The sequence below is a fragment of the Sorex araneus genome, chromosome 4, assembly GCF_027595985.1.
Source record: "Sorex araneus isolate mSorAra2 chromosome 4, mSorAra2.pri, whole genome shotgun sequence".
Taxonomy (NCBI): Eukaryota; Metazoa; Chordata; class Mammalia; order Eulipotyphla; family Soricidae; genus Sorex; species Sorex araneus.
In genome coordinates, this window is record NC_073305.1 from 84,010,799 (window position 1) to 84,139,125 (window position 128,327).

General features: G+C 38.9%; 3 protein-coding genes and 2 pseudogenes across 4 annotated transcripts; 3 read left to right on the top strand and 2 right to left on the bottom strand.

Moving 5' to 3' along the window:
- Positions 1-33,683: 33,683 nt before the first annotated feature.
- On the bottom strand, positions 33,684-69,994 carry MMUT (methylmalonyl-CoA mutase). Its single transcript, XM_004605846.2, has 13 exons — positions 69,859-69,994; positions 62,426-62,850; positions 60,837-61,204; positions 58,985-59,142; positions 56,690-56,861; positions 55,353-55,601; positions 54,119-54,230; positions 52,689-52,804; positions 48,941-49,056; positions 45,624-45,755; positions 43,943-44,090; positions 39,696-39,863; positions 33,684-35,218 (listed from the first exon to the last, which is right to left on the bottom strand). Exons 2-13 carry the CDS (start codon positions 62,808-62,810, stop codon positions 35,090-35,092), a joined length of 2,253 nt encoding a protein of 750 aa, XP_004605903.2. The 5' UTR covers positions 62,811-62,850; positions 69,859-69,994; the 3' UTR covers positions 33,684-35,089.
- Positions 69,995-70,148: 154 nt separating this feature from the next.
- CENPQ (centromere protein Q) lies at positions 70,149-88,729 on the top strand. Of its 2 annotated transcripts, XM_055136154.1 has the most exons (10): positions 70,149-70,356; positions 70,511-70,582; positions 74,817-74,958; positions 75,864-75,918; positions 79,603-79,729; positions 80,282-80,350; positions 81,874-82,009; positions 84,914-85,033; positions 85,463-85,540; positions 86,802-88,729. In XM_055136154.1, exons 3-10 carry the CDS (start codon positions 74,857-74,859, stop codon positions 86,931-86,933), a joined length of 819 nt encoding a protein of 272 aa, XP_054992129.1. In that variant the 5' UTR covers positions 70,149-70,356; positions 70,511-70,582; positions 74,817-74,856; the 3' UTR covers positions 86,934-88,729. The 2 variants fall into 2 exon arrangements, with proteins under 2 accessions (XP_054992129.1, XP_004606012.2); XM_004605955.2 differs by having other exon boundaries at positions 70,149-70,582.
- Positions 72,427-73,961, bottom strand: LOC129404336 (NHP2-like protein 1; annotated as a pseudogene).
- Positions 84,170-85,004, top strand: LOC129404275 (mitochondrial import receptor subunit TOM5 homolog; annotated as a pseudogene).
- Positions 88,730-101,138: 12,409 nt separating the features above from the next.
- Positions 101,139-121,663, top strand: GLYATL3 (glycine-N-acyltransferase like 3). The gene is made up of 5 exons (XM_004605847.2): positions 101,139-101,216; positions 110,378-110,485; positions 112,224-112,350; positions 117,716-117,842; positions 121,249-121,663. The coding sequence occupies exons 1-5, from the start codon at positions 101,139-101,141 to the stop codon at positions 121,661-121,663; spliced, it is 855 nt and encodes a 284-aa protein (XP_004605904.1).
- Positions 121,664-128,327: the final 6,664 nt, after the last annotated feature.

Below are 128,327 nucleotides of genomic sequence, written 5' to 3' on the forward strand. Positions count from 1 at the left end.
ACAGAAAGGAAATCCCTATTCTTTTGTTCCTCTGTTCTGTCCAGGACTTGCAAGATAAGTATTGTCTGGAGTATAGAAAAACAGCAAGGGGAGTTGGCATTGACACCAAAGACCTTTGCACAGAACAAGACACCCACAGCAGCCCATTCTGAATGGAGATGAGGGTGATTTCAATGAAGACAGATACATGAATTTTATTTGCTCAAAATGTGTGTATATAAATGATTTGTCCAACAAAGTAATGTACACAAAATGTATGAAATAATTTTCTCTTCAAAAACCTAAACTATTTCTCTCTCTGAGTATGGTTATGGTATTTATTTTTCCTGGTTAAAATAATTTTTATTTTGCATAGACTGTGGAGAAGAAAACTTCAATCCTATTTCTGTTAGAATTAGTTTAGGAAAAAAGCGAGCGGTGTCACTTAGTGTGATTTTAAAAGGAATTTTAGGTCAAGGAGGTTACATGTTCTTTTCACAGTGTTCTGTTTTAAATACATCATTAGAGAAGAGCACAGGGGTGGAGAATGAAGAACAACATTGTCCTATATTTATAGTATTTTGGCAATGGTCCAGAAACATACAGATGCTAAAAGTAATATTTACCGTTCTGGAAACCAAGAGGGGTATCACTCTGATACCACAATTTATCACAACCAAATGCTAGACAGGATTATCTATATATAGAAAACCCTGAAAATTGAAATTACTCAGGAATGTCTGGGAAAAGAAACAAACAGTGACATAGGAAATGAAAATATCCAAAATGCAGCATTTCTGGCCAAAAGATGGTCTTTTAACAGCAATAGATTTGGCAAAAGGTCCATTATTGAGAGAGAAAATATGGTAAAATCCAGTACTTAATGTTTACCCATCTATTTACATAGGTGTATAAATGTGTGTACCCTTTAACAGTACTCAGAACAGAGTGATTTTATTTTCCTTTTTTCAATTGGCTTAGAACTATGATATCTAAATATATAGCTTGTGAACTTGGAGGGTTTAGAGAGTTATGGGTAGTCTAATGAGCTAGCACATATACATAAAGAGCTTTACTGTGTTAATAATTCTAGTAACAGATGTAACATTTTATACTGACATTGTCATATCTCTTGTCCAATAAATTCTGAGTAACTTGGTCAAGGACATACTTATGTTACTGAATATTCAATTACTAAAATAGGAATATATAATCAATGTGTATGAACTTGTCAGACAATTATAACAATAATACAGTTATTAGTATCCCCAATTTTACAGATGCTACAGATGAGAAGTTGAAGCTTAGAGTTAATAAATAACAAAGAGGAGAGTCAAGGCTAAGTAAGATTTGGGTACACAGTTTTCTGCCCCAAAACTGTAAAATATAACGTGCGGTAAACAGAAGAGAAAACAAGAGAGAGGTAATTTATGTAGATCTGTGATAATTTTAGTTATAATTCAAAGAAAATTAATAGAATATAAAAATTCATAGCAAGCAAATGGGACTGGAGCGATAGCACAACGGGTAGGGCGTTTGCCTTCCACACGGCCGACCCAGGTTTGATTCCTCTGTCCCTCTCGGAGAGCACGGCAAGCTATCGAGAGTATTCTGCCCACACGGCAGAGCCTGGCAAGCTACCCGTGACATTTTCGATATGCCAAAAGCAGTAATAACTAGCCTCACAATGAAGACGGTACTGGTGCCCACTCGAGCAAATTGGTGAACAATGGGATGACAGTGCAGTGCTACAGTGACCACTGTGAGAACTGTGAGTTATAGCAAGCAACTATTCCAATGTAGAGAAAAAAATATAAAAATACAAGAAATGAATATGAGCAGGAATGTTCTCTCTCACTGTCTTATCCAGGTGGTAACTGAGTTACTAGAACTTAAAGCTGCCGAAGAGAAGGCTGTTCTGAAAGAAGACGCTTTTAGGTGATACAGGCCCTTTATGCCTTGATTCTCCAGTAATATTTTATTAAGGTCAGTCTTCTGAATTTCTCCTGACGAGCCCAGGTGAATTTCAGGGACAGAAAATTGTTTGCTTCCTTTCACATCATCTTTCATTTGGCAGCAATGCATCCCAGTGCTACACGAATAAAACAGCAATCAGAGAAGATTCAGCTATGGTGAAAAAACTAATGAATCACAAGAGAGAGAAAGAGAAGCTCTTTGTGACAGCGCATTAATAAAAATCATGATGTAAATACAGTCCCATAGGTTTCATGGAGTTTTTTTAATAATTAAAAGTTATGCCATCAGTAGTACCTCTGGGGTATTATACTTGACATTGATGATATCTTTAATTAAAGAGGACAGACCCGCAGGTAAATGCTGTGGTAGACTAAAAATGTAGGACAGGTTCAGGTAATGTTAAAAGCATAGAAAAAAAATAGTTGATTTTTTTCTTGAGGGATAATATTTCAGGGAAAGTGGTAAAAAAATAGTTACCTAGAAACTCAAGACTATGAATATAAATTAGTTTTAACAACTATTGTTATTTCACTGTATCACTGTCATCCTATTGTTCATCAATTTAATTGTGCGGGAGCCAGTAATGTCCCCATTCATCCCAACCCTGAGATTTTAGCAGCCTCTCCTTACTCATTTTTCCCAACAATTGGAGGCTCATTTAAGAGTCAGGGGAATAAGACCTATTATTGTTATGGTATTTGGCATATAGAATACGCCATGGGGAGCTTGCCAGTCTCTTCCGATTGTTATTTAGAGCCAATTATTGTCTAAAATTCATACTTTGACCTGATCTTTACACAAATCCTAAGATATGAAGGTTATCTTAAAAAAGGAAAGAATTTTGACAGTTTATTATTTGACTTTCTTGGACCCATAGTCCAAGAAAACTTTCAAAAAACAGAAATCAACCATTTACACTGTAAGTCACATGAATGCTAGTATCAGGAGTAATTCCTTAGTGTTTAATAAGTTAAAAAGCCAAATGCCATGACTAAATATTTTGGCATTACAGAGTTTAAAAAAAATCTTGAATTTTAAATAATGTGAATCTATAGAACATAACATAATTTAATAAACTTTTATTTTTGGCTTGTTTGGGGACCACTCTGTGGTGTTAAGGTAGCACTCTTGGCTCTTTGCTCAGGAATCACTCCTGGCAGGTTGGGGGACCATATGGGGTGCCGTGGATCTAACCCTGGTTTGGCTTTGAGCAAGGCAAATGCCCTACCCCACTGTCTTATTGCTCCAGACCCTCAATTTTATTTTTTAATCTGCTCTCAATACAAGTAGAAAACAAACATGTCTGAAAAACTTAAATAATAATGAAGTTCAGAAAGATTTGTGAGAAGGCAGTGAAGAAGAGGTGATTTTTCTCCTGTTTGGGGAAGATAGATTAAGAATTAGTTAAACTGGTATTCCAGGCACTCTGCTTGCTCTCCTGGGGAATATGTCATCTGTATTTCATCTCTGGGAAATACTGACCCTTCAAAGAGAAAAACTATTAAATGTTAAGGCAGATACATAGATAGACACATGCACATTTGTAGATATGGTCATTAGGGAGAGGCCCGCAATGTGGGTCATTGGGGTAATAATGAGGCTTCCTGAAAATCCGCTTGAGTTGAGAGCAAGATGTGGACAAAAGAATGAGGGTGGGGATGAGAAGGACATGCCAGGTAGAAGGGTATAAATAAAAGCAAAAAAGTGAGAAGACACAGTGGGAACGGGTTACAAGTAATTCTAAATTTCCAGATTATAAATTGCAAAGCAGAGAACAATGAAATATGGGCCTATTATTTTAGCTAGAGAATAGAACACAGATATTTATAGATGTAATAAGTTATCCTTGGGGAGATTCAAATAGATTTTAAACAAATGGTATTTGTAAACCCAAATTTTAAACAGATCCCACTGATGGTCACTTGTAGGTCACATGGAGGGTCAGATGGAGGTCATATGGAGAATGCATATGCAGATTAGTAGCTACCTGTTGAGTGAGAATCTTTGGAAAAGAGAATTTTTTCTTTTTAAATATGAAAAAGAACAACCCACAAAGAAAACAGAAGACAAAAGGCATAGATGTTCAAAAGAAACTAAACAGTGTGATGTCATGGCTGTCGAAGAAGTGAAAAGCTGTTTGGAAAAATCAGGATATCCAAAACAGCTATGATACTACATGGAAAAGTTACATATGGTGGGCTCTTGCACTGTGATGCAAAAAGAATTGCACAGAAAAGCTGGGCTTCAGAATAGCTCTATTTCTCCAAGTCAAAGAGAAAGCAAATAGTTGGGTAGGAGAATCACCAGAAGACAACAAATGTGACACTTCTGGCGCCTCTATTGCAACTTGGTCCTTCAAAAGTTAAACTGGGTGGAAGTAACTTTGACAATTTAACAGTCTGTCTTTTGTTTCCTATTCTGTATGGGAAAGGAAAAGACCACTGTTCAAAAACCTCTGGTAAGTCTGAAGCAGATGCTTAGGTTTTGATATAAATGAGGGGATGAGGAAGAACCAGTGAGAGCATGAATAGGATCTAGAGATATTTGGGTAAGAAGAAGGGAATAACTGGGTGACATAGAAAGGAGCTCTTAGAATGTTCAGGGATAGACTATGGCAGACTGAAAATGGCCAAAGAGAAGGCGAGGTTGAAAACAGAGAAAGAATACTAAATTACAAAGATAATATCTTTGATAAGATATTACAAAGATAAGCTATTACAAAGCTATTACAAAGGTAATATTCCAGCAGAAAAGTGAGAAGAGACCTTAAAAACTATGACGATGATGTTTGGAAATGATCACTCTGGACAAGAACTGAGTGCTGAAAGTAGGTAAAGGGACAAACATGATAACCTCTCAGTACCTGTATTGCAAACCATAATGCCCAAGAGGAGAGACAGACAGACAGACAGACAGACAGAGAAGAGAGACACTGCAGGGGCAGGGCAGTGGTAGAAGGGAAACTGGGGACATTGCATGAAATGTATACTGGTGAAGGTATGGGTGTTGCAACATTGTATGACTGAAACCCAACCATAAACCATTTTGTAAATGTTACTTCCAGTGATTTGATTTAAAAACTTTAAATAAAAAATAGACTGGAGCAATAGCACAGCGGGTAGGGCATTTGCCTTGTATGTAGCTGACTCGGGTTCGATTCATCTGTCCTTCTCAGAGAGCCCAACAACTACTGAGAGCATCTGGCCCGCATGGCAGGTCCTGGCAAGCTATCCGTGGTGTATGTGATATGACAAAAACAGTAACAACAAGTCTCACAATGGAGACATTACTGGTGCCCACTTGAGCAAATCGATGAACAACAGGACGATAGTGCTACAGTGCTACAAATAAAAAATAAAATACAGAGATACTGAATGATCAAACAAGTTTCAGCACTGGTATAAAATAGTCACATACTTCCATCTTCAATAGAGAAATAAAAATCAGAGAGAAAAATAAACCTTAGAGTCATAATTTCATGTTGGTTGAAGAGGTAGCATAATAGAAAAGAATTACCTGACTTTAGAAGCAACTTTACTTTGTTCGTAGTGTTTATTCTTATCAGACTGACACAAAAAATTTTTTGTTAATGATTTGTTTTTGTTTTGATTTGGTGACCACATCTGGAAGTAAGAATCAATTTCTGTAAGCCCCCATGAATAGTTAAAGCAATTTTTGGGAAAAAGAAAATGGGAGGAATCAACCTCCCCAACTTCAAACTCTACTACAAAGCGGTAGTCATTAAAATAGCATGGTACTGGAACAAGAGCAGAGCTGCAGACCAATGGAACAGGGTTGAATACTCTGACACACACCCCCCAAAATATATGATCATATAATCTTTGATAAGGGAGAAAGAAATGTGAAGTGGAGCAAGGAAAGCATGTTTAACAAATTGTGCTGGCAAAACTGGACAGCTACATGCAAAAAAATGGGCTTAGATCTCCACCTATCACCATGTACAAAAGTCAGATCAAAACAGATTAAATACCTCAACAGACCTCAACCAGAATCCCTAAGGTACATTGAAGACAAGGCCAGCAAAACCCTCCACGACATTGAAGCCAACAGTTCTTCAAAGATGACATGCCACTGGCCAAGCAAGTGAAAACAGAGATAAATAAATGGGACTATCTTAAACTAAGAAGCTTCTGCACCTCCAAAGAAATGGTAACCAAAATGCAAAGACAGTCTACAGAATGGGAAAGGATATTTACCCAGTACCCATCTGATAAAGGGTTGATATCAAGGATATGCAATGCACTGGTTGAACTCCACAAAAAGAAAACTGCTGACCCGATCAAAAAATGGGGTGATTAAATGAACAGAAACTTTCCCAAAGATATCCGAATGGCTGAGAGGCACATGAGAAAATGCTCGACGTCACTAATCATCAGGGAGATGCAAATCAAAACAATGAGATATCATCTCACACCACAGAGACTGGCCCACATCTCAAAAAACCAAAGCAACCGGTGTTGACATGGATGTGGGGAGAAAGGGACTCTCCTTCACTGCTGGTGGGAATGCCGACTGGTTCAGCCCTTTTGGAAAATAATATGGATGATTCTCAAAAAATTAGAAATTGAGCTTTCATTTGACCCAGCAATACCACTCCTGGGAATATATCCTGGAGAGACAAAAAGGTATAGTAGAAATGACATCTGCCTTTCTATGTTCATTGCAGCACTGTTTACAATAGCCACAATCTGGAAAAAGCCAGAGTGCCCGAAAACAGATGACTGGTTAAAGAAACTTTGGTACATCTACACAATGGAATACTATGCAGCCATTAGAAATGATAAAGTCATGAAATTTGCATATAAGTGGATCAGCATGGAAAGTATCATGTTGAGTGAAATGAATCAGAAAGAAAGAGACAGACATAGAAAGATTGCACTCATATGTGGAATATATAGTAGCAGAGAGGCAGGAGCTTGCAATGATGCAATTTCTGGCAGAAATTTCTCTGGACTTCGTTACTAAAATACAAATTGTTCAATTTGTATACGCCATGGGTAGCAAAACCAGGCAGCTGCTATTGTGTCTGCACGACCTCTTATCTCTTCATTCTCAGTAATGAAAAACAAATTATCAAAAGCTTCCTTTTCAAGAGGTCCAACTTTTTTTGGGGGGGGGGGACTCCAAACAATAATAGTGAGTTTTTTGTTGAAATATTGAATGCAATCAAAGTAAAGAGAAAGTAAAGTGAAATTTTTCAGCTACACAGGCGGGATGGAGGTTGGGGGGGTGGGGCGGAGGTATACTGTGATTCTTGGTGGTGGAATATGTGCACTGGTGAAGCGATGGGTTTTCGAGCATTGTATAACTGAGACTAAAGCCTGAAAGCTTTGTAACTTTACACATGGTGATTTAATAAAAAAAAAAAATCAATTTCTGACTCAGTGCTCAAGGACCATGTGGTGCCTGATTGAATTCAGGTCTTCCTCATGCAAAGCCTGAGCATCTACCAAATGTCCTTTTATTAACAGTTTAACCTGAGGGACACGCCTCACTGTGCTCAGGTCTACTCCTGGTTCTGCATTCAGAGATCACTCCTGATGGGGCCACGAGGTCATATGGGGTTCTGGGGATCAAACTTTAGTAAGTTGCTTGAAAGACAAAATACCTTACCTCTGTACTATCTCACCAGTCCTCCTTTGGTTAACAATTTTAAGGAGAAACTTGAAGATCAGTCTTTAGTCACTAATGCAATCATAACTTCATTCAAAATGTTTAGACATGCACCTTATTTCTAGGGACACACACTCATTAAATTCAATGTAAATATATGCCCTTTACCATTTTTTTTGTGGACGTGCAGAATACCTGAGCAGTCATCTGAATTAAGGCTTGACATGTTGTCAATAAATCTGTGACAAAAGGGAATCAGGGGTTTTCCCTCCTCAAGGGTACAGAGAACAGCCTGTTCTTGTTCCATTAGCATTGATTTTTCTAGAAACTGACTCTTGCTCTCTTAAGTTCTAAGATTTTTAATTGTAGGAGATGAAAAATCACTTTGCTGAGTCTTATAAAAGATGCACTCTAACTATCTTGTGTTAACTGATGATATTGCTATTTATTATTCACTCATTTAGTTTAGATCTGAACATTTTTCTCTTTTATAAATAAAAATCTGCTTTCTTAAACCCATCATTCCATATATCATGCTACATTTATTCTCAAAACTTTTTTTTAAAGATTAGATCTCTAATTCTGTTATACCTCAATTGTGGACCACCACTCAGAAGATAAGGTTCACACCAAAGATACTCCTGCTACCACAAAACTGGCTAACTCCTTTGCGTGGGTTAGTGTGTATTTCTACACATTAGCTGTCAGCTTTAAGAACAGTTTTGCATCTGCCCCTCCCCCCAACCATGTTCAGGCCTCGTGCTGGTTCCTCACTTGTTCCCATGTATGTTGCCCTTGATCCTCACTGGTATCTTGCTGGTTCCGAACCCCAATGTCTTGGTGCTCTCAGTGACTGTGGTTTTTCGTTTGTGTTTGTTTTTTTTCCCACTTATTGGGTCATACCTGGTGATGCATAAGGGCTGCAACCCTATCATGAGCAACTTTGTAACTGTGTAAAAAAGAAAAAGAAAAAAAGGAAATGGCTCTGTAAAACTTTGTTTCAAACTGGCACTGGATTCGTCCTTGGGAGGTCACTGGGGAGATGGAAGATGATTGGATTTTCAATTCTTCACTCAGAAGATGTCAAAACAATAAGCATCATTCGCATCACTTTTTCCTGCTCCCAAATCATAACTTTGGAGAGCTGTGCAAACTCATCTGAAGTCTTTTCTTATACATGCCAGGGACTATCCCAAAGGATTTGCATATATTGTTGCCTTCTGTCCTCACAACTCTGTGATATTATATTTGCTCTTAGTCACATTTTGAATAAAATGAAACAAAGGAAGTTTAAATTTTTATCCAACTACATATAACTGTTAGCACTGAAGGCAGATGACCATTTAACTAAAGGCAAAGATAAAATTCAAGTTCTTGACTTCCAGCCTAGAGCCAATACAGGAGGCAATAAAAGTGGGTTCAAGTACATATTTAGTCCCTTGGTAGGTTTGCAAATTTAAAATCTCCACACGCATGCTTGACATTGATTGAAACTGACTCAGATTTCCAATGCTGAGGGCTCACTGTGTCCACTGGAGACTACATGCTTTGAAACACGAAAAAGAATGTGTGTGTCTGGTGAGTCAACCCCACATTGCACTCTTCCAATCCTCTCACCATGTCTGTTCTGCTGACAAATGTCTATTCATGCGTTTTTTGCTTCCAAAATATTTTTGATCACTTCAGGGCTATTTAATCTAAAGACCATAATGTGGAGACTGTTCACTGCCCAGAGTTTTGTACAGAATTAATGACAACTTCCTTCCATGATTCTTCTGTTTCCTCACAGAATCAGACCCACAGTCTCTGTACCAGCATCCGTGCTGACTTGCTGCTCACTGCTGATTTTTCTCAGGACCTGGGCGTATCCATAGCAACAGGATCTGAGTATTGACCCCTAGTTCCAGCTCCCTGGTTCTCCCCTCCTCCCTTCAATCCTGCATTATTGAATTAGGTTGCCAATCCTCTTTCTTCACAGCCCTGTAGGCTAGGAGTGGCACAATCCACATAAAAGAGTTCTAGCGTGGTCCCATCCATTTTCAGACCCATACATGCAGCATATCCCTTATACTTAGTTTCATTTTTTTTTTTGGTTTTTGTTTAGGGGGCAACACCCAGTAGTATTCAGGGATTACTCTTAGCTCTGTGCTCAGGAATCGCTCCTGGCAAACAAGGGACCAGGAATCAAACCCAGGCTGCTTGCAAGGCAAACATCCTGCCACTGTACTATTTCTCTCCAGAACTTCCCAGTGTTTTTTTAATGCTGATTTGTCCCCATCCTTCTCACCATAATTTTTCTATATTTCTGAATTAATTAGCATTTGTATTTATTTTTAGGAATTTTTCAGGTAATAATAAACAATCAGTTATTAATCTTAAACAAGAAGTCATTTGTTTACCTCAGAAATCTGGCTTCAGACACTAGCTTGATCTAGAATTCAGAAGACTTCTCTAGAACCTACCACTTTGCTTTCTTTCCTCAAATTTGACTCCATTCTAGGGTTCAGCCATATACCCCCTAAACACCACCGCCACCACCAACTCTAGGCTCTTGTCCTATGGTTAAGGCAGTACTAAGTTGTTACTCCCAAAACCTGAAAGGTATCAGATCTCTTTTTATCATTCAGCTGGAACTAATGGAGACGTTACTGGCGCCCGCTTGAGTAAATCAATGAACAACGGGATTAACAGTGACAGTGATACAGTAATGCACAAAAGTTTACCACAGACTGTACAAAAGTTCACTTAGGTACATTTGTGCAACTCAAACCCCTCAAGCACAAAAGCAAATGGAATCCCAGCTTCAGCTCAGCTACCATTCTTTTTGCAATTCTAATCCAGATATGAGATTGGAGCCTTATCTCACTTATAGTGACTCTTGACACCTGTTATCTGTATGAGTCAGTCTGAGGTCAGTTAATTTACTTCTTCCGTGATATCAGCTCGATCTCTGGGCTATCTCTATTAAATGCTTATGTGAAAGTCTGCATCTAGTGATGAGATATCTTTCCACTCTGAAATCAATAAGTTAACATTTGTTAAGTTAGGCGTATCTAGCTAGGAAGAAATGAGGCTCAGAAACTCATTTATACATATGTTCTCTGAGCATCACTGCCTCGTTGATCAAACCAGTACTGCAAGGGAAACATAGCCTTTAAATGGTGACTTGTAATCAGTCCTTCCATTCGACATCATAAAATCCCTCATTCAGAGGAAGGAATTGGCATGAGAAAATTATCAGGTTACTTTCTAATTGGTCATCATTTACTTGCCAAATTATAAATCTGATGTAAAATTCCTTCTATTTAAAGAAACTACACATAATGTCTGAATGTGATGTTTGCTTATCTCAGCCAATTCACATTTCTTCTGTACTCACCAGATTCAATTCAAAATCAAAGGCTTTAGCAAAGGTGAAATTAGTATCAGCGGTACTTGTTGTTGGTATGTTTTTGTTTTTGTTTTGTTTCATTTTGCTTTGTTTTGGAGGGCAATACTCAGTGGCGATCAGGTACTACCCCTGGATCTGAGCTCAAAAGTGACCCTAACAGTGCTCAGAGAACTGTTTGTGGTGCTGAGAATCAAACCATCTTCAGTTGCATGAAAGGAAAGTGTCTTAATCCCTCTATGATCTCTCTAAGCCCCCTCAGTGATACTCTTTAAGTTACCAGCAAGCATGTTCAGGTAAGCTATGCATCTAAAGCCAAGATTTTAAAAGTTTTGTGTTTCTACTCCATTTATCAAAGTGCATATCACAGAACATCCTTGATTCTATTCAAATAAATACCAATCCCAGAAATCATTAATATCATAACCAACTAAAAGAAAGGAAAAATGATATAAGTCTTTAACTCTAGTCTCTTGAGTAATTGAACTTCAGCCCATGAGAACTCAAAATTAAATTTGGTAACAGCATCCAAAATTTTACAAAATCTAGTTTTCCAGTGGCTCAAGTGAGTTGTATCAGTCTTTGTTCCCTCTGCTCTAATTTTTTTTTTCCTTTTTGGGTCACACCCGGCGATGCATAGAGTTAACTCCTGGCTCTGCACTCAGGAAATACCCCTCACAGCGCTCAGTGGACCATATGGAATGCTGGGAATTGAACCTGGGTCGGCTTTGTGCAAGGCAAACGCTCTACCCGCTGTGCCATGGCTTCACCCCCTGCTCCAAATTTTAGAAGTTTGTCCTTTGTGTGCTTCTCTAGCCTTTGTTCATCTAATTCTCCCTCAATATGGGCTCTTACTTGCATGTCATCTTCACAGAGAGATGTTCCCAATATGCCAGCCGAAATAAAGTCACCATATTTCCCCCAGCCAAACCAATGTGATTTGCGTGTGTGAATTAAATCACTGTCATCCTGTTGCTCATCGACTTGTTCCAGTAGGCACCAGTAATGTATCTATTGTGAGACTTGTTGTTACTGTTTTTGGCATATCAAATCACCACGTATAGCTTGCCAGGCTCTCCGAGAGGGACAGAGGAATCTAACCCAGGTCGGCCACCTGCAAGACAAACGACCTACCCGCTATGCTATCGCTCCAGCCCGTGAATTAAATAAACATGATTTAAGGATAAGTTAAATGGTTACACATTAATAATAAGAGATAAAAATGTTATTCCAAACTAGGGTAAGGAAAAAAAGGACGAAGTTTTTATGCCACAGAGGGAGGGTGGGGTGGGGAGTATGGGGTAGGGATGGGGGGAGGGATACTGGGATCATTGGTGGTGGAGAAGGGCACTGGTGGAGGGATGGGTACTCGATCACTGTATGACTGAAACGTAAGCACGAAAGTTTGTAAGTCTGTAATTGTACCTCATGGTGATTCATTAAAAGATATAAATAAATAAATAAATAAATAAATAAAATGAAATCTCACTTCATGAGTTTCTCCTCTTATTGGTAAAAACTGAAACTTGTCTGTTTGAAAAAAATAAAATAAAAACAAAATTATAGTGATCTTAAAAGGATTTTTGCTGTCTCCCACTCCCATTTTAGTAGAATATGATGATGCCCATAAATTGTACATTTTCCCCCAGAAGGCAAATGTCTTGATAAATGATCTCTCAGTTGCCACTAACAGTTTCCTTCTCCAGTCATGTTCCTTCTCTCCTTTTATCATGAAAAAAAACCTTATCTGATATCCCTCTAGCAAGATTCAAAAGCCTTTCTTCTATTTAATAAATATTTATCTGATATTCTAAATTAATTTCCAAGAAAACATATATAAGGATTTAATTTAAAACATAGAAGGACATTTATTCTGCATTCCTCAGAATCAGCTCCTCTGTCCTGAGTAGCACACGGGAAGACAGGCGGTATATTAAGTAACATCATCCTGTCACCAAGAGATGAATGTGTCCAATTAGAAGCCATGCCTTGCCCTTAGTAAAGTATAAACTGAAGGGTAACCAAAGAGAGCTGCTCAGTTCTAGGGCTGGTGGTTTGGTGACCTAGATTCAGAAGCTAATTCTGCTCGGCACAATATGAAATGCCCTACCGTCTCCCCCGTGCTCTGGAAGGCAGCCCTGTGTTAAATCACGGAGCTTAAGGTAATCAATTCACAAGCATGTGTTGAGCAGTTCGACTGCTGATTTCTCACTGTGCTAAGGGAGTGCAGATTTGGCACCTTACCTCTCTCCGATTCATCTTCCTAGTTACATGCTGGGGTAGATGAGGGTCTTCCACACCTGCTTTGTCAGGACACTTGAGAATGTGTGTTGAGCCTGGGGGGATGTGAAGAGGAATGACTGGTAGCAAAGAATAGAAACTAAGTGAAGATGAAAGGGGATCTCTGACACTCCTGAAATGGACTTCTTTTTTGGTTTTGCTATGTTCACCCAGTGTCAATAATTTTAAGAATTAAAGAAGAGAGACCATTAAGCTTTGAAATATATTCATTGCATCCAAAATCACCCCACTTGTTACCACTGGCATCTGTAATTTAGATCCTGAATCCTCTTTGCAGGCTTACATTGTCTGCCCGTTTCTGAAGAAAAGACTCAGGGAAGTCACAGATATCAGAGGCCCCCAGTGAATATCTGCTCATATGTGGCACTGTAGCACTGTCCTCCGGTTGTTCATCGATTTGCTCGAGCAGGCACCAGTAACATCTTCATTGTGAGACTTGTTACTGTTTTTGTCAGATTGAATATGCCATGGGGAGCTTGCCAGGCTCTGCCATACGGGCGGGATACTCTCAGTAGCGTGCCAAGCTCTCTGAGAGGGACGAAGGAATCGAACCCGAGTGGGCCCTGTGCAAGGCAAACGCCCTACCCTCTGTGCTATCACTCCAGCTGATATAAGAACCTCAAAAAATAAATAAATAAGATGATCTAAATAAGATCCAGATGAGTTCCTGATCAATATACAGATATTACCCTGTCAGTTCCATCAGGCCACACCTAAGTCCATCTGCTCTGCTGGGGCTGGAAGCTAGGCCCTGCTCTCTGGGTAAAACATAAGCAAGCCTCCACCCATAGAACTAGGCTATTTTCTGAAAAGACAAAGATCTTTGTGAAGTAAAGAATTCAGGAGAATAAGTTACAATTTGAGGTTCTGCAGCACTAAAGATCTTACTAGACATGAGGATGCAGCAGGTAGGCTTGTGCCTACAAAGTTTTCCTTGTAGAAAGAGAATGTAAGGTCAATCCAGTGTAGAAAAGAGGATAGAGATTTATTAGAGACAGAACACACCGAGATGTGGGTGATTTCTCTCCAGGGACACTCACGTATGTCTCCGGGCAACAATGTTTTAAGGAGTGAACTAAAGGGAGAAATATGTATGAATGTTTGGAATAGCATGATTTGGGATGGTTCTCAAGTTGACATGTATTAAGGACTACATGCTTTTAATAATAATACATTGTATGTATTATTGCATCTAATTAGGCAGTTAGAGGTCATATAAGTTAATATGTTTGGGGGATTTAATGAGGAGAATAGTGAAACAAGGCAAGGTTCTATACACTGAATGTGCTCCAGTAACCAGCTAGAACTGGTTTTCCCAAGTCCTCATAAAAAATACCATTGTATGATGCATAACTCTCATAAGTGTGTGCAACAGAAAGCCACAGAAGAATTTTGAAAATGGAAGTACTGTAGCACTATCGTCCCATTGTTCATCGATTTGCTTGAGCGGGCACCAGTAATGTCTCCATAGTGAGACCTGTTCTGTTTTTGGCATATCGAATACGCCACAGGTAGCTTGCTAGGCTCTGCCATGCGGGCGGGATACTCTTGGTAGCTTGCAGGGATCTCCGAGATGGACAGAGGAATCGAACCTGGGTCAGTCGTGCACAAGTCAAATGCTCTACCCGCTGTGCTATAAAATGGAAGAAAGAAGAAATAGCACAATTAGTAGAAAGATAAGAAAGTTTGAGTCAAAAGAGATGTAATAAGAAGGGCTGGAGTGATAGCACAGCGGGTAGGGCATTTGCCTTGCACACGGCCGACCCGGGTTCAATTCCCATATGGTCCCCTGAGCACCGCCATGAGTAATTCCTGAGTGCAAAGCCAGGAGTAACCCCTGTGTATCACCAGGTGTGAACCGAAAAGAAAAAAAAAGAGAGAGAGATGCAATAAGAGAAAATAAGTACCTCTAGTCTTGAGTCATGGAGCAAAACAACTGAGCCCTTGCCAATCCTACTGCACTGGACAATGAATGGGCTGCTGCTCGCCAAGAGCAAACCACACTTCTTTACTTCCATCAGGGACTTCTATCACTTTGAAATGTTAGTGGCTCTGACAACTTTTCCAATTGCAGTTATTCTCCTGATTTTCAGAAGTTATATTCCCCCACTCTGCTTTCACAAAAGATCTACATACATAATCACTGTATGATTTCACCAATGGGGGAAATAATCCATAACGCATTTTCACAGAAACTAAAAGGGCCTTCAGCTACTGCAGAAGTAGCCCCTGAAGAGATTGTGTGCACCAGCCACAGGAGAGGCAACTGCAAGCTCTTCCTTGGGAACTGCTAAGACAAGCTTTGTGTTTATCAAAACATTCTTACTTCAAGTTAGCGTTATGTTAGGCTTACTAAGTGTTAGCTTCATTTTAGGGTCTATGAGTTATTAAATGGTGTGATTTGGTATTTACACCACTGAATAATAGGCTCTGGAAACATTAAAAGTTTTTTTCCAAATAAATATTTGGAATTTGATTTCCAAATTAATCAATGGCTAGTGCTTCTTTGCCCTGTGCCACCAATGCTTATAACATATTAACTCTCTGCCTTCAAATGTCAGGAAAGCCAGTAAATGAGACCTTGCTCTTCTTGACTTCCTCCCTCTCCTGGCCATTCCAGTAGGAAGCTCTTCCAGCCTTGGGACAATTTTGAGGCAGTAACCCAGCTGTTGTTTTCTATTCTTACAAAATGCTGAAATGACCAGAGGTACCTGTGAAGCCATCCGAGGTTGGGACCCACTGAGAAGAATCCTTAATCTCCTAGATGTCTGCTTTCTCATGATCCAACCCAAGTTCACACAGGCACTCCGGTTGCTTTCTCACCACCCAGCCCTGAATTCTGGAGACTTCTATTGTGGACAATTTCAGACTTCTGCCTATTTGCTACAACCTCTAGTGAGATTACATCTCTGATTTGATTTGCACATTCACATCTATGTCTATACCTTTCTGCTTACAGCTGGGTGCTCCTTCTGAGTAATTGAACAAAATGTGACTTTGGTTATGCATCTCCTTACTGGGTAATAAGGTTTCTAAATGTGCCACTGATACCAACTATGAAAGAAATAAGGCTGCTGAGGCCCTGAAATGTCTCAAATTCCATCTGTTGGAGCTAGAGCAATACCACTGCGGGTGGGGCTTTTGCCTTACACATGGCCAACCCAGGTTTAATTCCTAGCATCCCATATGGTCCCCCGAAAACCTTGAGGAGTAATTCCTAAGTGCATGAGCTAGAAGTAACCCCTGTGTATCACTGGGTGTGACCCAAAAATAAAAAACCAAATACAAAAACAAATATCCCATCTATTACATTAGGAATCTTTCTGAGAAAAAGGTCTTCATTGGTCTCCAGCTGTGGCTGAAAACAGACCTTTCATTATGGTCAGTTCCTATGAATAATCACTACACAGAAACGTAATTTCATGGGTTATAGAACTGCTGTTGCTACTAATGACCAATCAGTTCTCTTGCCAGCAATGCAACCAACCCAGTACAATCACTTAATAAGGAATAAGGACATTTATCAGTCATTCAAGCAATATTTTCTATTCATACAAAGAGCTCATGACTAGCTAGGATAGAATTAGAGAGCTAAACTTTACCCGATTGGCAAAGTATATCTGAAACAATTTCTATGATGGCCGTAGCCTGATAAATTACTTTAGCTGAAATTTTCAGGTGATATAGGTTTTCTGTGATAGCTTTGTGATTGTTGAGGACAATCCTCTTAAAAAGAAAACATGATTTTGAATTTTTCTGAATATACTTGTGGGCTATTATTTCTGAAGTTTTTTAATATGTTGGTCATTGAATTTTATAAAGTATTTACACTGATCTCAGGAATGAGAGAAAAAAGAAGTGGACAAGATTTAAGAAGTCACCAGAGTAAAGTGGATAAGGAGTCATTTCAGCAAGAGGCTGTGACGCTTTGTACGGCCGATCTGCTGGGTCACAGTTAGAAGCAGATTCTCAATCATAGTTTTCATTTTCATTGAATTTTTTTATCTTGCCTACAGCATATCTGACTTCAACTTAAGTCTAGTTTGTATCAGGACATAGGCCTGTGGAGTTCAGCTAATGACATGGTTGTATAATCCAAATAGTCTGCCTCATTTTCCTGGGGTGCAAATTCTTTGCCTTATCAAGGAGTCTAAGAACATAAAGCACCCATTTCACAAAACTATGCCAGGGAGATAAATACAATGATAATCAAGGCATTTAAGAACTGAAATAGGGTTATCATTCTGTGAAGGATACACCAGAAATATATGTTAGAATTCCTGGGTGCAAAGAATAGCTAAAAGTGGTTTGATTGACATGAGCAGTAATTTTCTCCCATGACGTAAATTCTGAGGAAAGGCAGTTTCAGAGTCACTTAACAATAGAATCAAAGATTATGTTCTTTACAACTTTCCATCCTGCCACCCTTAGATTATTGGTTCTCATTCTTGGCCTCAAGAAGGAGAGATAGCACAGCAGGTAGGGTGTTTGCCTTGCACAGGAACAGCCCCAATTCGATTCCTCCATCCCTCTTAGAGAGCCCGGCAAGCTACCAAGAGTATCCCACCCGCACAGCAGAGCCTGACAAGCTATCCGTGGCATATTCGATATGCCAAAAATAGTAACAAGTCTCACAATGGAGACATTACTGTTGCCTGCTCGAGCAAATCTATGAACAATGAGATGACAGTACTACAGTGCTACATTCTTGGCTTTTCTCCTTGGGGTGACAAGATAGCCTTTCCAGTTCCAGGTAACTGAAGACAGAGAATAGAGACTTTATCATGATATTATAAAATTTGGAAGTTATAGCTTTCACATATCACGGAACTATTTTTCATTCAGGTAGCAGTGATAAAATTTCCCACTGTCCAAATCTTAGCCTCCAGATATTTGAAAAGTTATTACGGCATTTCAGTCTAGATTCTGGAGGATTTTTATGACAAAAAAAGGACAAAAGAGAGCTAGGGTGTAGATAATTGGCAATGAATAGTCACATAATCTGCCATACAGTTTAATATATGTTACTATCAAAAAACTCTAAAATTAATAACATAATTTTGAATAATAACATAACTTTGTATAATGATTAATAGTTTGCAAAGGACTTCTTTGGCATTTGTCACATATGACAAATTATCTTGACTTTAATCTTCGCATTACCTTGAAAAGTAGACTGAATTATTCCTCTCATATTTTCGATAAGGAATCTCAGAATGCAACAAAATGAGCAGTGTAATAAATTTGAGGTGACCCAGCTCTGAGGGGAGACTTGAGAGTAGCAAGGAGATGATGAGATGAACTAGAAGTGACGTGACAGTGATGAGAAGTCTTAGACACCTTGGTGGTGTTGACTATGCAGTCACTTTGCGTGTTAAAGCCAAAAATATTAACACAATTGTAACCATATTACCCAAGCTACTATATTTCTATATTTATAGCTTTTAAAAAATAAAAAAAAAATTAGCCTGCATCACCCTTCCCCCGCATGGCCTCTGACCTCATTATACTTGGTGATCCCTTCTCTGAGTTGCCCTCTCCCCAGAATGTGAGGCCAGCTTCCAAGCCATGGAGTCAACCTCCTGGTACTTATTTCTACTATTCTTCTATTCTTGGGTGTTAGTCTCCTACTCTGTTATTCTATATTCCACAGATGAGTGCAATCTTTCTATGTCTGTCTTTCTCTTTCTGACTCATTTCACTTAGCATGATACTTTCCATGCCGATCCACTTATACGCAAATTTCATGAGCTCCTTTTTTCTAACAGCTGCATAGTATTCCATTGTATAGATGTACCAAAGTTTCTTCAAGCAGTCATCTGTTCTAGGGCACTCGGGACTTTTCCAGATTCTGGCTATTGTAAACAGTGCTGCGATGAATATATAAGTGCAGATGTCATTTCGACTATACTTTTTAGCTTCTCTGGGATATATTCTGAACACAGTGGCCACTCAACACCTCTATTGTGAACCACAACACCTAATGAGAGAGAGAGAACAAAAGGAAATGCCCTGCCACAGTGGCAGGGTGGGGTGGGGGGAGACGGGATTGGGGAGGGTAGGAGGGATGTTGGGTGTACCGGTGGTGGAGAATGGGCAATGGTGAAGGGATGGGTTCTCAAACTTTGTATGGGGGTAACATGAGCACAAAAATGTATAAATCTGTAACTGTACCCTCATGGTGATTCACTAATTAAAAATAAATAAATTAAAATAAATTAATTAATTAATAATTTAAAAAATAAAAAAATTTAAAAGCTAGAAATATAGTAAAAAATTAAGTCTCAACTTTATAAGTTTAGTAGTACCTAAGCTTAGGAATAAATTAGAACTGGAACATGACATTAAGGTCAGTCTGAGTCAGAGAATCCGGGCTCTGCATAGCCAGATTGTTACCCAAATTAGCTTAAGGTCTAGGAGAGGAAATTAGAAAAACAAAATTAGCACCCAATAATGATTAAATTCTGAGGCTAAGAACATCATTGTAGGATCAGTTGCAAAATTGAGCTTCACGGTATTTATTGAGTTGATACTTGTGTTGTAAATTTAGACTGTGCAGAAAAGCTGTCTCTGTATTCTAGATGCAGAGTCTAATATAACAATAGTTAGTAAATGCTCTGATCAAAATGTAAGACTCGGTATTCCATGATATGGATTCAAGTACACATTGATGTGGATAGAATATCAACAGATTTTAGAGGAGGCAAAGTCTTTGCTTAATAGTGAAGGATGGAAATCATGATAAGGTATATCCCAGGGAGAGGAATTTGACACATTTAGTGTCAAAGAGGGAAGAGCAGACTGAAGAAAGTAAAAGAATTGGAAAGGGAGGCTAACAGAATAGGCAGAACATTTGGGTAGCTAGAAATTGATAGATGAAAAGATGGAGAGCATCTTTTGTGTGTCATCATAAGTATTGGTTAAAAATATTCTTGAGGGGCTGGAGCAATAGCACAGTGGGTAGGGCGTTTGCCTTGCATGCAGCTAACACGGGTTCGATTCCCAGCATCCCAGATGGTCCCCCGAGCACCACCAGGAGTAATTTCTGAGTGCATGAGCCAGGAGTAACCCCTATGCATCACCAGGTGTGACCCAAAAAAGAAAAAAAAATACATTCTTGAAACTAGGTAACCAGGACATATATGAAGCCCTCTAATGAGAAAAAAAATTCATGAAACAAAGCATACAAAAAAAGAAAGAGCAAACAAAAGTGAATAATTTAAGGATACACCTGAGATCCTAGAGTTGATGCCAAGGGTTTGGAGTTTTCTGAACTGTATGTAGTCATATTGCAACACAATTTTGTCAATTCACTTAGCTAGTGTCTCCCTTTGCATCTACCCTCTGAGTGACACCTCTGACTTCAGAGCTTTGGTCTTTCTGACAAAACAAATACTCAAGCATAGGTTCAAGATAGCACAATAAATCATCTTGGTGTTTTGGGAAATGCCTGACCAAATATCTTGAACACTCCCTCTTTCTATTTATCTTGTTGCTTTACTGGCTCTTTAGGCACATAGTAAACATTGCAGAACTCTGAAAGACACACAGATGAAACTGATCCCTTCCAACCACCATTGTCAAATGGTCCCTTCTCTATCCCATCTTACATTTTAACCTTTCATTAATTTCATGCCTCAACCATATTGACTGTTGCAGTTCCCTGAATATGCTATTTACTTATATCTTTGCTTAGAGAGAACTACTCTCTGTTTAGAGAGATTTGTTTCTCTCTAAACAAAGGTTTAAAGAAATGTGGGACCCCCCAGGATATTACATGGAGGCCACAAATTAAAATTGTGTGGAGAGCCACCACAAGATTAGGGGACCAACCCATAAGAAAAGGGATTATAGGAAGGAAACAAGGTCTGAAGGGGGCCACAAAAGCCATTTCCAAAACAGTCTTTAAGTTTTAAACTCAAAGTAATACTAAGGAATAGCCACATTTTACTTGCAAGAAAAATGGTAGGGAAAGTCATGAAGTGTAGAAAAATAGGAAAAAAAATTCATTAAGGCAATGCAAAGTCAAGCTAGAACATTTTCCAGTCCTTGCTATTTTTAGCAAAATTAACTTAACCGACCTTTTCGAAGGAACTTCTCTAAGTCTTGAACAGCTGGGATATGCTCAGTCGAACAAACTTCCAAACAGTCTTTAGTAGCGATTCCATTTAATGGAACTTTCATAAAATAGGTCCAAAGCAGAAATTGTGAAAAAAGAAAAGCCAAATATTCATAGTAAGGTACTGCCTGACTTTGACCTTCAAGTACACAGAGCAAACCCAGACTTGTTGTCATGTGAGCTGTCACATGCAATTTCAAAAAGTGTCAGAAAATCGTTTTATAAATAGTAGCCTTTTATGTTACCATATAATAACTCATGCAACAATGGTAGCTTATTGCATAGAAGGCAAAAACTATCGCTGCAATGTGCACCGTTAATGGAGAATAGTTGTGAAGCAGCTTCTTCAGGAAATCAAAGGCTATCTGGAGACACCCTTCAACACTGATCTCACATTTCATTTTTTTAATGCACTAGAGATTGCATGGAAAATTAAGTTTTGTGAAAGCTGGCAAAGTGGCATGTCTGTTGCCGTTCCTTTGGACTTTGTCATTTATATTTATGATATTGTTTCGAAACTGACAAGGTGACTAAAATCGAATCCATTTGCAGAACTTACTTTGGATGTGCTGCTCTAGATTTCTATATATCCCAAATTCACATCTTGGAAACAAATTAAATAAATAGCATACCTTACACACTGTATCTTCTGATTTTTAAGTAGTCAACATAAAATAGAAAATCTGATATTTTTTCCAGTTGAAATTCTTAAGAGTAAAAAAGTTTGTTAATCTTATTGGATAATGCACATGTTTTTCTCCCTCCATATGGTAAAGAAAAATGTTCCCATGTTTACTTTGAGGCATTTATTTTGTATTCCCACCAAAAAAAGATATATCATGGACTGTCCTAAAATATTAAGGAAACCAAAGCTAAGTAGAATATAATTATCCAGAATCCAATTAGAACCTGGATCAATCTAATATACCACCCGGTTTTTGTTTTTTCTACAACTCAATGTGATTAAGCAAGATTGATCTGAGATATATTGTCCAGTGTACACAACCACCAACCACAAAAATCTAAAAAGAGGGCCAGAGTAAGAGTATAGTGGCAAGGGTGTTTATATTTATTTTTTTCTAGATCAAGTTTTAATATAGTCTAGCCCACTGATGTGCCTAAAGCAGCACACATGTGTTTGATTTTAACATACTTGCTTGTATTTTCTAATATACATTCTCCGTCCCTCTCGGAGAGCCCTGCAAGCTACTGAGAGTATCCTGTCTGCACGGAAGAGCCTGGCAAGCTCCCCATGGCATATTCAATATGCCAAAAACAGTAACAATAATAGGTCTCATTCCCCTGACCCTGAAAGAGCCTCCAATTGTTGGGAAAGACGAGTAAGGAGAGGCTGCTAAAATCTCAGAGCTGGGATGAAAGGAGACGTTACTGGTGCCCACTCAAGAAAATCAGTGAACAATGGGATGGCAGTGATATAGTGATACAAGTTTTAATTTTTTAAATTTTTTATTGAATCACCATGAGATAGTTACAAAGGTTTCATGATTGAGTTTCAGTCAAACAATGTTCCAACACCCATCCCTCAAACAGTGTACATTTTCCCACCACCAATATCCCCCTGTCACCACCCCCTGCCTCCCTCTATGGCAGGCACTTTTGTTCTCTCTCTCTCTTTATCTCTCTCTCTCCTCTCCTCTCTCCCTCCATCTCTCTCTCCCACTCCTCTTCTTTCTCCATCTCTCTCTCTCCTCTCCTCTCCCTCTCCCTCTCTCCACCTCCTCTGTGTCTCTGTGTTTCTCCCCGCCCCCACCTTTTGGGCATTATGGTTTGCAATCCAGATACTGAGAGGCCATCATGTTTGGCCTTTACCCACGTTCAGCTCATATCTCCCATCCAGAGTGATTCCTTCTCTATCCCATCCTATATTTTAACCTTTCATTAATTACATGCCGCAACTATATTGACTGTTTGCATTTCCTGAATATGCTATTTCCTTAAACCTTTGCTTAGAGAGAACCACTCTCTTAAGGAATATGTGGGAGCCCCAAGATATTCCAAGGGGGCCACTAATGAAAATTGCCTAACTGGGGAGCCACAGCACAAGACTAGGGGACCAACCAGTAGGAAAGGGGATTTCAAGAAGGAAACAAGGTCGGGAGGAGGCCATATCTGGAAAAAAGTTGAGAAACACTAGGTGAGAGTACTTATACCACTGCCTGTGGAAATCTTTACTCTTCTGGAGTCAGTGTTTCCTCTCTGAAATTCCTCAGTTCTGATAGAAGGAAATTCACAACTCCTCTTGTGTTTTCACAGCCTTTTGTGGAGACTAAATTTATAATACATAGTCGGATTTTAGGAGTTCATCAACAAATTGACTACTAGCTTCTTGAAGAGCAGAACCAGACTATATGATCTGCAAGGACTAGAATTGAGGCTGGCCTACTAATAGCACTGTAGCACTGTCGTCCCATCATTCATCGATTTGCTCGAGCAGGCACCAGTAATGTCTCCATTGTGAGACTCGCTGTTACTGTTTTTGGCATTTCAAATACTCCCCGGGGAGCTTGCCAGGCTCTGCCTTGCAGGAGGGATACTCTCGGTAGCTTCCAGGGCTCTCCAAGAGGGACAGAGGAATCAAACCCAGGTTGGCTGCGTGCAAGGCAAACACCCTACTCGCTGTGCTATAGCTCCAGTTCCTACAAATAATGAAATAATAATAATAATAATAATTATTATTATTATTATTATTATGTAACGAAAACACTTGGTATTGTAATGAATAAAGTCCTTTACTGCTCTGAACAAGTTTCATATATTCCTTTCTTTAATCCATGAAACATTATTTGATATGGGCTCTACCATCATCTATCTTTTTTTTTTATTGAATCACCATGTGGAAAGTTACAAAGTTCTCAGGCTTATGTCTCAATTATACAATATTCAAACACCCATCCCTTCACCAGAGCCCATATTCCACCACCAAAAACCCCAGTATACCTCCTGCCCCCGCCCCCGCCTCCCACCCCCAACTGCATAACTGATGAATTTCACTTCATTTTCTCTTTACCTTGATCACATTCCATATTTCAACACAAAACTCACTATTGTTATTGGAGTTTCCCCCAAGAAAGACAGCCCTACTACCAAGGAAGCATTTGATAATTAGTTTTCCATTGCTGAGAATGAAGAGATATGTAGCCCCACTGCTCCAAGTACATAACTCTTTTTTTTTTCCTTTTTCCTTTTCCTTTTTTATTTTCCCCTCATCCCCCTTCCAGCGCCTCATATTATGGTGGACGCCACGCCAGGTTTGTCCCTGAAAATGGGAAACAACCGGGAAAGAGGGATATTTCCTCTTCTCAGCTGGTGTGGGGCTGTTGCTTAGTTCACAGTCTAGAGAAATGGCTGCTACTTCGATTACCTTCAATATTTCAAAAAAAAAAACTCACTGTTATTATTTAGAGTTCCCCCCGCCCAAGTCAGACCTGTTAAAAAGGAACTGTTTCACATTGCTGACAATTATAGATGTTAAGTCGGTTTTGGATTTCTGTATAAAGTCCAGGGAAAATTCTGCCAGAAATTGCATAGCCCATCTCACAGTCCCAGTGCACTTCTGTAAGAAGCTGTGCTGGGTTCCAAAATGTGTTAGAAGGTCTCTGGAATCAAAGTCTTTAGGCGCAGAGGGTCCGTTTCGCTCTCAGCAGCTCCAGATTTATCTGGGCCGAGGACGTGCCGGTTACACCCACTTCCCATTATTACCTAGGAGCCCCAAAGTGTAAAAACCATATACCTCTGGGTTAGGAATCTTAGAAGGTGGCTCCTGCCACGTGGATGTTACTGCCACCACCATTTTCAGTGCAGAAAGACAGGGTGGAGAGGAAAGATCCATCCCCGATCAGCGCAGAGTTGTAGCCCTGCTCACAGTCCCAGTGCATTGCTGTAAGAAGCTGCGCTGAATGCCAAAATGTGTTAGAAGGTCTCTGGAATCAAAGTCTTTAGGCACAGAGGGTGTCCCATCATCTATCTTTTAAGAAAAACTATAGCACACAGTACAGAGGATGACAGTGAAATACTGTAATATAAGTGGTTCTCCCTGAAGTTGAGCAGTGAACAACCTGGGCACATTTAACAATAACCCTTGCCAATGATTTTAGAATCAAATTAATTAATTTTCAACTTAACATTATGTTTTTCTCCAGATGTATTTCCAGCTTTAATGAACATTTTACAGGTCTTGATGCTTTTAATCAGTGGATAGGTAAGAGGCGGAGGACCATCTGCCTACTATCTGTCCTTCAAAGCTCATTCTCTAAATAACCATGTATTCTGCCTGTGAGAAAATTGTCATTAACATTGCTCTGATGATCATATGGTCTAATAAAAACGACAACTAGAAGAGGCAATAGGATAGATTGAAGTCAAATGAAGACAGTTCCAAAAACCCAAGAATGTTATCACTGTTACTCTATTCTACTCCTTATTCCATACCCAAAGCAAACTCTAGGAAAGCTCCCATTCACAGACGGAACTGAAGGGTGAAAATGTCTGTAACAGGTATGTGGCGCAATGTTAATGGATCACGCAGGACCACTGTGCAAACAAAATTGTGTATGCGTTTGTTTTCCAAACAATGACAGCACATTATTATTTGTTACCTACCAATAAAAGTATATATATATATATATACATACATATATATCATGAATCAATGACATCTATCTGAATCAGTATTTTGTTCATGATATTGAAAGAGGAAGCCTCAGTTTCCCCCTTCCCCACTGTGGCTTGCGTCTCCATTTTAGCTGACTTAAGCCAACATTTTAGACATTATTGCAGATTCCTGGATTCTTTGAGACGGGGCAGTTTACGCTTTCCCAAAACCATAAATTCTGCCCAGTTCTTGGGTTCAAGGAGACCAAAAGATAATGAACAATACTCAGGGAGATGTGGAATAAATAAACGAAAAGAACCCTAAATGCATACAGGGTGTTATTTAACAACACAGATGGCCCTAAATTAACAAGAAAACTCTGAGAAACAAAGGGAATAAGTAACACATGACACAGTTTTTCTATAAAAACACCACAAAAAGAGCCATACTTAATCCTACTTTTAAATTCCTCCCTTGCTGGGAAGTTTCTTTCTCTTCTACTTACTTTTCAATAAACTTTTCTATTTTCTAACTCTGAATCTAAACATCTTTATTACTCTACTTTCATTCTTGTAAATATTGAAGAACCTTGGGACTGTGGATAAACAGAGAACTGCTCCTGCATCAATATTAGAATCAAAGGGTATTAGAAAAATCCTGAAGTGCCTGCCTTAGAGACCGGCTGTGGGAGTGGGAAGTAGCTGAAGGAAAACTGGTGGGAAATATACACTGGTGGAGGGATGGGTGTTGGAACATTGTATGACTGACACCTAACAGTTAACAGTTCTGTAACTGTGAATCTCATGGTGATTCAATAAAAATAAATAATTTTTAAAAGAAAAAAGTTAATTAAATTATGCATTTTTATTAAAAATCTTTGGGGAAATTCATGAAGTGGAGCTTTTGTGAGTAAATATCCTTAATATCATGTTCTGGGGGCTTGGGGGTTGACTCAAAGGATTAGAACAAAAGCTTGAGAAAGAACTGGGAGCAATAAGGACTATGTTCATTTATTTGGTTTGTGAGTTCAGGAAATTCAGGAGGACTCTGCTTGTGGAGCGGGAATGAAGGTCAAGAGGTGCCTCTGAACTGTAGCATGAAGATTCCTGCTGGGGGCGTGGAGTGATAGCACAGCAGGTAGGGCGTTTGCCTTGCATCTGGCCAACCGGGGTTCGATTCCCAGCATCCCATACGGTCCCCCGAGCCAGGAGTAATTCCTGCCAGGAGTAATTCCTGAGTGCATGAGCCAGGAATAACCCCTGTGCATTGCCAGGTGTCACCCAAAAAGCTAAAAATAAAAATAAATAAAAAGATTCCTGCTGGACACTCGTGGAAAGGGACAAGGGGGCAGCTAAAATCTTTGATGCTGTTAAAGCTAAACATAAATTTCGGACTTTAAATCACTTAAGTCAGTAGTGAGTAACTAACTATATTTGTGAGTGCATGGACCACTTGACATTTGCTGTCTTTTTAATAAAAGTAATCAGGTACAGGAAAAAAAAAACAAAACCTCAGAGCAGTCTTGAGCACTGCACCACAAGTATCCCCCATCACCAGGGGTGTGGCCCACAAACCAGATCAAACCAGAAAAGTCCCTGCCCTGATTTCATGACAAACGGTGCATGAAGATGGTAGAATGAAAAGCTTGAACACAGAGGGAGGAAACAACCCCCCTAAAATTAGTAACTTAAAATGAGTCAGTGTGAATTAAAGATGGATTTATTGAATAGACTTCAATAATAATCTCAAATCCAAGGTCATATGCTAGTTTTAAATGCTAATGAGCTAATAATTTCTGCACAAATGCTCACAGCTCATGAATAGTTATCAACATTTAGCTTAACTGACCACAGATAACTATCAGAAAGATGATGACATTAGGGACAGCTGAGCAGATTATTAAGGTTTGTAGGCTGGGTGGCATTTCAAATACTGCGCTGGGAAAAAGAATAATCCTTATCTTAGGGAGACACCTACTGGCAAAGTAGGGGATGGGGTAAATGCAAAGAAGATCTAAGAAACAGAAAATAGTATTATTATGAGGACCAAATGATTTTTCTTAATTCTTTTAAAGTAATTGAGAGTATTTTTTATATTAGGCATAAAAATTATATACCTTAGTAATAATTATGTGCACATGTTTATTAGGCATACATAATCAAGTCTCTCAACTTTAAACTACTTCTAAAATCAAGCTCTATTTAATGGTTAAGAGATGGCCAGGACCCTCTGCGCCTAAAGACTTTGATTCCAGAGACCTAACACATTCAGGCATCCAGCACAGCTTCTTATAGCAATGCACTGGGACTGTGAACTGAACTACAACTCCATGCTGCCCGGGGGTGGATCTTTCCTCCCCACCCTGTCTTCCTGCACGGAAAATGGTGGCGGCAGCAACATCCACATGGCAGGAGCCATCTTCTAAGACTCCTAACCCAGAGGTATACGATTTTTACACTTGGGGCTCCTAGGGAATCATGGGAAGTGAGTGTAACGGCATGTCCTCGGCCCAGATAAATTCGGAGCTGCTGAGAGTGAAACGGACCCTCTGCGCCTAAAGACTTTGATTCCAGAGACTTCTTACAGCAATGCACTGGGACTGTGACTTGGGCTATGCAATTTCTGGCAGAATTTTCCCTGGACTTTATACAGAAATCCAAAACCATGCGGACGTGGCATAGACATCTATAATTAATAGACTTAAGATCTATAATTGTCAGCAATGTGAAACGGTTCCTTTTGAACAGGTCTGACTTGGGGGGGGAAAACTCCAAATAATAACAGTATTGAAGGTTATTAAAGTAGCAGTCACTTCTCTGGACTGTGAACTAAGAAACAGCCCCACGCTAGCCGAGAAGAGGAAATATCCCTCTTTCCCGGTTGTTTCCCATTTTCAGGGACAAACGTGGCGTGGCGTGGCGTCCACCGTACTATGAGGCACTGGAAGGGGGATGAGGGGGAAAAAAAGGAAAAGGAAAAAGGAAAAAAAAAGAGTTATGTACTTGGAGCAGTGGGGCTACATATCTCTTCATTCTCAGCAATGGAAAACTAATTATCAAATGCTTCCTCGGTAGTAGGGCTGTCTTTCTTGGGTGGAAACTCCAACAACAATAGTGAGTTTTGTGTTGAAATATGGAATGTGACCAAGGTAAAGAGAAAATGAAGTGAAATTCATCAGTTATGCAGTTGGGGGTGGGGGGCGGGGGCGGGGGGTATACTGGGGTTTTTGGTGGTGGAATATGGGCCCTGGTGAAGGGATGGGTGTTTGAATATTGTATAACTGAGACATAAGCCTGAGAAATTTGTAACTTTCCACATGGTGATTCAATAAAAAATTTTTAAAAAAATAAGAGATGGCCAAAACTTCTTTGCAGACAAGTGATAGAAATATTATCATCTTCATCATTTTTCAAGCAGTAACAACTCAATTCATATGCTCTTCGATATGATTTTTCTTGCTTGAAATACAAATATCATTGGTTTTTCTTTTTTCTTTTTGGGTCACACTGGCAATGCACAGGGCTTACTCTTGGCTCTGCACTCAGAAATTACTCCTGGCAGTGCTAAGGGGAATATATAGGATGCTGGAAATCGAACCCGGGTTGACCGCGTGCAAGGCAAATGCCCTACACGCAGTGCTATTGCTCCAGTCCATATCATTGTATTTTTAAAAGAATAAACAATCTATGTCAGCAGACATAACTGATTTTATTGTACCTGTTTAAGGGGGGCACACGTGGTACTACTTGGATTTATTCCTGGCTCTGTGCTCAGAGATCACTTTCAGCAGTGCTCAGGGGACCATATGGAGTTCTGGGGATTGTACCCAGGATAGCAAAGTGTAAGGCAAATGCCCTACTTCCTGAACTATCTCTGAACTATCTTTTAAAAAATGGGTTTTTTAATTCATCTGAAGCAGATATACATTTAAAGGCACAAGTGGGAGGTGCTGATGACATTGGACCTATTCTTATCTGTAAACAGGAGAGCTAAAGCTGTTTGACTACCACGCCTCCCCACTTTATGAAATGAAAAACAGAGGAAGAAATCTCTACTTCCACACAAGTTTTCTCAGAAAAAAATGCCTCTCCAAATACTTCTCTTCTAAAACTGCTAAAATATTATTTATGTGATAAACACATTTCATTAAATTGCAGAGAAATAATTTTGTTTCTAAAAGTAACCTAAAAATATCATTCTATTGTGCATCCAAAACTCTAGATAAAAAAATGATGATTAGAAAACAAATCCAATCATTTTTCCTCTTCCTGATTTTGATATAATGCTAGTGTATCCAGTCAGGAAATCACTGCACATCAAAAATGGCCCAAGAACCAAAAACAGTGAAACAGCATATTCCAAACAGCAATACTCAAGAATCATGTCAGATTCTAACAATTCAATATTCCAAAATAAGATCATACCCTCTCTTTGGTTGCCATCATAGGACAGCACCTAAATAACTCCTCTAATTCATTACTTTAATAGTACTTTAATAGTTCCTTCTCTCCAGTCTTGTCCTCATTAAAAGGCATCATTCTTTTTTTTTTTTTAATTTTATTGAATCGCTGTGAGAGTTACAAGCTTTCATGTTTGGGTTACAATCTCACAATGATCAAACACCCATCCCTCCACCAGTGCACATTCCCCACCACCAGTATCCCCCGTATACCCCCCGTTTCCCACCCTCCCCCTACCTCCATGGAAGACAATATTCTCCATACTCTCTCTCTACTTTTGGGCATTATGGCTTGCAACACAGACACTGAGAGATCATCATGTTTGGTCCATTATCTACTATTGGCATGCATCTCCCATCCTAACTGGTTCCTCCAGCCATCATTTTCTTAGTGATCCCTTCTCTATTCCATCTGAAAAGGCATCTTTCTATAGCTGTGCTAAAACAGATTTTGTAAGATTATTTCCCTGGATAAAACCCTTATGTGAGTCTCTATAAAAGTTCCCTTTGACCGCTCTCCGCCCAGATGTGACCCCGAGCGGCCCCACACGAACGGATCCCCGTTTCCTGAACGCCCATGATCCTGGAGGCCAACTAACTATTTTCAGCACCCAGTGGCTTCTTGTAGAAATGCCTCTAGACTGTGAACTAAGTTATGGCCCCATGCTGCCCCAGGAGGGGAAAGGTTTTTCTCTCTCAGCCTTTCCTTTCAGCGGTGGCGTGGCAACCGCCATCTTATAAGGCCCACTAAACAGAGGCACGAGCTTGCAGTGATGCAACTTCTGGCAGAAATTTCCCTGGACTTAATTACTAAAATACCAGAAATCCAAAACCTCATATACTCTTCATTCTCAGCAATGGGAAACAAATGATCAAATGACGCCTTTTTGGCAGGTCTGATTGTTGGGGGAAAATTCCAAATAATAATAGTGAGTTTTCAAAATGGGGGATGGAAATGAACAGAAATTTTCTCAAAGAAGAAATTCAAATGGCTAAAAGACATCAGGGAGATGGAGATTAAAACAACAATGAGAGATCATTTCACACCACAGAGACTGGCCCACATCCATAAAAACAAAAGCGACCACTATTGGCGTGGATGTGGGGAGAAAGGGACTCTCCTTCACTGCTAGTGGGAATGCCGACTTGTTCAGTCCTTTTGGAAAACAATATGGACGATTCTCAAAAAATTAGAAATTGAGCTCCCATTTGACCCAGCAATACCACTCCTGGGAATATATCCTGGAGAGACAAAAAGGTATAGTAGAAATGATATCTGCATTTCTATGTTCATTGCCGCACTGTTTACAATAGCCCAAATCTGGAAAAAAACAGAGTGCCCAAAAACAGATGACTTGTTAAAGAAACTTTGGTACATCTACACAGTGAAATACTATGCAGCTGTTAGAAAAGATGAAGTCATGAAATTTGTATATATGTGGTTCTACATGGAAAGTATCATGTTAAGTAAAATGAGTCAGAAAGAGAGGGACAGACAGAAAGACTGCACTCATCTGTGGAATATAAAATAACATAGTGGGAGACTAACACCCAAGAGTTGTAGAGATAAGGATTAGGAGTTCTGCCCCACAGCTTGGAAACTGGCCTCACATGCTAGGGGAAAAGGCAGCTCAGATAGAGAAGGGAACACCAAGTAGAGGATATCAGGAGGACCCATTCAGGTTGGAAGATGCATGCTGAAAGTAACTATAGACCGAACATGATGGCCACTCAATACCTCTATTGCAAACTAACACCCAAAAGGAGAGAGAACAAAGGGGAATGCCCTGCAGAGTGGGGTGGTGGGGGATGGGGTGGGGGTGCTGAGAGGGACAATGGGATCATTTGTGGAGGTGAATGGGCACTGGTGGAGGGATGGTTAAACGATCACTGTATGAGTAAAATGCAAACACAAAAGTTCATAAATTTGTAACTGTACATCACAGTGATTCTCTAATAAAAAATTTAAAAAAAAAATAGTGAGTTTTCTGTTGAAATAATGAATGTAATCAAAGTAAAAAGAAAGTAAAGTGAAAATCATCAGCCACACAGGTGGGGGCCGGGGGTGGGATGAGAGGTATATTGAGGTTCTTGGTGGTGAAATATGTGCACTGGTGAAGCGATGGGTGTTTGATCATTGTATAACTGAGACTTAAGCCTGAAAGCTTTGTAACTTTTCACATGGTTATTCAATAAAAAATTTTTAAAAAATTAAAAAATTTTAAGTTTCCTTGAGAGGAGAGGGCACACCCAACAGTGCTCAGTACTTACTCCTTACTTTGTATTTAGGGATCTCTTCTGACAGTGCTCGGGGGATGATACATGGGGCTGGATAATCAAACCTGGGTCAGCTGCAAGCAAGACGAGTGTCTTACCTGCTAAACTCTCTCTGGCCCTGCTTTTCTATTTTTGCTTTGTTTGAATACTTTTTATATTTTATACCTAATATAAATTGTCAGACTCATGATGTGAAAGCATCTTATCCCAATTGCTAGGTTCCCTTTCTAATTTCTGTGGTAGCAACTTCTTTTGCTGTGTGAAAGACTTGTTCATTCTTTGGTTTCCTTGGCTAACGGCACTGTCTACAAATACATCTCTGATTTGACATCCTGAAATCTATCACCTGTTTTCTTGGGTGTATTTTGTAGTTTTAGGTCTAATATTCAACCTCAAGTTCATTTTGAGCTAATTTTTGTGTATGGAGTAAAAGTCTATCGTCTGGTTTCATTTTTCACATAGGTATATCATTTTCCCACCATCAACTGCTGAAGATGTTCTTCATTGCCTCTGTGTGATACTGGGTATGGTACCTTAGATTAGATGCCCATCTATGTGGGCTTATTTCATTTCTCTGGGCAAAGGGGCTCTGACTGGTACTTGAGACTCACATACCTCTCCCAGTGACTCTGGGCCTTTGGGCAGCAGTTCATTGTGAGGAACCAGGCACAAAGTGCTTATTGGACCTGCAGTGCTGAGGGTACGAGGTCCCCAGTAAGGGGACCTGGTTACCAGGTCCTCAGCTGAGGGATCTCATTTTCTCCAGCCTGCTATTTCCCTAGTTAATAGTCCCCTGGTTCTTGGGCCTTCAGAGTAAACACTGGCTTTGCTGAAACATAGACAAAAAGATATAGAAAATACAGGTAGATATTGTCTGTGTTTTGATTTTTTCTGTAATAGCCATTCTACTAGGCATAAAGTGGTAATTCAGTTTGATCTTGATTTTTATTTAATTTCCAGGGGTCATATCACTGGAAGGAATTTGAGCAAACAAGTTTTCAAACAGTGAGGCTAATGAAGACAATTCTATAGACTCAGGGAGCAGACAGATTTTTTTTCCCCAAAAATTGCTTATTCAAGACACTGAATGTCAAAAATTATCAATTCCTCAAAGATGATTTTATTACACTTATATAACTCAGTATGCTGAAAATATCACAGAGACCAAATAATATTGATTTTTCATTATAAGGTACAGGAAATAATACAGTAAATATACCATTGGACTTGGAAATCAGATTATATATCTGAAAAAATAAAAATAATCATTACCTAAGACCTTTTAGTCACGATCTAATAATTAACATTAATTATAGTAATGTTTATAAATTCTATAGCAATATATATTCTATAGCAATATATATATATATATAGGTCAGCTATAGAATTTCTGACCTAACAAAAGAAAGTCACTATAAGAGAATCCCTTATTTAAGTCATTTATTTTATCTAGTGGATGTTAAAAATAAAATTTTCCTTCCTTAATGAACAAATAATTTTATGAGCAAAGCAGAAATGTCTTACACTAATTTTAATCTATGAATAGAAGCATCTTTCTGGTTCTGCAAAGCTCAACTCTTGCTATATAATATTCTTCTATCCTCTCTAATTGTAGAATTCTCGAGAAAGTCATATTAACAACTTTCATCTTAGAGAATGTTCATAATATTCACTCTCCTGGATCAAGTTTAGCAATGATGTTTAACATCTGTAGCCATGTTCATTTCAAAGAGTCAAGTCAGATCTGAAGAGATAACCTGTCCTTTTCTATTTTTCACTTGTGGGTCTTACTGAAAACATAACACTTTCATGGAAGTAATTCTTAGAGAGTTTACTAGGGAACAGAATCACATATACTTTCCTATGAAAAGAAATATTCTCCAAAGTTTTTTCAAAAACAATCATTTTACTCACATTTGTATTTTATTCTCCAATGTTTTTTCAAAAACAGACAATTATTTTACTCACATTTGTATTTTATTTTTTGGCATCAGTCAATAACAGCTAAACTGAATAGAACTGGTCAACTTTTAGGAAAAGTTTAATTTAAAAATGTTAGTAATAGAAAGGATTTTAAACAAATATTTTAATAAATATCACTATTTTTAAAAAATACTGTTGTTTACAGTTTCTGGTGAAGTATTAAATGTGAATACTTTCAAAATTTAGTGATAATTTTTAAGAAAAAAAATATATATAACAACATTCTTCAATGTAAGATATTTTAACGCAATGTAAAACTTCCAGGGAAGTACTTAGCAGGTGCTGAATTAAACTGATGATATGGCTTGGCTTTACCCTTTTCTTATATCTAACTGTGAAACATCAAATAAAACCAGGATGTTACAAAGACTGCTGCTTCCTTTCCAAACACTTCTCTATGTCATCAAGCACTTGAACGGCAGCCTTTGGAATTCGAGTCCCAGGACCAAATACATTGGAAACACCAACTTCAAACAGAAATTCATAATCCTGTTGAAAGAATTTGTTTTATTAGTAGGAAGCACAATATTTTAACTTCAAAGAAATAAAAATCAAATACTGCCCTTTCTTCCTAGTGACTAAAACATTTCAACATTCTGGCATCTGAGACAAAAAAATTCCTTCCCTGGGGCTGGAGTTATAATATAGCAGGCAGGTGCTTGCCTTGCATGCTGCCAACCCAGGTTCAATCCCCAGCATCCCATAAGGTCTCTCAAGCACCACCAGGAGTAATTCCTGAGTGCAGAGCAAGGAGTAACCTGAGCATCGCTGGGTGTGGGTTTGCCCCAAAATAAAACAAAAATCCTCCCTTGAATTGGACTCCTGATTAATAGACACTATTAATACCACTCTTAAAATGTAAATTAAAAGAACAAAAACGTACTCTGTTCATTTTCCAAATATCAAGTGTGTTGTGTTCAGAGTGGAAGATCAGATCATCCAGTACTAGCTAAGAACCTCCAAAGACTAAACCATAATTATTTCTCACCTAAGTTTTTACTTCTAATTACCAAGATAAAATTTAGTCTGTGAAAACATGCATTTATAAAACTTATTTTCATAGACGTTCCACTTCATAAAGTGATTAGTTCACCAATTTTACAGTGTCTTTGTTGCTACTGTGGTTCGTTTTAAATACAAAGTCTGAGTAGAAAGATTCACAAGGCTCAAAAACTATCCTGGGCTTACTTTATACAGAAATTCAAAGCCGCGAGGCCGCTGCCGAGGCTGCTGCCATGGCCGCGCAACCTATTGTCATTTAATCATCACCAATATGAAATGGTTCCCTTTTAATGGGTCGGACTTTGGTGGGAAATCCTAACAAGAATAGTAAGTCTTTTGCTGAAATATTGAAGGCAACCAAAGTGGTAGCCATCTCTATAGACTGAACTAAGCCATATCCCCACGCCGGCTGAGAAGAAATATCCTTCTTTCTCGGGAAGAAACGCAGCGTGGCGTTAACCATAGTATGATGTCCATTAAGCTGACACGGACCTGGTGGCGTGGGAATGGGATACAAGGGAATAAATTATTATGTACTTGAAACAGCAGGACGCTGGTGGAATCTTGAGCCGGGGCCGATACCAGCGTATTACTTTTGGTTCCAGAAACTGCTTACAGACATTCTACCAGACTATCAACTAAGCCAGAGCCCCACGCCGGCTGATGACGAGAAATAACCATCTCTTTTGGTTTGTTTTCCCTTTGTCAGGCAGCGTGGTGATTACTAAACAGGCGTGATCTCGGTGGCGCGGGACGAGGGGGGAAAAAAATAGAAAAGTTATGTAACAAACAGCGGGACTTAATATCTCTACATTCTCAGCAATGGAGAGCCATCAAATGCTTCCTTGACAGTGGGACTGTCTTCTCTTTTTTGGGGGGAAACCCTAGCAACAATAGTGAGTTATGTGTTGAAACATGGACTGTAACCAAGATAAAGCGTAAACGAAGTGAAACTTATCACTTACAAGGGCGGGGACTGGGGGGGGTGGGAGGGGGCGGGAAGTATAATGGGGTGGTTGGTGATGGAATATGGGCACAGGTGAAGGGAAGGGTGTTTGAGTACTGTATAACTGACATAATCCTGAGAACTTTGTAACCCTCCACACGGTGATTCAATAAAATTTAAATTAAAAAAAAAAACAACTATCCTGGGCTTTTGGGCTTTTGGCTGTTTTATATCAGAATGTTTGTGGTTACAATACAAAATCTCAACATATTTTAAGGCCCTGATATTCATGTGCTAACCTAAATTTAGGGTAATCATATATTACAGTTGTTAGTATAGTACCCTTTTGATAACATTTATTTTCATTTTTAAAGGTGATTACAGGGGCTGGGGAATATGGTTCAAGTTGCAGAGCACACATGCTGAATATATGAGACCTTGGGTTCAATTTTCAGCAGTCAGTGCCCCTATAGGCATGGCCTGGTGGCTTCTGAGTATGACTAAGAGTGGCCTCAGGCCCCTAATACTGCCATGTGTGATCACATATTACTTTAAAAAGAAAAATAAAAGTATTCACATTGGTGATAAATTATTTGATGGTGCTGTCTCTCAGTCGTGTTTTTCTATTGAATTATTTTTGTAATACCATAACTCTGCAATGGCACTTAACACCCATTAAAACTTTTTCCTAGTTTGTGAATTCTAAGAGCAGCAATCATGTCTAATCTTCACATCCTCTCCACCTGGTATATAAAGCTGCTCAAAATATGTCATTGTTCTTGGGCAGATACTATAGATGTTAAGGATTCACAAGAAAATTTGATGAATCTTGTAGTAACAATTATCTCCAAATCAGGGATAGTCAAAATGGTTGTTATCTCCTTTTGTCTATCCTAGTACTGTTGCAAACTATTTTCCTCTGACATGTGAGTTATGAAATTGGGATAAAAAAAAAACTTAATTGGGAAAGGTCCATAAGATGTTATAACTAGAAAAAGAATTCTTGACCTACCTTATAAAATTACTTTAATGTAGGAGTAAAATTACAAAAATGTTAATCTGAGAAAAGGGTGTACAGCTATTCATCTTTGTATTTTTTTAATTTTTAAATATTATCAGTAATCCAATAATTCGAGCTTGAATAGACACATCACATTGATTATTCATGACAGAAGAAGCCATCATGAGTGTATTAACCCAACCTGAGATATTTGGAAGCAGTGCTGTTAAATGGGTTAAAAGATCCTAACTGGGCCAAGGATGAAGCTCAACTATAAAGTATGGATTTAATTTCCAGCACTGGGAAACAAAAAGAAAGATCTGGTTGGAGTAAGACATACTGCTGAGGAGAGATGACTTTTGTTAACTTGAATGGAGTGTTGAATATGTATACAAGTTTTTTTCCAATTTTTAACCTAAGTGACTTTCACCCAAGTAATAGTAACATTTTGCCAATTTATTGTAAATATGTGAGAAAAGTGCACAGGTGTTGAGCTGACTACTAAATAACCATATTAAGACAGTGTATTATTAGAGGCAATCATCCTTACTTTTTAAAACTCATGGGAGAGGGGGGATGGATGGCAAACACGTATATATAATTAAAGCAGTTCCTACAACTTGTGCAAACTATATTTCTAGAAATGCCAGATCACTTATATGAGAGATCTACCTATCTCTGCAATTCTTATTTCAATTTCAACATTTTCTACTGTTTAATTATTTTTGCTCTAGAATTTTAATATTATATCCCCAAACTGAGGTCAAATAAATTAAATAAATAATTAAGAACAAGTGTTCTATAAATATATAATAAAAAATTAATGTACCCAAATAGTAAATTAAACTTATCAAAATAATAAGCAAGTGTTCATAAAAGTTGTGTATTGACTGTCAATGTCACTGTCATCCGTTATTCATCAATTTGCTCGAGCGGGCGCCAGTAACATCTCCATTATGAGAGTTCTTTGTTGCTGTTTTTGGCATTATCGAATACATCACGGGGAGCTTGCCAGGCTCTGCCGTGTGGGTGGGATATTCTCGGTAGCTTTCTGGGCTCTCCAAGAGGGATGGAGGAATTGAACCCGGATCAGCCACGTGCAAGGCAAATGCCCAACCCACTGTGCTGTATTGACTATACGACTTTAATTTGTGTGTTGACTATATAAGTATTCCGCTGTTAGAAACACTGTCTGCTAATTTGTTTGCTGGTTTCATGTTGTAAATCTTATAAACTCATGCATATATATTTTCTCAGTTAATAAGCAGCAGATAAGCCCATCATTTTATTTTCTGGGGAGGAAAAAATGTAGACATGAAAACAAGGTCACACTCCACTGATGGATTTTTACTCTGAAACATCTATAAATAAATTTTTATTTTAGAATCACTCATACAGTTCTAATTCAATTGGCTAACTAAAAGATTCACCCCAGTAGCAGAACAAAGGTTGTTCACTCTACCTTAGATCAGAAGTTGATATATTCATGTGTGTTTATCATTCTTCTCTATTCTAGTTGTGAGATCATACTAATTTAACCTTTTCTTCTCCTTCAAGTTTACTGAATGTGAAAAAGTCAAATCTCTGTAATTTTGAGACAGCTAATTCTCTCATAGGAAGTTTATAAAATGTTAAACTATGTATCATGGGTATGGAATATAGAAAGCAATACTGTCTACTTTTACAAAGTTACTTTATAAAATCACTCATTTGATTGTAAAGTCACAAATTTAGTGATACTACTCAGCAAAAGAACTACCTATAAGCTAAATATACTCAGAATTTCTATGACAGGGGCTGGAACCATAGCACAGTGGGTAGGGCGTTTGCCTTGCACGCAGTCGACCCGGGTTCGATTCCCAGCATCCCATATGGTCCCCTGAGCACCACCAGGAGTGATTCCTGAGTGCATGAGCCAGGAGTAACCCCTATGTATCACCAGGTGTGACCCAAAAAGCAGAAAAAAAAAAAAAAGAATTCCTATGACAGTACTAGAAAACGTAAGAACCAAAACATACCTGAGGCGGTATTACTCCTCCACACATGACAAGAATATCTGGCCGTCCGAGGGAGCTGAGCTCCTTGATGAGCTCGGGGACCAGCGTCTTATGACCAGCCGCTAATGTGCTTACACCCACCGCGTGTACATCTGCATCCACAGCTTGCTGGGCAACTTCACGGGGAGTCTAAACAATCAGATGGAAAAGACACAAATTAGCAGGTATTCCAAAGAGGGTTTTATAAGTATTAACTATTTATAGTATTAAATAACATATACCTTACAATTTTTCCTTATTAAAAATCTTTTAAGAGAATATAACCGCATACTTTACCAGCCTCAAATCTTAACTATAACTGACCCAATTAATACAATAAATTAAAGTGCTATGTTTCCTTCTTGTATTATAATTCATCAATAAAAGTTTCATCATAATGTGTTCAAGATAAAGAATTCAAAGGCGCCAAGATAAAGATTAAGTTAAATCCATGATCTCTTCATTATAATTCTTAAATGTACCCATTGTCTTCATAATCTACATCATCTTCATTATGTGACATCTATTTATTAATAGTACAAAGTAACAAGTTATAGAATCTATGAAGTGAAAGACTAAATGCAAAATGCAATGTGAAAATGGTGACTCTGAAGTTTTAAAATGCATGTTATGCTAACTAGATAAATAATGTTAACTAGAAAGAATAATGTTAACTAAATGGCATACTTGCATGTTGCAGGATGTATTAATCCCGTGGGGCTACTGAATTAACAGCAATATAAAGATCAAATTAACACTATTAGAACTCTAGAAAATTAAAAGATCACAGAAACCAGATCAATACATAAGTGAAAAAGACAGTGCTGAAGAGTATAAATTCTTCATTTAGTAACTTATTTTTAAAAAATTTAGAGGACAGGGGCTGGAGCGATAGCCCAGCGGGTAGGGCGTTTGCCTTGCATGCAGCCGACCCGGGTTCGATTCCCAGCATCCCATATGATCCTCTGAGCACTCCCGGGGTGATTCCTGAATGCAGAGTCAGGAGTAACCCCTGAGCATCGCCAGGTGTGACCCAAAAAGCAAAAAAAAAAAAAAAAAAAGAAATTTAGAGGACAACATATTTTTAAGCATTTATATTTTTAGTGACACAAAATCATATCCATTACTTTCCTAATTCACAAGAATTTATTAAACCTTTTCACACAAACATACTCCATTTCTTCAACATAAAAATAATTAAAATTGAGATATCTGGGAAGGATAAAGCTATTAGATACTAATGCACAATTATAAGTTCGAAGTATGACATGTAATGGACTTGTCAGGATCTTAAAGCTTATAATTTGGAAACAATGAAATAATGTTGGAAACAATGAAAAGATTCTACACTTTTGGTAGAGGAACTACATACAAGAGTTTTCTTAGAAATGTGTAAGACTTTGAAACAACAGAAAATATTAACATGTGAAATCAAACCAGTAAGAAAAGGAAAAGTGCAGTCTTGCTATTGATTTTTCAGAGGTAGAAAATAAGAATGGTTTGTCATCTGTACCATCTATATTTACAAAAGCTAATCAAAGTGCTAGAAATTTCTTAGCTTAATCAACTGTTTAAAACAAACTAAAGGAAAAGGGTAGCAGAATTATAAGATCATAATTGAAAAATAGTCAACTTATAGTAAGAATAAATCAGTCAAAATGTATATACTTATTTTATCTAAAAATATCTTTGCAATCCTTAACAAAATCTATCTTAAATTCATAAAACTCTCTAAACAAATGTACATATTTACCTGCCGATACAGTTTAAAGACATATTCCACAAATCTGTGCTAACTCTATTTTATAGTAGCAATTTCTTTTAGACTCTGTTAAGAAGTTATTTTTAAAATGTAAAAAGGAAAGTTCTTATGGTAAATTATAAAAAAACTGAACCTTCTCTGGAAGGTACACCGTATTATTGTCAAAAATAAATACTCTTTATTCTCTAGCTAAATTGCAGTATGTAATTAAACTAACTCCTGTCTCTTGAAATTCTTGCTTAGTTTTTTGTTTTGCTTTTGTGCACCACTTGGTGGCACTCAAGGGCGCTCAAATACTTCTGTATTTAGTGGTCTCACCCAATGGTGATCGGAATACAAAAATGTAGAAAGATAAAAGTTGAAGTGATTAATTTTGAGTACTTTACCATCTTTGCTTTAGACACAATTTAGTAAAGCTAATGGCAATCTTCAACAACTCACTTCTGTCATTCCTCAAGACACAATTCCTGGATACCTATCAATTAATGGCTCTTTGGCCCACACTCAGTGTAAGCTCCATACAGTGAAACTCAGGATCTCACATATGCTATGTTGTGCTCCACCATTTGAGCAAACAGCCTGGCTCTCTAGGCAGGCTCTTTTGCTCCTGCTTACATATACTTAAAAAGCTCCTTCATTAACTTTTTCTTTTTCAAAATCCTAACTGACATTTTGTTTCTGCACTACCTCAGCTAAGACCATTTCACTTGTCTAACTCAGATATCTTATTTTTTTAGTGGGGGGGGGGAATGAGGGTAGGGAAGGTGAAAGGTGTGTATTGTTTGGGCCACACCCAGCAATGCTTAAGGCTTACTCCTAACTCTGTGCTCTGGGATCACTCCTGGCAGTGCTTGGAAGGACATACATAGTTATTGGATTGCACTAGACTCAGGCATATGAAAGGCAAGTATCTAAACCACTGTATTTTCTCTGCAGCCCCAGATTATAGGATAGTTTTACCACACTCCTCTCATCTAGGTGCAGCTTCCCTCAATTCACTTCAGAAAGTGATTCTATTACAAAGTGAGCTTTTTGAACCATAAGTTTGATCACTTCATTCTACTAAACTCTTGGGGGCTAAATTCCAAATACTTTGGAACGGTTTATATGATTATTCATTAATGTACACCTTTGTCTCAGCATTGTATTCTGATATTACCGAACCCTCTTGTAGTTGTATATACTTCTGCTCAAGCCAGTCCTTGTTATTAGCATGCACGTCCCTTTTTATTTTTCCACCTCTGTTTTTTGTCTATGTTTTATGGGCCACACCTGCCAGTGCTCAAAGCTTACTCCTGGCTCTGCAAACAGATCAGTCCTGGCAGGGATTGGGGACCATATGGGATGCCAAGGATCAAAACTCGGTCAACCACAAGCAAGGCAGAGACTCTACCAGCTGCAATATTACTCCATTCCATTTTCCACTTCTGAAAGGCACAGCTTAATACAGTGAGATGCATTTCTTATCCAAATTTCAATTACAGTAACTGAAGTGACTACTGGTAAGTAAATCTGTAAGGAGCCTGAGACCAAAATCCTCTTAATCAACTAAGATCTTAGTATCTGGGAGACTGTCAATAAAATATAATGAATAAAGTTTTAATGAGTTATTGTAATACACTTCTCAGCTGATGACTTTTTTGAAGTGAATAGTGAATATTTTATTACTCTCTAGAGAATTCCAAGCCTCATTTATTTCAAACAAATTATTTTCCTGTCTGGAAATATTACTTGTTTTCCTGCAATTAAATATCATTAGAGAATAAAACAGAGAAAATTTAATTAAGATTTATGTTCACTCTGATGTTTGATTTTCCTTTCAAAACGCTTTTCAGCAATCTGATGGGGAGAATCTTTGTACTCACCATTAGTCAAATCTGATCTGTTTTCTTTCCCACATTATAATCAAATTTCAATAAACAACAAAAATGATTTTTTTAAAGAAATTTTCAAAGCTTCAAAAGATTACTGAAAGTTTCAGCTCTTAACTAAAACTAATGTCACTGTCACTGTCATCCCGTTGCTCATCGATTTGTTCGAGCGGGCACCAGTAACGTCTCTCATTGTGAGAGTTATTGTTACTGTTTTGGGCACAACCAATATGCCATGATAGCTTGCCAGGCTCTGCCGTGCGGGCTCAATACTCTTGGTAGCTTGCCAGGCTCTCTGAGAGGGGCGGAGAAATGGAACATGGGTCAGCCGCATGAAAGGTGAACACCCTACCGCTGTTCTATCGCTCCAGCCCAAAACTAATGAAGTTTTAGTAATAAGTATATTAACATCAATTATGTTTTATTCTTACAGCTTTCATTATTGGATAGCCATTCAGAGATAAATGAGGAAGCTTGTTGAACATGTTTCTCTTTTATAAAAAATATGATTTTAATGCAGAATCATTTTACTATTATTTCTAAATAAGTGAGGTATGACATACTTTTTGACATCACTCCCCCTAAGTTTCCAGTACCTGAAAAAGAGGACCAATGTCCACATCAAAACCAAGATCAGCAAATCCAGTAGCAATAACTTTTGCTCCTCTGTCATGTCCATCTTGTCCCATTTTTGCCACAAGAAGACGAGGTCTGCGACCTTCGCGTTCCATGAATTTCTGAACCCTAATCAACATTTTAAAATACAAGAACAGTTATATATTAATCATCCAAAGGCAAGATAAAAAAATATATATTCACAGGAAATCTTTGAAATTTATTTAAAACTACTGTGTTTTCTCATGATCTGTTAATAACTTTATTTTACACTGAGAATTCTATATAATAATGTTTACCACTACATGGAGAAATTTGAAAGATAACTGCCAAATAAATCCATAAAACCCAGAAACAAGATGAGAAAGTGACAACTTTTCACCTTCTTAGGCCATTCTCTGGGAGACAACATATAGAAATATTTAAGCTAAGATACTTTTCAGAATTATTTACACATGTGTGTCTTGCTAGCTGTTTTGTGCCCAAAGCATTCCCCATGCAGACTACAATGTAATAACTGATAAGGATGTATAATCAAAGCATTTTAATGGTTTAATTCAATAAATGTACACCCACACAAAAAAAGTACTTTAATCATAATATTTTGTTAAAAGAAAAAATATTCCACATACAATCACTTAAATCTCAGCTGTTTTGAAATTTAGCAGTTGACTGATTCTCAATCAACTGAACCAGTGGTTCAATGCAAGGGTTCCTGCATGCTAGGGACGACTATGGCATATGACTGGGGCTACTGGGTACACACACACACACACACACACACACACACACACACACACACACACACACACACACACACAGACACACACACACAACACACACACACACACACACACACACACACACTGGTGGTGCCCCCAGGGCCCTCCAAGGCTGCATCCAGTGATGCTCAAGAGATTAGTACTATCTCCCAACCCCAACAATTATTTTTTATTTATTTATTTATTTATTTATTTATTTATTTATTTATTTATTCATTCATTCATTCATTCATTTTGCTTTTGGGGTCACACCTGGAGATGCACAGGGGTTAACTCCTGGCTCTGCACTCAGGAATAACTCCTGGCGGTACTCGGGGGACCATGTGGGGTGCTGGGAATCGAACCCGGGTCGACCACATGCAAGGCAAACGCCCTACCTGCTGTGCTATAGCTCCAGCCCCACCCAGCAAGTATTTTTTATATTTAAGAAACATGATAACATTTCCAAGTCACATTTTGGAAGTGATAGTTATCGTTAATTCAGTAAAGACTACTAATTTTGATTAATGCATAGAGTAACCAAATATTTACTTCCAAATAGGAATATTAAAACTTTATGATTGTTTGAACAATGTGCAGGAACTTAAAGTATATAAATTTATTCTATGAGAGATTAAAATCTAAGCACCTAGAGTGTATCAATTAGTATCAGTGCCAGTTAATTTTTTTTAAATAAAATTGTTTGAAATGAGAAAGTCCTAAGAAGAACTACGTTGAAAGTTTAAAATATTATTTTTATAAAACTTCAGACTTACAGGACAGGTGATGACTTTCACATGAAAAATATTCCAGTGGTATGTGAAGAAATAAAGCCCCCACAGGTTCACGGAGACCGTTTATAGAAATGATAAAATTTTAGAATAAGAAATATTTTATCTACCTGTTGATAGCAAATGCTATCTCTTTGCTTTCTCCAAATTCTTGGCGGTAGGCTCCACTCACCATACGATCATTAGCTTTATGCTCACCAAATACCTTTTTCATAGCATCTGTGATTTCTCCAACTGTACATCTAAAAAGTTAAATACAAGTTCTGTCAACATCATTATTTAAAGGAAGAATGTTTGTTTACCTGTAAATCCACTTAGGCATACTTAATTACTAAAATATGATTAGGTTATTAAAATCAAATGGGTATTTTTCCTACTCTCACAGTAACATGTTTCCTCAGAATATTTCTCTAAACATAGTGCTCTTATCAACATTTATCAAACAAAAATCACTGTATCACTGTCATACAACTGCTCATTGATTTGCTCGAGCGACACCAGTAATGTCTTCATTGTGAGACTTGTTACTATTTTTGGCATATCGAATATGCCACGGGTAGCTTGCCAGGCTCTGCCATGCAGGCGAGATACTTTCGGTAGCTTTCCGGGCTCTCTGAAAGGGGTGGAGGAATTGAACCTGGGTCAGCCAAGTGCAAGGCAAACACCCTACCCACTGTGCTACCACTCCAGGCCCAAACAAAAATATGACTAAATTATCTAAAGACTAAGTAGAGAAACATCTAAGGTTATTAAGTAATCCACTTAAATTAAATAAAGAATGGAATTAGTAACTCTTTTATAATAAATCACCTAGCATACTCCATGTACTTCATTTGTTGTTCAACATGCATTAAGTGTATTTATGCAAGGCAATTTTAAGTGCTAAACATGAGTGAATAAATATGACTCCTGCCCCGAAGTACCTACTATAACTTATCTAGTTAGGAGATAAAACAATATACAGGCAAATAAGACAACTGCACATTAATTACATTAAGTACTATGAGGACACCAAAATATATAAAACACAAGGGGTATCTGGGCAAGCTTTTTGCTTTACCTGGGACTCCAGAACACAAGGTAGTCAGGACTGTCTCGGCATGGCAGCAGGTAGATAAGCTCAGATCATACGCTTGCCCTAGACACTTCCTAACGCACTGAGCCAGCAGCTGGGTTCTTTGCCACTGGGCATTCCTGGCAGCAAAGCTGCCAGAAATGCCCAAGGCAGCAAAGCTGCCAGAAATGCCCAAGGCAGCACCCGTGTTTGAACTCATAACCTTGTATTTTCCGGGCAGCACTTTAGGCCACTAAGTCATCTTTCAGGCCGTCTGCAAAGCTACATTAAAGGTGTTAAAGAGAAAGACACAACCTTTGAACAAGACCTATAGTAATGGCATGCAGAAATCCAAGAAAATGCAGGAGGAAGTGTCTGGAAAAGGAAACAGTAAATGCAAAGGTTCTGATGAATAAAAAGTAAGCATACTTTATGTTCTGAAACTAGAAAAGATATTGGGACACAACCTAGAAAAGTATAGCAGACACAAGTCACATCTAACAGTCCTGGTAGCCATGATAAGATTTTTCTTCTTATTTTCACTGGGGGAGAAGAAGAGTTGACTGTTTTTCGGGGTGATTAGGTATTATTACTTTCCCAGCTTTGTGCCCCTCCTCCCAGGGGGTGTCAGGAAACCACAGGCAATGCCTGGGATTGAACAGGGGGGGGGGGTCAGCTGCATTGAAAGGCAAAGCGCCTAAACAGTATACTATACCTCTAGTCCTAGATTTTCATTTTTAAAAAATGGAAGACCATTAAATTGCTTTAAGTGAAAAAACGTATAGTTTCCTCTTAAGAAACTATAACTCAAAAATAAATCCACATACTCATTATACCTTAGACACTTAAAATATAAGACATTTTAAAAACTTTATTATAGGGCCTGAGTGATCACACACTATTATTCCATGACAGTGATAGGGCATTTGCCTTTCACATGGCTGACCTGGGTTTGATCCCTGGCATTCCATATGGCTCTCTGAGCCCCACTAGGAATGATTCCCGAGCACAGAGCCAGGAATAAGTCCTGAACGTAGTTGGGCATGATCCAAAAACAAACAAAAATTGCCCGTTATACTAAGAAATAATAAAGAAAAGTTTATTCAGTGGCATTATATTAGGGAAAAAACATCCTTTTTCATCTGCATGTCTGTTGAGGCAAAGCAGTTTTTTGTTGTTGTTTTTATTCTAAGTTCTTTAAAGAAGTCTGTGTAATAAATAATGTTGGAAGAGAGAAATATTGTCAGCCTCTATACTAGGCTTCTTCAAACTTTTTTTACACCTTATGATAGTGCACTTCCTACAGCTACAGATGGACACCAATCCATGGTGGTTGAAGACCACCGCACTACACAATGGGCAGTTTCACTCAGAATCCAATACAATAAATACTGTCTCCCTATACTTGAGTACATAAAAGTACATCAACTTCAACCTATAAACCAGTAAAATTTTTTCATTACAGTAGCTACAAATATTGGATCAACAAGGAAGTACATAAAAACTCAAAATATCTTAAATCTTGATAAAAATTAAATTTACTTTGAATTTCAATATCTTCTTGTAGGCTCACACAGTTTACAGAATCATGATTTAGTTAACTATTTTATTTTATTTTTTATTGAATCACTATGAGATACACAGTTACAAAGTTGTTCATGATTGTGTTCCAGTTCCAACATCCATCCCTTCACCAGTGCACATTTCCTACAACCAATGACCCCAGTTTACCTCCCACTAACACCACCCCCTCCTTTCTCCCTCTCCCTCCCTCCCTCCCTTCTCTCTCTCTCTCTCTCTCTCTCTCTCTCTCTCTCTCTCTCTCTCTCTCTCTCTCTCTCTCTCTCTTTCTCTCTTCCTCTCTCCCCCCCCCCTTTTAGGCATTCTAGTTTTTCTGGTTTGCAATACAGGTACTGAAAGGTTATCATTTTTTCCCCCATTACCTCCTTTCAACACTGACTTCTTATCTAGAGTAATCCTTTTCAACTATCATTGTGACAGCAGTCCCTTCTCTGTCCCCACCCCCACACTACCATTTGTGGCAATCTTCCAAGTGTGCATGAGTCTTCCTGGTCCTTCTTCCTATTCTTCTTGGGTCTTAGTCTCATACTATGTTTTATTTTTATTTATTTATTTTTTGTTTTATCTGGGGGGCCACATCTGGCTGTGCTCAGGGCTTACTCCAGGCTCTATGCTGAGGGATCACTCCTGGTGTATGCTGAGGGACCACAGGGGTGCTGGAGATTAAACCGATGTCAGCTGTACACAAGTACCCTAATGTATTATACTATCGCTCTGGCCCCATTTTATTTAAGTAAAGTTAAATGGGTCACCCTGGAGTCCATGGAAATCTTCAAAGGTACATATCCTCACCTTGCACGTGCTGCATCCACTGCAAGAGCCAGAATATTCCCATCTCCACTGGCAGCACATTCAGTCAGGGCAGCAAGGCACTGTTCTGCCAAAGCTTGGTCCCTGTTGGATTTGACCTTAGAAATTAGAAATTAGAAAAGGTCAAGCAAAGGAACATTTATGTGAAGATGGAGACCCAAACAGATTAAACTCTGATATATACCCTGTGGCAAGAGTTAAATCCTACCTTTAAAAATAAAACAATATTGGGCCAGAGTGATAATACAGTGGGTAGAGCACTTGCCTTGCACACAGCTGACCTGGGTTTAATCCCCAGCAAACCACATGGTTCCCAAAACACTGCCAGGAGTAATTACTGAGCACAGAGCCAGGAGTAACCCCTGAGCATTATAGGGCATTCCCCCAAAATAAAATATAAAATAAAAAGTATTAAAAATACATATACCAGACCTGAATTTCAATTAGTTTATTCAATCATTTATTCACTAAACAAACATTTAAGGTCTTACTACAATACTAAATTCTACATAACCCTGATAAATCAGAAACAATCAAAGCAATAATAGATAATAGTGCTCACCCTCCCAAGCTTTACAGCTGTTCTAGTATGCCAAGTCACTGAAACAAATGAATCTTATATATGAAAAATTTTGAAAACACACTAAGGATTACTAGAGACAAATGAAAAACAAAATTTTAAGTTATATCCTGAGTTCGGCTTAGCTATTAGATAATATATTGGTAATTAAATGCCTAAAGCTATATATATTTTTGTACCTTATCAAAAATAATCCCAAGAGCAAGAGAAAAGAGAGAAGAACAACACTGAGATAAAGACCGTAAAAAGCAATGAAAAAGCTTTTATCCCTCAGGACCTGCTCTACTCTTTTCACAGTTAACAACCTGCCTAAACCAAGTTATCCAAAAGCAAATTAAGTCCAACTTTCTATAATCTGTAAGAAATCTAAATATGGAACTACTCAAGAGGTCACTAAAATCATACGGTGTATATAAGGAGATGGGGCAGAAAATTTATACTGAAAAAAGAACTAGTACACAGGTTAACAGTTCCCTCAAGGCACCTGCCCTTCACGAAATGAGAACCTGAGCAACCACAGGGTGTGAACACTACAGTCAGAGAAACCACAAAGTACCACTGGGTGTGGCCCCCAAAACAAAACAAAACTGAAAAAAAAATAAGGAAAGAAAAAAACTTCATTAGCATTATTGAATTTCTATCCTTATCAACATAAAGCTTAGCATTTATGGTCAAGTGAGCTGCATAAGCTGCAATTATCTAGAGTTGGTGAGTGACTTAAGTAGAAGAGTAGGGGCTGGTGAGATGATACTATGTGTATGGAATTTCCTTTGAATGCAGCTCACCCTGATTCCATCTCTGGCACTGCCCGTGGTCCTTGAGCACTTCCAGGAATAACTAACCCCTGAACACAAAACCACAAATAAGCCCCGAGCACCACCAGGTGTGGCCCCAAAACCAAATAAATAAATAAATAAATAAATAAATAAAGTATAGGAGAAAAAGAGTTTTCCAAATACAACACATGTCACAACTTTGATAATCACCAATAATAAAATGCATTTATATTTCTGTTTTTAGAAAATGCTATGCTTGGGCCAAAACAATAGCACTGCAGAGAGGGACCTGGCCTTACACGTGGCTGCCCTGCACACCCCATATGGTCCCCCAAGCCAAGTGATCTCTGAGTGCAGAGCCAGGAGTAACTTACCCCTGAGAACTGCCAGGTACAGCCCAAAAACAAAAACAAAAAAATAAATATTTTTTTAATTTATATGTAATGCTGATATAAAATCTTAAAAGATATAGGAAAAGGAAGGGTCTAAAAATCATTAAGAGATTTCAAGTTTACTGCCTTAGAAACAGTAATCATTGGAGATACTGCAGACACAGAGACTAACACAAAAAAGTAAAGAAAGAAAAAGAAACTTCAATCAATACACAAGTCAAAGATCAAGAGACCAGAGTAGCTTTATATAATAGAGACAGCGATTAGAACAGAGGGGATTAATTTGCTTTACCTATCTTATTCGGGGGGCTGGAGTGATAGCACAGTGTGTAGGGCGTTTGCCTTGAACGCTGCCGACCCAGGTTCAATTCATCCACCCCTCTCGGAGAGCCTGGTAAGCTACCCGTGGAATATTCTATATGCCAAAAACAGTAACAAGTCTCACAATGGAGACATTACTGGTGCCTGCTCGAGCAAATCAGGATGACAGTGATACAGTGACAGTGATCTTATTCAGAAGAGCCTGGCAAGTTCCCCATGGCATATTCGATATACCAAATACAGTAACAATAATAGGTCTCATTCCCCTGACCCTGAAAAGAACCTCCAATCATTGGGAAAAATGAGTAAGGAAAGGCTGCTAAAATCTCTGGGCTGGGACGAATGGAGACATTACTGGCGCCTGCTTGAGTAAATCGATGAACAACAGCATGACAATGATACAGTAATAGTGATACAGTGATACCTATATTATTATTTCATATACTTCATATCATCCAGTGAAAATTAGAAATAAGAACAGTACTCTTACTTCAATCAAAGTAAAGTCTGCTATAAACTATAGCTTACTAAAGCACCGCCAACTATCTTTGAATTATGATCTCTCTCAGATAGGAGATATAAAGAAACACAGTGAATGACAAATGACCAAAGATGATCAAATCTGAGAACTGGTCTATAGAACTGAGTTCAATGCTGGGGTGAGGTCACTGATGGAGGGCACAGTGCTGGAACACTGTATTCTTTAAATACTACCAATAACAGTATTATAACTCACCGTGCCTAAAATGAAAGAAAGAATGAATGAATATACAAGCAGAGGGCCAAGAGATAGTACAGCAATAGTGTGTCTTGCACGTGCCCCATCTGAGTTCGATTCCAGCACCACACAGCCCTCCAAGTATGCATGGGTGCAACTCTAGAAGTCCTCAGCACTTCGAGGATGGCCTGGGTATCCAGAACCACAAGGCCCAAGGAGTACTGCATCCTCAGGTCCTGGCATTGAACTTCCAGCCCAGGTGGCTGAGAATGGCCCGTGTGGAGCCTGAGGTCTCTTAAGCACTGCTGCCCTTAAAAAAAAAAAAAAAAAAAAACAGCAAAAAATTCCCCCAAAAAACACTTCCATAAAAATACCAGGGACTATGATCTAGCAGAAATAAATGACAAAGGCCAGAGTTAGTACAGCGGGTAGTGTGCTAGCCTTGCATGTGGCCAACCGAGTTCAATCCCCAGCATCCCATAAGGTCCTCTGAGCACCTCTACGAGTAATTCCTGAGTGTGGAGCCAGGAGTAAATGCTGAGCATTGTCAGGTGTGGCCCCAAAAAAAGCAAAATAAATATATATGTAAATTACAGAAGCTCTGCATTCAAGTAATAAATCTGAACTGTTTTTCCAAATTTGAATGAGTTTGAGATTACTAGATTTAATATCTACCATAAATTATAGGAGGTTTTATTATTATTAGTGTGGTTTTTCATAACATACATGTTTTACAGAAGGAGATACCATGATTTAAAATATAAGCTTTGAGTATCAACAGCTCTTAATATGAGTCTTAGCTGTTTAGACACCCAGGACAAGTAACTCAATCTCTCTTTAGTCTTCTTACCTGTAAAATGTTGCAAAATAATAAACACCAATAGACAACTTAATGCAAAGAATTAAGTCAGAAAGCACTTGAAAAAAAATTAGCTATTATTACCTTTTTAAGTTTTTCAATCTGCTTATTACGTACTGAAGTATTATCAATTGCCAGAACATCCACAGATTCTTCTTTATCCAACTGGTACTTATTTACTCCAACAATTACTTCAGAACCTATTGATTTCATAGAGGAAAACAAATATAGATTCTATTCACAGACAATTGTTGAATTATAATTAAAAGACCATCTTTCACTTTCCCTATATTTTCAGTAGTATCCTTAACTCTTATGGAAACATCAATTCAGTTTAGCAAATCTCAATGGGATAGGAAATAACAGGTACATGTCAGGATCTGGGCAAAAGGGAAATTTCATTATTCTCCTAACCTGTTAAGTTTCAGTTTCTAATAAATTGTCCTCTAACTCTATAAGATAAAAAAGTAACAGCAGCTACAATCTAATATTTATATGGCAGTAGATTATCAATCAATAGATTTTCTAGATTTTCTAAATTATCTTGAATTCTCCTTTTAAACAAAAAAATTTCTTAAAATCTGTGACTAATAAACCAATTACAAAGACAAGTATTTAACATGATAAGGAGTATATACTTTTTTGCTGTCAGATTACTTTTTTTTTCTTTTTGGGTCACACCTGGCAATGCACAGGGGTTACCCCTGGCTCTGCACTCAGGAATTACCCCTGGCAGTGCTCAGGGGACCATATGGGATGCTGGAAATCGAACCCAGGTCGGCCGAGTGCAAGGCAAACGCCCTACCCGCTGTGCTATTGCTCCAGCCCCCAGATTACTTTTTTTTATCTAAAAGCTTCCACTTATACCCCCAATTCTATCCTTCTTTCTTTTCTTCATATAAATTACTATATTCTTTAACTTTATTTTTGATTGTTTGCTGATTCATTTTCTCTTTTTTACTAAAATGCAAATTCTGTGAATACAGAGACCATTTCTGTCCTGCTCACAGGAGTACATACAGACATAGCATAGTGCTTCAAATACTGAAGACTAAGGAAACACGGATTGGCTGAATGAATTAATACCACAATTCATAGCACAATGACCAATGAGAATGTCATCTTCCAAAAGCTGATATTTAATCTCTCCTCTCTCTCTCTCTCTCTCTCTCTCTCTTTCTCTCTCTCTCTCTCACACACACACACACACACACACTCATTTATACAGTGAACATCCGCATACACACAACTTGTAAATATACAATACACACAAGACTATGGCACTCATGTTGGTCAAAAATACAATACAGAGAATAGGTCTGCTGGCTAACTAGAAATTAAAAGTTTATGCCAACATTTACATTATTTTTGTTTTATTAACTAGATATTCTATCTTCAAACTAAAGTTAGTATTTATTTTCTATTTTTCCCCATTTTTGAGTTATCATAACTTATAATATTGTTATACCTTGCAATATCGGATTTCACATATATACTTTTTCATTCTATCTTACCAGAATCTATCCTAGCCTGTCTTCGGGCAGCACATTCTTCAATTCGAAGTTTAGGTATGCCTTCAGCTACAGCTTTGGCCATTCCACCCATCTCTTCAATTTCATTAATGAGCTAATGAGACAAACAAAGTAAGAAAACTCAAAGGAATGAGAATATTTTTATAAATAGCACAAATATATGTATTATGTAATTAATATTATGAAATTATAAATTTTAAGTAGTAAATGTAGAATGTCATAGGAAGTTAATAAATAGAACAGTAATTAGAAATTCTTCGGTTAACAACAATATGTATCTAGAAGCTGCTGAAAGTAGAATTTTAAAATATTCTAATCACAAACACAAAGAAGTAAAACTGTATGGTAACAAATACTAAATTTTTTTCTAGTATATTTAACTCACACAAATATACACAAACATAAAATCACTCTGTTTTATACTTAAAGCTAATACAATGTTATATGTCAATTATATTTCATTTCAAAAAAGAAAAAAGAAATTCTGCTTTAAAATCTTGAAATGACAACACAAAAAAATAGTATACTCAAAAAATAAAATACAGCTGATTCAGGAAAGCAGGAAAAAAAGCAAGCAGAAGAGAAAGAACCATTGCTTTTAATTGTACATCTTAAAACTAGTTGCCTTTTTCAGCTTTTAAATACTTAAAACACAGGAGCCAAAGAGGTAGTCAGGGGTAGAGTATGCTATGTCAGGTGAGCACCACAGAGTCTGAGTAGCACCCCCTCCTTGGGCCCTTTCACTAACAGTCAGGCTGGCTAGTAAGCCAAGAATTGCCACCAGAGTGCGTGAGAACTCCTTGGGAAGTGCCCCTACTCCCAAATTCTTTAATGCAAATACAAATGTGCTTTTAAAATAAGTTCCAGCTTTGATAACCATAAAACAAAATTTAAAATTCCTCCTCCTACTTGCTTATAAATCTGGATATAAACTTCAACATAACTTGATTTGTAAAGCAAAGATTTACACATTATAACCCTGTAAATCTTGGAAATTGTTTGGTTGATTTTTAATTTGTGGGCCAAACCAAGTGGTACTCCAGGCTTACTCCTGGTCTGTGCTCAGGGGTTATTCTTGCTGGTACTCAGAAAACCATTTAGGATGCTAGGGATGAACTAGGATCAGCTACCTACAAGGCAAGTCCTTACTACCCTGTACTATCTCTTTGGCCTCTAAATCTGTAAATTTTCAAAGCTTCAAAGGTGAGAAACTGACCTTCAAGGCAGCATCATAAACATCGTTTGTGAGAGATTCCATCATATATGAACCTCCCCACGGATCAGCCACTTTGGGAATCCCAGATTCTTCCTGAATGATGATTTGTGTGTTCCTGGCAATTCGGGCACTTTTCACAGTTGGCAAACCCAAAGCTTCATCAAAAGAATTTGTGTGCAAAGACTGGGTTCCTCCAAATACTGCTGCCATGGCTTCTACTGTGGTACGAATAATGTTATTGTAAGGATCCTAAAACATTTGGTGAAAAACAATAAACAAGATAAGGCCAACAGCTGATCTGTAGCTATGAGATACAATACTAAGCAACATTGGCATGCCTTCTTTACTAATGTCTACATTAGACATCACAAAATTCAATGAATTTGGCCAAATTAGTAAACAAGCAGAACTTTGATATAGGAGTCAAAACATCAAGTCTGTGCTTAAGCATGAAAATACTGCTTTTTAAGTCTCTGAAATAAAAATATTTGTGGTGTACTTCTATATTATCTAAATATTCGTCTACAACTGTGTCACAGAAGGCAACTTCTGTTTAATCATAAGACAATTCATAACTCGTTATCTCATACCTATTTGTATCATAACATATACAAAATAGATGCTCAATATGTAATTGACAAATTAGTTTTAATCCATTAAAACATATTGAAAATGGAACCTGAAACAAAATATATGAATATTATTTAATTCCGTGATTTGAATAAGAGTGAATCAAATCAAAATCAATTTTTGAATAAAATTCAAAAAAGAATTTTGAATTTGTTTTCGTCACTGTAAAAATTAAGAAATTAACATAAAAATAACTATCATAGTCCTTTCTAATCCTAATACCTGGACTTCTCCATTTGCAAGAAGTTATATTTAATCTGGAATATATTAATTTATTCACTTTTAAATGTATAATTTAACTTTGCATGCATGCATTTGCACACATAATCATAACAAAATATCTGTAGGAAATAAAGGTTCAATTAGGCAATTGATATTAAAAGTTTTAACACACAACATTTTAATATTAAATTATAACTTAATTATTTACCATTACACCATCAAATATATTTGCTTTTTATTTTCAAAACAGTGTAAGAGCACTGTGGGTGAATTAAGATTTAAGTAATTATTATTCACCACTAGAGGGAGACAATATCATTAACTTTATATGTTTAAACATGTAAAAAGTGTGTATTAAGCTTCAAAATAACTATTATTTTCAAATATTAGCAAGTAGTCTCTTAATCCATTTCCTGACTTATCCATGCTGTTGAGATAAAGGATATAACGCTATTAAAATTCTACACTTTAAATTGAATACATACCTGCTCAGTAAGTGACCATCCAGATGTCTGACAATGTGCTCTCAGAAGAAGGGATTTAGAGTTCTTAGGGTGAAACATTTTCTCTATCAGATGAGCCCAGAGTCTTCTCCCAGCTCTCATTTTTGCTATTTCCATATAAAAGTTCATTCCAATTCCCCAGAAAAAGGACAATCTAAAATGAGTTACAACCAGAAGTTGATTACAGTTAATAAGAAATGGAAAGTAAAGCTAATTGTAGAACATATAGCTCAATATCTAGATTATATTCTCAATTTTAATTAAAATCAAAATATGTCTGTATATATAGTTATTTAACTTTTAAACCTAATTCATAAAAGTGTAGCCATTTGCACATAGAAGAAAAATTCACTTCATAGCCACATCATCTGTGTGCAGGACTTATTCCTGGTTCTGTGCTCAGGGATCACTCTGGCAGTGCTAGAGGACCGCATTTAATCCCCAGTATTGAACAGGGTTGGCCATATGCAAAGCAAGTGACTAACCGGCTTTGTTAATTCTCCAGCGCTTCAGAATCTTTTAAACTCTTAAAAATCACTAAAGACCCCAAGGAATTATTTATCAATTTGGATAACATCTATCAATATTTTATGTTAGTTTATCTTGAAATAATAATAAATGTAGATTATGCTAATATGGAAGTAACTTTTTATGAAAAGTATGCTTTGCTATATCAAAAAACTCAATTTTATATTTTTATAATTCTCTTTGATGTGTGGTTTAAGGGAAGATAGTTGAAGTCTCCTGTGTGTCTCAACATTCAGTTTCTTGAAAAATTAGATATGATGTAGTCCCTACATCTACAAAGAATAAAGGTAAAAAAGCAAATGGCCTTAATAAAATCATAAAAAAATTTGATGAGAATATGCCAAAATTTTAAGTTTTAGCAACCTCCAGGAAATTCTGTAAATTCATTTGAAAACTTTAAGAACACTATGACAAGTATGCAACAATTCTAGAATAAAGGCACTCAGCAGTAGTCTATAAACTCTGTAAGCATAAGACTTACTGTATATACATAATGTTTCCATAGTATAAGACAGTTCTTAGCCAAAAGAAAGCTGCCAAATGCTTATGTGACTGACATTTGTTTATTTTGGGGGAAACCCAGTAGTGCTCATGGCACACTCAGTGGTACTCAGGGCATACTCCTGGCTCTGTATTCAGTGCTCATTCCTGGCAGCACTCAGAGAACCATATGCAGTGCCAGAGATCCAACCAGTTGTATGAGTGCAAAGCAAGCATCTTAATCACTGTATTACCCTTGTGGCTCCTGAATGCAAATACTTCAAATCTTCATTTAGAATTTCCCAAATACGTGTGTGTATAAATGTATGTATTTTCCAAATATATACATATATATATGCATGTATGAATGTGTATGCATGTACATGTATGTGTGTGTGTGTGTGTGTATACATATGGGGCTGGAGTTTAAGTAGTGCTCAGAGAACCCTGAGTCATTCATAGAAATACTCAACCAATCAGGCCAGTGATTCGGTGCAAGAACACAAGCATGCAGTACTGCTTAGCCCCAAGGTGCCCCCCAAGCAATGCTTGGGAGTTTCCAAGGCTAGATCCAGTGACAGCCATGTGGTGCTTGAGGTCAAACCCAGCATTGCATAAACCCTAACCACTGTATTATATTCCTGGTCCCATTCCTTTATACAACTTTATAAACAAGCTCTCCTTAATAGAATTTTTATTTGTTTGGGGGCCACATCCAACTGTGCTTAGGGATCTTACTCCCAGTTCATGCTCAGGATTTAGTCTTGGAGAGACTTAAGGGACCATATACAGTACCAGGAATTGAACCAAGTCAGGTGCATGCAAGGTAAGCACCTTAACCTGTTGCATTTCCCTCCAAGCTGCCAAAAAAGGTTTTAGTAGCACTGTGTACTGCAGTGTATATTTTATATAAGTGTACCAAAAAAAGAGACGACTGCCCTTTAAAATGGGAAAAAATGAATTTCTTAAATATTGTTCACATTTCAATATTCTTTGTTAAACTATGTGTGTCAATAGTGTTCTCTTTATAGCTGAAGACAAGATTCATCAAATTTACTAAGAACTGTGGTCAAAATTAATACCTATTCTTAAAAATAAAAATAGGTAATGGCTGCTTCTCATTATTTCTCAGATAAGAGAAATAAGAAACTAATGTGTCATTAAATATAGACCTTTTTCAATAACTTTCTCAATATACTTTTCTACATACTCATAAATATTTCTATGAACTTTTTTAAGGTTGAAATAATGCAAGTTCAATTTACTCACCTTGGTGCAAATTCATCTATTGAGAGACCAGCCTGGAGTCCAGTTCTACAGTATTCTAACCCATCTGCTATCGTATAGGCCAGTTCCAGAATAGCATCAGCGCCTGCTTCCTGCATATGGTAGCCACTAATCGAAATTGAATTAAATTTGGGCATGTGCTATATAAGATAACAAAAATGACAACATGAACAAAATTTAATAAAAGGTTCTACTAAACCTATTTTAAAAATATTTTTATGATATTGTCTATATATGTATTAATGACAAATATTTAATATTTACTTTCAACACTTAATTCACTACCCCACATAATGCCTAATCCAGTGACCCTATTATAAAGACTTTTCCAGTCAAAGAGAATTTTTGCTAACCATCCCTTAGACTTGAGTCCACAGACTAAACGTTGAAACTAGCTAGCTGCAGTTAATAAGGTAACCTTTGGCCTAAAAGGTGAATAAAAACATCTCTAATTCCAAAACAAAAACTTTGACCCTATAAGCAATCTGAAGAAGACCTAAAATTTTTATATTTTTATAAGTTATTTTCTTTTTAAATTTTATTAATTTTCTTACTTGAGTGAAGTAAGAAGTGCACCAAACAAAAATAAGCACACTTCAAAGATTTCAGTTTGATTTACTGTAAAATTTGATGCTAACCATTTCTGAGATTTTCTTCTATAAGCACTAAGAAAGTGACATTTCCACTAAATTTTTCTCCTAAAATGTGTCAAGGAATATGTGATTAGGTCATAGAAATTAAAAAAAACTTACCATCGTCACAAGAATTAATCAAACATAAAAAATTAAAAGTGAAATTTCAGAAAGTGAATAAAATGGTTATGAACATGAGCTCCTGAGCTAAGGTGCTCAAGTTCTAGCTATGTACTCAACTAGCCATGAGGCTACAGGCAAGTTTTCAACCTTGTTATTGCTTGGTTTCCTAATATAAAATAGAAATAAGAGTAATAACTTCTCCTCATAGAGCTACAGGAATAAAATATTTCATATATTCCACTAAGCATTATACCAGTTCATAGTAATTATTCCCCCAAAACGCTACTGTTCGTAACATAGTATATGTTTTACAATGTTATATGTGTTATATTTAATAGATTACATATACACATAAACACACATATATACACAAATACATGTATATAGTATTTTAGATTTACAAATATTTTGTTACCAAAAAATACTGGAAAATGTTTTATCACAAAAGCAGTTAAGGAAACTGAATTATGTGAACTGAGAGGTGACCTGAGTATATATAGAGTTTACAAATAAGAAGAAACAGGTACTTTTCTATAGAGGGAAAACAGAATTTAGTAATAGAAATACTGGAAAATTGGAGTAGCACAGAAACTTAAAAAGGAGGAAATTCTAATGGACATTCCAAAATGGTTGTATCTTAAGGACATTATTCTAATGTGAAAAGAGTCACACAAAAAAATTATATACATATATAAACATATATATATATATGTATATACACATATATATGGGGCCAGAGTGATAGCACAGCAGGTAGGGTGCTTGTCTTGCACACGGCCAACCGTGGTTCAATCCCTGGCATCCCATATGGTCTCCCTAGCATCTCCAGGAGTAATTCCTGAGTGCAGAGCTAGGAGTAACCCCTGAGCATCATTAGGTATGACCCAAAATGCAAATAAATAAATAAATGAGAAATCCTTATACGTTAAACAAAATAATAATACTAACCACACATAACACACTGACTTTATATTAAAACTTTTACTCAGATTCAGTCAAGTTCAAATTAGGTTACAGTATATTATAAAAATTCCTACCAAGAAATACAGAACAACCTATAGTATGACAGAGGTAGATACCTTTGCTGTATATTGGAAAATGTCAGCAATGATTTTCATAGACGGTTCGGGAGGGAAAATGTAAGTATTTCTGACCATAAACTCCTTCAGTATGTCATTCTGGATTGTACCCGTAAGTTTCTCTTTAGGTACGCCTTGCTCTTCTCCAGTTACTATAAAAGTTGCAAGAACTGGAATAACAGCTCCATTCATGGTCATTGAAACAGACATTTTTTCTAAGGGAATTCCATCAAAGAGAATTTTGGTATCTTCCACAGTGTCGATAGCAACTCCAGCCATTCCAACATCACCACGAACTCGAGGGTTATCAGAATCATAGCCACGATGTGTTGCTAAATCAAAGGCAACTGATAATCCCTGCTGACCAGCTTAAATATTGAAAGAAAAATAACAGAATTAAAATTTGACAACAAAGTAAATTGTCTTGCTTTAACACTACTAGGAGTGTTGGTTTGTTACTATAGCATACTTTTATATACATACATGCCAAACTTGATGTAAATGAAATATTTCACTTCCAGGGCAGTAGTGGAACACATGCATTTTAAGTATGAAGCCCTGGGTTCAATCCTTGCCCCCCAAAAAACCAAAAAACCTAACACTTCACTTCGTAAGAGGGTCAGACTTCACCATTAGAATGAAATGAATAAAACATCTCACATAGATTTCATATTCCTCTGAGACATTTTCAATCTTAAAAAATGTTGAGGAATTATTTTTAATGTCCAAGAAAAAGTTTGGCTGTTTATATATAGTTCACACAATTTTAGCATTTACATGTTGTTACTTAGTGTATTCCTTTAGTTAGTATTATAAAAATGTTTTGATTAAACATTCAGAAAAATAGAACTGTGAAACATGCAAAAATGTAACAGCTACACTACAAATTCAATCCTCCATGGTTAACATTTTAACCTTAGATTGTTTTAAAGTTTAGCATTCAAATAATATAATTTCATTATAAGCCAAAAAGAAAAATAGTACTTAATATAATTTTCAGTGAATGAATACTAAGTTGTTGCAAACATATTGGAACCATATTATTATAATTTGTCACTGTATTATTATAATTTGTCACTGGGAGGGTGATATTATTTAAGCTATTTTTGCCCCACCAATTCCTGCTCTAATATTATTAGTTAAAAATTGTTCAGGCAATGGGGCTGAGCGATAGTACAGTGGGCAGGGCGTTTGCCTTGCATGCGGCCATGCCGGGTTCAACTCCCAGCATCCCATATGGTCCCCTGAGCACCCCCAGGAGAAATTCCTGAGTTTATGATCCAGGAGCAACCCCTGTGTATCGCTGGGTGTGACAGAAAAAAAAAAATGTTCAGGCAAAACTGATGTCTCTTCACTTTGACCTAATTTCTTTTTTTAGTACGTGCAATGAGTTGTTTGTTTTCAAGAATTTAGTGCTTTATTCTGTCTCACCTATCTTTTGACCAGGCATTTATACTCTTTTAGAGTATAATCTCAATTACAAAATTAAAAAGTGACCTATTTTTATTGTGATTAACCAGTTTCCATTCACAAGATCTAGTAAAAGGAGGTATACATTTGATCCTAGGTACCAAATGTCAAAATCTCACCCTTAATATTGTCCTTATAAAACTTATTGCTCTCTTCCACAGTACTAAAACCAGCATACTGGCGGATGGTCCAGGGCCTGAAGGTATACATGGTAGGATATGGCCCGCGTGTGAATGGCTTTACTCCTGGAAGTTCTTCAGGTAATTCTTTGGTGTCTCTACTGGAATATAAAGGTTTGACGGAGATCCCTTCTGGCGTGTGCCATATTAGGTCTTCTGGGTTTTTGCCTTTCAGTTGCTTTTTGGCGAGGGCAGCCCATTCTGGATGAAGGGGTTGTTGTTGGTGTAGAAGTCGCTGCCATATAAATCTGGAGCTTGATGACCCTTTCAGTTGCTTCAGGTAATGAGGGGAGAGTAGAAAAAGCTGAGTCTTAGCCCTCAGCATGATAAAGGATGGAAAACACCTAACGGGAACAATGAGGGCCCTAGGGGGGAAAAGAAAGTGCAGTGAACATACATGAATAAGAAGCAAAATGGGAGCCACTGAAGAAAACAGAAAAGAGGTCTCATCTATTTTCTCCTTCTTAGACCTGATACTTTGTAACTTTTGTCCTTTATGCAAGACCACTATATATTTGCTGTGAATTTTCCTTCAGAGCCTCTTGGCTGGTTTTACTAACAGTCTTGACCCCCTCCAATCCTTGCTATACATGAAACCAACACAATTCTGACCATTTGACACCTCTCACCAATTTTCAAACACTAAGTCAGTTAGAAGACATGGTTCCTCCTACTGATTTTTATACTCAGAGTGATATTTTCACTTCATAATACTTAAGGCATGCATTGTGCTGTGTTAGAATTTAAAATATTTATGTAGAGAAAGACAGATAAGATAAAGATATATAAAACATAACACACAAGACATTCAGGAACTCTTCACCTCTCAAACTCACCTGTCTCTATCCTCTGCACATCTGTTGTCTAGAAATAATCACTAAACTAAAATTCCTCACAAATGTCAAAGCTGTCTGACTTCCTATAGCCGTTCCAATAGCTAGTAAGGTACCAGTATTACCCAACATAGAAAAGAGCCAGAATTTTATCTTAGTAATCTTGGTATCAAATTTCTGATTCTAACCAATTTATGTTTAATAATATATACTCTCTGAATCCACAAACTGGGATAACTGATCACTTCAGTATCCACAGAACTTTTTACCTGTTTTAGATACCTATCATCTAGCATCTCCCATACGAAAATATACAGTTCTATATGTTACTATATGCACTGTAGCACTGTCTCCCATTGTTCATCGATTTGCTTGAGTGGGCACCAGTAACTTCTCCATTGTGAGACTTGTTCTTACTGCTTTTGGCATATCAAAAATGGCACAGGCAGATTGCCAGGCTCTGCCGTGCGGGCAGGATACTCTCGGTAGCTTGCCGGGCTCTCTGAGAGAGACGTAGGAATCAAACCTGAGTCAAACCTGAGTTGCACGCAAGGCAAACGTCTTACTTTCTGTGCTACTTAAATTTATATAAAACACACACAAAATTGTGTGTACAAACATATCATGTATACGTATATGCATCTTTTCACAGCTGCTCCACAACCTGCCCTGATATCAGAGCCCCATATTCCTGATAATAAGCACAAAATCTTAGAATAGTGACCTGGCCCAATTCCATCATTTTATAGGTCTATAAATTAAGACTCAAAGAAACAGAAGTCAAGTAGCTTGATTTAAAAATCCACAGGTAGGAATATAGAATAACAGGTGGGAATATAAAATAACATAATATGAAACTAACACCCAACAACAGGAGACACAAGGGCCAGAAATACTGCCCCATAGTTGGAAGCCTGTCTCATGAGCTGAGGGAGAAGGCAGCTAGACTAGAGAAGGGATCACTAAGTCAATGATGGTTAGAGGAATCTTCAGGATGAGAGATGTGTACTGAAAGATAAAGGACCAAATGTGGTAGCCTCTCATTATCTGTACTGCAAAACATAATGCCCAAAAGTAGAGAGAGAGTATGGGGGAAATTGTCTGCCATGAAGACAGGGGGAGGGCTGGAAAGGAATGGGGGGATACACTGGGGCACTGGTGGTGGAGAATGTGCACTGGTGTAGAGATGGGTGTTTGATCATTGTATGATTGAAACTCAAACAGGAAAGCTTTGTAACTATCTCATGGTGATTCTATTTTAAAAAAAAAAACACAGGAGAAAAAAGAATACTGTTTACTTGAGTTACTAAATACTTATCTTTGTTAGGAAGTTGCAAAACAAAAGACAAATCATCTGGATGTGTTAATCACTTTAATTACTTTAGAAAGCAAATTGGCATAATGTATAGAGTTAAGAAATGACAAGAGGAGCTGGAGCAATAGTACAGTGAGTATGCTATCTGCCTTACAGGAGACAAACCTGTCAGTCAGGAAGGGCTTTGGAAAGCCCCTAGGTGATGCTCCCTTTGAACCAGGCGGCCCACAAGAAGGTCTTTCTTATGTTGATTTTGCTAGTGACTGTGAGTTTAGCCTAGAGGGCAAGGGGGAGAGAGACAAGTAGGGGAGAGACTAGTGAAAGCAAAAGAGATCCAGAGCAGGGAGAAGAAGCAGAGAGAGACAGGAGTGAATGGAACAAATGACAACTGATCAATCAACCGGCTTGGCCCTCGTTTCCTCCTCCGTCTGCCCCATGGCCCAGGAACAATCCCCCAAAACCTGGGTGGCTGCCGCCAGGGAGAGCAGCCAGGGCTCTTCCCCTGGTGGCTCCCAGCCGGAAGTTTTTTTTTTTTTTTTTGGTTTTGGGGTCACACCTGGCGATGCACAGGGGTTACTCCTGGCTCTTCACTCAGGAATTACCCCTGGCGGTGCTCAGGGGACCATATGGGATGCTGGGATTCGAACCCGGGTCGGCCGCGTGCAAGGCAAACGCCCTACCCGTGTGCTATCGCTCCAGCCGGAAATTTTTAAAAGGTTCAATTCCCGGTATCCCATATGGTCTCCCAAGCACCATCAGGAGTGATTCCTGAGTGCAGATCCAGGAGCAACCCCTGAGTATCACCACTTGTAATGCAAAAAGCCAAAAGAAAGAAAAAAAGGAATGACAAGAGACTGCGAAAGAGAGAAGAGAGGAGAGAGGAGAGGAAAGAAAGAGAGAAAGACAGAGAGAGAGAGACAAGTATTTTCCTTAGTAATAGGCTGTGGGGGCTGGGAGGTAGTGGGAGGGAAAATAGGGACATTGGTGGTGGGAAATATGCACTGGTAAAACAATGGGTGACTGAAACTCAACCATGAGCAACTTTGTAACTGTCACCTCACAGTGATTAAATCTAAAATTTTTAAAATAAATTGTAAAAAATAAATTATATTGTTCCATTGAGAAACATCATTCCTTGGAAAGTTACAACATAAAATACTTATTCCCTATAATTTTACTTGTAATAATGAACTAGTCACCACTTCACCTAATTTTAGGAAGGTAATGGTTGCCGGGGACAGTACCTGAATTAACTGTCCATTTTACTACATGTCAAGTGCCTTTGTTATGTGGGGAAGAAATGTCTCTAGAGGATTAGAAATACCTGATTTCTCATCATGGAATTCTCATTTGTTAAATGAATATTGCCTTTTACTGCTCTGTATGGATTAATGGAATAGGAGCTCATTGAGGATAGATCTTGGAGAGTTTCTTGTGATTTCAGTTCATAACTATGTCACCTTTCATTTTATAAAATTCAATGAGTAATGAATTAAGTGAACATCCAGGTATATTCATCTGCAGTTATGTGCTGAGGTGAAAATTTGTGCAATATATTTGTTAGCATAAGCATTATGATTCAGTTTCTGTTGTAAATTGGTGATTGTGAAATTTCATAAAATTTCTTGTTTCTACTGTTATGATTAGTTCTTGTAAAGTAATCAGTAATGGAGACTCTATAAAGCTTTCCTTCCTAAAATGTGTTGGTGTAGGGCGGAGAGGTAGTACAGTGGGTAAGGCACTTGCTTGCACAAGGCTGACCCAGGGTCGATCCCCAGCATCCCATGAAATTCTCAAGGCACAGCCAGGAGTGATTTCTAAGCGCAGAGCCAGGAGTAACCAATGAGCATTGTCAGGTGTGACCCCAAAACAAAACAAAATGTATTTATGTAATAACATTTGGGTTTCTTTAACAGCTGATAAGTACCTGACTTGTGATTCTCACTGAGGAAGTATAACTAATTAGAAGCTCTGTTCTGGTTACTGGAACAGTTATAGAATGGGATGAAGATGGCAAAGCAGCACAGGGGTATGGTAAGAATGTGCCATATGTACGTGACACATATCCCACCTGCACTTGGCTGTCTTTCTCAATTTTATGACTTTGTGGAGAGAAGGAACAAGCCTTCTGATTTGAATTGAAAAATAAGAAATATCTCATTGTTTTTTTGCCCCAATCTTACCAAATCTTACTTTTTATCAATGTTTTGTATTGTTTCTTTCATCAGTTTTCCACTAGACATCTAGTGAATAAATTTACCTTTGATATCTAACAAGTCTTAATCATTCCCTTTAAAATATGATTGAAGACAATTGCCCCAACTAACTGATTACAAATTGACCTGAGATCGTCTTCTAAGGGGAGGGAACAGATCGCCTTCTAAGTGGAGCAATTTGGGCTGGTACCAGATAGTGGAAAAAGCATCAGAGAAGGTGAATGCAAAAAAATACTTTCTTCTGTTCTCTAATGTTTTACTTTGAAAAGATCCCACATGTTTAGCTCAATGTCTTTAATAAGCACATAGCAAATAGCCACAGGCTAGGATGGATTCTGAGAGCTAAAACTACATTTGGTGTGTGTTTAAATGTTGGACTGAAGCAATAGCACAGCAGGTAGGGTGTTTGCCTTGCACACGGCAGACCCAGGTTCAATTCCTCAGTCCCTCTCAGGAGCCAGACAAGCTACCAAGAGTATCCCGCCCGCACAGCAGAGCCTGGCAAGCTATCTGTGGCATATTCTATATGTCAAAAGCAGTAACAAGAAGTCTCACAATGGAGACGTTACTGATGCCTGCTCGAGCAAATCAATGAACAACAACAGGACGACAGTGACAGTGCCAGTGCCAAAGAATACTTAGAAATACTCAATGTCTAAGAACACAGGAATGAAAATGTGCATTTTAGAACATATAGATAATAAGTTTTATGTAGCTATTAAACATGTTATGAATACAGTTAGGGCTTTTTGATGTCAAAAATCAGAAGATTAGTTGTTAATGGTGGTTAATACAAAACAGAGAAAGATTGTACCTTTAAGGGTAGCAACTGTTTGTGGAAATTTGTCCAAAAGGTACAATTGCATATGTGCATTTACCTGAAGTATACTATACATAAGTCAGAAATTTATTTTTTTTGTGGGGGGGCACTCCCCCCATGACTAAGGCTTAATCTTAGTTGTGCTCTGGGATCATTCCTGGCAGGGCTCAGGGGACCAACCTTGTGCAGTGCCTGGGATTCAAGCCAGGTTGGCCACAGGCAAGACAAGAGCTCTGCCCCGGCCAAGAATTTTAAATGAGAATCAAGATTAAAAAACTACTGGGGTATGTCAACTAGGTTAGAAGTGCATAAAGCAAAGTCTAAACAGAAATATAAAATAATTCCCCATGTTTCATATGATTATTGGGTTTGAGGGTCCCACAGGGTGGGGGGCATTGGTGGTGGGAAGACCATATCTGTTGGGACTGAACCAGGCATACCCTGCTGTGGGCCTCACCTCCTGCACTAGCTCTCCTGTCCAGTTCCCCTTACTCTTTTGAAAGCTCAGGTGACTGTCATTCTATTTAATCCACAGCTTCTCATCGGCCATCCTCTTAAAAGCCACGTAGGTTCTAGCTGAAAAGGAGGATGAGAAAAGTAATAAAGCTATAATTGAACCATTAGGGTGGAGAAATACAAAGGGTCATTTGGAAACTGTGTGGGGCTAGAGCATAGACAAGAACTAGCATACCGATTTCACACAAAATATTAATTGGCTTTTCCTAAACCTGGGGAGAACTGTGCACGCAAATTGTAATTTTAGCACAAACAAACTACTAAGCTGGGAGAATACACTGGGAGGAAAAGCATCAAGCTGAAACTTTACACATGATGCCTTATAATCCCTGTGGTTTGGGGCATTCGAAGGATTGTACTTTCTGGATGAAACTGAGAATAAGTTAGTAATGTAGAGTTTTATCCACTTAAACGTGTCTTTACACGTGGAAGGAACACTACAGTATATATTATATTGATTTCAAACATTCTATATGTTTGAAACAGAAATCACTGTCCTATATACATACATTCAGATACATCTGTGGTCCTCGTAAGGGGATAGCAAAAGAGTTAAAGTCCTAAATTGAGAAAAACTTAAGAGTGCTCTTTTCAAATATGGCTATTGCTGATATGCAATTATGAAATCTGTTTGGGAAGACAGAAAATTATCTATACTTAATGCTATACAATCACAACTAAAAATCATTTTTCCATTTGAATGTCTTTCAATAAAACGACTAATTTTCAAGATTTAGTATGACATACTGTAAAAATGACCTACTATGCCTTCTTGTTATCATTTTAAATATTTAAAACTTCCTGTGTGTTACAAATAAGGATATATTGCTTCCTAATTATTTTCTTCTATGCTGAAAATGGGAACATCTATAAATAGTATAAGGGGATTGTTTCGTTCGAAATTAGTGGGCACCTCTAGATTACTGAGTTTGCTAGGTTTTATTGACACAGCTGTTACTTTAAGGACACTATAGAACGGCTCCGTGAAATTACTACTTTGGGGGAAGGGGACATTATTTCTAGAAATATTGTTTTTGCAATGATTGGGTGAACTGTAAATAATTGTGAATCTCACTATTCAAATAACCTTTAGGTCATACTAATTTCCTATGAATCACAATATTTATAAAATCTTGAATTGTTACAAGTTGCTATTTAGGGATACATTTACTTAAAATAAATTTGTCCCTTATTATTAAAAAATAAATAAATAAAAATGGAAAAGGGTGTCGTTGCTGCCTCTGTGTGTACACACACAGAAAGTCACTCGCAACCCGGCTCTCTCGCCTGCGATAGGAAAAACCCTGACGGTAACCACGGCTGCGGTCTGGGCGGGCAGGAGCAGGGCAGACAGAGGCAGCCCCCGCCCCTGAACCTCACAGTGACCTCTGCCCCGCGGGACACGGGGGTGGCCGGGGGCGTCACGGCCCCCCTAAGCGCACGTTCTTTCCAGGACCTCGCTGCAAGTCAAGAGAAACCCGCGGATAGAATCCGGAGCGCAGGAAGTGGGCCGCGGAGAGCCGGGGCCACACGAAGTGAGGCAAAGTGAAAAGCCTAGAGCAGGGAAAGGACACGGGCCGCGGGGGCCGGGCAGGGTGGAAACGGGCGCTAGAAAGAACGAAGGACTCTGGAACGGCGACGGGGCCCGCCACGCCACGCACACTTCTACTCACAAGCCAGACAGTCCCAGAGATCAGATACGGGAAAAGTGTTTTGAAGGGGACGTCCCGGCCCGGCAGCCACTCAGCAACCGCACCGCCAAGAGGCGACACCAAAGTCCTCGGAGCGAGCCGGGGGCGGCGGCCGACACCGCCCTCGCCCCAGCCAATCGTCTAGCGCGCTGGCGGGCGCCGTTCGATGACGTCACTCGCGCCTCGCCTCCCCCAGGCAAGTGCTTCCGGTTTCGCCCGTTTTTCTTCCGGTTCCTTGGGGCTGTTTGAGTGTTTGGGCGCGAAGAGCGCGAGCTGATAACTCAAAAAAGGGATTTTTTTTTAAAGAGAAGTTATTGACAAGAAGGGGAAAGCACTTAACCTTTGAACCCGTTGGACGGCTGAGTTCGGGAGCGTTTGCGACTCTCGCCGCGACTGGTGATTAAAGGACGTGAGGGAAGAGAAGGAAATCTGTGCCAGTCGGCTCGTCGGAGCTGCGCGCTTGCCGGTTGAGGCTGTAAGGTTTGCCGGGTGAAGCTGTTAGGGTTCCTGTCTCCTTTGCAGGAATGATCCTCCTTCTCGGTCGAGACCCCGTGTAGCCTTAGAGGCTCGAGGTTATCACAATTGCAGGGGGTCGACTGTCGTGCAGTAAACGTGCGTTTGTGTTTTGCCCCAGGACGTGCGCACTTCCTATGCTTGCATTCAATCTGTACTGAGAAACTTGGTTCCTGCGAGCACGAGCTAGCTGGTAAGGAGCAGAACTTGCTGTGAATTCCTTGCTACAGTGCACGGTCTGTTCTAAAACGTCCCCATCGTCCTTGCTTATGTCCATTCCTGAATGGCACGTTAAGGGTCTCACAGAACTTTTCATCCCTGTGCACTGACCAGTTCACTAGAAGCTCTCCTGCCATCAGGCTTTTGCTGTTTTTTCCCTCTAATAATTCACCCCTCTTCCTTGTATCTGGATATTTAAAACTGTCATTCATTTGTTGCTTTTCTTTGTCTATATCTGGCCTCAAGGTGCACACACAGGCACACTTGAGGTGCTCATTTTGCTCTTAGAGCATTTTTCCAGCTCAGTCGCCCACAGAGTCATAGTGCTCACCCGAGTCACATACATAGGACAACCACATACTTTGATCATGGATTTGCTTGAGTGGGCACCAGTAATGTCTCCATTGTCCTAGCGTGGGATTTTAGCAGCCTCTCTTTACTCCTTCTTCCCAGCGGTGCCACATTGGAGGCTCTTTCAGAGTAATGGGAATGAGACCCATCATTGTTACTATATTTAGCATATCGAATACACCAGTATCATACGGTATATAATTGTATTTAGTAGGGTTTCTCCTCCCCCTTTTTTTTTTCCTCTTACCATTACCATTAATTTGAGGTTTTCTGTGGATCTCTAAGAGGACAAAATTTCTGCTTTTCTGTAAATGCAACCAGCCTGTAGAACACTAATGGCTTTTATCTGTTGCATTCTTTCATGGCCTAAGTATTGCTCTAGACACTATACATTTGTAGAAAATGTTAGCTTTACAAAGAACCTTTGGTGTCAGTACTTTATTGTACTATTTTCAGCAACGGGCAAAATAGCAACTTTGCTTGTCCAAGGCTATACAGATAATTTATAGGCAGAGCCTAGATTTGGAACCTGGGTCTCTTCCTTACCAATGGCTCTCTGTCTTAGGAGTGGTTCTCAGCCTATACAATTTCCCACCTGGAATGTTTGACAATGTTTTCAGATAATTTTAGTTGTCACAAGTTGAAGGATGCTTACTTTCTTCTAGTTGGTAGAGATCAAGAAAACTGCAAAAGATCCAACAGTGTGCATGACATTTCTCCACAGAAAAACTTTATCCCATACAAAATGTCAATATTACTGAAATTGAGCACTAGATTACTTCCTTAATTTCATTGACAATGGTGCTTCTCAAACTGCGGGGAGGGGAGAAGATATACTTTTTATTGGTCACAACTGATTACAGCTAAAAGCTAATGTAAATTAAAATTAAAATGAAGTAGTAGTCTAACCTCTAGAATGTACAATACCAGGAATGAACTGTAATGTCAGCTCTGATTTTGACTAGGTGATTTGGTGTATCAGTATGGTATTGTATTATAGGAAATGTGCCACTCTGCAGTTTTTTGGTTTGTTTTGGGGCTGTACCTGGTGATGCTCAGGGTTACTTTTGGATCTGCACTCAGGAATTATTCCGGGCTTTACTTGGGGGGATGATGTTGGATGCCAAGAATAAAACCTAAGATTGCTTCATGCAAGAGAAGCACTTTACCCGCTGTACTCTCTAGCCCCAGATGCTATAAGTTGATAGTGGACATAGGAATCTGCCAGCAAGATAGGGGAATTATGAAAACTTTGAACTTAATAGTTCAGCTTTCCTATGAACCTAAAATAGCTCTGATACATGATGTTTTAAAAACAAATTACAAAAGAAAATATTAGGTTTTTTAGTAATACAGTATTTTATAATAGAAAGTAGCTGGAAATCCTCCATGCTAACAGATAATACAATACACAACACTGCGGGGGAGGGTAGGCATGTGTTGGAGGCCTCAGGATTAGACCAAGAACTATGGGATAGATTTCTGGATGGACTCGATCTTCTGTATTAGCTGTGAGCCTGCTGTAATGGTGACAGTAGGTGATGACAGGGCTGGAGACCCTGCCAGCCCACCCAGGGCCTCCTTGGAGCCCACGCACGAAAAACAAACACATTGGGCACATTCTTGTCTTCACACAGCAGGAAGAGGTGCAGCATAATTTCTAGGGGCCCCAAGATGCCTCTGTTGAGCATTTACATGCCCCCATTGGCTCCTTTCTGAAACTCTTTGTAGTTATGTGACTGTGACTGCTGAGCAAGGTCCAGTAGTTTCTTAGTGAGGCAGACATCTGTGATAGGATAGGCCTTTGGACTTACATCAGCTTCAGTTAAGTCTGTGGTTTTGTTGTCGCACACACCTCCTGTAGCTCAACTGCCCACGGAATCAGAGCATTTGCCCCTAAAATATTTTTTAATTATTTTTATGATAATACATAAAATTGTTGTGATCAAAATTTGTAAATGGTTTCAATGTTCATACTGAAAAGGACTATAACTGTGACTCAGATGTCTAAATGTGAATCAACATTTCTAGAATACATTTTACTCTGTACAATCAAGAAAAATGCATTAACAGAGCTAAACTTCACCTATGTGCCAAATTAGAGTAAAGACCATACAATCACACAGACTTTTTAGAGAACAATATAAAATGGAGTCATTGGGAAGGCTTTGAGAAGCAGATGTTCATGATCTGAGAAGTGAACAGAAATAAAAGACTAGCTCAGGTGGAAGATGCCATGTATGTATTACTTAAACTATATCAAGGAAATCAAAGAGTGTGTGAGAGTGTTAATAAACAATGAGAAGTATGCAAAGATAAATTGGTAAGGACTGTAAATGAAGAGTTTGGATATTCTGTGGTATGTATGTCACATAGGTTTTGCTTCGTTTTTCATGAAAAACAAAAATAACTTTCTAGGTTCCAAACTAGTGGAATTGGAAAGAACTTCATAGAGCTGATACTTGTCATTTCGATGTAATGATGGTGTCAGTATATCAACTAGGATACTTGTGCTGAACTGGCATGTTGATAACTGACTTTTAGTTGGGAATCAGCTGGGGCTTTGCCTGAGGCTTCAGTTCCTCTCCATCTTGATTGTCCTCATCTGAGTTTTAAGAGTAAATATTCCAAAAGAGAGGAAGTTGAAACTGCCTGTTTGTTCATGGCTAGGCCATTAGAATCACTTCTCACTTTCAAATTTGAGCAAATAGAGTACCCCAGACAAACACTTGTACTATGTCTAATTCTGCAGATATATTTAATTTTATTAACATAATTAACTGACTATTTTGGGGGGGGAATGGCGAATGGTTTATCTATATGATATATACCTTGAAAAAATAGAGTACACCCCCCCACATGTATATGTACATGCCTTCTTCTATTTTTCTATCTTCTCAGCTACCTTTTCTTTATGCTATAATGCAAAAATAAATAACCTGTTCTTCTTTACCTTTTATCAGAAATTCTGGTAATAAAGAACTCCTAGATTTTGTTGCCATCCCCAACCCAGTGCCTGATTTGTAATTTGTGAGAGGATGAAGCAGTTGTTATGCTTCTATATTGGTAAAGGCAGGTATCCCTTGAATTTGGGACAGGACTCAAGTGATCGAGCTCATTGTGCATAAAATAAGAATACCTCAGTTTTGAACTTCATCAAATTTATGTCTCTGTTCATGAAGACAAATCATTATATTTCGGGGGGGGGTTGGAATTAAATATGGAGATAATATTGCATAGGAAAGTATAATATAAGAGATGCAAAAGCATTTTTACATGATTCAGTATCCCACTCACACGGCAGAGCCTGGCAAGCTATGCATGGCATATTCGATATGTCAAAAACAGTAACAACAAGTCTCACAATGGAGATGTTGTTACTGGTGCCCACTTGAACAAATTAATGAACAATGGGACGACTGTGCAACAGTGCTTTAATGTCACACAAATGGAATATATTCCTAGGAATGAAATTGAATTAGCTATCTTTATATAAGGGTAAAATTAATTCTTTCTAATCTATTTAAATATTTTTTAAATACACTATAATATCCCCCAAATTTTATCACAAATTTTATTTATTTTTTTTGTTCTGTTTTGGAACCTTTCTTGGCAGTGCTCAGGAAATAACTCTTGGCTCTGTACTCAGGGATCACTCCTGGTGCGGGTTAGGGAACCATATGGGGTGCTGGGGATCAAACCCAGTCCCACTGTGTGCAAGACAAATGCCTTACCCTGTAGCCCATCTCTCGAAACCCCTTATCAAAAATTTTAGAAGCAATTTTGGAATATGTAGATATATTTTAAAATATTGTGCAAGGCTATAGTAATTTTCTGTGTCTGTTCCACCTATACAGATTTTTCTGAAGCACTGTTAAAATTACTGCTTAGATCAGGATGCCTGGCAAAGCAACTGTTTCCAAGAAAAAGTCTCAGCCATTAAAAAGAAATCCAAAAAGAAAAACTGCTGATGAGGAAATGGAGTTATCAGAGAATGAGGTAATAAAAACATGGAGTTATCATTTGGAACTGATTATTTTGCTGAAAAATTTTACCTGTTTTGGGGGCTGGAGATAGCACAGCGGGTAGGATGTTTGCTTTGCACACAGTCAATCTGGGCTCAATTCCCAGCATCCCATATGGTCCCCTGAGCACTGCCAAGGGTAATTCCTGAGTGCATGAGCCAAAATACAAAATAACCCCTGTGTATTGCTGGGTGTGACCCAAAAAGAAAAAAAAAATTACCTGTTTTCATAAAGGAATGTGTGAAGACTAAGTCAATTTTACTATAAATCTTAGTAATTCCTGTTGTTCTTAGGGCTGTTAGAACATGATTTATAAAAGTTCTGGTGTAAAAATGCTTCAGTTTTTGTCATATAAAAAATAATTATTTGGGGATACCCATATGGAATATTTCAAAGTATTTAAATAGTTTAGGAATAGGATACATGAATTTTTGTGTCATTCATATGTTAGAAGTGGAGAATTTTTAAGTCAGTCAAGGGGGGTTTTAGTAACACTTAAAAAAAATTAGTTTGGGAGGAATTAACTTCTTCCCATCATAATATTCCCCCTCATAAAATAAATAAGTGAATTATTTAAAACCTTTTGCTTTGTTTTGAAAAAAAGTCCATTTGTTTTGTAGATTAATTATATAGTTCTGTTTCACAGGAAAATCACTTAAAAGGCTGATCTTATATCAAATAAGAAATTCTATTGTACATTACAACCATTGCCCCAAAATTACTTTAATATTTTTTCTTTCCTAGAATAAAAACATACCATTTTTCTTTAGAAGTATGCTTTTTTTCTTACCTGAAAAGTTTACTAGTACTCTTTTATGGTATGTTGCAAAATTAATATCTTTTTTTAATGTTGAATTCTGTTATGTGTTTTTCCTCTAGGTTAGAAATACATGCAAAAAACAAAAAAGTCAACTGCAGCACCTGTCATCTCAAGGTATTTTTTCTTTTATCTTGTTAACCATCTTTCAGGTTATTTATGTTCATTTAAAAAAAATTAGCATCTTGCTAATGAGTTTTGCAACTAAAAAGGATAATTATTAGCTGCCTTCTCATTTTACAAGATTCAGTAATACTGATTGTCATTTTAGACAAGTGAAATTCTGCTTAACATCCCTTAGCAAATGTTGTGAATATTTCTAAATTGATGAGAAAAATCCAAGGGTACCACAGTCTGAATTATTCCTGTTCTGTCATTGAAGGATCTCTCTTTTGAGCTGCTCCTCTCCTAATGGGCCTCTATTCTACTACTACTGTAGACTATTTCATTCAATTTAAATAAGTTTATTTGGAGAAAATTTGTTTGGATATCTTTATTTAAATAACATCTTTGTGGAAAAATTCCCTACCACTATTCACTTAAGACCAGGTTATATCCTCTGTATTAATGCTTCCCATATCAAACAGTACTTTTACTTTTATAATACTTTGCATACCTTTTATTTTAACTAATATCTCTTCTCTTCAAAACTAATCTCTATTGGGGCTGGAGCAATAGCACAGCGGGTAGGGCGTTTGCCTTGCACGTGACCAACCCAAGTTTGAATTCCAGCATCTCATATGGTCCCCCAAGCACCGCCAGAAGTAAGTAATTCTTGAGTGCATGAGCCAGGAGTAACCCCTGTGCATCGCCAAGTGTGACACAAAAAGAAAAAAAAAAATTAATCTCTATTAACCAATAGTCTATCTCTTTTATTACTTGTAAATAGAACAGGAACATTCATCTAATAAATGTCTATTGGTAGTTTGACTACTCTGTTGGCGCTTCAAATAACATCCAGTATTTGGTATAATTTTGTGTTGTGTGAACAGTCATGCAGTCGGAGGTGCTGAGACAAGGAACGCGGAAGAAATGTATTTCATGGATAGTCTAGGTTCTCTCTGACTCTTAGACAAAGGTAGAGAGCCCTGTAGTCTCTCCTTTTATTGATCATGGTACCTCTAAAGGGTGCGATACAGTGACATCACCAAAGGCATCAAAAGAAGTTACAGAAAGAACATTGAGACAGTGGAAACATATTGTTTCCTTGTACCTGTAGGCCTGTAACCTTGAGACAAGGATACAAAGCCAGAACTGAAACTTTTCTTGGGCTACTGGCACCTGGATTTACACCCCAAAGACTAGGCTGGGCCCGAGCCTGCATTTTGCAACCTCAAAGGTCTGCATGTCAAAGACTAGCCAGGCTTCTGTGAGAGAAGGAAAACTTCTCTTTTCAATATACTGAAATTATTTTTCTGAAGGCAGCTTGAAGAGGGAAAATGTTCAGCTTCATCCAAACCAGTCAGGACACACAAGAAATGTCACCCATTTTCATGGGTCCCTATGTTCCTGTCCATAGCATGGTACAGTATACATGGGCTCGCCCTGATAGCTCAGTCCAGCCCCAACAATTTTGTATATAAGTTGATCAATCAAGCTCTTTAGTTTACTCCTGTGAACCAAACTTTGTTTTGGGTCTTGATAATAATGGCACAATTCTTCACTTAAAATCTTAAATTCTTCACTTAAAGTCTTGGGGCTCCAGTATTATAGCAGGTTGCCTGTTTGCCTTGCATGCGGCTGACTGGGGTTTAATCCCTGGCATTTCATATGGTCCCCAGGCACCACCAGGAGTAATTCCTGAGTGCATAGCCTGAAGTAACCCCTGGATATTGCTGGGTGTGACCCAAAAAACCTAAAAAGAGATCCAAAGATCAATAAGCTTTCAAGAGATAATATGTTGATGAGAAGCAGAGAAAAGGAAACACGGATGCACTGTTGGTGTTTTCAGTCAGTATGACAGTTAGGGAAAACAGTCTAGAGGCTGCTACATTCCTTTAAATACATGTGTTAACTGATCCAGCATTTTCACTTCTGATAATATATCTAAAGAAAATGAAAACACTCAAAAATGTCCTGCATTTCCATGTTTATAGCAATTATTTGTAGTAGCCAAAACATGGAAATAAGTTCATGTGTAATGAATGCACAAAGTTGTGGTGTGGTGTGTAATTCTACAGTCTTAAAAAAGGAGGAAGTCTGGGCTGAAGTGGTAGTAGAGTGGTAGGACCCTTGCCTTGCATATGACCAACCTGGGTTTAGTCTCCAGCATCCCATGTAGTCCACAAGCCCTGCCCTGAGCACCACTGGGTATGGCCAAACCTAACCAACAGGGTGGGGGGGGGGATTCTATTATTTGTGAAAATTTGGATGAACCTTGAGATCATTCTGTAAGTGAAGTAAGCCAGAGAAAGATCACTTCATGATCTCTTTTATATACAGAATCTTTATTTAAAAAAAAAAAAAAAGGCCACATTCACAGAAAAAGGTTTGGAAGGCTATTCAAAGAACGAGTTGGAAAGGGGAAGAATTGTAGAAAACTCAAAACTACACACTTCAGTTTAAAGACAAATGAAAGTGGGGTCAGAGACATAGTATACATCTGGCATGTGATCGTCCCCACTACCACATAGATCCCCCAGCCCCTCATCCCTATTGCAAGGTGCAGCCCCGGAGTTCGGAAGCAGCCTCCTTAGTGCCACTTGGGAGGCCACAACAAAAAGATAAAAAGATAAGTACAAGGGTTGACTGTGACAACAAGTTTATTTACCCAGTGCCTACCTGATTCCATCTATTTTGCTTAACCTGTGCATGCATGAATTTTGTTTACAACCTACAAACAATTGAAATCACAAACCCAGGGGCAGACTAATGACAGAACAATTTGCTTCTAAAGCCCATGCTCCTAATCTCCTCCTCCCTGCTATTTTAATATTACCTTGACCGTTTAATTAAGTTCTACACATACACACTCCCATATCTATATTTGGTTATGCAACTGATCAGTAATTGATAATTCCTACCTATCATGGAACCTTCCAATATTCAGCCTAATGGAGTGGAAAAGATGCATTTCTTGGGGCTGGAGCGATAGCACAGCAGGTAGGGCATTTGCCTTGCACGCGGCCAACCCGGGTTTGATTTCCAGCATCCCATATGGTCCACTGAGCACCGCCAGGAGTAATTCCTGAGTGCAAAGCCCTGTGTGCATCGCCGGGTGTGACCCAAAAAGCCAAAAAAAATGTATTTCTTATAGTGAATTCAATATTCAATATCCTGTGAAAATATACCATTTTGCCATATTTGGTTCCTTTATTAATTGATTTTTCCCTTAGACTTTTTCCACTCCTAATCCCTTTACTGCCAGTTGGTCATATTTATTTTTTAATACTGATTTTTTTTTTTAAGTTATGTTGAGGAGCCAGAGAGATAGTGCAACAGGTAGGGCTCTTATCTTGCACACTGTCGACCCAAATCAGATCCCCAGCCTCCTGTATGGTCCTTTAGGCCCACCAGGAATGATTCCTGAGTGTAGAGCCAGGGTAACCCCTGAGCACCAGCAGGTGTGGCCCAAAACCAAAAAGTTATCTTGAGTTTGTATCTACAGTATTAATTACTGGTGCTACAGTTGATGTTACGATATTCAAATTCAGTACTTACCATGTTATAACTGTAACAAAAGAGGAAATTAAAGAGTTTATACAACTTTATAATGTTGTTTCTCATAAATTCTTTAGCTTTTTGATGTTTCACTTTTTAAGTGATCTAGTTTCTGGATTGACCTATTTCATCTCTTGCTAGAGACTGGACAGACAAAACATATGAATCTGAAGCAGGTAAAGATATCATCCAACAAGAGGAAAACCTGGCAACCTCTTTCACAGAATAGTAGAGAGCATTTGCAAACTTTAATGGAATCAGTAATAATGTGAGTATAAAACTTACTTGTCACCTTTTATTCCTCCTTTGTATGTTTCCTATAAACATTTTTTTAAATGTTATCTGCTCTAAGGGGGGGTCAGATGTCTTCTATTTCAGAAGAAGACTTACTTAAGTCTTTTGTTGCTATTTGTCTTCTGCAAAAAAATTAAAAAGTTATTTTCAGAAGTTTGGAATCCTATCATGAAATAGAAATTGAGTCTTGCGGCCTCATCTGTTATCTTAAAATCTTAGTTTATCAACAGGGATATGTTCAGAAGAAATTGAGTTTAAATAAAACTTTAAGTGTATACTTCCATAATTGAGTGTGGGGATGTTTCCACAAACAAAATGTAGAAGAATTCTGGCATATAATAATATAATGACAATACTAATTACAGAAAAGAAAAACTTTCAATATACCTTTAATTCAAATACTTTGTTAAATATAAAAGGGAAAGTAATTGGTTCTACCTGGTCATTAAGAAATCAGAAAAAAAGTTGACATTATTTGTGTTTCAAACTAATGTTCAGTTCTTTTATTTTTTTTCTTCGTGTGTAGAGAAATTGTGAGTAAAACTATCAAAGGAAAAGAGCAAATTCATTATCATCTTAACTGCCTGAAGAAAAGGTAATAAAGTTATGCAGTTGAAATAGATCAAAAAATAACTTGGGGTCCAGAGTGATAGTACAGGTATGCGGGTAGGGCATTTGCCATGCATGCAGACAACCTGGATCAATCCTCAGCATCCCAGGTGGCCCCCCTGAGCACCATCAGGAGCAATTCCTGAGTGCAGAGCTAGGAATAATACCTGAACATCTTGAGTTTGATCCAAAAAGAAGAAAAAACAAACAACACCAGGATTTGTAAAAACCTGTTCATTCCTATGTTGCCAGAATATACATTTGTGAAAGTTTTTCATTTGAGATTTTGGGTCTCTGTTGTTACAGTTTGATAAGTAATGTGTATAGATATTACCCTAAGCGTACTGTTGCTATATAATAGAAAATTTGTGAAGAAATAACATCACAAAATGTGTATTTGATTTTGTAGTTCTAGGATTTGGAATGGAGTGATAGCACAGCAGGTAGGGCATTTGCATTAAATGTGGCTGACCCGGGTTCAATTCCTTCATCCCTGTCGGAGAGCCTGGCAAGCTACCGAGAGTATTCCACCCGCATGGCAGAGCCTGGCAAGCTACCCATGGCGTATTCGATATGCCAAAAACAGTAACAAGTCTCACGTGGAGACGTTACTGGTGCCCACTCAAGCAAATTGATGAACAATGGGACGACAGCGCTACAGTGCTATAGTCTAAGATTTGAAAAGATATTTTGTCAGTCTTAACTTCTTTAGTCTCATTTTGAACAATTTAAAGATTAACAGCTTATTATTCTTACCTAATATTTATCCTATTGCAATGTTTCCCTTCATTTTATATTGTACTGCATTATTTGCATAAACATCAAGTAATTTTCCAAGATTTACAGCAAGTTGTAAAATGGAAGTTTCTTCTCCAGGCTTAAAAGTCACACTTACTGTAAGATGATAATTTTAAATGATTACTTTTCCATAGTATTTGTATTTTTCTTTTCCTAGAAGAATGTTTTCCATCTCAGTTTATGTTTGCCTAGGGATTTTTTTGATGCAGTTCTTTATTTTGGGGAAGTCTGAGCACAGATTTTGCTTGCTTTGTTGATCTTAAATCGTGGTAACAAAATAGAAATAGAGGTATTTAGTGTTGTGGGAGTTCGTGGAGGATTTATCAGGACTTTTTGGGGAGGATAGCACTGTGGCACTGTCCTTCAATTGTTCATCAATTTGCTCGAGCAGGCAACAGTAATGTCTCCATTGTGAGACTTTTTACTGTTTTTGGCATAATCGAATACACCACGGGTAGCTTGCCAGGCTCTGTCGTGCAAGCAGGATACTCTCGGTAGCTTGCCCATCTCTCTGAGAGGGACGAAGGAATCGAACCCGGGTCGGCCAAGTGCAAGGCAAACACCCTACCCGCTGTGCTATCGCAACATATCATAAAAGAATATTATAGCCCCAGGGAATTAGATGAAAAGAGATGACAGCTGTCTTTCAAAGCAGAACAGAATGTTGGTGGTACTCAAGTAGAAATAATCGATTTTTATTCTGCTCCTAAGATTGTTGCAGCAGTGTGAATCCCTGAATGTTCCCCCCAAAAAACTCCCAAAAAAAGATTTGACTAATACAGCAAGTGTCCTGAAAATGGAGAGAGCACAGCACAGAAGGAATGAAGAGAGCCTGGCATTGTTGCAGGTATGAAAATTGAATATGTGTTTCATACATTTCGGGGAAAGGGAAAAGACAGTAACAAATTTGGATTATCATGGTATTATCCTGGAGGTATTTGACCTTAGATCAGGTTTGTTGTTGTTGTCAGCAAACTGCCTGAACCTTGGGATTCCAACAGCACGGGGGCAGGAATGTGACTTATGTGGCAGAACACGTGTCTGGTGTAGGGGATGCCTCAGATTCAGTCCACTACTGGGTGCTGCATGGTCCCCTGTTGCTTCTGGGCATGACCCTGTTGACCCCTGAATTTCATAGTTGCGTATCGTTTTCTTTACACCAAGTAAAAACAGTTTTGTGTGTGTTGTCCTCATTTTACAAATGTGAAAGATGTCTCTACTTGAACCTTAGATGCGGTTTAAAATTACGGTGTAAGTCTTGCTAATAGGCCTTCACATCCGAAAAGTGCCCTTCCTCACAATCATGGCAGCAACAACAGCAAAGAATTTTTTAAAAAGAAATGGTAAAGTGTTAATTCTGAAAATGTAAACAGTTGGTCCCATTCCTAACTCATTTCAGAGTTTAGTTTATTTGTAGTTATTTGGGCTTTTGGTTAGCAATTTAGTAAATTCAAGGTAGAAGTTTATGCAAAAATACATCTCAAAGGTGTTCTAATAACTTAAAATTTATAAATCATTCATTCCTTCATATGACGGAGAATAACATTGAAAGATTAGCTTCTGAAGAGCATATCCACATAAATGCTAGGTGGCATTTGGGAGGGAAGGGGGCCTAGACTACATCCAGTGCTGCTCGCAGGCTCTGCGTCCAGGTTCACATGCACGGCTAACACTTTAACCAGCCCTGAACGTCTTTCTCAATCCAAGTATGATATTTTCATCTCAACTTCATGTTCTAAGATTTCATTTTTATCTCAATGTTTGTACTTTGTCAAGGGTATATTTTTCAATATTGTCACTAGCTCTGCCTCTTTATAAACAATTTTAGATGACATTATTTTTTAAATTTCACTTGATTGAGGTATAATTGATTATAAGGTATTGAAAGTATACAGACGGTGGTTCGAGATACATATACTTTGTGAAAAGATTTTCCCCATCTAGTTAATATCAACCGATCATTTTGCATATTTTTTGTAAGAATAAAAATCTCAAATAATGTTTTTAGTTATCTCATTTTGTTTTACATTAGATATATTTCCGACTAGGAAATTCAGAATTAGAGGTTCCCATGATCTCATCTCTGACTTGGTATTTTGAAAAATCAGCTCACAGAAGTCAGAAAGGCACTTTAGTATTACCAGTTTATTGTGAATATTAATGAAGGATAGCATTGCAGCGATAGCACAGTGGGTTGCATGCGGCCGACCCAGGTTCTTTTTCTCTGTCCCTCTCAGAGAGCCCAGGAAGCTACCGAGAATATCCTGCCCACATGGCAGAGCCTGGCAAGCTACCCATGGCGTATTTCATATGTCAAAAACAGTGACAAGTCTCACAATGGAGACATTACTGGTGCCCACTCAAGCAAATGGATGAACAACAGGACTACAGTGCTAAAGATATATAAGTCATTCATAGCCCTTGGACAATTAAAAAACAGTGTATGGAAAATTATAGAGCTCTTAGATACCTTTTTTTTTTTTTTTAATCACTGGAAGCGTTTATCCACTGATTGCTAGAGTTATCTGCGATCAGCACATCCCTGATTTCCCCGTACTCATTTCATTTATTTCTCTTTGTTATCTCCCATAAATTAAATACTCTCTTTATGTGGAAAACAACTCTTAAATTACATACTCTTTTCGTGTGGAAAACTACCCTTAAATTACATTCTCTTTTCATGTGGAAAACTGTCATTCATTTTCTATTAGTGTCCCTGACATAATGATCAGCATTGCTTTGGCCAAATGAAAACACTAAGACACTCAAATGCACCTAAGATATATTTGCGATTTTTCTGCTCTTACATATGTTTTCCTATTGTACATTCTACCCTCAGTTCTTAGACTACATATCCATTCACATGGATATTCCAGGGTCTCTAATACCAGCAACTTTGGAGATTTTTTGAATATATGAGATGTTAAAAAGTTATGTGTATGTCGACGCGGCGGCCAGCTAGGAGTGCCGAGCTCGGCCACGCTGAGACATAGGAGGCCGCTCCTCGATGTTCCAGATCGAGGGCCTCGCATGGAAGCTGGACCCCTAGGAGATGAAACTGAAGATGCGCGAGGACGTGATCTCCTCCATACGGAACTACCTCATCTACGTGGCCCTGCTGCAAGTCACTCCTTTTATCTTAAATAAGCTGGACAGCATATGAAGGCTGGTCATCACATGTGAATGCAGGATATGAAGAACCTGATTACAGTTTCTCCTCGTGTCTGCAAATGAGTAGGCCCAGAAAGATGTAAGAGACTCTTGATTGAATGGACCTAAAAATCCTACTTGTTAAGAAACAAGTCTGACTCTGGTGACTGGCCTTCTTAGCTGAAATGAAACTATTTGGAACATATAAAAAAGCTATTTTGTGGTCCTAAAACGCCCTTATGCCTGTGATATTCAGCCTCTGTCAATGTCGGTATAAAGGTAAATAATGGCAAATTCCCTTTTCTAGCAAGTATCAATTATAAGGGAATTATGTCTGCGGTTACACTGTCTTGCCATTCCTGGTCCCCTTTTTACTTCTGTCTGTTGAAGAGTTTCTTACAGCCAGTTGTTTTATGGAAGCCAGCACACAACCATGATGACATTTAAGCACAGGACCATTAGTCTATATTTTTAATAAATGTATTAATTAAGAAAAAAAAGTTATATGTATGTCTATTATATGTTGGCAACTTATTTGGGATTTGTTTAATGTAAGTTTTTAATTAAATCATTAAGTTAAAGTACTTGCTTTCTGCCTCAGGGGGAAATAGATAAAATAGTGGAAACAGCAGAGTCAATGACTGGACAGATTCAGAGTCTACAGGACAAAATTCAGATTCTGACAAGGGAGGTAGAAGAGGAGGAGAAGAAAATTAAAGAGGTAATTGTTTTAAAAGGTACATTGCTAGAATCTTGTATAGTTTGTACTGTTTCGATTGTAGCAATTCAGTGCTTTTGAATGACAACCTCAGGGCAGTGCTGTGGGGGTACCTGGGCAGAGCTCAGTCTGGTGGGGCTGAGGTTGTGTGTAGTCAGGGTCAGGGAGTGAGCTCTAGGCCTTTAACATGCTAAATATGTGCTCTACCGCTTTTCTCTTGGTCGGGCCGCCAGAGAAACTTCTGTGTAATAAGATATAATCACTATATCACTGTAATCCCCTTGCCCATCAATTTGCTCGAGCAGGCACCAGTAACGTCTCCATTGTGAGACTTGTTGTTACTATTTTGGCATGTCGAATATGCCACCAGTAGCTTACTGGGCTCTGTTGTTTCAAATAAGCCTTTGAAATTCTCACTTTTTCTCATTTTAGCTGCATCAAATAGTTAGTAGTGGGGACCTTGCTCTTCCAGAACTTTCTCAGAAAAGTCTCAAGGCACCCATACTTCAGGTAAATATAAATTTCCCGTGTTGCTTGTATACAGTTATGAACTGCATTTATTTAAAATCTTCCTGAGGAGGGGTGACTGTAGCTCACTCCTCACATTCTTCAGAGTGCTGGTGTTCCTGAAAACAAAGCACGTTCTGCAGCCCTTTGAGCCACCCCTCTCAGACCATATCATCTCTTTTGTAATCAACAAATGGAGAGCCAAGGACATGGAACGAGGTGTCATTTTATGCTCTGCATACTCTGCACTCTGCTTCAGCTGCCAGGTGTGGCTCAGAGGGCTTCTGCCTGCTGCAGCCTGGGACACTGCTGCATCATATCCTTGGGTCTGGCCTTGAACCCCAGTGCCTAATTAACTCAGTGTCACTGGAAGTGGCCCCAGGCTTTCTGAGTTTTGCTTGGGAGGCCCCAACAAATAGGTTTTTAATGGGATTTGTGATGTAAACTATTAGGGGAAATTATTCTTCTCATTTAGTATAAAGTTTGAAAATTTTTTCGCCTCCTTTGATTTTTGAATTTGGGCTCTATAGTTGTTCTTATTTCTAATATTGGCATATTATTTCAAGTACAATGTCTTATTTAAAGAAGAATATAAACTGGTAATTTATCTTCAAGAAGGGCCTATAGATATCGTTGTATAAATATGCTTCTGATGGCGAAAAATCTTCCTATTTCCTCAAAAAGTAATTTGAATGTTTTGTTTGTTCTGGTATTTTTGGTGGGGCCCCTGTCCAGTGGGTCTCAGAATTTTCCTTTTGTCTCTATGCTCAGGGATCACTCCTGGTGGGACCCGGGGAACTTTATATTAGCACTGGAACTCCTAGGGAAACTCCTAGGGACTCCTTGGGAACCATAGGGCTGGGAATTGAATGAGGGTCAGGCAAGTACAAGGCCACACCTGCTTACCATCTCTCCTACCCAGTTTACATTGTTCTTATCGATAATCCATTTGGGGATCTGGACAAATACTACAGGGATCTTGCCTTGCATTGCAGGTAACTCTGGTTCAATCTCTGACATCCCAGAGTCTCTCCCCAGTACCACTCGGTGTGGTCCAGTTCCCCAAGCCCTGTCCCCTCACCTTAAGGGCAGGGGGAGGGGAGTGGGTGTGGAGGGGGAAAAGACGACCTGCCTAGAGTGAAAAGTAATGAGCATTAGATACAGAAGTGATGTACATGAGGCTTATTATACCATTCTGAGTAACTTATATTTGAAAACTTTTTATTTGGAAATGCTAAATCTAATTGTACTATTGTTCCCACAGAAAGAAATGTTGACGTTAATTCCAAACCAGAATGCTCTCCTAGAGGATTTGAATGTTCTCCATAATTCACCCAAGATAAAGAACATGTTCACTTTCATCGAAGAAGCCTATAAAAGACTGGACACATTTTAAAAGAGTTTCTTGAATATAGTTCCATATTAATGTAATATTCATAAATTTGTAAAACTCTTCATCAATGGTAACAGAACAGAGACTAGGAACAGAGACTGGTTTTATTATCTTCTTATGCGCACTTTAAAATTAGCTCTTATGTAGATCTACTAGCATCTACATAAAACTTTTTATAGCAACAAAATGTGGGGTTTTTTTGGTTTCTTGTTTTTTGCTGAAAGTCCTGAAAACTTTTTATAGCAACAAAAATGTTACCAAGCCTTTTTGTCTATATTACTTAAACTATTTGTCTGAAACTAAAATAAATTTTTATGGTTTACAGCCACAATCTAATGAGTTAAGTTGGTTGAATAGAGCTCATGATTAGTAATGCAGAGTAATTGGAATACTGTGACCTAATGTATGTATCAAGTGTATATAGTACCTAGTATGTATGTATTTTCATTATTTTCCTTTAGCTGATGACTTGCATTTTCTGTCTGGTCACGTGGAATTTGAGAAATCCCCACATTGTTTTACTTTTTTACATAACTCACTGCACTTTATGTGGCTTAATTAAAATTGGCCACAGACCAGGAAAATAAGCTCAAGTCATTGCTCTCAGTTCAATTCGGAGCACCTACCGAATGGCATCTTAAGCAGTGCAAGGGGGAGCCCTGGTTCCTGTATAGACCTTAACCCTGTGCCAGAAGTGTCTTTGGACCCACCCAAGGTACAACTGGGTGTGACCCTATTGGAAAATTTTTAAAAAAGAACAAAAAGAAGCAGGTAACATTACAAATAGAAAATTGTAGTTTGGGGGTTTGAATCACTGAATGAATGTTAAATATTTTTATTCTACTGTCATCAAGGCATATATTTACTTCAGAAAATTGTTAATAAGGAACCTTAAGTACATTTATGCCTTTAAAAATAATTTTATTTTTTCCTAAACACTCCCTTGCAATGATGGAGATCAGACATCATGGGGAAGCCTAAAAAGCGTAAAATTAAGTACTTTAAGTCTTAGAGAATAACGTTCAGAGGAGAGCATTATGAGTTTTTAGAGCAGAACTTCTCAAATGTATTTGGTCTGTCACCCGCTTTACAGAAATAAATCATTCAGCAGCCCCTTAGAAATCTTGCTTTAAACAAACTCCCCCTACTGATCAATAATCCCCACCAAATGCACATGAGCCTACTACTGTTCCCTTGGATCATCCCAGGGCTTCTGTGAATGTAAAACACATTCCTACATACACAGAAAGTGCAACATGTAGAGGAAGCATCTTAAAAGTTTTTGACTACCTTATTGTTCCATCTTCCACACCACATTCACCCTCCAAGTTCCCCACCACTTTATAAAATTGACAACCTTCCCCCCTCCACCCCCCCACCCGCCAGGTGGAAGAGATAATACAGTGGGTCAGGTTCTTTCCTTGCCTGGTCCTGGCTCACTACCTGGCTCTCCAGGAATGAACTCTGGACACAGAGTGAGGAGTAAGCCCTAAGTACAGCTCGGACTGACCCCAAAATAAATAAAATTGACCCCCTGTCTCAATTGCTCCCCTCCCTCCCTTTTTCCTTCTGGTTCTGGTAACTACCTTTTTATTGTCAGAGACTGAAGAGTGAGTGTTTTATTTTCATTTGTGCATTTTATGTTTTAAGAATGACAAGTAAAGCACCATATTACCGCTTATTAACCATGGGCTTTTATAATAGTTCATGCTGGGAGAGAGGAATTGCAGACACATAGGCTGTTTACCTAGAATGTCTGTTAACAGGTTACTCAAATAAACTTTGCAGTTTTAGGTGCCGTTGTTGCTAAGGAATAATTCTTCACCATGTTTAAATCGAACATGTAGATAACCCTCTTGTAGCTTTTCAAAATGCCTTATAGCTTTGAAAAGCTTGTAGCGAGCCCTTCTTGCTTGCTCATCCAGGTTCACCAGATCGCCTCACTGAGCCCCCCAGCCCTTGGTTCCCGCAGGCTGCTGGCACAGGCCCCAGACCCTATCTCCGGCCAGTCCAAAGACAGGGACCCCCTCCCCTCGCAGCCACTGACCTGTGCTTCCTGCTTGCTCATCCAAGTGCGCCAGATCCCCCACTGAGCTCCCCAGTCCTTGGTAAACTCAGGCTGCGTGCCTGGCCCTCGGACCTGATGTCCAGCCAGCGTCCAATGGACAGGGACCCCCCTCCACTCGCCGCCACTGACCCTGCGCTTCCTGCTTGCTCATTCAGGTGCGCCAGATCCCCTCACTGAGCTCCCCACCCCTTGGTGCCTGCATGCTGAGCTCCTGGCCCCCGGACCCGCCCGATCCCCAGCCTGGGTCCAAAGGAGAGGGACCCTCTTCCCTAGCCACCGCTGACCCTGCGCTTCCTGCTTGCTCATCCAGGTGCGCCAGATCCCCCCACTGAGCTCCCCACCCCTTGGTGCCTGCCCACTGTTGGCACTGCCCCCGACCGGATCTCCGGCCAGAGTCCAAAGACAGGGACCCCCTCCCCTCGATGCCGCTGACCCTGAGATTACTGCTTGCTCATCCAGATGCGTCAGATCCCCCTACTGAGCTCCCCAGACTTTGGTGCCCGAGGCCCGAGGCCCCAGACCCAAACTCCAGCCAGCATCCAATGGACAGGGACCCCCTCCCTTTGCCGCCACTGACCCTGTGCTTCGTTTGCTCATCCAGGTGCACCAGATCCCCCACTGAGCTCCCCAGCCCTTGGTGCCCTCCCGCTGCGTGCCTGGACCTGGGACCTGAACTCCAGCCAGAGTCCAATTGACAGGCACCCCCTCCCCTCGCCGCCACTGACCTTGCGCTTTCTGCTTGTTCATCCAGGTGCGCCAGATCCCTCACTGAGCTCACCACTCCTTGGTGCCCTCACTGTGCGCACTGCCACCGGACCTGATCTCCAGCCAGAGTCCAAGGGACAAGGACCCCCTCCCCTCGCCACCACTGACCCTGCGCTTCCTGCTTGCTCATCCAGGTGCGCAGATCCCCCCACTGAGCTCCCCAGCCATTGGTGCCCGCGTTCTGCCCACACAGCCGGATCTCCAGCCAGCTTCCAAATGACAGGGACCCCCTGCCCTCATTGCGGCTGACCCTGCATTTCCTGCTTGCTCATCCAGGTGTGTCAGATCCCCCTACTGAGCTCCCCAGTCCTTGGTGCCCTCACGCTGAGCACCTGGCCCCAGGACCAGATCTCCAGCCAGCGTCCAAGGGACAGGGACCCCCTCCTCTCGCTGCAGCTGACCCTGTGCTTCCTGCTTGCTCATCCTGGTGCGCCAGATCCCCCACTGAGCTCCCCACCCCTTGGTGCCCGTGTGTTGCGGGCGTTGCCCCCGGACCCGATCTTCAGCCAGGGTCCAACGGAGAGAGACCCTCTCCTCTTGCCACCACTGACCCTGCGCTTACTGCTTTCTCATGCAGGTGCGCAGATCCCCTCATTTAGCTTCCCAGCCCTTGGTGCCCGCGTGCTGCATACCCGGTTCCCAGACCCGATCTCCAGCCAGCATCCAATTGACAGGGACTCCCTCCCCTCGATGCCGCTGACCCTGCACTTCCTGCTTGCTCATCCAGGTGCTCCAGGCCAGAAGAGGCGTGGCCTGTTTGGTAGTGGGCGTGACCCCGCCGCAGTGGGTTTTTGTCTCCGGGGAGGTAGCCACTTACCCAGTCGTAGTTATTTTCCCCTGTTCTAGTATACTGGACAGACATTTCAATCCCCATTAACTAACTTTGTGGAGATCTCCCCAGTTACCTCAAACGCACAAGGGTAAATGAACCACTAGCGTACTACAATTGCACCAAAATATCGAAAACTCACAAAAAGAGAGATTAGCTCTAGTAAACTGGAAGGTCCTACCTCCATACATTGTGACAGCATGAAGAAACAGCGCAAATGAAGAAGAGTGCAGAAGCCTCAGCAGGAGTTTCCCACAAATATGATCTCTCTGATAAAGAATTCAGAGAAGAAATTCTGAGAATGTTCATCGAACTTAAAGAAACAGTGGAGCAATCAATGAAGAAATTACAGGAAGAAATGAGAGCAGAAATAGGAAAGCTACATTCAGAAATGTCACGAATAAAAGACACTGTAGACGAAATTAAAAAAAACACAATGGGAGCCCTCAACAGTAGAATGACTACAGCTGAAGACAGAATTAGTGAGCTTGAAGATGAGCAACAGGAAGCCCACAGGCTACAACAAACAATTGAAAAAGACCTTAAAATAGCTCTAGGGTGAATCAGAGACCTAGGGGATGATGCATTAGAATCATTGGAGTTCCAGAAGGACGGGGGGGGGGGGGGGGGGAGGAGGGGGCAACCCTAGTGAGAAAGCCACAGTTAAAGAAATCATTGCCGAAAAATTCCCAGAGCTGGACAATGCAGATGTTCAGATCCTAGGAGCCTGAAGGGTGCCACCTAGAAGAGACCCTAATAAAAAGACTCCAAGGCATGTCATAGAATGATGGATGCCACAGACAGGGACACAATACTGCAAGCAGCAAGGTCAAAAAAAAAAATCACATACAAAGGAGCACCCCTTTGATTTACAGCAGACTTATCAGAGGAAACCCTCCAAGCCAGAAGACAATGGTAGGAGATAATGAAAAAACTCAATGAAATGAACGCCTCACCACGAATACTTTATCCGGCTAAGCTCTCACTCAAACTCAAAGGAACCATACATAATTTCATGGATAAACAGCAACTAAGGAACTAAATAGATTGAAAACAAACTTAAAAGAAGGACTAAAGGGGCTTCTGTAAGAAAAGAAAAACCCCGACAAACACAACAAACTCCTACAGAAAGATGGCACAAAACTCATGACAATAATCTCTCTCAATGTCAATGGTCTAAGCGCACCCATCGAGAGACACAGAGTGGCAAAATGGATTCAGAAACTGAACCCAGCATTCTGCTACCTACAAGAAACAAATCTGAATGGTCAGAGCAAAAACAGACTCAGAGTCAAAGGATGGAAAAACAATCCTTCAAGCAAATAACTCCCTCAAAAAAGCCAGGGTGGCCATACTGGTATCGGACAATATAGATTTCATGTTGAAAAAGATTAGAAGGGGCAGTGAAGGCCATTTCTTAATAATCAAGGGATACGTACAGCAGGAAGAACTCACACTCCTAAATATATATGCACCTAATGAGGAACCAACGAAATACTTAAAACAACTGCTAACAGATTTTAGAGAGGACATCGCTAGCAACACAATAGTATTTGGAGACTTCAACACCATCTTATCACCTCTGGATAGATCAACAAGATCAAAACTCAGCAAGGAAACACTGGCCTTGAAGAAAGAAATGGAAGAGAGAGAGCTAATAGATCTATACAGGGCTTGGCATCCCCATAAAAAAGAATGCACATTCTTTTCCAGTGCACACAGAACATTCTCCAAAATAGATCATGCGCTGGGCCACAAAGCATACCTCCATAGAATCAGGAAGATAGAAATTGTATCAACTATCTTCTCAGACCATGATGCACTGAAGATAGAAATTAATCATGCACAGACACTGAGGACCAACCCATGCACCTGGAAATTAAACAACTCGATGTTGAACAATGAGTAGGTCAGGGAGGAAATCAAGGAAGAAATCAAAAGGTACCTGGAAACAAATGAGAATGAAGACATGAGCTACCAGAACCTGTGGGACACAGCAAAAGCTGTGTTAAGGAGAAAATTTATAGCTCTGCAAGCATATCTCAGGAAGGAAGAAAGGGCCCACATAAATAACCTGACCTCACAACTCAAGACCTTAGAAAAGAACCAACAAAGGGAGCCCAAACAGGCAGAAGGAAAGAAATAATAAAACTTAGAGCAGAAATCAATGATATGGAAACCAAAAAAACAATCCGAAAGATCAATGAATCTAAGAGCTGGTTCTTTGAGAAAATAAATAGGATTGATAAACCACTAGCAAGACTCACAATGAAAGGGAGAGAGAGAACTCTAATAAACTGAATCAGAAATGAAAGGGTGGACATCACAACAGAAACCAAAGAAATTCGAAAGATAATCAGAGACTACTTCGAAAGTCTGTATGCTACAAAACAAGAGAATCTAGAAGAAATGGATAAGTTCCTGGATTCTGATAGCCTCCCAAGGCTGAACCAAAATGATTCGGAATACCTAAATAGACCCATTACTATCAAGGAAATCAAAACTGTAATCAAAAGTCTCCCCAGAAACAAAAGTCCAGGTCCAGGTGGATTCAGTAGTGAATTCTTCCAAGCATTTAAAGAGGACCTATTGCCAATTCTTCTCAAGCTCTTCCAGGTAATCGAGGAAACAGAAACACTCCCAGTTTCCATGAGGCACATATCACCCTAATACCAAAACCAAACAGAGACACCCACAAAAAGAGAAAACTACAGACCAATATCTCTGATGAACATGGATGCGAAGATCCTCAACAAAATATTAGCAAATAGAATCCAGCAACTCTTCAAAAAGATCATACACCACGACCAAGTGGGATTCATCCTGGGGATGCAAGGATGGTTCAACATTTGGGAGTCAATCAGCATAATCCACCATATCAACAAAAGAAAAGATAAAAACCATATGGTCATATCAATAGATGCAGAGAAAGCATTTGACAAGATCCAGCACCTGTTCATGATGAAAATGCTCACCAAAATGGGCATAGAAGAGAACTTCCTCAATATAGTCAAAGCCATCTACCACAAGCCTATAGAAAGCATTATCCTCAATGGGGAATAACTAAGGGCCTTCCATCTAAGATCAGGGACAAGGCAAGGATGCCCACTCTCACCACTTCTGTTCAATATAGTACTGGAAGTACTTGCAATAGCGATTAGGCAAGAAAAAGACATTAAGGGCATCCAGATAAGAAAGGAAGAAATCAAGCTCTCACTATTCGCGAAGGATATGATATTATATTTAGAGAACCCCAAAGCCTCTACCAGGAAACTCCTTGAAACAATACACTCGTATAGTAAAGTTGCAGGCTATAAAATCAATACCCAAAAGTCCATGGCTTTCCTATATGCAAATAATGAGAGAAGAAAGTGATATGAAAAAAAGCAACCCCGTTCACAATCATGCCTCAGAAAATCAAGTATCTCAGAATCAACTTAACTAAGGAGGTGAAGGACCTATACAGAGAAAATTACAAAATGTTACTTCACGAAATAAAAGGGGACACGAGGAAATGGAAGCACATCCCCTATTCATGGATTGGGAGAATTAACATTGTCAAAATGGCAATACTTCCCAAAGCATTTTACAGATTCAATGGGATCCCTGTAAGGATACCCATGACATTTTTCAAGGAAGGAGACAAAACACTCCTAAAATTCATATGGAACAACAAACCCCCACGAATAGCTAAAGCATTTTTGGGGAAAAAGAAGATGGGAGGTATCACCTTCCCCAACCTCAAACTCTACCACAAAGCAGTAATAATTAAAACTGCATGGTGCTGGAACAAAGGCAGAGCAGTAGACTAATGGAACAGGTTAGAATACCCTTACACAAAACCTCAAATATATGATCATCTAATCTTTGATAAGGGAGCAAGAAATGTAAAGTGGAGCAAAGAACGCCTCTTTAACAAATGGTGCTGGCAACACTGGACAGCTACATGCAAAATAATGGGTTCAGACTTATACCTAGCACCATGCACAAAAGTCCGATCAAAATGGATTAAAGTCCTCAACATTAGACCAGAATCCATAAGGTATATTGAAGACAAGGTCAGCAAAACCCTCCACGACATTGAAGTTACAGGTATCTTCAAAGAGGACTCGCCACTGACCAGGCAAGTGGGAACAGAGATAAACAAATGGGACTATCTTAAACTGAGAAGCTTCTGTACCTCAAAAGATACAGCAGCCAGAATAGGAAGACAGTCTACAGAATGTAAAAGGATATTCACCCAATACCCATCAAATAAGGGGTTGATATCAAGGATTTATAAGGCATTGGTTAAACTTCACAAGAAGAAAACATCCAACCCCATCAGAAAATGGGGCGATAAAATGAACAGAAACTTTTTCAAGGAAGAAATCCAAATGGCTAAAAGACACATGAAAAAATGCTCATCATCACTAATCATCAGGGAGATGCAGATCAAAACAACAATGAGATACCATCTCACACCACAGATAATGGCCCACATCCAAAAGAACAAAAGTGACCGGTGTTGGCACTGATGTGGAGAGAAGGGGAGTCTCCTTCACTGCTGGTGGGAATGCCGACTGGTTCAGCCCTTTTGGAAAACAGTATGGACGTTTCTCAAAAAATTAGAGATTGAGCTCCCATTTGACCCAGCTATACCACTCCTGGGAATATATACCGGAGATGCAAAACAGTATAGTAAAAGTGACATCTGCACCTATATGTTCATTGCAGCACTGTTCACAATAGCCAGAATCTGGAAGAAACCCGAGTGCCCGAGAACAGATGACTGGCTGAAGAAACGTTGGTACATCTACACAATGGAATACTATGTAGCTGTTAGAAAAGGTGAAGTCATGAAATTTGCATATAGGTGGACCAACATGAAGAGTATCATATTAAGTGAAATGATTCAGAAACACAGGGACAGACATAGATTGCACTCATATGTGGAATATAAAGAGAATGGGAGTCTAACACTCAAGAATAGTGGAGATAAGTATCAAGAGAAGTACTCCACAGCTTGGAAGCTGACCTCACATGCTAGGTGAAGAAGCAGCTTTGATAGAGAAGGGATCACCTGGGGCTGGAGTGATAGCACAGTGGGTAGGGCATTTGTCTTGCACGAGGCCAACCAGGGTTCGAATCCCAGCATCCCATATGGTCCCCTGAGCATCGCCAGGGGTAATTCCTGAGTGCAGAGCCAGGAATAACCCCTGTGCATCGCTGGGTGTGACCCAAAAAGAAAAAAAAAGAGAAGGGATCACCAAGCAAAGGGTGCTAGGCAGGCCCACTAGGGATGGGAGATACAGGCTGAAAATAGACTATAGACCGAACAAGATGCCTACTTAATACCTCTGTAGCAAACCACAACACGCAAAAAGAGAGAGTAAGCAAATGGGCATGCCCTGCCACAGAGGCAGGGTGGAGTGAAGAAGACAGGGTGGGGGTGATGGGAGGGATGCTGGGACCATTGGTGGTGAAAAATGGGCACTGGTGGAGGGATGGGCACTTGATCATTGTATGACTGAAACATAAGCATGAAAACCTGTAAATCTGTAACTTTGTCTCACGGTGATTCACTAATAAAATAAAATTAAAAAAGAAAAGAAAAGAAAAGCATGTAGTCTTGGGAAGGCCGTGACTCAGTGGTAAAGTACATCCTTGCATGCGCCGGACCCAAGTTCGGTCCCCGGCGCTGTAAAAACAAAATGCGTGACCTAGTTTTGAAAGATTAATAGTATCTTTTAGCAGATAGCAGGCAATTAAAAATATGCACTATATGTTTGCTTAAGGCTGGATTTTATATACTCTGAACAATTTAAGAGCTAATTACGGAAAATAAAATTAAACTTCATGTGGTCCCAGTGATTCAGATGACAATCTTCCTTAGTAGAATACTTATTCTTCCAATTTCTCCTATATAGCCATGCCCCCTGTCAATTAAGTGCCAAATCTAAAGCTTTTCATTGTAAAAGATAAGAATATTGAAATCAGGACATGTAGTATAAAATTTAACATATGATAGTATTTTAAACAAAATAGGTAATGTATGTCCACTGGTCTGGTGAAAACTACCTTGTATCAGTGATTCAAGATGGAGAAGGCAACTAGTATTTCTGCCCTGCCAATATAAAAATAAATGCAAAAATAGAAACTAGTGAGAATATTAATAATTGGTGACATTCTATAAAAGCTCTTTTAAACAATCACAGGTAGAATCATAAAGTGTTTCATATTCCACCCTCTTGTACAATATCGTCACTATCTAGACCAGGCAGTTCATGACCAGTTGATTCCACATCCTGCATCGTGAAAGGGCCACAGCACCTAAGACAGAAATTCAAGAGTAACTTGCTGAAATGTACAAAGACCACCTCAACTGTCATCTTTGTGTTGGATTCAGAACCCATTTTGGTGTGGGCAAGAACCAGCCTTTGCATGATATCACGATTCCCTGGATTATGCAAAAGAAAACGAGCCCACAGACTGCAAGACATGGCTTGTCTGATATGAGAAGAGAAGAAAAAGACCTCAAGAAAACAGGAACAAGAACAGAATGAAGAGCAGACTGCAAAAGTCAATATTGATACTGAAAGAAAAGCAATTAAGATTGTAGTGATTTTGTGTTGACTGTGTTTATCTTTTTCACAAGAATTAATAAATTTGAAATTAAAACCTGTAAAAATGGATGCTACATTAAACTAAAAAATGAGTTAAAAATCTCAAACCAAGCAAAAAAAAGAATAGTTGTTTTCCCCAATTCCCAACGGGGTGTGTTTTACAAACAGGTTTTGCATAAATATGAGACACCTGCCTTGAAACCTAAAATTAAAGGATTTACTTCCTTTTATTTGTTTGGATAGAATATCCTGTCTTTGCCTGTTTACCAAAAATAAATTCAGGTACACCTGCTAAGATTAGTATGTGAATGGTTTGCTTTGGCTTCATTTACAAACAAGTCTCCTAATCCTATCATGTTTCATTCATTGTTAAATACTTGGCTTTGAGGAAGATAGCAGAGGAAAGAAGGAAAGCAAAAGCAGAGAATTCAAAGTTTCCATTTGCATTTATCATACCTGAAGTGATCAAGCTCTTTCTGTGTTCGAACTAGCTTTTCTTTTTTGAGTAACTGCCATTGAGTATCTTTTCATAACTTTGCAACCAAGCCACTACAGAACCACTTTATCTTGCCTTCGGTAAGTACACTTTCGTTATAGTTTGTTATCGAGAGTACGAAGTTGCTGTAGCAACCATATATGAAGCTTAATTATAGGATAAAATTGGATTAAGAGAAAGATGGAGACATTTTCCAAATTCAGTATTACTATTAGAGTACTTTTGCAAAATGAAATTGTTTAATTTTTAGCTAGCAGAAACAAACGTGCCTTAGCCAGTTTTACCCAGTTTCTATCCCCAAGGAGGTCATTATAATTACTGTAGGTTTTCAAACGGAAAAACAAGGCTATATAATAATAATAACATGAAAATGGCTGACATCTATTTATCCTTTCTATATGCTGAATACTATGGTAAACTCATTGAATACTTATACCATGTTTAATCCTAACAAGTCTATAAGGATAAAACCTAATCTTCACTATTATCCCCATCCTGTACGTAAAGCTGAGGCAAAGAGAAGCTGTCTTTGAGTCACAAATAAAAAGTGACTGAACTAGAAAAAAAATGATAATTTTGACTGATAGAAATTTGTTCATATGCTATAAATAGAGGGAACAACTGAAGCTAATGGGTAAATATTACAGTGTAAATTCATCTGTTCCCCAGGATTAAAATGAATGTGATTATGAATGTATTCATTTGAGCTTATTGATGAAATCTCTAACTTTTTACTTTGTCATACCCCGTCCAACCCATTTCTTTCCCTCTTAATCTCAGAGTTTAAAGTTCATTTTATCTTGATAGACATATTTTACCTTTAATTATCTTTAGCCTAAGTGTTTTATTTTGTTTTGTTTTGTTTAAATTATGTGCTTGCTTTTGGGTTATTTCTCCTTTTGACAAAAGCAATTTTCTAATTAATTGTGTTATTTTAAAGAGAGAATAGAACTTGGAAAGATTAGGTATTTCTGAGTTAAATGAACTTGAGAACAAAATTTAGTCTAAATTTGGGACATCATTTATAAATCTTTTCAATCCCTAATTTTTTAATCTTTTCTCTGATATTGTAATTCTTATTCTACAAATCACAGCTTCGGTTCGTTTGTTTAATGGATCTTTAGATAATATTTAGAAAATAGTATATTTCTATAGGGTTCTCATCACATCCTGATATCCTTTATGCACAGCTGTTTGCTACATTCAGTAAGATCTTTCTAAAAATAATAAGCCAGGATCCAAAAATGCTCTTACGTTGATACCCAGTAATTCACTCCTAATATAATTTCTCTCATCACTTTCAATGTCCAATTGCTCCTTATGTTACTTAAGCCAGCATCTTTAAGAAATCTCATATAACTTAGCCCTTCATCTGATCATGACTTTATGAGACATGAAGGTAAAAACAAGCATTCTCTCCCTTGTGGCCACATTCAAATTGGAGCACTTCGAATGCCATTGAGGTATTTGATCTGTTTATTGTCCCAAGTCTCATGGTATTATATTGTATATCTAGTGCCATGTAATTATTTATAGTGGTGCTTGAAGTCACAGCCGTTTGAGGGACTTAAACTCTTTTATTTAAAAGAATAACTTTTTATTTAAAAGAATAGTTAGGACTACAAAAATAGTATTGCAGGTAAAGAGCTTGCCTTGCACACAGCCTACCCAGTTTCACTCCCCAGTATCCCATATAACCCCCTAAGCCCCACCAGCCTTACCAGGAGTAAGCTTGGAGCAAAAAAAAAAAAGAAGAAGAAGAAGAAGAATAGAGTGAAAAGAATTAAAATTCTCAAAAATTTGATAATTCTCCTTAAAGATTAATCCTATGCAGGCTTGGAACTTCAAAAAATTTTGAAAAATATAATTTTAAAATACATAAATATATAGAAGGGTGATGCCTTATATTAATTTTTTCATATCCCCATTCTTCTTGGCTTCATGCCTCTTCATTCCCTTCCATGAATTCTAACAGGGATAGATTGTGTGACTAGATGTCCACTCAGATAAGTATTCACTAGCTTTTATAATGTAAGTTAAATATGATAGGAAAAAAGAGTTAGCATGGAAACTTTTGTCAGTCTGTGAGATGATTTTCACCTACTTGACATCATAAACTCCTCCCTTTTTATAGGTGTGGACAGTTTTCCCCTCTCCTGTTTCCAGTAATTAGGGATGTAGCCTTAGTACACGCCCCTTTTAAGGAGAAGGAGCCACTGCATTGATACAGTGAAAGGCCGCAACTTCAGACGGTATCCTCTGCACTTGGTGAGCATTTATCTGTTAAAATAATGAATTTCAAATCAATGGTTACAATTGTAAGAAGACATGGGAGACAGAGAGGAGAGATTGGAGTCAGTATAATATAGGGAGAATAAATTACAATTAATTTTTTGTGGAAAGGATTTTTGTTTTTGGTCTCTTACCTTTCTATACTAATACGGGGGGGAGAATTATGAAATATAAAATTCTTTATATTATGCCATGAGCACAATTAGAGAAATAGACAAGGGGACTCTACACTGAAAGTCTATCTAGAAAATTATTCCTGCATTGGATTCCTAAAAACCTCACAAAACAAACATCTACCACTATACTATAAATGATATGATGTAGTACGCCACAAAAATATATTTTATGTTTTATTTAGAAGGGTTGAAACATTTTATATGCTTGTTGATCGCTCAGGACAATGTCACTTCCTAAAACACAATTTTTTCTCCTGACAAAATTTTACATGAATTCATTGTTGATAGCAGATTACAGACTTTTACTATCTAGTTCTAGAATGTATTAAGTATGTATGGAGAATTTATCTTTGAGTGGTGAGCAGATAGCATTATGATACTGTAGCTTTTACTTAATAGTTGACATTCTGACTTTCTAACTAATTCAGAAGTATATAAAAGATATGTCTGAATCATTTATCAATTTTGCATTCTATTTTGTTACAATTAAAAGGTGTCTTTGTATTTAATTCAAGATCTTTTTGAAATTGACTGCTGTTTTGTAAAAGGATAATATCCATTGTTGTCCAAAGAAGAAATGTCTTAATTTTTAGTTTTCACCCTGGGTTTTTATGTCCTATTCACAGGGTACTTGTGACAGATTTAAATAAAAGAAAACAAATCTAAATTTTACAATAGTTACAATTGTCTTGAAGAAAATGTTTAGAGTAAAAATTAGGTTGCCCCCAGTACCTATATTGCATCTTTCCAGGAGCAGGTTTTTAATACTCTCCAATTTCAAGTATTCCTTGCTGTGTAAACATCCCAGAGTCTCCCCACCGTCCTCCTTATTTCTTTCTCAAAGGGCATGATGGCATTCAGAAATATAACCAGAGGAAAAATCATGCATTCGAGAATATTCCTTGATAGATTTGAATGTTCACAGGCAAAAGTCCTTCATTTCTCATTAAGTGTGGAATTGCCAGAGCTCCGAGAAGATGTTGGTGTTAAACTGCTCTACCAAACTGCTGACACTGGAAAAAATGTTGAAGAGCCTCTTTCCTGAATCACTCAAGGTACTGTAAATGTAAAAATTTTGTTTTCAGCTTTACTAATTGTGACATAATATCGGGCTTGTGGCTGTATATCAAATTTTCTAATGATGAAACCCTCTTGGGAGCACTTGTTAGACAGACATGTTCCCAATCCTTTCCTGTTAAAGACTGAGTCAATGGACTATGGACTGTTATATTTTTAACATAATTTCTTATTTTTGACAGTCTAGATGCTTTTGAGGATAATTTTGTAAGGCTAGATTATGTAAGATCAATTTGAGATGTAAAATTTTCTAAATAGCAGAAGTGTATGAGTTGGGAAGAGCCTACAAAGAACCTTACCAACATATGAAAGTGAAATTTAAGGGTTGTTACTAAATTTTAAACAAAAAATTCAAAAAATAGAATTTACATTCATATATTTATTTTTGAAACTTTTTTCAATGACTACTTCTTGGTCATCAAGTTTCTATCAGAGTTTTTCCCAAGTTCAGGAAACCCTGCAAATAATTCAGAGCTATTGTGAAAGGTGGCATCAGTCAAATATTAGAAATATTTTAGAAAATAATAGATTAGAAATAAATATCACTGTTACTGTCACTGTCATCCTGTTGCTCATCGATTTGTTCGAGCGGGCACCAGTAACGTCTCTCATTGTGAGACTTATTTTTACTGTTTTTTGGCATATCCAATGCACCAAAAACGGGTAGCTTGCCAGGCTCTGAAATAAATATAAGATTAGAAATATTTTAAGAACTTGGTAAAAATATAGAGTATAATGATTTTATTTAGGACTCAGTTGTTTTGTTTTGCTTTGTTTCCCTCTTTATTTTTTCCCCTTTATATAAACATTATGGTCTACGAAGTTGTTCACGATGCATTCATTACAGGTATTCAGTATTCCAGTCACCAGTGTGACCTTCCCTCCACCATTGTCCCCATTTTCCCAACCACCCCTCAAGCCTGCCCCCTTTGCAGGCACAAAATCATTTATTTTATATTGTGTGCTACAACTAAGGGCTGGAGCGATAGCACAGCGCTAGGGCATTTGCCTTTCACGCAGCCGACCCCTGTTTGATTCCTGCGCCCCTCTCGGAGAGCCCAGCAAGCTACCGAGAGTATCGAGCCTGCATGGTAGATCCTGGCAAGCTACCCGTGGCGTATTCGATATGCCAAAAACAGTAACAAGTCTCACAATGAGAGGTGTTACTGGTGCCTGCTCGAACAAATCGATGAGCAACAGGATGACAGTGACAGCTACAACTAAATGCCTAATGCAATTATCAAATCATACCTCTGTAAAAGAAAATTTGTGAAAATTTTTATATCTCACCATGGGACATCAAGTAGTTGTCTGAGGTTTTACTAAGCTGTTGTTGCTAGTTGAGCGTCTGTGTATGAAACATTCCTTACAGAGCTTAGCTGGATTCTGTGTTACTGGCCCATCAAATTTTGTGTACTCCTACTAGGATGCCAGTATTTGTAGAGTTTGAAGGTGTACTCCAGAAACTTCAGAATATTTAACTAGGGGCAGGAAGGGCAGTACAGCAGCCGATAAGGTACTTTCCTTGCAATTGGTCAACCCAGGTTCAATCCCATATTTGATCCCATTATTCCATATGGTCCCCAAGCATTGTCAGGAGTGATTCCTAAGCACAGAGCCAGGACAAAAGGAATGAGCCCTGAGCACTGCTGGGTGTTCTCTCAACCCATTCCACCCCAACCCCCCATAGAAACCAGAGACACATAACTAGGCATTGAACTTAGATAGCAGTGGTTGTAGTGGGATGTGTGTGTGATTGTCAGGGTTTCCAAAAGTATGGCGGAGTGGGCGGGAGAAGTGGAGGTGGAGGAAACTGCCCACCAACACTCAGAGAAACCCCCAGAGTTCTCATCCTGGTGACTAGTATACCTAAAGTTTTTAGCAGTTTGGCATCTCTGCAAGCTCAGTCATGAGTTGGTGGAGTCAAGCCTTTGGCCTGGTGTGTGGGGGACCGGGACCCTGGGAAAAGGAGAACTTAGCCATTTCCCCAGACAGGGAGTGCCCACCAAGATATTGTATTATGAAACAGACATCCTGTACCAAGGGCGAAACCCACAAAGATGACAGGCATATCATGTTCCAGTCTGCTGATCCCCCTTACGCAAGTGCCCCGTGAATGCCCCGCGTGATCCACCCTGACCCCCTCACAAAAGCCTTGCCCCTCAGCCTATATATTCTGTAAACTTTCCTTCAATAAATGAGACCTTGACAACAGTTCCTTGCTTGGTCTCCCTCTTCTTTCTCGCCCTTGCTATTTCAGGTAGCGCCTCTTCAGACCCTGGAATAACTTAGTCCCGCGGGACGGGACACTGGTGGTAGCTGTGGGGGGGGGGTGGCGGGGCGGAGGGCAAGTGTGACTGCCTGGGCTCATCTGGGTGGAACTTGGCCTATTCCCCTCCCCCTCGTGAAGGTGCCCCTTCTGGTGTTTCTTTCAACCAAAAGATCTGTGTATATATGAATTTTTGAAGCTGGATAATTCTTCTGAGATCTTTTTTTTTTTCCCCTTTTGGGCCACACGAAGAGATACTCAGGAGTTACTCCTGATTCTGCATGAGATACCAGATGAGATGCCAGGGATCAAACCCAGGTTGGTCTTGTGCAATGCAAATTCCTGAGCAACTGTAAGATTACCCAGACCCCTCTTCTGAGATTTAATCATAAGTCTGTCAAGCTGTGCCAACAAATAAGGTTACATGGGACCAGTGGTGGGATGTGGGTGTGAGAACTCAGCTCCCTGAGTTAACTACTATAGTTAACTTAGTATCACTGTATATATATATAATATATATGTAATATATTATAACAGCCTTCACTGTATCACTGTATCACTGTCATCCGATTCAACAACACTGTCATCGTGGTTCGTTGATTTACTCGAGAGGGCAACAGTAACATCTCTATTACACTCAGCCCTGAGATTTTAGCAGCCTCTCCTTACTCATCTTTCCCAACGATTGGAGGCTCATTCAGGGTCAGGGAAATGAGACCTATCATTACTGTTTTTGGCATATTGAATACACCACAGGTAGCTTGCCAGGCTCTGCCGTGCAGGCGGGGATACTCTCGGTAGCTTGCCAGCCTCTCCGAGAGGTATGCTTATATCTTTTACTGTATTTTGGGATATGAATACACCATGGGGAGCTTGCAAGGCTCTCCCGTGTGAGCAGTAGACTCTTGGTAGCTTGTCAGGTTCTCCAAGAAGGAGAACAAGGCTATTAGATGTCGCACGGCCATTTCCCGGAGCTTGGTCTTATAGTCTCTGGATGTTGGCCGTTGGTGGGATTACACGGCGTCAGGGGCAGTTTGTGGGTGTGGCTGCCAAGCTACTGGAAAATGGATGGTATGGCTGGAGAAGGCCCAGTCCCAATCCAAGCAGACTTGGAGATCTCAGCTCTGAGGACCGCACACCTGGGTTCCTCTGCCGGTCCCTTCATGCTTGAGGCTCATCGGGATGTGTAAATAGTGGCCTTGAGCATGACTGTGGCTGGGTTCCAGAGATCTTCAACTGTCAAGGCTCTGCTTGGGGCAGGGAGGGAAAAGCTTACAGTTAAGCCTTACAGTTTCTAAATGTGAGTCTCATGCAAATAAACAAGGAGAGGTACAGTGAATACTTTCCGAAGAGGATTTTTATGAATATCTAGCACTCTATTTTAACAAACATCCTCATATGCACCAAAAAGTGAACTAGTAAAAGAAAGCCCTCCAGTTGACTTAATTTCATTATCTTGCCTTATTGATATTGATACATAAGATAGGGGAAATCTGATAATTTTGTATCTTAGCATTAAAAATGTAGTAAATGGACAATCCAACCCAAATGATCTCCATATCCTATAGAGAATTAAAAGAAAGAAGTAAGAGTTTTACTCTCCGTCCTTCCTCCATATCTTTGAGTTCATGACCATGTTTCTTATAACCTTGCCATAGGGTGTAAGTGATGAAATATTTCTCTGTATTTTCTTGACAAGCTCTAAGTGCTCATTTGTACACACCGTTATTTCCCCGTACCGACTCCCTATCTCTACTCAATACTCTTCTTTTGAATGAATAGCTACTGGAAAGGTTTGTTTATTTGTTATCTACCTATGTCAGATCTATCAGATGTTCTAGATAATTTTCAGGTAATTTAATTTGCATATTTTCCTTTTTAGCTTCGTGAACATTTATTTTGATTATATATAATCTCTTAATAAAAGTGTATGATGTCCACTAGGAAAATGATGGCTGGAGGAACCAGTCGGGATGGGAGATGCATGCCTAAAGTAGATAATGGGACAAACATGGTGACCTCTCAGTGTCTGTGTTGCAAGCTATAATGCCCAAAATTAGAGAGAGAGTATGGGGAATATTGTCTGCCATGGAGGTAGGAGGAGGGTGGGACAGGGGGAGTATACCCAGGATATCAGTGGTGGGGAATGTGCACTGGTTGAGGGATGGGTGTTTAATCATTGTGAGATTGTAACCCAAACATGAAAGCTTGTAACTATCTCACGGTAATTCAATAAATTTTTTTTTAAAGTGTATGGGAGCCGGAGCGATAGCATAGCGGGTAGGGCGTTTGCCTTGCACGCGGCCGACCCGGGTTCAATCCCCGGCATCCCATATGGTCCCCCAAGCACCGCCAGGAGTAATTCCTGAGTGAAAAGCCAGGAATAACCCCTGTGCATCGCTGAGTGTTACCCAAAAAGCAAAAAATAATAATAATAATAATAAATAAAAAATTTAAAAAGTGTATGATGTCTTCTTAAGAAGCCATTTAAGTAAACTTTACTCTGTATATCTAAGATCAATAGCAGCCCTAGAATTTAATAACAGAAAAAGCATGTATTTTGTAGGTTATTTAGTTCTTGGGTTTTTCACTGGGTTTGATCCATGTTACATAGCATCTTAGCCAGACTAAAATGGAGAATCAAATTTGATAATAGCTTGTGTGAGGCCCCGATTGGGTAAGACAGGAAAGAACTGGATAATGTTCTAGAATTAAGATGAGTACTTTGAATTTTGATAGTGATAAAGGAGATAAAATAGTTTCCAACATTCTTATGATTTACTTTTTTCATTAAAATATAGTATATATATTAGAAAATGCATGACATAATTTTATAGCTCAGTGAATTTTCACAAAGCAAGTATTTATATAAACTTTATTCAAATGGAGAACATTGCCTATATATATATATGTATATATAAAGAACATTAATTCAGAGAGTAATTCTTTCCTGCTCCCCTGATCTTTCTTTCCTATTGCCTTTTCCTGCTCTACCAAAGTAACAACTGCTCTAACTTCTAAAGCCATAAGTAGTTGGTTTGTTGTTGTTGTTGTTGTTTTATTTTGGGGTCCAACCCCATGGTGCTCAGGACTTACTCAGCCCTATGCTAAGGGATCATACCTGGAAGTCCTTGCGTGATCATATGCAGCACTAGAAATTCAAACCAGGGACAACCAGGTGCAAGACAAGTGCCTTAACCTCTGTACTATTTCTCTGATCCCATAGTTAATTTCACTTTTTTAAATATATACTGAATCACACACTCAAGAATACTTTTGTGACTGGTTTATTTTGCTCAGCTTTAAGATGCTGTTTTATAATCTAAAGGGATTATGAATTGTCACTATGTGTTGGTATGTGTCCGCCCACACACAATATTTGATCTGAATATATTCAGATCAAAATGAATATATTTTTGGGGCCACATCTGGCAGTGTTCAGGACTTACTCCTCTCTCTGCACTCAGGGATCACTCCTGGTAATTGGGGAGGGGGGGCATAGATATATAGCACAGCAGGTAGGGCATTTGCTTTGCACACAGCTGACCCAGGTTTGATTCCTCCATCCTTTTCGGAGAGCCCAGCAAGCTACCAAGAGTATCTAGCCCTCAGGGCAGAGCCTGGCAAGCTACCCATGGCACATTTGATATGCCAAAAACAGTAACAAGTCTCACAATGGAGATGTTACTGGTGCTTTCTCAAGCAAATCAATGAGCAACGGGATCACAGTGATACAGTGATACAGTGATACATATATGGGTTTCAAATCCAAGTAGGCTGCTTTTTCAGCAAGTACCCTACCTGTGCTATCACTCCAGTTCCAATATGTTATTTACATTTTTTTATTTAGTTATGAAAATGGCACCATAGACACTGGTCTATAGCTTAGTCCTACTTGTTACTACTATAATTTTCTCTTCTCTATAAGTAAAAATAAAATATGTAAAAATTAATTTATATAAAATAAATCTTTGATTATTACTGGGGGGAAAAAAACTAAAAGAGCACAGAAGAGAATTTAATATGACTCCACTGTTATTTAGTCAATAAGCCTTTTATCAGATATTTGATTATAATTCAGAGTCAAAGGCATAGCTGGGTTTTACAGACTATTTTCAGATAGCATAAAGAACATCAAAACAATTGAACATCCAATAAATGCCCACGGATAGCTAAAACAATCCTTGGGAAAAAGATGAAAACTTTTTCTACAAAGCAGTAACAATTAAAACAGCATAGTACTGAAACAAAGGCAGAGCCGCAGACCAATGGAACAGAGAGGAATATCCCTACACACAACCCCAAACGTATGATCATCTAATCTTTGATAAGGGGGCAAGAAATGTGAAGTGGAGCAAAGAAAGCCTCTTCAACAAATGGTGCTGCATAACTGGAAAACCACATGCAAAAGAATGGGCTTAGACCTCGACCTGACACCATGCACAAAAATCAGATCAAAATGGATTAAAGACCTCAACATCAGAGTATAATCTATAAGGTACATCAAAGACAAGGTCGGCAAAACTCTTCACGATATTGAAGCTAAAGGTATCTTCAAAGATGACACGGAACTAAGCTATCAAGTAGAAACAGAGATAAACAAATGGGACTATATTAAACTAAAATGCTTCTGCACTGCAAAAGACACAGTGACCAGAATACAAAGGCAATCTACAGAATGGGAAAGGATATTCACCCAATACCCATCCAATAAAGGGTTGATATCAAGGGTATATAAAGCACTGGTTGAACTCTACAAGAAGAAAACATCCAACCCCATCAGAAAATGGGCCGAAGAAATGAACAGAAACTTTTCCAAGGAAGAGATATGAATGGCCAAAAGGCACATGAATAAATACTCTGCATCACTAATCATCAGGGAGATGCAAATCAAAACACCCATGAGATACCACCTCACACCACAGAGAATGGTACACATCCAAAAGTACAAAAGCAACCGCTGTTGGAGAGGATGTGGGGAGAAAGGGACCCTTCTACACTGCTGGTGGGAATGCTGACTGGTCCAGCCTCTTTGGAAAACAATATGGACGCTTCTCAAAAACTTAGAAATTGAGCTTCCATTTGATCCAGCAATACCACTTCTGGGAATATATCCTGGAGAAACAAAAAAGTATAGTCGAAATGACATCTGCACTTATATGTTCATCGCAGCACTGTTTACAATAGCCAGAATCTGGAAAATACCCGAGTGCCCGATAACAGATGACTGGTTAAAGAAACTTTGGTACATCTATACAATGGAATACTATGCAGCTGTTAGAAAAGATGAAGTCATGGACTTTGCATATAAGTGGATCACCATGGAAACTATCATGCTAAGTGAAATGAGTCAGAAAGAGAGGGACAGGTATAGAATGACTGCACTCATTTGTGGAATATAAAACAACAGAGTAGGAGACTAATACCCAAGAATAGTAGTATATAATACCTGAAGGTTGGCTCCATAGCTTGGAAGCTGGCCTCACATGCTGGGGGAAAGTCATCCCAGATAGAGAAGGGAAGACCAAGTAAAATGTGATTGGAGATCCTGCGCGGGAAGGGAGATGCATGCTGAAAGTAGACTAGAGACTGAACAGGATGACCACTCAATACCCCTATTGCAAACCACAACACCCAAAAGCAAAGAGAGATATCAAATTGGAATGCCCCGCCACAGAGGCGGGGTGGGGTGGGGGGCACGGTATTCGGGGGGTGGGAGGGATACTGGGTTCAGTGGTGGTGGAGAATGGACACTGGTGGAGGGATGGGCTCTCAAACATTGCATGAGGGAAAAACAAGCACGAAAATGTGTGAATCTGTAACTGTACCCTCACTATGACTCACTAATTTAATTTAATTTAAATCATTTTTTTAAAAAACCGGGTGTCACCGGCCCTGCCTGCCACCAAGATGTGATCCCGGGGGCCGCACATGTGTGCGGCTTCTCCGCAGCTGCACAAGTGTTACTCCAGACGCCAGCTAAATTTTTGGCATGGGCAGCTCCTCGCAGAATGTCCGCCATATTATGACGATCACAGATGGGGTTTACAAGCTTGCAATGATCCAATATCTGGAATAAATCTCCCTGGACTTAGTTGCTAAAGTACAGAAATCTAAAACCGTGCGGCCTCATATCTCTTCACAACAGGTCTGACTCTAGTGGGGTACTCCTAACAATAATAGTGAGGTTTGTGTTGAAATATTGAATGTAACCAAAGTAAATAGAAAGTAAAGTGAAATTTATCAGTTACAAGGCGGAGGGGAGGTACGGGGGGGGGGTGGGCGCGATGGGAGGTGCACTGTGTTCTTTTTTTTTTTTTGGTGGTGGGATATGGGCACTGGTGAAGGGATGGTTGTTTCAGCATTGTATAACTAAGTCTTAAGCCTGAAAGCATTGTAATTTTCCACATGGTGATTCGAAAAAATAAAATTCTTAAAAAAATAAAATTTAATTTAAGAAAACTGAACATCTCTAGAACTTTTTAAAGATGCTTGGATCCTAAATCCATTCATTAGATTCTGATTCATCCATTATTGAGTATTTATCTCTGACTAATGTGCCAACTTCCTATCTAATAAGCTTACTAATTTTGAATCTCTCACTGTTGTTTTACTATTTGCAAAAAATAAACCTTAGGTGGGTAGAGCTACCATGGAGTTAATAGATTTTTCTGCCAGCTTTTATATGCTTTGATGAAATAATAGGTGTCTTAATGTATGTATATTATGTATGTGTATATGATTTTTATTTCCCATCTTATGACCATAATTATATCAGAAATAGATTATGGCAGAAAAAGAACTAAAATGAATGACAGGTAGTTGTAACAGCTAGTAATGTTTACCATGTCTCTGAATTCCTTGGCATAGGTTTATGGAGCAGTGATGAACATAAATCGAGGGAACCCATTTCAAAAGGAAGTAGTATTGGATTCATGGCCGGACTTTAAAGCTGTCATTACCCGTCGTCAGAAAGAGGTACAGTTTAAAAGACTGTAAAAATAAGAGTTGGCATCAACTAGAAAGAAAAGATAGGTAACGCAGACACTGTAACCATCATACCCAGATTAACAAACTACTTATTTGATTGACTTTGGTGTATAAGACATACTGAAAATCTCTGGTGTATTCATGTTAGTTTCACAAAATAAACATATCTATTTGGTCCCAGAAATCTAAGTCTGGAGACCCACGGAACATCGCCCTGCCAGGAGGGGGATTTATATCAGTTATAAAATAGATCCTGGGTAAAGACACTTATTTGTGGGGATAAAATCGACACAAATCTGGGCATGCGGAGGGCACTATAGCAGCAGTAGAAAACTTGATTCCAAATGCAAGGCCCTGGGTTCAATCCCCAGCATCCAAAAGGTAAAGCTCTTCAGAGATCTGAGAGGAAGTGCTCCCTGGTGGTCCTCCCTGTGAAGGCCCACAAGCCCGACAGAAGTGAAACGCTGTCATAGCTGAGGGCAGTGAGGCACTGTATCATCTGCAGCAGGGTTTCTAGGAGGGAGACAGACAGCGGGACGCAGAGGAGAGACTCTGCTTCTCTGTGCCTAAACATGGCTGGCCAAGGGGTTCTGTTGAGTGCTGGTCTTCCATGCGGAAAAAACCTCTAGTTAAATGTGTTTGATGGAGTTCATGTTTCACAATCTTGAAAGGCAGCAAGCATGCATACTTGCACATGGCAGTTTTTCCCTTGGAATTGACTTATGACTTATGACTCTTTTGGTCAAGTAGACAAATATGGAAGAAGATTGGACAAAAGAGTGTGGTGACCATAGTGCCCCTGGGACACAAGAGAGATAAAAAGGATCAAAGGTGTATATCCACCCCTTTGGATGTTCTGGAGAATTCTGTTTGATTCGTAGAATTGTGTCTGCTAAGATATACACTTACATATAAACATACAAGTCAAAGTATATAGCTATATGCGTACACATATGCATGTGTATCACTGTATCACTGTCATCCCATTGTTCATTGATTTACTCAAGCAGGCACCAGTAACGTCTCTATTACTCTCAGCCCTGAGATTTTAGCAGCCTCTCCTTACTAGTCTTTCCCAACAATTGGACGCTCTTTCAGGGTCAGGAGAATGAGATATATCATTACTGTTTTTGGAATATCGAATATGCCACATGTAGCTTGCCAGGCTCTGCTGTGCAGGTGAGATACTCTCAGTAGCTTGCCGGCTCTCTGAAAGGTATGTATATATCTGTTACTATATGTGGGATATGAATACGCCACCGGGAGCTTGCCAGGCTCTCCCAAGCAGCCAATAGACAATGCATGTGTATATGATATAAAAGTCTGAAACAGTCTCTGATAGCAAAAGTTTTGTTTTTGAGAGTGTTTTTTTTTCTCATTTAGGGTCATACCCAGCAATACTCAGGGATTACTCCTGGCTCTGCACTCAGGAATCACTCCTGTCAGTGCTCGGGTGACCATATGGAATGTTGGTGATTGAATCTAGATCGGCCGAGTGCAAGGCAAATGCCCTCCCCACTGTACTATTGCTACAGCCCTAGCAAAAGTTTTAAAAGTCTATTCTTCTCATTAGTTTTTCAGCCACATTCTCACTTAGCCATTCTTGTTGTGTGACTAATACGTAATAGAAATGATTTAGACATGCTCAGCTAATGGTATGTAATCTATTTTTAGTATTTAAGAATGCAGGGATATGTGTATGTTTTCATTATGCCTTCTGTCCTAGGCTGAGACAGATGACCTGGACCATTATACAAACGCTTATGCAGTATTCTACAAGGATGTCCAGGCTTACCAACAGCTATTAGAAGAACATGATGTTATCAACTGGGACCAAGTTTTTCAAATACAAGGTGAGGTCCAGTGTAAGGCATAACTAACTCATTTTGTTCTCCTTTTTGTTATATGTCTGTGTGTGTATGTATGTACACACACATATATATAGCAAATAGATATGACTTATGTAATATACACACAAAATTAAGAAATACATATACATACATATCCTAATGGGGCTTGGGTTCAGAGTAAGTAGAAGTGATTTAAATAAAATTGCCTTTAAAGTGGTATTTTTTTCCCAACTACTGTAATACAGATATCAGTACCCCAGCTGTTAAGTGCTAATTAATAGGTAAGCAACTTTGTCTTTCTGAAGAAAATGATCTTGTAAAGAGATACTCAACTGATTTGCACAGTAAATACTGGAATTAGTTTATGAGGAAAGTGTCATGTCAGCTCTGAGGACATAACAGCATGGTTATTAATGCTAGTGGATGGAATTTAAGCCAAGATGGACATAGATTAAAGTTTCCCATAGTTTGAACTGACAGTTTTATCTTCAGTGTATCACTTAACTCTTGTAATGATGATTGGGGATTAATACAAGAAACAAAGTTACTGTTTATAACCATTCCTGGGAAATGAGTTTCTTGGCAATTTGACAAGAAGGCAGGATTCCTGTGTTAGAAATATTAAATCTAGGAATGTTTTTCAGTCACTGTTAGTTACAAAACCCTCTTGTAAGAAAGAAACTTGTCATGTACAATAGTAACTGACACATGAATTGCTATAGATTTGGAATGTGATCTAAATCTATTTGCATATGTTCAAGACTTATGGAGGAAATTCTATACTGTATTTCACCTTTATGGATCTACCCATTATGCAGGTTAAATGTGAGACATGTTTCTGCTACTCAACCAATATAGAAAATTTTTCTCACCGATAATGGCGGCACATCCCTGTAATTGCCAATATTTTTTCAGAAGACTAAGCTCATGGGTCAGTTATGGTTACTTAAATGGACCCAGTCATCTTTCTAGAAGATTTGAAATGGACATATATGAGTTAAGAACATGTAGTATAACTACAGTGGTAAAATCTCCTCACGTTTTGTGTAAGTTAGAGCAAGCATTCCCTCTGGCTTCTGATATGGCCTCATAAGACTCTGGGCTTCTGTGGTGACAACCAAAATCTCCTTGGAACGTTGAATGGCGTCTAAGGCATTTTCAGCATCTTTACTGTTTTCAGCCATAACACCTCTATCCCCAAATCACAAACAACTCTAAAAGCATATATACTGCCATGTCATCATTCCCCTAGCACTGCAACGTAGACTTCAGTCAAGACCAATCAGTTAGGTTCAAGCTTTTGGTTGGGGAGCAGCTGTATATAGGGTGTCTAGAGCCATAGCACAGCCTACACAAGGATGCCTTTGTCATTTTTAATCTAAGAGCCAGCCATAAATAACAGTGGATCAGGAACTCAACTTCTTGTGTTTGTCATACTTTAGGACAGGAAATGAAAAAGTTTTCTGATACTCAGTGCCTCCAGGCTTTTTTGTACACTACAGATACGATGAGAAAGGACTTGTCTAAACGAGCACTAACCTGAAAGTTTCAGAGGCTTGCCCCTGTTAACGAGACCAGGGGCTCGTTTTTCTATGTTTTGGCTTATCCAAATAGCAACAAGTGTAGAACAGTGAATAGAACTTCCTTTTAAGCTGTGAGAAAGGACAAAATCCTTTGTGCAAAGTGCTAACCTAAACAGAAGACAGGACAATAATGGTCAACCTCAGCAAGGAAACAGAACGAAATCCACAGTTTGGAATCTCTACCCAGAAAACAACTGGATTATTTAATACATATATGGAAATATTTTTTTATAAGAAGGGTAGGATAGGGATGTAAACAAAACCTGTGGATTAGAAGATTTATAAAACAAAGTACAGGCTAGGGAGCTGGAGTGATAGCACAGCCTGTAGGGCATTTGCCTTGCACGTGACCGACCCGGGTTCGAATTCCAGCATCCCATATGGTCCCCTGAGCACCGCCAGGGGTGATTCCTGAGTGCAGAGCCAGAGAGTAACCCCTGTGCATCGCTGGGTGTGACCCAAAAAGCCAAAAAAACAAAAAAAACAAAGTACAGGCTAAACTAAACTGGCATGTAAGACTTGGATAATGAAATTGTGAAGAAAACAAGGAAATGTTTGCTATAAAAATAAATGATGATCTGATTAGGTAGAGATTGCTTTTAGTGGAGAGAAGAAATTGTGTTTGGGAAAGTGATAAATGTAAGGTAATCAGCAGTAATTAAAATGTATAAGCATTTAGCTGCTCATTCAACTTTGTTTTGTTCGGGGCAACACCTAGAGGTGCTCAGGGCTTACTCTGAACCCAGATCAGCCACATGCAAGCCCAGTCTCCCCACTGTATTGTCTTTCCAGCCTCTGTGCATTTGTTTTTACAGGAACCCCATCCAGCAGTGCTCAGGGCCTGAAGTTCTGGGGAGCAAACCCAGGATCTCACACAATGCAGACATAGCCTCCATTATTTGTTTCATTTTTTTATGATGTTTTCTATAGTTATTACACCCCTCAACATGAAAGGTTTTTTTAAAGACAATGCTGAAATTTTGAAAGAGTAAGTCCAGTCTGACTTAGGAGGAAGAAAATTCTGATTGGACCAAAAATCAGTAGGGAGTACTTCAGTTACCGCTACCCTTTATTTGTTTATCTCATAGTAGTCTTTACTTTTTAATTTAATTTTAATATGTAAGTTTTAATGCTAAGGCAGCGTATTCTCTCATCCTAATTGTTTCTATGTAATCCTATTTTTTTAAGAGAGCCCACTTCCCCACTGGTGTCTCAAGGACTCCCCCCCACACACCCCAATCTGTATATGCTCAATTCAGTAGACAAAATCTTCAGTTTTAATGACTTTGGCCATTTGTTGTTCTCTTACTGTGTTTTTTTCCCCCCCAACATGTGGGAAGATCTCTTTTTTTATTTTTTTAAGGGAGGTGGTGAACCAGCACATGTATAAATAGAGCTAGTCTCCTGAAATTCCACAAAATTTAAAATCAATGATAGGTTGATAAAGTAATTTTTTTCAAAATCTGAATATTTTTAGAGGTATATAAAGTTAAAGAATATTATGGATAATTCTGTGCTTATACATTTTAGAGTTTACATGAAATATATAAGCCCAACAAATATAAAATTTAGTAAGCAATGAAGGGGAGAATTAAGAAAAGTTAAAGGGGAAATCCGAATAGGCCTCAAAGATAGTTTTTGAATACTTAGAGCAATTCGGTGGTTTGGAATGTCAGTCATGGCATCTTTCATTAATAGCATTAATCTAAATGTCTGCTTTTCTAAAACTTAACATCTAGAAGAGGAGCCAAAGCTTAGATATCTGTCCTCAACATGTCTTCCCACTCACGTATCCTTTAAAGGGGTTGTGTTATTGGGAAGAGGAAACAGTTGGGGAGTCAGTTTCCAGAGGATCTTACTAGTCAGGATGCAGACTGTAAAAGACAGGGCCAAGGGGTATTGGTTTATTTTGTTAACTTATTATTTTTTTAAAAAAAATTATTTTAATTGAATCACAGAGAGATACACAGTTACAAGGTTGTTCATGATTCGGTTACAGTCATATACTGTTCCAACACCTGTCCCTTTACCAGTGTACATTTTCCACCACCAGTGTATGGATGGGTATTTAAAAAGACGGGGCAGGGGCTGGAGCAATAGCACAGCAGGTAGGGTATTTGCCTTGCACGCGGCTGACCCAGGTTCGATTCCCAGCATCCCATATGGTCCCCTGAGCACCGCCAGAAGTGATTCCTGAGTGCAGAGCCAGGAGTAACCCCTGTGCATTGCCAGGTGTGACCCAAAAAGCAAAAATAAATAAAATAAAGTAAATAAATAAAAAGACCGGGCAAACTGTTTACAGAAGTTTACAGAAACCATCCAGTTTCATGCTAGGACAGACCACTGTTCCTGAGTTCCTCTGTAAAGAGTACACACACACTACAGTCCTTTGCATATTATGGGTACTGAATAGTACTTTTTAGATAATATAGTATAGCTATGACAAGTGAGTGGGATTGGGGTGAGTTTTAAATTCAGATAAATCTCACCAAGAATAAGTATATACCTTGATATTCCTATTAGTTGTTATGCAACAAGTTGGAAGAGAGACTTCGAAGTCAGAATGCCGAGAAAGAAGCCTAAGCTCTTCTACATGTCTTACCTGTAGAGTAGACTAGAGACTCGTAGAGACATTGATATTTCCTTACTTTCGGTTTTGGAACCACACCTAGAAGTGCTCAGGGATTACTCCTGGCTCTGCTCTTAGGGATCATTCCTGGAAAGTGCTCTATCCACTGTACTATAAAGCTCCAGCCCTAGGAACATTATTCACTGTGTCTCACTTAAGTCCACTATAGAGGCTGGAGAGAGAGTACAGAAGTATGGGTGCTTGCCTTGACCAAAGTCAACCGTAGTTTGATCACTGACACCCAATGTGGTCCTCTGAGCACCACCAGAAGTGACCCCTGAGCTCAGAGTCAGGAGTAAATTGTGAGCACTGTTAGGTATAGCCCCAAAATGGGGGGGGGGGGGGAAATCAGTGTGAGGATGGAGAAGAATAAAAATTCCCATTTCACTTTTGTAAACTTTATAAATCAAATCATTTATAAATAAATACAAATTCCTAAGGGATAAGTCCATCAGAATTTCCCTAGAAAATCCATGGTTGTAATCACAGTGTGCAAAAAGATAGGAATTTGCAGATAATCAGATAAAATTTTTTATGAGATGGAGAGATAATATAGGGGTTGGGCTGAAGAGAATTCAGGGACTAAGATGCTTGCCTCGCACACTGGTTAACTCTGGTTCATTCTTTGGTTCAATTATTGACACCACATATGAACCCATTCACACTGGCATGAATAATCCCTAAACACAGAGCCATGAGTAAGCCCTGAGTATTGCACAGTATAGCCAAGAGTGTTGTAATAATATATAAATGCATAGTAGGTAGGAGAGTAGTCACTGTCACTGTCACTGTCGTCCCGTTGTTCATCAATTTACTCGAGTGGGTACCAGTAAGGTCTCCGTTGTGAGACTTGTTGCTGTTTTTGGCATATCCAATACACCACGGGTAACTTACCAGGCTCTGCCGTGTGGGTGGAATACTCTCGGTAGCTTGCTGGACTCTCCGAGAGGAACGGAGAAATAGAACCCTGGTCAGCCGCGTGCAAGGCAAATGCCCTACCCGCTTTGGAGAGTAGTACAGGGTGGAAAATGAGTATATGATTGATACTTATTGTTGTGTTTTAAAAAATAATGCAACAAATTTGTTGTTGATGATAGTTGCCTACATTTTTTTAGATAAAAAGTCTATATTTCTCATGATCTCTTTCAATATTCAGGGCTGCAAAGTGAATTGTGCGATGTTTCCAAAGCTGTTGCCAAGAAAAAACAGTTGGATGTAAAGCAAATTTCCTTCAAGGCCATTCATTTTTCTCCTGTTTCATCTCCTCCAGACACTAGTTTGCTGTATGTAAACCAAGATTTATTTGGGGGATAGGGTTTAATGCTATGCAAGTACATAAATAGCAGTAATGGAGTATGTTATATCATTTAAGAAATATTCAGGGAGCCAGAGGAAGTACAGCAGGCAAAGTATTTGCCCTCCACACAGCAGACCCGGGTTCCATCCCTGACACCACCTATGGTACTCTGAGCCCCGCCAGGAGTGGTCCCTGAGCACAGCCAGGTGTGGCCCAACAATGAATAAAAAGTGTTGGGCCACCGAGCCTAAACTTGTGTGCTTGCTCTTACACACCTGTGTGCTGTGTGTTTTTTCTTTCTGTTATTCTTGATTTGCACATTATTTCCTGAAAAATCATATCAAAATCTTTGCCCATAGTAACAAATAAATAATAATAAAAGACATCATGTATTTTCACAGTATACACAGGCAAATCATCCCTTGATATCCTCCTCCCTCAAATAATTCCAAGTAATCTCTATTGTCTGAGTTCAAGATATTGAGTTGTTAACCCAGTTACTAGCATTATTATTATTGAGTTATTAACTCAATAACTGAGGGGAGTATTTTTGGTTGTTTTAGAGATGAGGTATAAAACTGACTTAAGTTGAACTGCTATGTTCTAGGCATTATTTTAAATATATTATCACTGAAATTCTTTCTGTAGCCTTAAAATCTCATGCTATCATTTTGCCTTTATTGGATAGAGTAAATAGCCCTGTAAATACAGAGTATCTATACAGAGGTCAATTGTAAAGTCGGGTATTATTCCCAAGAAGTCTGATTCCTGAATCTGGAGATTTAGAACAATTGTTAATTTATATCTGTATTTCTCTTTTATTATTCTCATTTGGAGGGCCTGCTCTATTTTTTTATTCTCAACTCCTTTCAAAAATCAGTATATAATATCTCTCTTATTTAATATTCTTAGCAGGTAAAACATGATACTTGAAAAGTACATGCCTCAATAATTATTAATTTTCTTCATTTTCTGGTGGATCATGTTAAAGGAAATATTGGGCAAAGAAGACTAAACCTAAAAAATTGATACATTAAGTTGCATAAAACAACTTGTCCCTTTTTTCCAGTTATGAAAAATGTTAACCTGGTACAAAGTTTAAGAGACTTTGTACTGAATTAATAGTAATGTATAATGAACTTCCCATTAATACATGGTTAATATTATTTCTTCCATACCCCATACCCACCTGTTTATTTTGGAAGAAGTATCTCAAACTTTATCCCATTAATCGTGTGTGTGTGTGTGTGTGTGTGTGTGTGTGTGTGAGAGAGAGAGAGAGAGAGAGAGAGAGAGAGAGAGAGAGAGAGAGACTATTCAAAACCTTTGGGGTGAAGGCTCCCTGAGTAAGTCCACCCATACATTTAGACACTGGCTAGAAGAGCTTACAGGACTCAATATCTAGAGATCCCTGGTTTTATATTCAAATGAGAACCCAAGGCAAACTCAGCAGAGTCAGAGGCCCACTGGGGAGGGAAACAAAGAGGAAGAGCCAAGCACAGGCCTCCGAGAGGCCTCCCTGTAGCGTGACGCAAGATGCTGTTTTATTTTCGCAGCAATGAGTCTGGCCATCTGTGTAAGTGTTTTATTGCAGGCACCGTTGCCTGGCATAGACCCATTCCTTGGACTCCCAGAAGGAAAGCGGCTGTTCATCATGGTGGGCTGGGAATCACTGGAGCAACCCCACACACACCAGCCTTCGGCCTCCTGAGCACCTTTTGGGAACTTCCATCCCAATAAAAAGCAGTTCCAGGTCTGCTGTCTTAACTCTACACAGTCCCTTAAAATTTTTGTTAGCAGTCTGTCTTTAAAATAACCACTTGGTAATCACCAGTGTTATTAATCATTTTTTTCAATTTATTGTTTTGCATTTTCAATAAGCATAAATTATCTTCATACCTTGTCATTGGTTAGTATCTCTAAAGTTTCTTGTGACTATAGTTTCCCCTTATTTCTTTTTTATTTTGCTTTTGGGTCACACCTGGCTATGCACAGGGGTTACTCCTGGTTCTGCACTCAGGAATTACCCCTGGCAGTGCTCAGGGGACCATGTGGGATGCTGGGAATCGAACCCAGGTCAGTCTCGTGCAAGGCAAATGCCCTACCTGCTGTGCTATCGCTCCAGCCCCTCCCCTTATTTCTTTTCTGTTTCTTGTGTTTTTTGAAAAACCATTTAGTTTGTCCTTTTGGGGTTTTAGACTTATCCACTTTTAATTTAGTCACATATTCTCAGGTACTATTTAAATTTTTCTTCTATCTTCAGTTATGCCAAGCCCAACGTGAACTTGAGTTGATCCCTTCTGTATAGAAATTTTAACAATTTTTCTTTAATGCTTAAGTTATAACCCAAAGAGATAGACTATTTTTACTACTCTGCCCATCTTACACATTGCCTTGAATGTGACCTGCTCCAATTCAAATCCTTGGCACCATGTGATCCCTGAGCACAGAACCAAGAGCCCTGAGCAATGTTGTGTGTGACCTAGAGCATAAACAAAAATGATACACTATCAAAAATCCACTTACATATTATATTTAATTCCTGCTTAGCAGCTACATTACTCAATACCAGAGCCCTCAATGTGCCTGGAATGTAAACACAGCAGAACCAGTGACCAAAAAAAAAAAAAATGTAAGCTTGCACTATAAAAAGAATGACATTACCAATCTCCTAATAGCTCATGACTTTAAGAATGAGAGCAATTTTAAGGCTCAACAAGTCCCATAACCTTTCAACAGGTAATCCATGTGAGTTCTTAGATATTGCTACTTTTTATCATTTTTATCTTAATACCATGGATTTTTTTCCAGTTATTTTTATTGAAGTATCATGGTTTACAGTAGTATTCACATTTTCGCTTTATGCACAACTGCTACTATACTGCCCTCACCTAGATCTTCGAGTCTCCTAGGGGAAGGTTTAAAAAACTAGCATTAATTAAGCATCTTAATATGCCTGGAATATTAAATTGTATTTTATAGCAATGGATGCATAAGGATAGAAGTTCAGTTTTAAAATACCATTACATCAAGGAAAAAATTAGAAACCTAAGAATCTGGACTTATTCAAGATTTCAGAGAAGACTCATTCAAGTCTGAGAATTGTTTTAAGGAAACTGAAACATTTGCTAATCTATCCTGAGGACAATAACAAATAGACATAAAATGAGGACACAAGACTTAAATTTGGTAAGATAAGTACTTTGGCCCCTCATAAACAACCCTTTCAGAGTGGAAATTGGTAGGCTTGAATTCATTGAAAGTGTTGAGATTCTTGCTAGGTGCCTTCTCTAAGTGTCACTGTTTAAATCTGAAAGAGATGTTAGTTGTAGTTGCGACAGATTATAGTTACAGGATCCCAAGTTCATGCTTCGCATCCCGTTTTCTTCTAGAATGACATCTCCCCCACGACTAACCTACCTGAGCGTGGCCGACGCGGATCTGCTCAACCGTACTTGGTCTCGGGGCGGCAATGAGCAGTGCCTTCGCTACCTGGCCAACCTCATCACCTGCTTTCCCAGTGTGTGTGTCCGGGATGAAAAGGGAAACCCCGTCTCTTGGTCCCTAACGGACCAGTTTGCCACCATGTGCCATGGCTACACCCTGCCAGAGCATCGCAGGAAAGGATATAGCCGTCTAGTGGCTCTCACCCTCGCCAAGAAGCTGCAGAGCCGGGGATTCCCATCTCAGGGCAATGTCCTAGATGACAATGTGGCATCCATTAGCCTCCTAAAGAGTCTGAACGCTGAAATCTTGCCTTGTCGTTTCCACAGGCTCATTCTCACCCCGGCAAATTTCTCTGGCTAGCTTTTACCATGAGCCCCATGAAATACAGGACTGTTCTTCATCTCCCTGAACACTCTTTAGCTGCCAGTGAGGGAAACTTTGGTTTGTTAGGGTTGGGGCGCTCCCCTCTTCCCCCATGTGCCCACATTGCTCAGGGATCACTCCTTCTGGTACTCGGAGAAACCCTTCAAGGAATCTGGGTGCTGCAGGTTGAAGTCGAGCCTCCTACCTGCAAAGCATGTCGACTAGCCCTTTAAGCTGTCCCCTCGGACCCAGGAGGCGAAGGTTTCAGTTAGATTCAAAAGAATCTTAAGTGATTGAAAAGGGCCTGGAGAAGATAGGGAAGACCAGCCTACAAAAGCTTAAGTTTCCCTGCCACTGGTTTCTGCATGAACTAACTTTCAGAGTCTGTGGTTTCTGCATTAAATAACTCTCAGCGTCAGAGTTAGCTGTAACTAAGAAGAGAATGAGTATCCTCCTTCGGGATCCTCCGTAAGAAACAGATTCTCAATCCATCACTTCTTAGTAGAAATACATGCTTAGCAAATGATTAAACATGGAATCTAATGGCTTCTGCTTATTATTGCTATCAGGCTTCTGTATTCTCACATCTCATAATCCAGTTCCCTATTACTATGACCTTCACACTCTCCTGCTCTCAGCACTGCCCTATCTTACCCACATATGACCCAAGTTCTCTGTAAAACATCTTGCTTTTTAACTCTTTTAACTCTACTTACTGACTCTCCCCTTCTGTTTACCGCTAGCCTATATAGCTCTTTGTTGGGCATGTTCAAACACTGCATTTTTCTCACTCACCTAAGGGATTAGTCCCTGGACCTGAACCACGAAATTTCTTGTTTAATAAGTGTGAAATAGAACCTAAAAATTGAATTCCTGGGGCTGGAGTGATAGTTACAGCGGGTTGGGCGTATGCCTTGCACACAGCAGACCCAGGTTCAATTCCCAGCATCCCATATGGTCCCCTGAGCACCACCAGGATAATTCCTGAGTACATGAGCACCCCTTTGCATCACCGGATATGACCCAAAAAAAGAAAAAAAAATTTTTGAATTTTTTTCCCAGCTCCCACTGTCCAGTTGCCTTGGACAAATGAATATATTCACATTTTAAATGCTGGAGACAGATGATTGTCAGCACAGATTGAACCTGACCTATCCCTTACACCAGGCCTCTCATTTCTATTCTGCTTTCTCATGTAAACATACAGGTACTCACATATCTTCCTCTAATATTTTCTCTATGCATATATGTATGCATATATGTATGCAGAATTTTGATAGTATAACAAACTTTAATTCTGTTTAAATATGAAGAACTTGATGACCAGGAAAAATAGACAAATTCAATGTTCTGCATAAACAAATCATTCTGGAGGCAAAGCCTGATTATTAACATGTTAATTTCTATCATCTTTGCACTAAATCATGTATCTTTTGTAAAGAAAATTTTAATGCTTAAAAATAATAAATTAGTACTTTCATTAAACATTATCCTGGCTGGTATTCCTTTTTTAATTTAGATTCCAGTTACTTGTGTATGTTTATATTCTAAGGACAGTAAGGGAAGATATAAGTATCATAAACTGTGTTCTTTCCTCCGCAATAAAAGTAGGTAAAGATACAGTGGCCAGATTTCTCTAGTTCAGACCAGCTTGACTCAGCCATAGGATAAGAAACTGATATGGAAATATAGGTCTCTTATCCAATGGAAGCGCCTGCCAACTACACAGAGAATGCGAAATCCAAAATATGTTTGTCCTGAGAAAAGAAAGCAAGCTCTTGGAAAGAAAACTTTGTTTTCATAAAATAAAACAAAACCCCTTGGAAGTGAATATATGCTTAGGTCATCCTATACCAGTGGTTACCTGGATACTTGTCTGTACCAGAGGGAAGAAAACCAAGTAGCTGGAGTCCATAAACCTCTTGGGAGAATGTGGCCCAGTTTTGCCCCAGGGATGCTCATTATCTTTAGCATTGATTAACCATGGGTTTTTCCTGTCTTGGAGATGGCAATACTATAGACTTTATTTTTCCTTAATAATATGTGTACTTACGGTATATGTTAGTTAACATTTTATTTAACAACATGCTGATAATTGTGCCAGCTACTGAAAATGAGTGAGAGTGGGTGTGTGTAAGTGTGTGTGTGTGTGTGTGTGTGTGTGTGTGTGTGTGTGTGTGTAGATAGAACTTAATCCTTAAAGTAGATCTTTACTGTGAGAATTCTTGTTTAGGAGTGTTTTGACTCACCTGATTTTAAGTGGCAAGGTGGTGATCACAACCTGAGTTGGCCAGATTCTGAAGCCTGTGCTGTTAATTATTTTTTAATTTATTCTTTTATTGAATCACCATGTGGAAAGTTACAAAGCTTTCAGGTTTAAGTCCCAGTTATACAATGCTCGAACACCCATCCCTTCACCAGTGCACATATTCCACCACCAAGAATCACAGTATACTTCCCCCCACCCCCCGACCTCCCCAGCCCCCCACCCTGCCTGTGTAACTGATAAATTTCACTTTTCCTTCACTTAACTTTGATTACATTCAATATTTCAAAAAAAAAAAACCTCACTATTATTATTTGGAGTTTCTCCCCCCTAAAGTAGGACCTGCTGAAAAGAAAGCATTTGATAATTTTTTTTCCATTGCTGAGAATGAAGAGATATGAGGTCAAGCGGCCACACTAGCAGCCACATGGTTTTGGATTTCTGTATTTTAGTAATTAAGTCCAGAGAAATATCTGCCAGAAATTGCATCATTGCAAGCTTGTACCTCTCAGCTACTTTATATTCCACATATGAGTGCAACCTCTCTATGTCTGTCTCTTTCTGACTCATGTCACTCAACATGACACTCTCCATGTTGATCCACTTATATGCAAATTTCATGACTTCATGTTTTCTGACAGCCACATAGTATTCCATTGTGTAGATGTACCAGAGTTTCTTTAACCAGTCATCTGTTTTTGGGCACTCGGGTTTTTTTCCAGATTGTGGCTATTGCAAACAGTGCTGCAATGAACATAGAAAGGCAGATGTCATTTCTACTATACCTTTTTGCCTCTCCAGGATATATTCCCAGGAGTGGTATTGCTGGGTCAAATGGAAGCTCAATTTCTAATTTTTTGAGAAACGTCCACATTGTTTTCCAAAGAGGCTTGACCAGTCGGCATTCCCACCAGCAGTGAAGGAAAGTCCCTTTCTCCCCACATCCACACCAACACTAGTCACTTTTGTTTTTTGGAATGTGGGCCAGTCTCTGTGGTGTGAGATGATATCTCATTTTTGTTTTGATCTGCATCTCCCTGATGATTAGTGATGTTGAACATTTTCTCATGTGCCTCTCAGCCATTTGGATTTCTTCTTTGGGAAAGTTTCTGTTCATTTCATCACCCCATTTATTGATTGGGTTGGCAGTTTTCTTCTTGTGGAGTTCAACCAGTGCATTGTATATCCTTGATATCAACCCTTTATTGGATGGGTACTGCGTAAATATCCTTTCCCATTCTGTAGATTGTCTTTGTATTTTGGTCACTGTTTCTTTTGAAGTGCAGAATCTTCTTAGTTTGAGATAGTCCCATTTATTTATCTCTGTTTTCACTTGCTTGGCCAGTGGCGTGTCAGCTTTGAAGATACCTTTGGCTTCAATGTCGTGGAGGGTTTTGCTGACCTTGTCTTCAATGTACCTTAGGGATTCTGGTCTGATGTTGAGATCTTTAATCCATTTTGATCTGACTTTTGTACATGGTGATAGGTGGAGGTCTAAGCCCATTTTTTTGCATGTAGCTGTCCAGTTTTGCCAAGTGCTGTTAATTATTATGCTAATTTACTTAAGCAGTATAGAACTCTGAGACAATTATTTCTTAATCACTATCTGAGTTTCCTATCTCCAAGCCTACCCCAACAATGGCCTTCATATTTTTTTACCCATCAAATTTCACCTCTATTTTTTTTTTGCTTTATTTGTAAAACAAAAGATGTATTCGAGTTCTTGGAAAACAATTCCACAAAGATTGAATTTTCTTGAATACTGCAGCTACACCATGCATTGTGTAGCTCGAGGCAAAATGTGCATTAGGCATAAGCGCACAAAAATTAAATAAACCACCGTTCTACAATACAAGCACAGATGATGCCTAAAGAATGCCATGGAAGATCTGCATAGAGCGGACTATTAAAACACCATTTATTTTTTAAAAGATAAAATAAGGGCATTTAGTTCAGATAGAGAGCCCTTACCTGTTATTTCTGAGGCCCTGAGTTTGATCCCCAACACCACAAAAAATAAAAAGCACAAAAGTCAGTCATATGCACTGAAGCATGCCTTAGTCACCAGCATTTACATCTACATGATGTGTATAATGTCAAAGAAATGGTACCACAAGCGCTTTGTCTGCCAGACAGTGAAGCACTACAGTATGTCTGTTATTGATCATTGAATACACGTGTAGCAATTTTGAAATGAAAAAAAAAAAGCTCTAACCCCTTTTATTTTTGGTTTAAAATCAAACCAAACAACATTAATTCTGTTAGACTTACTAACATTTTCAAAGTGCATCATTTGCAGAGAAGGACAAAGAGCGGGACTGTTTACAGAGAGTCTCCGCACAGGTGTCCATGCCTCATACTGCTCTCTGATGAGTCTCAGGAGGAGCAACTACATAATCTCGGGCACTTAAGCAGGTTGGGGAATTCCTCACCACTTGTTTTAAGCAGTCATAGAGAGAAGTCAGCAATGAATCCAGGCTATTTTTCATCTAGACATGTCTAGAGTAACATGGCATTGTTTAGGCATCATCTGTACTTGTATTGTAGAACAGAGGTTTATTTAATTTTTTTTGTGTTTATGCCTAATGCACATTTTACTATGAGCACTTTTGGTTCAATTTCCAGTATCCCATATGGTCCCCCGAGCACCACCAGGAGTAATTCCTGAGTGCAGAATCAGGAGTAACCCCTCTGCATCGCTGGGTGTGACCCAAAAAGCAAAAAAAAACAAAAACAAAAAAAATTGCCTCCAATATCACAGAAACAGCACAAAAACAAGTATTTTATACTATTTTAAGCAATGTTAGTATCTTAAGTAATTTTCTAAATACATATCATATAACTTAGCCGAACACTCAAAAACTATGATGCCGATGTGAAAAATATGTGTGTGATATGCTAAATGAAAAGTAATACAGCCATTACAAAAATATATATATCATCTATAAAGAAATCAGCAGTAGAGCTAGGGAAATAACTCAATAGACTGAGCATCATCATCATCATCATCATCATCCCATTGATCGTCAAATTTCTCAAGTGGTCTCAGTAATGTCTCCACTCATCCTAGCCCTGAGATTTTAGAAGCCTCTCTTTACTCATCCTTTCCAATGGTGCTGCATTAGAGTCTCTTTAAGGGTCAGGGGAATGAGACCCATCATTGTTACTAGTTTTGGCATATGAATACGCCATGGGGACCTTGCAAGGCTCTCCCATGTGGGCAGAAAAGTCTCGGTAGCTTGCCAGGTTCTCCCAGAGGGAGAAGTAGGCTATAAGATGTTGCTTCTGAGAGTTTGGTTTTATAGTCTCTGGATGTTGGCCCTTGGTGGGATTACACAGCGCCAGGGGCAGTCCCTAAGTGTGGCCGCCTAGTTACTGGAAAATGGGGAGCCTGGGTGGAAGAGGCCCAGTCCCGATCCAAGCAGGCTTGGAGGTCTCAGCTCTGGGTCCCACACACCTGGGTTCCTCTGCTGGTACCTTCATGTGTGAGGCTCGTCCAAACGTGTGGAGAGGAGCCTTGAGCATGGCTGTGGCTAGGCTCTGGAGGTCTTCGGCCACGGGAGCTCTGCTCAAGGTCGGGGGGAAACTTAAGCCCACACCCTCCAAGGGGCCCCGGGGAAGACAGCCAGGCCTGGGGGGCAAGAGACTCTCTGCCATATGATTGAGCATATGTTTTGTTATTAATGAGACTCCGTATGTACCGTCCTCCCACTGAATGCTGAGAGTAGCCCTTGAGCACTAACAGTGTGGCCCAACCGACCCATTTCCCCACCCCCCAAAGGAAAAAGAAATCAACTATGAAGGCTAAAAGGAGTCCACAGATTACACAGATAGATAGTTCTGAAAATAACCTGACAGCTTTCACTGAGGAGAGAGCCAGTAAGCTACAGCACAGAATAACTTCATGTGTTCCGCTGTGGCTAGATATGATGTTGGAAAGTGTCAGCACACTGCGAAGGCTCAGCGCTTCTGAAACTTCCCTGTGCCTGGTGGACTAGCCACAGATGGTGTTTAGGTTTTATAAGTCTGTGTTTTCAGTAAGGATGGCTCGTCATTCTACCTAGGAAGCCTCCATGGAGAAAAAGGAACAATAGAGAATTCAGTCAGCTCAAACTCTGGGAACAAGGTAAAGCAGGGCAATTTGGAAAGACATTTCCACATTGTCTAGAACCGAAACTTATTTAATAATCCAAGTTGATATTCTCTTTGTTTTATGGTTTTAGTCACCAACTTATTTTGGGGAATTTGAATTTTGAGGGAAAGAAAACATAAGGTAACCAAGAATGAATTTTCCATATTTGTGATGATACCTAAAGTTTTGCCTTTATCTTTTCTAACCTCAGTAAACATAAAGGCAGGAGGAAAAACTGAAAGTAAAACACTTGGGAATGATAG

Coding starts and splice junctions, on each gene's coding strand:
- MMUT (XM_004605846.2), bottom strand. CDS start 62,810: ATGCTGAGGGCTAAGACTCAGCTTTTTCTACTCTCCCCTCATTACCTG. Junction 61,205..62,425: donor TTATAAGGACAATATTAAGG/GTGAGATTTTGA, acceptor TCAATATTTAAG/CTGGTCAGCAGGGATTATCA. Junction 44,091..45,623: donor ATAGCATTTGCTATCAACAG/GTAGATAAAATA, acceptor AATGTTGATTAG/GGTTCAGAAATTCATGGAAC.
- GLYATL3 (XM_004605847.2), top strand. CDS start 101,139: ATGTTGGTGTTAAACTGCTCTACCAAACTGCTGACACTGGAAAAAATG. Junction 112,351..117,715: donor CCAAGTTTTTCAAATACAAG/GTGAGGTCCAGT, acceptor TTCAATATTCAG/GGCTGCAAAGTGAATTGTGC. Junction 117,843..121,248: donor CCTCCAGACACTAGTTTGCT/GTATGTAAACCA, acceptor GTTTTCTTCTAG/AATGACATCTCCCCCACGAC.
- CENPQ (XM_004605955.2), top strand. CDS start 74,857: ATGCCTGGCAAAGCAACTGTTTCCAAGAAAAAGTCTCAGCCATTAAAA. Junction 85,034..85,462: donor AGGAGAAGAAAATTAAAGAG/GTAATTGTTTTA, acceptor TTCTCATTTTAG/CTGCATCAAATAGTTAGTAG. Junction 85,541..86,801: donor TCAAGGCACCCATACTTCAG/GTAAATATAAAT, acceptor TTGTTCCCACAG/AAAGAAATGTTGACGTTAAT.